At 43.5% G+C, this 143,534-nt stretch overlaps 3 protein-coding genes across 4 annotated transcripts in view; 2 read left to right on the forward strand and 1 right to left on the reverse strand.

The window, feature by feature from the left end:
• Positions 1–4,737, forward strand: part of ACCS (1-aminocyclopropane-1-carboxylate synthase homolog (inactive)) — a 15,029-nt gene extending 10,292 nt beyond the window's left edge. Inside the window, exons 9-15 of the mRNA XM_066551714.1 lie at positions 509–609; positions 1,272–1,361; positions 2,324–2,369; positions 2,519–2,660; positions 3,261–3,403; positions 3,786–3,939; positions 4,146–4,737. Of these exons, the coding sequence (XP_066407811.1) occupies positions 509–609; positions 1,272–1,361; positions 2,324–2,369; positions 2,519–2,660; positions 3,261–3,403; positions 3,786–3,939; positions 4,146–4,444 (975 nt within the window). The 3' untranslated portion in view covers positions 4,445–4,737. The remainder of the gene's footprint in view (positions 1–508; positions 610–1,271; positions 1,362–2,323; positions 2,370–2,518; positions 2,661–3,260; positions 3,404–3,785; positions 3,940–4,145) is intronic.
• Positions 4,738–12,347: 7,610 nt separating this feature from the next.
• EXT2 (exostosin glycosyltransferase 2) lies at positions 12,348–85,183 on the forward strand. 2 transcript variants are annotated; one of them, XM_066552138.1, is made up of 14 exons: positions 12,348–12,392; positions 14,277–14,836; positions 15,008–15,097; positions 19,860–19,976; positions 23,389–23,584; positions 26,888–27,027; positions 27,932–28,025; positions 46,206–46,337; positions 55,144–55,333; positions 67,437–67,603; positions 74,553–74,696; positions 75,215–75,343; positions 76,527–76,609; positions 82,415–85,183. In XM_066552138.1, the coding sequence occupies exons 2-14, from the start codon at positions 14,301–14,303 to the stop codon at positions 82,551–82,553; spliced, it is 2,157 nt and encodes a 718-aa protein (XP_066408235.1). In that variant the 5' UTR covers positions 12,348–12,392; positions 14,277–14,300; the 3' UTR covers positions 82,554–85,183. The 2 variants fall into 2 exon arrangements, with proteins under 2 accessions (XP_066408235.1, XP_066408236.1); XM_066552139.1 differs by lacking the exon at positions 12,348–12,392 and adding an exon at positions 12,993–13,091.
• A 10,252-nt stretch (positions 85,184–95,435) lies between these two features.
• ALX4 (ALX homeobox 4) lies at positions 95,436–132,825 on the reverse strand. The gene is made up of 4 exons (XM_066552623.1): positions 132,426–132,825; positions 104,901–105,211; positions 97,834–97,962; positions 95,436–95,759 (listed from the first exon to the last, which is right to left on the reverse strand). The coding sequence occupies exons 1-4, from the start codon at positions 132,823–132,825 to the stop codon at positions 95,436–95,438; spliced, it is 1,164 nt and encodes a 387-aa protein (XP_066408720.1).
• Positions 132,826–143,534: the final 10,709 nt, after the last annotated feature.

Below are 143,534 nucleotides of genomic sequence, written 5' to 3' on the forward strand. Positions count from 1 at the left end.
AGGTGCATCTTTGAATTGTTACCAGCTCTGACATGTCCAGCCAAGTATGCTTTAAATGAGTACACTTTGCATCCACCTAACTCAAATTCTCATCTTTCTTGCCACTTTCATGGGCAGTCTTCAGTAATTTATTATTTCCCAATTACTAATGCAGCTCAGAAAAAGTACTTCCATACTGAAAGCATGTGAGACCATCTCTCTCATTAATTGGTTGACCAGATGGCAACCAATTACTTGGTAGTGGCAAATCCCTCTTTTCAAAATCATAGATTAATTCTATAATATTTTGATCATTTCACTTTGCAACTGAATTAATTGTAAACAAAAAAATTGTTAATTTGTGGCTGAAAATTTTCTCTTACAAATTTAACTTTGAGGTGAAAAGTCATAGTGGAAGCTTCAGGGGAATCCTGTGTCACACTCAAGTGAGGGACTACTCAAGTAGAGGAACTGAAAATTTATCCCATGCTAGGCACTCTCTTAATACTGTGATATTTGTATTCTGCAGGGTGTCACTGTAAGGGCCTTAATTCTTTTGAATCCCCAAAATCCCCTTGGGGACATCTACTCCTTGTCGGAGCTACGGGATTACCTGGAATTTGCTAAAAGGTATGTCACTTTGGAAAGCCTAGATATCCTGAGTCAGATACAGCTTTCACACTCTGGTGGACTACTTGCTGTCCCTGAATTTGTCTGTGAATATCTTTTAAGTCAGGTGAATAGTCTGTTCTTCATACACATTGGTGGACTTAAGAAAGGGGAGGGGAGTGCTGGGATCATGGACCCTGCAGTCATCTGGGCTGGCAAAGCAGCTTGTATCAAGGAATGCAAGTTTTATTTTTCAGTGATCCGAGGAAACACTATGGCACTGGGCTTCCCTGGTAGAAAGCTGAGTTCTTTTCCTCCCAGTTTCTCAGAACCCATAAAGACAAAGAAGTGTATGAATATGGTTTCATCATGGATCATAATACTGCTTGAGATTCAGATTCTATGAGATGCTGAGTAGATGGGTAGTACTTCTAGGAATTAATTTTCACATTAGCAATGATAGGATCTTTGTCTTGTTACATGGTTACAGTGTGTGACGAGAGGATATACCTCAAATCATTTCAATGTACACAAAATAGATCCAAGTTGAGAAAAGTTGCTTTATTTCTGCAAAATTTGGCATCCCCTCTTCTTTGTATAAAGCAAGTATTTGGAGGCCTGAATTTATCTCTGTTAAACCAGAAGCAGCCTTCTTTTGTAATCTCCATTTTGTCCTTTTGCAGACATGAATTGCATGTGATAGTAGATGAGATCTACATGCTGTCAGTTTTTGATGAATCAGCCACGTTTCACAGTGTCCTAGGCATGGACAGGTAAAAGCAGCTCCTACTTCCCTGGCCATCTTCCAGTGACAGTTCAACATGATGCCTTGCTGAGAACTTGTGACTGGAAGTTAAGTCATGAGCTAGTAAATTCTCAATCCAACTTACATTCATTGATTTATGCCCTTTTTTAGTAATTTCTGAATGGCAAATGAATTTTGTCAAGTACAATCTAGCAAGTAAAAAATGGTAGCTAGCTTTTTATTGTGGTACACTTCTCAATGTGTGCATCAATATTTGGTTATGACAGTTCCCAAAACAGAAAGCAGATTTTTCTTTTGTTTAAGGTGATGCTCTTCTTCCTACCTAAATGTCTTTTTCCCATGTTTCTGTTGATGCTTGTAAAGACTTTCTATTGTTGTTTACTTTCTAATTTTCCATAGAGTAGTCCCAGATCACAGTAGTATTACAGACTGGATAATGGATTTTATTAGGTATTGTTTTAATGAGAAGAACTTTTAAAATATTTTTTAAAATATAGTGTGTTGTTGAGTTGTTTGGGGTTTTTTTAATTTTTAGTCTTCACCAGTGCTGCTAGCTATCTTTTTGTGCTCAGTTGCAAGGAAATAAAATATATTTGGTTAAGTGTTAGCTCAGTCTTGCTGGCCTTAGATGTACAAGAACATCACTTTTGATTCTTGACAAAATACATTGGCAGAAGCCTGATTTCTAGCATTAAATGTATGAGCTTCAGGAAATCTGCATGTAAAATGTAGCACTTGTAAGCATCTGTGTCTTTGAAGTATTTAAAAACTTGTCTAAAGCTACTTCCAAGGTGTTCCTAGTTTCTAAAGTTAGGTTGCATTTGAATTTTCCCTGCTTGACTGCTGTTTGGTGGTGCACTGTGTGTCATTGTGTAATGCTGCCTCTCTGTTTCTGCAATGCTGCACTGGTGATCCAAAAGCTTCAGCACCTATGACACTAACTGCCCATCTGCATCCTTCTACATACAGATTGCCTGATCCACAGCGGACTCACGTGATGTGGGGCATAACCAAGGTGAGTGCTGCTTGTTATCATGCTGTGCCTTTGTGGCGCTAGGTTTTGGTCTGGGCTCCTCAGGTTCCTCATGCTGGAAAGATCAAGTTAGTAGTAATAGGATCCCAGTTGTTCAGTATAATAAAGTAGTCTCTCTGTGCCTTCTGCAGGATTTTGCTGTTTCTGGGATTCGTTTTGGTACTTTATATACAGAGAACCAAGATGTTGTTAATGCAGTGGCTTCTTTGTGTTATTTCCATGGGGTTTGTGGACCTGTCCAGCACAAGGTTGCACAGCTGCTTAGAGACAGAGGTGAGTCAGTAGCTCCATGTACAATCTTCTGCCATTCTGTGTGTCTTAGTACCTGGAAGATCTCCCCTTCCCTTACTTTCCCAAGTGGTCTCCTCTTTGTACACCTTAATTGACAGTCTTCCATTACCCTGAAACTTCCCATGCAACACAAGGCTGACAGCTCTGCAGAAAAGCACATTTATGCAGAGCTTCTGATCAGCAGAGTTAGAGGAGCAGCTTGGAGGAAGCATGGTAGCTATTTATACAGAAATTGCCAGAGTTACCCAGAACCAGATGAGCAGAAACAAAGAATACAGGCTTGTAGGACAAGGGAAATGGAAATGGGCTTCAAACTCTGCCCAGGGTGGAATGCTAACAGTCCATGATGACTAAGAACTATAAATGTAGGGAAACTTCCTCAGGAAGGTCAGGGAGATACTCTTCTGCACAGACATGAAACTGCAAAATACTTCTTGGCTGTCCTTTTGTTATTTGAGGAAACAGAAAACTAAAGAAGGAGGTAAAGTGTGAAGCAGAAAAAGACAGCTGGGCGTTTTCAAAGCTTCAACAGATCTGAATACTTCCTCAGTTTGTGATTCTTTATCTTCTTCTTCTGGTCAGACTGGATCAACCAGGTGTACCTGAGGGCCAACCATGCCCGCCTAAAAGCTGCCCATACGTATGTGACAGATGAGCTGAAGACACTTGGGGTTCCTTTTCTCAACCGCAATGCAGGCTTCTTTGTCTGGATTGATTTCCGAAAGGTTGGTAGTTTTGGGAAGTGAGGCTTCTCCTGGGGTGAGGGCAGGCATGTAGTGCAACTGCATCTAGAGGAAGAGTTAATATTGTGACAAGCATTTTATTTCAACAAATCTGTCATCTGATGAGGAGAGGGAAGGACTGCCAGATGTTTCAGTCTGTTCTTTTCCTTTTGTCAATCTGTGAACTTCCCTCCTTGCAGGAATCTTACTACTCTCAAGCCACTTCCCTCCCCATTTCTTCCTTTGTATCACAACTGCTGTACTTCAGAGGTAAAAGGTGTCTCCCTTGGCCTTTGCAGACTTTATGGGAATCACAAATTCATGAGGATCTCAGTGATGTAGTCTATATGGTACTAACCTCTGGCCCTTCTGATGACTCTCCTAGTACCTTAAGACAGGCACATTTGAGGAGGAGTTGCTGCTCTGGAAGCGTTTTCTGGATAATAAGGTCCTCCTGTCCTGCGGAAAAGCCTTTGAGTGCAGTGAACCTGGATGGTTCCGCATCATCTTTTCTGACAAGACCCACCGGCTGCAGTTAGGTGAGTAATGTTCTTTTTCCTCCCACCACAATTTCTGCACCACTATTCCCATCTCTTCTCAATCCTAAACTTAGGCTATTATTATCCTCTTGTCTTCTCTGTTTTTTTCTCACTTACTCCATTATCCTTTCCTGGATCTGATGGATTTGGAGACACTTGTGGCTTAAATTAATCCACCAGTGTTTCTCCTCCTTGTACCACTGCAGGCATGCAACGGATACGCAAGGTTTTGGAAGAGCGTGAGCAGGAGATACTGGCTGAGGAGAAGGAGCAGCCTTGTCAATCAGATCAGGATGGCAAAGCAGATAGCACAGATGAAGTCATTTTTGTATCCCGCCACCAGGACCCTCTCTGTGCCAGTAGCTCCAGCCTTGGTGACCTCATTGGCCTCCTGCAGCAACAGATGCGTTCATCTGACTGGCTACAGAAAAACACAGCCGAGCAGTTTGCCCAGGAAAAGCCAGAGATCTATGATGTGTTCAGCAAACTGGTGGGGAAGCAGTAGGGGTCAGTGTGCCTGCAGGGGCTTTCCTGAACAGTAACTGACCCTGGGCCCCTAACAACTCAGTAGTGACTTCCAGCAAATAATATATTTTCTGTATAGCAAGAAAATTACTTTGTAGGCCCCCTCCTCTCCCGTCTGTTTGAGATCTCTGATTTGTACTATATAGCTGTGTTTCCTTGGATTGGGGTGAGGGTAGGGAAGGGGGGGTGTCTTGTTTGTGTGCTGCTCTCTGTTCTGCAGCATGATTGTATTTTATATTTAATTAATTTCTAATGAATATGCTCTTAACTCTCTTATAAGGTCCTGTGGTGTAATTTTTTATTCTTCTTCACACTTTCCAAAAACAGATTCTAGATTAAGTTATGTGAGGTTTCCCTTTTCTTAAATGATGGTCAGATATAACTATTTGGGGGCCAGCTGTCTCAAAGAGGTGTTTTTGGGAGATAGAATCTAGTGTCAGCCCTAACTTAGCCCTAGCTAAGGGTATATAAACATGTGCATCGATTCATCTTCATAACTGAGGCTCTTAGGACCATAGTCATGTAGACTGAGTTCTTTAAATCATTTTGTTTGGAGTTGGTTTCCAGTCTGACCTCAGATCAGACAGTATCCACTGCCCTTGGCTGGTGAAATGCCTGGTTTTGTTTCTATTCTTCTTTTTTATATTCCTATAAATAAAATGCACTCATTGGCCTCTTGGCAGAATGTCCAGAAAAGAGCTACAAATGGAGAGGCAATAGAAAGTAGATGTTGTTTTTGCATTTTTCTATTCCTGGAAGTCCATCCCTTGTGGTTAACAACAACATGTATTGGCAAAAGATTGCAGAGAATGCTTCTGCCATCGTGTTAGGTGTACCTGTAGGTACAGCTGCTTCTGTCACCTACCACAGGCATCCAAGGACGCACCTTCCACCATTATCACAATATTGAATGCAATTTTTTTTCTGTGTTTCTCAGTTTGCAGGGGAATTCTTTTTTTACCAAATGGTATTCTTCTGTCTCCTCCTCTTTCCCATTTTAAGAAACTGTTTTCTGTATGCTGGTGATAGAGTATTTCAACTAGAAGGCCTCTTTCACAGATAAAAAACTATTTAACTTCTGGTACTATAAAATTTAGGTATCCTAAAGAAATTGGAGCTTGTTTTTCTGCATACATATTAATCAAGAATTGAAGGAAATTGCTCATGAAAAATGAATAGAAGTGCATCTTTTCCCTCATAGATTTTGGCAGATGGGCATGAGTGACAAAAACACATCTGCATCATAAACCAAATTACCAAAGCACAGGCAATTAATGCAACCACAGTTTGCTGTGTGGTGATGGCAGAGAACTGCTTGGACAGGGGAAGGAAAGTCTGAGCAGTGGCTGAAGACAAGATGGTGCTGCTTTTGACTGCTGTGAGCAGTAACCAGCTCCTCCTTCAGTGCTGAGGCCAGGCTGGTGAGGTGACAGGTAAGATCAGTATAAGGGACAGTTATAAACAGAGTATTTGCTAACTAGTTTGGCATTTGTCCATGGACAATATTTCCAAGTCCACAAAGAAAGCTATAGCAGAAGACAGGTGTCGTTAATGGAATGGGAAGTGCGATGTACAGCCAAATTACAAATGGACTTCCTGATTTTCCCCCTCTTATTTATGTACCCCAAGGAGGACATGAGCAACAATATTTTAGGGATCAAGTTCTTTGAAATCAAGAATAAGGTGAGACATTAGTTAAAGTGATATTTTAGGGAATCCCTGTAGCAAATTCAACCCATTAATTACTCCTCATTTTCTTTTGTTCTAGTAGTTCTTTCTGTTGGAGTATATGAATATACAAAAGTAACAATTTATATAATATTTTTCACCCATATATATTTACTGCTCAGGAAGCAGGTTTATTGTACTGTTTCTGTGTGGTTTCAGCTAGTAAAGCATGCTTCTGCAGGAAAGAGGGTATGACATGCTTTCAGAATCCTCACAGCTAGTACAGTATGGCTGACAGTCACATCTGAGCTTGCTGTAACTCAACAGAACACACACATAGAGTATTTTCCATGTTATTTTCAATTTTAACACCTGCCTTAGGACCTCTCCACTGAGGAATGTCAGTTTGGTCACAGAAAATATAAATATAACTGGAAAGGAGGCAGGAGAGAAACATGGTCATGAGACTGCTGTTGGAAAAAAAATGGGGTTTTTTTGACTGTGCAAATCCCATAAATTTTGTAAATGGCCTTAACTGGTTTACAGGAACTGGTAAACATGTAGAAAGTCCTGTGTATATGTATATAGAAAGTAAATCAATTCCTATCTGCTCTAAGATTTGCTCTAAGATTACCCCGAGAGGAAAAACACAGGTTCTGCCTGTACAAATTGTTTGTTCTTTCTGCTACCTTCATGTTAGATGTTTTCTCTGCTTGATGTGTCTCATAGTTCTCATTAATGGCCTTTTCTTCTTCTTTGTGGCAAACCTCTACTGACAAAAAACATCGAGAAAAGATTAAGGATTCTCCCATGCTGTCCCTGCCCTCACTTTTTTTTTTGACCTGTTTGTCAAGTGATAGGCAAAGAGAGCAGCACTTCAAATGAAGCCAGTCAGATCTGTTTTTAAAACTTCTGCATTTCATCTGAAACAAGAAATGCCATCAAAATTAGTATAACACTGTGCCTTCATTGCTTGTACTCATTGTAATCATACAAGATGATCAAATCCACTTTGCATACAGTATTTATGTTCCTGTTACCTTTCATTTTAGCACAGAAAGGATCCTAGATGGTTTCAAGGTCCTTGCCACGTTCCAGTCACTCTCTCTGTCCCCCTCTTCCTCTGCCCCCTCCTTTGCCCCCTTGCCCATTCTGTCTCTCTTCTCCGGAGAAGTATTCAATACTTTTAGGGTAGAGGTGGGAATTTCCTGTCCAGGACTGCTCTCTGTCATAGAAGCTTCCATGACATACATTTCAGGTATACACTTGACATTTCATGTTTCTGGGAAGGAAAAATCTGTAAATCTCGAAATTACTAACCTGTGTTACATTGCAGTTAAGCAGACAACATAAATGGGGCCCATCAAGATAAGTATTTATGAAAAATCATGCATACTTACAGAAAGAATCTGTGAAAGTAAGTTTTTCCTTACAGAAATTTAATAGGTCCTAAGCAAAATACCTGTAAGGGAAAATATTCACTGATAACTTAAGAGTTTTCCACCTTAACTGAAGAAAGGAAGTTGCTCAAATATACTGTGTGATAAACTATATATATTTTTTTTTAATAAATGTTAATCCTTTAATTGTTGCCTTTCTATCTTGGAACATCCAACAGGTCACACAGTTGGGCTGACTGCTGTGTGTTTCCCCCATCCCCATAATGACTCAGTTTCTTGAAACCTGCCTTGGGGTCAAACTATCATTTATACTGACAATTTCTTTGCAGTCCTCCTCCAGTTACTTGGTTACAGAATCCCTCTGTTGCTCTCATCCTGCTGGCAGAGTGGTGATTTCATTTCATCAGAGAGATAGTGGCACACAGGGGCTCTATGCTAAAAAACCTCTCATGGAGGAAGCCCTGTGAATCCCACCCCTGAGAATTTCTGCATCGGAAGTATCAGGCACACAAAACTGCTTTTGCACTTTAATTACTTATGCACTATTTTTGTAAGATTGGCTGACCTAACAAGAACTTGTTTTGTTTATTTCTGAAGCAATTCAGACCACATAATGAAGAATAGGGCAAGGTAACCTACAAGGATTATATACAGAATGATATGTGTTCCATCTGAGAAAATCAGAGTGCCAAGATAGACTCATTTTCCATTCCAATTAATGCTTTGTTTATTACTGACTTACATAAAACACTGGCAACTGACTGATGACAAGATCCTAGATTATTTGCAGCCAGCAAATGTACTAAAGAGTCTGAGGAGGTTATAAATACTCTACTTTTTGTCCTCAGTTTGCCAGGATTGGTTATTTTTAGCAAATAGCCAGTCGACCTTATCAAAATGAAGAATCAAAAATAGTCTGGAAAAACACTGCAAGGAAAGGTTATTTTTAGCTCTCTGTCTATTCCCTGCTGCTATCCAGCAAGGTCTGATGGCACAGCTCATGCACGACTGCTTAGTTATTCTAGGCGAGTGCTTGTTATGACCTGTCCTTTCCCTGGATGCCTCTCTGCAGAAGGCATTCAATTGATTAAAGATTAATGCCTCTGCAGACCATGACAGCTGAAAGCTTTAGGGAGGTGGAAACACACACTGGCAGATTGTTTCTATCTGCATCTTTCTGCCACATTAATAGTTTCTTTAAGGGAACTCTCACCTAACTGAATTTCCTTCTGTCTCTTATCCCTCAGTGGGAGCTATTGCAGCACCCCTTTAAGTATATTTGCACCTCTTTTTCCTTTCAGTTCAGGAAGGGAGTAGAGAAAGTAAGAGTTACAAACATAAGTCAAATCACTGTTTTGGCCAGTGCCATCCATCAAAAACCAGTAGCACTGGAAGTGTATGATGGACTGGATCAAGACAGAAAACCATGTAATTGGCTGCTAGATAGTTTATTGATCAGACTAGTTAAAAACTGATATAAATGAGGGTACCATTTGATTGTAAGACTTTAACCAGAACAGTGAACCAAAGCAAGGACCTGGCTGCTACAATATCTTTCTTTCTCTTATAATAGAAACTCTTTAATTTAGTTCAGTACCTTATGTTTTGGCAGTAGCCAATAACAAAATTTTCAGATGAATGAATTGAATTATGAGTTTTTAGTTGTTATGCCATAGGTAGAAAATAAGGTTGAAAAGATGTCTTCAAACCATTAGATTTCCTATTCATATTTGCTTTTCAAAATTACCTCCTTGTACTCATTGTAATCATACAAGATGGAGGCAGAATGTGCTGCTTCCATCACTGCACAAGGTGCACCATAATCTCACATGCAGCTTCTTTACACGTGAAGACACAGTAGCTAGCAAAAGGTTCTCTTCTGTACACTGATCATCCCAGCAGAAAATGAAGGGTGCTGTATGCGACAGCAGGCAAATGTATGGTGACACGGTAAAGCCCTTAAATTCCAAATGATCCCAAAGAACCACATAAGGCAGGACATGAAAGGGCAAAGCAAAGAGAAGTGAAATATCTGATTTCTCCTGTGCATTTATAAAAATTGATAGCTGGTTATCCAGATGCTGATGAATATTTTCACAAGCTATAAATGGCAACCTGTAGTCTAAAAATAGATGCTGTGCCGCAGACTTGTCTGGCTTAGCTACATCACTAGAATATAAACAGGCTCCCTGGTGTGGTTTCAGGGAAATCTCTATCAAGACAGACTACATCCTCCATTTTTCTTGCTACATAGCTGATGCCTCTTGAATTTGTTTAATATAGCTTTTAATAAAATTGCATCGATTTTCAAATTTTCCTACAGGGATAAAAGGATCATCAAGTCTCCGTGAATATTTCAGCCGCAATTGATTCGATGCGCTTTCCTCTCCCTGGCGGAGCAGGGGGGCGGAGGAGGCGCCTGCGGGCACTGCGTGGGCTGGCGCAGGCTGGCTCGGTGACCCCCTCCCTCCTCCCCGCCGCTGCACGTGGCCCAGCCAGTGTCCCTGTCACGCGACAGGGCTGGGAACCCCTCTCCTTGGCTCAGGCACATCCAGGCACTGCTCATGCTGCTGAATCCCATGAGCGCAGGGATCCAGCGCTCATCCGAGCAGCCCCAACACGTGAATGGGGCACCTTCCAATTCACAAAAACCAGGCGCGGAACCATCCTCCCGAAGGAGGGTTCCTGCCTCTGATTTATGAATGGGGCAGCTTGCGGCAATTGGAAACTGATGGGTTACGCCCAGAAACATTAAGTGCTGTAACAAGCCCCGGTAACTTGTACTTGAGGGGAAGGAATAAGCCAGTACCAGAGGAAAAAGCCAGTACCAGAGCTCAGAAAGGTGCTTTGAGATCTGTGAGTGCTGTCTGTTGTTGGTTTGAATGTCACATTCATAAGATGAAGAAGGTAGCGGTGAGTCTGAGGAGAATGCTACATCACCTGCAATGCCACGTGTGTGAGGGGAAGTTGAAAGGAGGAGGAGAAAGCACTGCAGTGACAGTGTTCTGCCTTTTTTGAGGGAGCACCGAGCTGTCTGTGCATGCATGTGGATGGCTTTGCAGAAAGCAGTTTTCCCAAGGGCAGGTGAAGTGAAAGAGAACTAATCTGTTGCTGCCAGTCAAGGCTGTTTAAGGACACTGTACTGTGTATGTGACAGAGAGATTCAGTTTAGAGGCTTAGAGCAGGGATAGGTGCAAACCCCCATCCTTTCACAAACACACATTATAGGATAGCACACCATCACATCACCATTGTACATAGGATACAAATCTATAAAAATGGCTACAAGAACAATTGAAAAGGGGAAAAATACAAAAGCTGACACTGACATGAGAGACACATGGTAAGAGTCTTTTAAAGCACCAAGGATTACAAGATAGAAGCAGAGCTGCTCTGCAACTTATCCCAGGGGGCAGAGAGACTGGAAATGCTTCTGGCTCAGAGATCAGGGGGCTGAAGGGGCTGCAGCAGGAGAACTTTTTGAGGCAGGACATAATAGTTAAAAACTTAATGGTTAAACTGTAACAGTTGAAACAGTTACAGTCCTAACAGCTGAAAGTTGTTTACAGGTGAGAGATACAAAGCCAACCGTGGGTCTGCTGTTTGAGTGCAGAGAGCAGAGAAGGATGAAGGACATGGTGTCACCGGCAGGGACATGTCTCCATTGCACCATTGCCCTGTGCACGGTTCAGCTGCAGCCCTTGGGGATTGTTCAGCTGGAGAAGAGAATGCTCTGGGGGGACCTCAGAGCAGCCTGAAGGGAGCCTACAAGAAAGCTGGAGAGGGACTTGTTACAGAGGCAAGTAGGGTAAGGGGGAATGGCGTCAAACTGAGAGAAGCTTCAGATCAGATATGAGGAAGAAATTCTACACTGTGAGGGTGGTGAGGCACAGGTGGCCCAGAGAAGCTGGGAATGCACCATCCCTGGAAGTTGGAGGGGCTTTGAGCAAGCTGGTAGCCGGTCTGCTGGAATGAGTCCCTGCCTACAAAAGAGAGGTTGGAAATAGATGATCTTTTTGATGGCCTCTTCCAACTCAAACAATTCCGTGATCTTACCTACTTGAGTGGTTTTTGCTTGGTTAGTTTTTGTTGTTGTTTTCTTTTTCATCCTTTTTTTGTGTGTGTGTGTGTGGGGGTGTTGTGTTTTGTTTGCCAGTTGGTTGGTTGGCTTTTTTTTCTTTTCTTTTAAATTTTTTGGGTTTTTTTGTTTTGTTTTGTTTTTTGGGTTTTCTTTTTTTGTTTTGTTGGGTTTTTTTGTTTTGTTTTGTTTTGGGTTTTATTTGGCCTACAGACCAAGTCAGCTCCCATTTTTGGGAATGAAACCAGTGTCTCTGATTCCCACACAGCTGGAGTTTTGTGCAACAAATTTTCCTCCTCTATCTTCTATTAGAAGATACTTCCAGTTACTTTTATGAAGGGTTTGGGGAAGGTGTAGATTTAGGATATCTCCTTGCTGAAGTAGTGTGATCCAGCAGAAAGTGACACATGACCCAAAGGTCCTCAGTCAATGAGAAAGCTCAGTACAGTTTTGGAAAGGCACACTGGACTGGAGAATGCAGATGTGTTGGAAAGCAGGCTGCCGGCGGTTCATGGGTACAAGTGTTGCACACGCAGATGATGGCTGAAGTGCTCCCCGTGCCGCTCCGCCGGGAGAAGCTCCCATCCCATCTCTGTGGGGAGACCCCCGCGGGCCGGGTCCCGCTGCACTCCCGCCCTCCGGCCGCGGGGGGGCGCTGGGCCGGCGGGGCCGCGCGTGCGCACCGGCGGGGCGGGGCGGGGGCGGTGGGGCGGGCGGGCCCCGCGCGGAGCGGCCGGGGCGGGCGGGGCGCGGCCGGGCGGCCCCGGCGACTGCGGGCGGCGGTGAGTGCGGGCAGCGGGGGCGGTCTGTGCGGTTCCGGCGGGTGGGCGGGAGGGAGAGCAGGGGCTGCGGGAGCCACAGCGGCGTGGCGGCCCGGCTGCTGCCGGCCGGGTTCCGGGCTGGCTTGGGCCCGCCCCCCGCGCCTCTCGGAAGGCGGCCCGTCCCGTCCCGTCCCGTCCCGTCCCGTCCCTCGGCCCTTGCAGCCCATCCCGCTGTTGCCACCTCTGTGTGTGCTGCGTCTTGCTCCCGTTACTTTCCGCACTCCAAGCGCGTACGGCTTGTGCCGTGCTTGCAGTTGCCCAGGTGGATTGTGTGGTGTGTAAGAGGGAAGGTTTCCGTGGATGGAGAGGTACCTTCCATGGAGAGCTCTTCCAGCCGGCCTCCGGGCTGGACAGGTTTGCCGAATGACTGAAATGCTCGCTGGAGAGTGTCATCACGTAGCTGGTTCTGATGCTGTGTCAGAAAGGAGGAATAAAGGGCGTGGTTAACAGTCGGAAGCATATGGGAAGTTTTTAGTTGTAAAGCTGACTGTATTGTAGCATTCTGGCTTCTGTCCTAATAACAGCATGACACGTGTATTGCCTTGTACAGGAGATTTTAGAGGCTTCCTCCAGAATCAGATTGTGGACATAAAGTGATGAGAAGAGCCGTTAAAAGTGGAATGTTTATTAGCATCTGAGATTATTTTAGTGCTACTGTGTGTAAGTACAGTCAAGTCATGCATTTGCCAGCCCATCCTAACAGTCTTGTGTTAAGAACACAAAATAAACATAATTCAATTTGTTGCATCATTTGATTAATAATGAAATTAATGCTTCTTTTGTTCATTTATACTTATTTTATTCATATTTGATGTCTACTGGATAGTTGACATGTCAGATTTTCTTTCTAGCTCACAGAGCAAGAAAACATCCCATTTTTCCAAAAGAAAAACACATAATTATACCGTTGACATTCTTTTTCTGGAAAACATGCTTACTACTCTTACAAAGTTCTCATTATGGAGAATTCAGGTTGAATTTACTTATTATTGAAAGTTTTAGCTGAAAACCTAAGCAAGTTGTTGCTTGCTGATTTTTCAGTCTGTAGTAAATGTAAATTGTCTTTTGCAGGAACCACGATTCTTTGTGCAGGAGCTTGTAAGAAATATCAAAGATGACAGTAGTTTGTGATGCTTTATATTACATCATGTTTTTCATTTCAGCTGTAGTTCAGGCTGTAATGAACTGTTTAAATGCTTTTCTCAATGTGGCTGCAATGGCAGCTCATAGAACACTTTTGTGCCCCACAAGGCACATTTACAAAGATGACAAATAAATTCATTTTTCTTGCCAGAAGTAGTTTGCCATCATTTTAATCAGATATGGTGGGGCTCCTATGAAATTCTGTTTAGAAGCACCTTTACCTTAGAAACAGTATCATGGTCCTAAGTTGTGTGTGATGCCCCATTATAAGCCCTTTGTAGGTATCCAGGTTGTTTCTCCTGTAGGTTAGCATTTTGGTTTTTTTATTAGCATTCCCTCTGACTGTGCTTTGTTGTAGGTGTAGTGGGACTTATGAGACCTCATCACTTCTGCAGTATCTGAGATTTCCTCTCCCTCTCTCTGCCCAAGCTGTGCCTTTTTCTGGCTAGTGGCTCTTGATTGGCCCACATCGTTTCTTTCCAGCCAGGCCCAGCAGATCAGCCTCAGTTGGTGCCTGCCAAGTGGCAGGCCTGGTTGGCATCCTGTGTTCCAGTGGGACTCATGAGCATCTGAAGAAAGCCTACTTCAATCTGCTGAGGCAAAGACCCTTTCCTGAAAGGAGTAACTGCATGTTTCTCTGCATTGTGATAACTGTGTCTCTTTTGTAGAGTTCCTCCTAAAACCTCTCTCTCTGTTTTGTAGTGACAAGAGATAATTGATGCCATTATGTGCGCCTCGGCCAAATATAACACCCGGGGTCCAGCCCTCATCCCAAGGATGAAAACCAAGCATCGCATCTATTACATCACTCTCTTTTCCATAGTTCTGCTTGGCCTAATTGCCACAGGAATGTTCCAGTTCTGGCCTCACTCCATTGAATCATCCAGTGACTGGACCGTTGAAAAGCGCAGTGTCCATGATGTGCCTGTGGTCAAGCTTCCTGCTGATAGCCCCATTCCTGAGCGAGGAGACCTCAGCTGCAGGATGCACACCTGCTTCGATGTCTATAGGTGTGGCTTCAATCCCAAGAACAAAATCAAAGTGTACATCTATTCACTGAAAAAGTATGTGGATGAATATGGGACGTTGGTGAGCAACACCATTTCCAGGGAGTACAATGAGCTGCTGACGGCCATCTCTGACAGTGAATTCTACACGGACGATGTCAACCGGGCCTGCCTTTTTGTGCCATCCATAGATGTCCTCAATCAGAACGCCCTCCGGATCAAAGAGACAGCTCAGGCTTTGGCACAGTTATCCAGGTATGTGTTGAAACTTCAGTATGTGAATGTGAAGAACACACAGTGAAAAAAGTGAGTCTAATGCAGGAGAGGAGAACACAGTGAGTTAATGCCAGCACTAGGCTTAGAGAGAACTTGTCTCTGCGTAGAGAACACCTTTCTAACTGCAGTTTGTTTCTTCTTTTGCTCTAGGTGGGATCGAGGCACAAATCATTTGCTCTTCAATATGCTGCCTGGAGGGCCACCAGATTATAACACTGCCCTAGATGTTCCTAGAGATAGGTATGTGTTGTGCTGTGTGATGGACAGATCTGGGTTCAAGTCCCACTGAAGAAGCAACAAGCTCAGAAGGGCAATTGGTAGCAAAGGATGTGCTCCTTAAACTTTGCAAAGACAGACTATGACTTGCTTGCTTCTCAAAAAAGGAAAGTAAAGCCTTGTATAGGAGAGGTATTTACTTTTGAAATTTGATAGTTTAGCCCCATCCTTAAATTTATAAGGGATGTGGCTGATAGTTTGCTTTTAACTCTTGGAGTTGCTATAAAGTTGGAGAACCTTGATCTGGTGTGTAACTGATTATGAATGCTTTACAGAATGTCCCAATTGATGCAAATTAGAAATTCAAAGATGACTGTAGCAGCAGCTTTCTAATAGAAGTCAGGTGCTTCAAGGACATTTTAAAGCAGCTGCTCTGCATGACAAAACTATGCTGAATTTCAATAGTTTTTGTTGTCTTAATAATTAGACTATATTAGTAATTGGACAAATGCTCTTAGTTATTCTCTGGCAAGTGTGCTTTAAAAATATTTGCCAGGAACTTAAAAGGCATGCATTCTGAGCTCAATTTTCACTCGCAGGATAGTTTAGTTTTGGAAGAAGAAAGGTTGTTGCAAGGCAAGGAAAATTGGAATTAGAGCAAGGCGATACTGTTGCTGAAGATGTTTCTAATATGTCAGCTGGTGTGTGCTTAGTTCTGCTGAGTTCAGTCCATTGTAACCAGTGCTTTTCCTGAAGGTCAAAGTTAACTTTCTTTTGCCAAATGTTAATAAAATCTTGCCTGAGATATGGGATCTTTGCTAAGATGGTGGTCTGTGAAGTGTATCTTGATTTCTTTTCAGCAAAGACAATTTAAAACATCCTCCAGTACCAGAACAGATTTCTTTCCTGCACATGTTTAAACAGTAAATTTCCTCATTGTAATTACATCACTGTGAAATATGTGTGAGTAAGTTTTCTCCTCTGTATGAAACATGTTGTATGTATGGGTTAGCCTGGAGAGGGCAGTCAAGCGTCAGTCTCGTGCAAACAAGTCTGTTAATCTGTTAGTAAATACTTGAATTTGTTATCTTAGATTTATACTTAAGGAGAATTTTCATTTGACAATGGCATGGACTGCATGCTTATGGATACACATGTCTATCAAAGAATTGAATTTATTAACTCAAAGTAGTAGATATGCTACAGAACTTTTTATTTTTACTTTTTGATCTCAAATCTCTGTTTACATTTGGCCTTGCATGCCTTGGCTTAGCAGGCAGGAAACCTCTTATTTTGGTAGGTGTTTCTCCTAAGTATTTGTCATGCTAACATGGAAAACTGAGTAATTTAAGTAAAAAACTGAGGTGTTTTTTGGCATTCAGCTGTTGTAGTTTGCTAATCTGACTCAGTCCACAGCTGTATGATCATGAGCTGTAATACATTAGAGAGGCAATAACAGTGCTTGCGATGGAAAAAAAAAAGGATATTTCTTTTTGTAGGCAGTCAGCAGTTGGGCTGTTTGATGTACAGAACCTATTCTACAGGTCACAGGTGTGAAGACACAGGGCCTGTGAAAGAAGTTGGGAGTGTGGACCTAGTCCCAGAGAGGCCTGAGTGATGCAGTGTGAGCTTTCAGTATGATTTTGGAGACCTTTGGAGTTCTTAGTTCATGTCTAACAGAACAAGCAATGTGGGTGTGTTTTCTTAATTTGAGAATATTTAAAGGTGTTAGGAATGGGTACAACTATGAAAGACAGTTGTTTGTAGCATCACAGGGTGAGAAGCTGCTGGCCAAAATAAAGGCATGCTGGCACAGTTCAGTAGGTTTTGAATGACTTCTCTGAACTGTACCATGACAACTCTAGAAGGACTGCATTTGTGCGAGTTTGTGGATCACTTGTGAAATCCACAGGTAATATTTGTGAAGTTTGCACAGGAGTGTGGCCTGCCTTCTAATCAACATGTCTGAGACATCATACACAGTTGAACTGTAGTGGATCATGAACTTTAATGGACTTGTGTTCCAATAATTTGCTGCAGAATATTGATCCAGATAAAGTAAGACCTTATACACAGGGGGCAGTTCAGTTATATAATAATTTTACATCTGGAAAAGTTCTTGGCTAAGGTACTTCACTAAGGGGTTGTTTGTTTATTAAATCTTTAAATCCAATTTCCAAAGGCAGTGTAAAAGTGCTTTATTCCATAATTTCAAAGGTGAAAGTTTGCCTTGTGGGCATGGAGTTTATGTTGCTAGTATTAGCTGCCATAACATTTGTAATCTCCTGCCATAAAGCTTAAAAGATAAGCTCTATATTGTCTGCTAATTAGTGCTGTTGGATTCAGTACAATGATGAGGTTGAAAGGATTTCTTTTGCAGAGGAATTCTGGTGCTGTAGAATTGAATTTATGAACTAAGATACTTTTTATTTATTTCTGTTTCAGTCTGTGAATTGGGTTCAGTGCCCTGTGAAGTTTGGCAGAAAGCTACTGCAGATGGCAGTTGGACAGAAACATTTAGTGTACAGGCCAGTTGGAGCACTTCATGGAGAGAAGAAAGGATCAATATTTGAAAAGTGGTGAAAAGTTGCTCAGGGACAGTCATTCCTTGCTGATCAGTGCAATTTAAAGATTATTTGTCTTGAGTACATTAGGAGTTAATATCCCTACTCTCTTAATGCACTGTACAATGAAAATCCAAGTGGAGTTACTTAACTGGTGTTGGTTCCCTGTGGATTTATTTAGGTAAAAGTCTGCATGACACACACCTGCTTTCTCAAGGCTGATGAGGTGCTGTTGTGTTTTCACTGGATCCTATTATAACAATCTGGTTCTGGTTTCCCAGTTTGGGGGGAGGGGGTGTAAAAAAGAGAAGGGAGATATAAACTGCAAGAACAGTAACACTCAAGCCAATTTTTTTTCTCTCTTCTTGTAACTGAATGAATATGGATAAGATATAGAACATGCAGCTTCGACTGTGAGACCTAGTCATAGCAGTGTTGTACATGTCACCAAAAGCAGGGGGATGGGGAATGTTGGAAAGGAATTAGAAATTATTTGGAGCCTAAGCTCATGTACTTAATTTATCATCTGGTTCTCAAGTTGATTTTTGTTCCTATCATAGTTTGTGTTCTGAATGAAGAGTCATATTTATGGCAAAGTGTGATCATGGTGTTTGAACACTGAACAATTGTGCTGCAGGTCAGAGCAGGAAGTGAAGTATCTGTGGGCCGTCTGATGGGGATTAGAACAGGCACAACATACTGGTGTTCATCCTGAGTGTCTTGTTCTGATGGGAAAAATCTTGGGTGATAATTCAGTATAATGGTAATTCTTGTCTAACATTTGTGGAAAACTGCTTTTCCAAACACCTTACCAATGATTTAATTCAATGATATCTGAAAACAAGAATATTAGCTAATGAACTGTTGGTGCCTCTTCCAGTCTCATGTTGATATTTTGTTCCTGTATGTGTCCTGATTACTGAGACCTGTGCCTGCTCTGACCTGAGTAAGGCTTCTCACTGTAATCATAGCTGCAACAATGGGTACAGCTTCTCGAGATCCTTTCTTTAGTGCCTTGTCTAGTAATGTATTTGTGTCCTGCTTCTTTCCACAGAGAAGGAGACAAACTGGAATTTAGAAATATGGTACCTTAAGCAAAGCCAGTATGCCATAAGCAGCTAAAAGTATAGCAGACCCTCCTGTTGAGTGACAAAGGACTGAAAGTTTGATCAGCTCTTTGAGAAGTTTCACAAAAGAAGCTAAATCTGAGCTTCTTTTGGAACTAGGATGATATATTCCCGATGCCACCTGGTCACTGGACATGAAATGGCAATGAGAAAACTGTTGTCCTCTACTAGCATATTTCAAAGGGGCTTGGTTTGTGATAGGAGATAGTAGCAAACCTTTTTTTTTTTTCTGGAATTCTGCATGGTATATTGCTTTCTTCTATACATATTGTTCTCTTCTGTTTCTTAAAGCATTTCTGTGTGGCAAAAGGTTGTCCCATCTAAGAAAAGGCACGATGCAGGTCATCCTGTTGGAAGGTTGAAGTGCATTTTAATTTATTAGTCCTTGATTTTTCCCTTGTTCTCTAGCATATAGTGTCACAAGCAACCTCTACTGTTGGAACTTAGTGTCATAACATACAGATTTCTTGTTTGCATGTTTTCTGTTTATAGAATTTTTGCGTAATATAAAAATGAAATAAATTTCACTAGTATGATAACTTTGAAAATACAGTTGCAAGTAATTTCATTTTGTTTTCCATCCTGAGACATCCAAAGTCACTGTAAGATGCTAAAATACTGTTACTGTACTGCGATTTGTATCTGAAATGCAGCTTGTCTCAAACACTTTGAAAGTTGTGCTATACCCAATTTTAGTACAGGCATCTATGAATATCTTAACTAGTATAAATAATTCAGAATGTGTTTGTTCAGATTAAAATTGTCTTACGATATGTAAGCTTGGAAATTGCAACAATGACAGCAATATGTTAGATTTCCCTATATTAATGCAAAAATGATCCATTCCTCAGTGATCCTACACAATTGTAAGCACTCTGTTAGAGTGCTTATGATTACTCGATCCAATTCAGCAGTAAACCAAGATGACAAAAACTAAAGTCAGCCTAAAACCAGCATGAAAACATGTCACTGATACATGCTGAGGGAAAAACTTACCTTAGGGCACGTGCCTTCTTGTTCTGGTAATGACAAGCAGTGAATCACTGGAGTTTGAATGTTATACATTCCCAGTTTAAACTTTCTTGTATTTTCCAGAGCTCTGTTGGCTGGTGGAGGCTTCTCCACTTGGACTTACCGGCAAGGCTACGACGTCAGTATTCCTGTTTACAGCCCATTGTCAGCAGAAGTAGATCTGCCAGAAAGAGGACCAGGGTAAAATAATTCCCATGAATTGTGCAAAGTGTATTCAATATTATATTCAATTCAATATCATGTTTCATATTGATGATTATGAAATATAAATATAGCTAATAACTTTATGGTGAGCTTGGGCAATTTTGTAAGTATTGTTTTTAACAGCTCTTGCTATTAAAATAGATGATGCTTTCAATGCTGATGGTTCCAGTGGTGATGGTTCAATTGGCAACTGCTCCCTCTAATAGCTTTATACTTTTCTTATATTGTGGTGCCCAAAACTGTGCAGAGGACTCAGAGTGGGACAATCCCCTCCTTTGACCAGCTGCCTGATGCACCGCAGGACACGGCTGGCCCTCCTGACTGCCAGGGCACTGCTGACTCATATTCACTTGTCATTGACCAGGACCCCTAGGTCTCTTTCCACAGGGCTGCTCTCCAGCCTCTCGTTTCCCAGTCTGTCCATATATCCAGATTTGCCCTTGCCAGGTACAGCCTGGCATTTGTCTTTGTTAAACTTCATACTGTTGTTGATTGCCCAGCCCTTTGATTTGTTACAATCTCTCTGCAGGGCTTCTCTGCCTTCAAGAGAGCCAAGAGCTCCTCCCAATTTTTTGTTGTTGACCAACTTACTTAGTATCCCTTCCAGTCCTGTGTCCAAGTTGTTTATGAAGATGTGGAAGAGCTCAGGCCCTAAGCTGGAGCCCTGAGGAACCCCACTGTGACTGGTTGCCTGCCTGATCTAACACCCACCATTTGCACCTGACCTGTCATTAAGCTCATAAAAAAGAAGGATGAAAATTTGTATGTGTGATTATGGGAATACATACATCTGGAGCTTAGAATACTGATTTTATTTGTTTCTTTTTTTAAAGTAATGGAGTAAGAGATAAACACAAACAACACAACCCTCCCCTACCTGAACCTTGTAGCTGGAAGTAAAGCAAGACAGTTGAAAAATAAAGCACTGATTTTCTAAGAACATGTAATTAGCCATTGAAATTAACTGTCCTGGCAATGGTGGCTTCTCTAATCTGTTCATGTCTTCAGAACAAGAGGAGGTAGAAGTTTGGAAGACATGTTTTAACTGGTTATGGAAGGTTGTTCTTTTTATATTTCATAAATCTTCTAATTACACAGCTGGAAAAGTTCCACTGTAACAAGGTCTTCTGTTATGGTTTAAAAGATGAGCAGACAGAGGCAATGGGGATCAGTGATCTGTCTGCTCATTGTCGACATCAAGTTTACAAATGTAGAAGCTTTAGGTCCTTTTCTTCTTACAGTGTTCTGAAGAGAATATGAATTTTCAAAGTTAAAAACTGATTGAAATGGTGCAGCCTCTGTTGGACACAAAAGTTATCATCAGTCTTTGGGTTCAGTTGTCTTTTCTGGTTAGGGTAGTGCTCTTGCTGTTGCTCTTGGCTGCAGCAAGTACAGTAATGCGGTCAATTAGGACAAACTTGTGCAGCAGTGGTTTACTTTGCTCACACCCTTTGTGTCCCTAAGGCTTGTGATGCCTTAGACCAGGCCAGCGAGTGGCATCTACTTGCATCCCAGCTGATTGAAGGTCTCAGGTGTTACTACATTGTGACACAGAGTGAAGGCATGCTTTGTGTTTCTGTCTGGAGAGCAGGAATGTGAAGATAGGCTCCAGCATCTATAGAGCCAGCTGTAAAGAGAGAAGCAGTCACACTGTTCATGTCCATGTAGTCAAATAAACTCTCTGTCTCGTTTTGGGTCGAATAAGAGAAGTAGGTCTTGTGTTCAGTGAAGGTGTTGGAAATTCCGTTTCTCAAAACTGTTTTTTGTTTTTTTTTTTTAATTGTGTTGGGCAGCCTGGTGTCCGGAGTGCCATCCAGTGGCCGGTCAGCGTTACTAGTGAGACGGGTTCCCAGCCTCGACTGCTTTTTGCAGGAGGGATGGGATGGGGATACACCGCCCAGAATCCAGGCTTGCTTGGGATAAACCTTTTCATCACATTATGTTAGTGTGTTATTTCTTGGGAGATGGCCTGTTCTTTCCTTTGTAGCAATGTTTGATAAGCTAGATTTTGAGTGTCATAGAGTGGTGACAGTTTCAAGGCAAAATTTGCTTTTAAATGTGTACACAAACCTACTTTTTTCTTTAGCTGGTTATATGCATTTATTATCACTCATCTGTATCATTATTTCCTTTTTTTAAGGCCTCTTACAGAGTTGAACTAAGGGGGTTTGATTTACTTGTCTTTTTAATTGGATTGCTTGAAATCCACTTCTGCTGGTAGCAAGTTGGTAGCAGCTGGAGACTTGTGAGAAAGAATGTTTAAAAAAAATACTATGCATCTGTTAATTGGAGCAACTAAAGTAACCAGCATGAAAATGAGTAGAAGAGGTGAGAAGAGCAGCAGGAGAGGTCTGACTTTATAAAGTGTGTGTGTTTGTGTGTTTTCAGAGCTGTAAATTAAAGATAGCATCACGTGGAGTAAAACTGGAACCCTAAGTACAGGCCTCGTGCTTCCTGTGTTCTTTTGGCAGCATGAGGGCACTCACTCACTATGTGTGTTCCTTTCACTGGGGAGTGGTTGGAGCAGTCTGACTTCAGCTGACCTGTTTTAAAAGAAAACCCAAGTATAGATGAGTATAACAATTATATGACATGCTATTTTCCAGTATTAGTATAACTTCTTTAAGCAGCAAGCTCCTAATTTAAGCTTGTATTCCTGTATGGTTTACCTCGAGTGTTTTTAAACATGTCAGTATTTAAAATGTTCAGCACATTTTAAATATTCATGGTTTTGGAGCATGGTAGGAGTTGAGAGTGTATGAGATAACATACACCATATGGATCTTCAACTTTTCATTGGAAATATTGCCTCTATATTGCCCCAAGGGACAGAACTGAATCACAGTTAAAAAGATGAGCTTGTGGTATTGCTGCTGTCACCATATCAAGACTAAATAAGCTAAATACGAAATACTGAGTTGTTAGTTCAGCATCTTTTCTCAATTAAAATTCATGAGAACATATATGGGAGGAGAAACTAGAAGCACTCAGCACTCAGTGTCCTATCTACTTTGTTTTAGTACACCAACACCAAACAAAAGGACAAACAATCCTGGCATCAGTAGCAGGCTGATTTAAAATGCACCTAAATAATGTTTCTCTAACTTTATAATAGAAGTTATAATGCAGGTGCCTATTCTAATGTAATAAGCACTTTTACCAAGTACAGATTTATTCAGAATTGTAAATAATTTTGAGCCACTTGCTATCCCAGACTTAATTATATTTCATCATTACCCTTTCCAGTGTTGTCTGAAAATCTGGTCTTGGCAGCATGTCCACGTTTAGTTAATCTTGCTCTGCTTCTCCAGAATGGAAGGAAATGTGTTCTTGAGATCTTGGAAGTAAACTTGCAGTGCAGTCAGATGACCTGGCTGTGTTTTTTCAGCCCTCGCAGGTATTTCATTCTCTCATCTCAGATGGGTCTGCACCCAGAGTACCGCCTGGAGCTGGAGGCTCTTCAGGCTGAGAATGGGGAGTCAGTGCTGGTCCTGGACAAATGCACAAACCTGTCAGATGGGGTCCCTGCCGTTCGCAAACGCTGCTACAAGAATCAAGTCTTTGATTATCCTCAGGTGCTTCAGGTAAGGCTGTCTGTCCTGCAGACTCCTCTTCCCAGTGGTGTCTGTCTTAGCTGTGATTCTGTTCCTCTTCAGCAGTGGTAGGGTACTTCCTTGTATTTAATTAGTATGCTGGATATCTTTTAAAACTGCATAATTTGTTATGTTAGCTTGAGTACTATATCCTAACTTTATCCTTATTTTTAAGAGGGCCAAAACCGATGTGCTCAAACTTATATGCAGACTATGCATATATGAGACTGGTCATGGTGGTTTAGTAACACAAGACAGTGTCATGTAAACTTGAAAAAATTACACAGAGGATACTGTCAAATCCAGCAGCAATGGGATGCTAAAATGGAGGAAAGGAAGGAAAAACTTTTGGAGGCAGATAAAGTTGCTCACTTCAAAACTGGAGAGGAACATTGGAATCTACATCTTCCAAAATAGCTGGCAAAAGGGCTTTCAGCAGGCATGAATTTGGAATTAATTTCTCAGCTATGACAATCCAGGCCTTGCTAGATGAAGCTTGGAGCTGAAGATGGCTTTGTCAATTGGATAGAAGGTTAAAATGAACTTTAAACAGCAAGAGTGTTACATTTAAGTAGAGTTAGTCCGATTACATCTTTTGTATGCAGCTTAGTTAAATTGTACAAAACTATCTGTGTAGATATGACAGACTGAGCTAGAAGGCTTGTCAGCATGCAGCTATGAAAACATCTAGGTGAAATGTGTTTCATGGCCTTGGCCCAGCTTCCAGAGGCCTTTTGATGTGTCAGTGAAGATAAAACTAGATAATGTTCTCAGACCCCTGTGTCTCTTGGCAGTTCACTAACAGAGGTGCTTTGGCATGCAGTGTGGTGAAGTGAGTTATGCCATAGGCCATTGTGCTCTGTCTGTGGCCACCAGCATATAATCTGTCTTTGAACTTAAGCAAATGATGGTAAAATAACAAACAAGCCGAGGAAAGCCAACGTTTCCACCCCTCCTGTTATGTTTTGTAGGAAATATGTTTAAAATTCCATGTGGAGGAGGAGGAGAGGGAGGAAAGGATCACCGTCAGTCCTAAACTTTGAGTAAAAAAAAAAAGTTGTTTGCTTTATTTCTTTAAATACAGACTGAATTGCTAAAAGATGGCAAGTCAGGGAATCTCTATCTATATCTTGCTATATATGATTTTATAACTCAGAAGAAAGTTGGCACATGCTGAGATTGTTAAAATACTTTCCCCTGCATTTCCCTTTGGAATGTCTGGCTGATAACAGTGGTGATGTGAGATGTATTTATAGTAACCTTTGTCTAGACAGGAAAAATGGTTATCTGGGCAGATGAGCATGTGTGTCCACATCTGGGTTTTTTTTTTTCCTTTTTTGTCTCTCCCAGACCTTACTAGTCTCTTCCACCTGCTGCTGTGTGATCTAGTGAGTCAATGGTTAAAATGTGTGTTCATTTTCTCAGCTCCTTCCATTCCCCACACCCTTCTTTTCCTTCTCTTCCTGTCTAAGAGTGGGGGAAGGGGGACTTGGATCACAGTTCATCCTTTCCAGCACTGCCTTTACAGATGTCTTACTAGACAGACTCTTGGACTTCTGGGTTGTTAATGCTTCCTGTTTGCAGTCTTCCCTTGGATGAGATTTTCAAGGCTCTTCGTGCTCTATGGGTATGAACACAGGTCTTATGATTGCATCAGGAGACAAGTGAAGAGCCAGCAAAACCCCTTGTATTTCCTAGTTCCATCCTGATGTTTTGCTGCCCTGCTGAGCATTCTGGTTCCTTTTCTTCAGGCCATGGAACACAAGCTGGAAAAATGTTTTCTTATCTGTGGGAATCCCTGTAACAACTTTATAATTTTTCTTTCTTAAACTTAGGGATAATACTGACTTGGGATTTTCCCTGTTGTTTAGCTGAACTCTACTAGCATTTATATTGAGATCTGTAGCAAGATTCCTCAATGGCAGTGAGAACCAAAGTCCCTAAATACAGGGTGAGGGCAACATAGTCAAGAAGTCTTCTCTGCTGGAGGTTAAACTCAGGGCACTTTGTCTTGTGTGTTGTGGACATGAGTAAATGGATTATACTCTTCTCTGCGACAACTTTTTTTATCGTTGAAGCTCCCTTCCTTCTGCTCTCATTCCTTCAGAATAAGTAGCATTGATAGAGTAAATCTTTCCTTGCAGATTTCCTTTCAAGGTAAGTAATCATCCTTTATTTACCACTGGAAGTGCTCTGCCCAAGACTGAACCCTGCTCTGTCTGAGGTCTTTTGTTACTGTGAAGAGTAAGTGAATTCTTCAGATTTCTTCAATTGTACATCTTTTTGGACTGTAATATTACCTGTGGATGGAGTGGTTTGTTTTTTCAACAGTACCACATTTCTATCCCATGAATACCTTTTATTTGCCTGTTCTTTTTTAGGAAATGTCCTCTTCTGCAAAGTGCAAATCTTAGCCAGTTACTTCATGCTTTATATTTGTGCAGTTTGCTATTTTTCTCTAGGTGTTTAATTCTATATGTATCAGTATTTCTTAGTTGATTTATGCATGTGATGCCAAAGTCTAATCCTGGTATCCATTATACCTGCTAATCCCACAAAGTCATAGGTATTGTGAGCTCTAATAAGTATGGCCTTAATTCTGCTACTCACTTAACTAAGGGACACATTGAATGCTGTTGCACTTAGGAAAGATTATTTGGTCCATCACTGTTTTATTTGTGAGCCACTGCTATCTACCTTATACTTGGAGTTCTGTAACTGGAGTTTTTGTAACTGTGGAGCCTATAAGGGCTTTATCTAGCCCTGATTTCTTAATTTGCATGTGAAAATGCTGCCAAACATGTCAAGTGACTTGAGATACAAAATCTGATACTTCCTTACTATCCATAGAGCTGCACTGCCTTATAACAGAATCCATACTGTTTATACTCAAATAAGTTTATCTTAATTGTTGCTCATCTGGTTGTGACAGACATTTGAAATGTTTGAAACTTAATTTTCTCCTTGAATTTTCTTAACTGAATTTTAAAGTTTGGTCATTAAAATAAAGCACAGAATTGTCCTACCAATTCGTTTCTCATCCCTCCACTTTTGATATTTTTCCTAGCTCCTGGAAGATAAAATTGTAAAATTATTTTGAATTAGCTAATAATTCAGAATATATTGATTGCACAGAGCAACTTGGTTTTTGTTTTGACTTGTTTGTTTTTTTTTTTGGTTTTTTTTTTTTAATGAAGGGAAGGGCAGGAAAACATAATGCATATATACATACACACACATAATGCAAATATAACATTTCCTTTTTTTCCTCATCTGTGTGTCATTTGTTGACAGGAGTCTACGTTCTGTGTTGTTCTACGTGGAGCCCGCCTGGGACAGGCAGTGCTGAGTGATGTTCTTCAAGCTGGCTGTGTCCCAGTCATCATTGCTGATTCCTACATTTTACCTTTCTCTGAGGTTCTGGACTGGAAGAGGTCTGTGCCCTCACTGTTGTACATTGAACCACTGCCTGAGATACTTCACTGCCTCAGTGATTTGAATCAAATCTGTGTGATAAGTTGAGTGTACTGTGGGCTACAGGAAATGAAATACAGAGGAAGATGCACACTGTCTTTGCTCTTGATCTATTATGTATCAAAATAGGAGAGGAAAATAAATGAGACTGATATGACAGAGCATTTGATTAGCCCGTAGCCCATCATTTTTTCTTCTAAAACAGATTTGTTGTATAATCTTGTACTTGAATTCAATGAGGACTGGTTTCCATTCAGGCTCTTTCAAGGAAAATATATACTAAATATTGCATCACAGAAATACAAATTCTCTGTATTGCACTATGATTCCCAAGTTTATATGAGATGGAAAGATACCATTACTTTGTGACTGAGTACACTGCTAGGAGTTTAGATTATTTTTCTATGCACTGTGCCCAGTTACATGGTCTTGGGATAGGGATAATATGTACAAAAATTATTTGGTTTATTTTTAACACTGTATATGCTATTACTGTTTGATTATTCCAAAAATCTCTGCTGTCAGCAAGTCAGTGGCAATCCAGAGATGAGAATTCAGGATTTCTGAATCTCTGTCCCTTCCATAGTTATTTGATTGTCTGGACAGACCAGTCTACAGACTTTGATGCCATTATCTATGGGCAGACTGGCTGGTGTTGGGAAGGAACTGCTGTGGAGTATTTTGTTACACTGAAAGAAGACTGCTTCTTTTTGCTTATGTTTTTTGAATATGTCTTGTTAAAATAGGACAAAATTCTGGATTGGAAAAGCAGTCTTTTAATGAAAACTTCTTCTAGAAAACTTCTTTCAGTGTAGAATTTCTTTTTTCTCACCTTGCCACATGTTTTCTTTTCTTTGCTTGTAGGGCCTCTGTTGTCATCCCTGAAGAGAAGATGCCTGAAATGTACAGTATTCTGCAAAGCATCCCCCAGCGACAGATTGAAGAGATGCAAAGACAGGTAAAGCAATGTACCATGGTCAAGTTATTGTCCTTGCTTTGCTGTTGGGGTGTAGGTTCATACACCTGCCTTGCTCTGAAAGCTTTTGGAATGCAGAAATATCCACTGTACTCTCATGTTAATATTTTTATTATTTGACCCTATTCTTTCTTTCTGCTAAACATCTGCATTTGCCATCACTTTTCAGTGGAATGGAAGCTCTCCCTGAGTGTACTGCCTACTGACCTCTATTAACATATTTCTGATGAAATCATGGTGTATATTTGTTTTTCTACATGATATTTAAATTGTAGTAAAGAAGTTCAAGAGTCTGTGTTTATTTCAAAGGAAGCTTTGGTTTGTAGAAAAATTTTAGTCACTTAAAATGTGAGGGGAGCATTAAGTCCAAAATATTTTAAATATTTTATCTACACTGACAATTCCTCTGAGAGAGAGATTTTTCTTATTTGATGACTGCAAGAGCTGAGACCCTGAACTGTCAGGCCAGCAAAAAAGATATTAACATGTAATGTACACTTACTTGTATCTAGGATATTTCATCCTTGACATCTTATTGTACTTGAGCATATATTGTCACCAGGCAAGATAGTACTCTTATCATTGCCTCAGTTCCTCATCAGGAAAATCATAGAGGAAGTAAGAGCTAGGTATTTAAGGAAAAAGTTAACCATCTGATTTCAAGTGACTTTTCAAGATGCATGGAATTTCTGTAGTCAAATTTCTGCAAGAATTGTGAAGTCATGTGTCTGAAATTCTCTTACACAACCTTAGTGACAAAGTGGTCCTTTGCATGGTCCTTGTAAAAAGTGACCCAATTTTTTCAGACATTTTTTCAGAATGTAGCCTACAACACTCTAGTTATTTCTACTTAGGCAGTGCTGAAAACTGCACAGTGTGTATTAATAGTGATATATGAGGTGAAAATAGACTCTCAATTTAAGTGTAAATATCTTTCACACCTGAATTCTGTTGCCAGCTTTACTTCATTCTGTTCTGAGTCTGCAAATACCACAGCAGCCATCAGGGGTCTCCTTTCTCTTTAGTGACTTCACACAAATGAACCATTTTGATGGGGCCTGCTGGCAGCACCAATGTGCCACCAAAACCAGGAGGTGAGAAAGTAACCTTGGTGTTACAACTCCTAGAGATGTGATTTTTGGTTTAGAGATGTCAACACTAGGGAGTTTTGCCTAATAAAGCTTTAAAACTGATATTAATAGTCTGTCAAAGTATGCAATAACTTTCTTGTTGACTATTTCACTGATAATGCAAAATAATAATTTCAGGATAGTGTTCTCCAGCTATGGGCAATGCACATGACATTATTGACACCTTAAACACTAAAGTATGAAATCAGGCAACTCATTTGTAAAAAAAAAAAAAAGCCAACAAAATAAAGACAAAGGAGCAAACCCCCTAAACATTCACAACGAAACAAACCAACAATAACCCCCTTAATTTGGGTTATATATACATTATCTATATTACCTGTAACTCTATACAATTAACCTAAAATAGATGATATTTTAGCGCTCACAGTACAGATATAGTCTCTGTTCAGAGGGAATTTTGTTGGATTATACATGGTTTGCAATAGTCATTGTCACTGGATTAAAACATCACTGAACATCATTGGAGAATGTGATTCTATTGCCTGAAGGTGTGATGTGTTTTTCTAAAGCATCTTTTCACATCTTGTTGCTTTTATTGTGTGTTTTGATAGTGAAAGTAACAGGATGAAATCACAAGGTCTGTCTTTCATCTTTGTAAATTTATTTCTGTTTGTGTATTGAGGATACTTAATCATGACAGGACATTCCATGTCCTGTCAGCTTTATTTACAAGGCAAAATCCCTGTGTGTGTCTGAAATTCCCTTGCTGATAGGTGTTCTGTGTTCTAGCCACCTAGAATGGTGAGAAGTACTAAATGCCTGAAACTGTGTGGACTACCAGTAACCTGACATGTATGGTTGAGATCATCTTTTTCTAGGCAAATAGAACAAATCCTTGCTCTGAGTTTCTCCTTGCTGAAACATGCATTTCTCATATTTGTCAGACTTTTTGGGTCTAATAACCTTTGTGGGATTGGAGCCTGCTGTCCAACTGCATTGGTTTCAGGTTTTTGTCTTATGATATAATTCTTATCCTTATTTGGAAAACATCGAAATTAAAACAAATATTACTGTATGTGTTAGCTTACCAGTTTTCTTTGTTGATTACTACATTGTACTTTTTTGTAGTGTTTTATCACAGGAGATTCTCTGGACATCATACATCAAGCTTAAAATGTAGACATAAACATATAAGCACACACCTACATATACTTGTATGTAATTTTTTTCAGGTTGTCAGCTTTTAATGAGTAAAATTTTCTCTATGCATTTTTTTCTTTGTTTCTGGAGATACTTCTGGCTATACCTGAACTGGGTAAGAAAGGAAGTCTTGTAGAGAGAAGTCATTACTTTTAAGTTATATAAGAACTCATATTTGAAAGTGTGTTCTTCCAGTTTGTACATCTGTCATGGACATCACATAACACTGTCATGAAGAGGATAAAATACAGGGGTTTCAATTTTGGAGACATCTGCTAGGATCTGTGGCTGGTATGACTTCAGCTGTGATTTCCTACAACACAATTTTATTTTGCTCAGCTTTTTATCAGACAGTACATGGTATAAACTGGGAAAGAGATTCATTGGTTTGAGCAGAACTTGAGTGTGGGAAATCAAAATTAATTCTACTGTCCTACATGATCCTTGATTGCACTGAGATCTCTGGAGATCAGCTATATTAACTTATGCTTTTATTGTTCAAACTTGCAGAACAGTTTGCTCTCAACTATTGCCAGTCCAGTTTCCTGTCTGTCCTCACAAAAGGGAATAGTTTCTATGCTTGTAGCCTGATCTACACAGTTGTAAAAAATTGATACATATTGTCAATACTGCAGGTACAGCCTATGTCCCTGAAAACCAGATTCTCCCATATAATAATACATAATAAATAAAATAATAATAGCTCTTATAAACTGCAACATTTTGACCATCAAAATCAGCCTCTGCTGATTGAACTGCTAAAATTAATAGCAGTCTGGATAAAACTTATGTGTCTCTGAGATTGCTGTCTTATCTGTTTTCTACAGTAATGTTGTCATTCTCATTTTCTTGAAAGCTTCCTTGATCCATCCCTCTCTTACAAATAGTTCCATATGGAGTCTGAAACACTGGCAGAAGTGCCCAGGGGCAAGTTGATAAGCAGCTTAGCTGCACAGACTTGATGCTGCATCCTATGCTTTCATTTTATCTGCACCTCTAACCAGCATCCAGGTAATAGCAAAGTTCTAGAAGTGGAGGGGAAGAAGTAGATGCAATGGGCCTGTATGACTGAGAGTAAAATTTGAATTTTTGTCTTGCTCCTGCAGAGTGAAATAGATTAAAAAAGCAGAAAAAAAACTTTGCTGGTATCACCTTGTCTCATGCCTTGTACAGTTTCCCTTGCAACAGGTTTTGTTTTTTTGGTGTTTTTTTTTTTTTTTAAGGTTTTGCTCTGGAAGCCTTTTAGTCTCTGGAAACATGTTTCAGCTGCAGTTGATGCATAAATGTCTTTAACTAGTGTGAAAGTTTTCCTCAGCTTATATCTCAGCCACTGTTCTTTTGTCACCCTCTTTTTGTGAGGTGAATCTGTCTATATGAATATACAGGCATCTTGTAAGTATTTGTCTTCACTTTATACCAACATACTTAGAATTCTTTTAGCATGGATAGATTCATTAAGGCATAGAATCAGAATGCAGAAGTACTATGCAGTGGGAATAGAAGACTCATTCTTCTGTTTATTTAGGAATTCTTGGTCCCTGAAGAGATTTTAGGTAAGGAGTTTATTTTCAAAAGGTGGCTTTGTGTGCCTGTTCCTTTTTGACTTGGTAACACCCCATATCTCCCAGAAATAAAACTTCTGAATTCATATCTGTTCTGGAAGTCTGGATGACTTTGTGTGCTCTGATGGCACAAGGATGATGAGCTGATGTTCTCAAGTGTGGGAATTCTTTTCATCCTGGTTTTTTAGGGAAATGTGTGTGATCACATACAATGTGCGTGCTGATTTCTCTTCTGATTTCTGTTAGTGCCCAGTTTCAACCAAACTTACAGAGAAGTGGAGAGGTTGGAGATAAGAAATTCCCTGAATTTCTTATCTGGGCACCTGTGTAGGAGTTAAGTACTTCAGAATAACATGGCCTTTAAGAGAAACTTTGCAGCTTGAGCTAACAGTTATAGAAAACCATTTGCATGTATCCATTATGAATTATCTGCTTTGGGAAAGGTTTATTTGGAACTGGCACACCTTAGGCCACAGAAATTCAGGTACAAAATGGCCAAATGATAGAGTGATAAATTAAATTCAGTATACAAAGGGATATATATATGCAATTTAAAACAACCTTTTCATAGGCAGTTTTGGCCTCTCAACTAGTTGCAATCACTTGGAAAAGAATTCTTAAGAGCTGTAATAAATAGTTATGTGAAAGTATAAATTCCATAGTCAGTTATGTTAAAAAAACACAAGGAATTTTTTGAAAAGAGAGAACAAGATGGAAAATACTGTGCCACCATGCATATCTGTTGTATGTCTGCACCATGAATACAGTCTGTAGTTATGGTTCTCCCATCTTGAAAGTTATGTAATAGAACAAATGTGATCAAAGTTTCAAGAGGAGACTGATGAAATAGTGTAACACTCTTGATCTTGAAAATGAATGATTGGTGATGATGAAGCAGGAATATAATACAGAACTAAAAAATAAGTAGGTAATGAAAAAGTGACTGGATGTGACTGTACATTGTTGGATACAATTTCATTTGATGTCTCACAGTACTTTTATTATTTGGAATCTGGTCTAAAAAAAAGGAGATGATCTCACAGACATAAGAGGTAGTCTGTGAGAATCACTGCTTCATAATTTTGTGTGAGTGAAGAGGTTTTATTGACATAAAAGGCAGAATGAAGAAATCCAGAGAAGGAAAATCTGTCAGAGATGGATGCAAAGATATACCCTCTGGCTTAAAAGTTCCTGCATTGCAGACTTCTGGAAGCTGGAGAGTACTTTGAGGAAGTGGTGGCTTCTGCCTGCTGTGTCTGTGGGAGGGGGGTTCCTAAGGTACCTGCTGTGGAGCTCTGTCAGAGGGAGAATATGGGAACAGAAGGCCATTTGGTCAGACCTGGCAGCTTCAGGACTCATGTTTACAAAAGACTTGAGTATTATAATGCCTTGTGTAATAACATTGTCAGATGCATCTTTAAAATGCATCTTTACTTCACTGGCTGCCAAACACTTCAGTGGGACACTACTGAAAGTGATGTATAGTTTCCTTCTTTGGGTGAATGTGTAATTCACTTTCCTGAAGCCCCACAAGGTACCCTCTCAAATAGTTGGCCATGTACCATTCTTGCTTTTCACTAATTAAAGTTTCAGATAATCACAACCTCTTGTGTTTTTTAGCCTGAGCGGACAATTGAAGGCTAAAACAGGATGTAAATTCAGGGTAAAATTTGTGGATAGAAAACATGTAGTTTGCAGTGTTTGTTCCCACAGTTAGAATACCTGGACAAGCTGTTGTGGTTTTTCTTGGGCACATCCTATGTGCCTCAGCCCTGAGCTGAAGAGAAGTTCAGACTCCAGGTCAAACAGAGCTGAAGACACAAGCATAAATCAATGACTTGTTTTAGTGCCACGTTAAAACAACATGAGTGGCTGGCTTTTCTGACCCTCCTCCCTTTCATTTAATGTGCTTCTTTGGCTCCTCTTTAAAGAGGGCTCTGTAGAGTAATTTCAACTCTTATCAGCTTGCTGACAGCTATATGAGCCTTTCTGCTGGCTCCAGGCAATCACTGCCAGCGTGTGAAACATCCCATTCTTGCAGTGAAATGGTCTTGGATAGAGTTAAAGCAAATGGGTGGTGGAGTTTTCCTGTGGGTGGTGCAGCTTACATGAAAGAGATGGGATTTAGTTCTTGTTAACCAATTAAACAGAAATTCATTTCAATATCTGGACACTAGATGCTCTTTGAGCATACTTAGGCTTTTACAAGTCCTTTTAATGAGAATATTAAATGTACAGCTGCAGTTCTTTCCCTGACAGGGGACAGCTTCTGTCTCTGGGTTCTGTAGAATCATCATTATCAAATTTAGGAAAACTTTCATCTGTCTGCCATTTGTAGCATTTTAAGGAGTGTGACTGCAGAGCCTAACCCTGCTTTAATCCTCCCAGAGTGCTTCAGTGAAGCTCTGGGTCCCCCATAAATGTCAGGCCTGGACAATTTGCCATCTTATCAGATGCAGTGAAGTTAGTTCCAGCCCTCTCACCCCTCCCCCAGAGGAAAGATTTGTTGCTGCAAACAGCAAAGGAAAGAAAAAAACTTTTTCCTGGCTTACTGCCAGGATCACCATGGGAGTTGTAGAATCCTTGGCATTTATATATGAGACCTTCATTGCTCCCCTCTCCCTTCAGTTGTTGCAGAGAGTATCCTTATCCTAGATTTTTTTTCTTCTTGTCTATCCTGCCTTGTTGTTTTCAGAATGAAGAAAACTGTCTTCGTGGCATCTCTGAGAAAGAGCTCTGAAATTTGAGACCAATCAGCACCTTTATGTATAATTTTTATAGGATACATTTGGGTTGCTTTTGCATCTACATTGGCAGCTTCTAAACAGTAAAAGGTTAAACTTAACTGTAAGAGGAAAATTATGCTATTCTATGACAATTTTATTTTGGTTTTCAGATTAGATTTTAAGAATCTGTGCTTTAAGAGTCTGTATCATGTTGCACAGTGGATTTTTGGATACTCTTTGCAGATTGCTATACACAACTTGAATAGACTACAGATAAAGCAGATGATCCAGAAATTGGAAAGGCATGTACTTCTAGAAAGAATATTTGAAAATATTCTGTCATGCACATGAAGCAGTTAGCTGCAGACAAATGGATGATTAAGCATGATCTCCTGGTGTTGCACTCTTTCTTTGCTACTGTGTGCTTTCCCTTTGCTGCTGTTTACTCTGTACCACATCACATTCCTTATCAAAGCTGCTTGCTTTGTTTGCCCCCTTTAATTGTTGAAAGTATTACAAGTTTAACATTTATCTATATAGCATAAATACACTGCATTGCTGTAGTAGTTTGCATGTGAGTATATTAAATAGAATAGTAAATACACCTTGGTCTTGTATCCATTTTACTGATGAGTAGGTAGATATGTAAATAACTTATACAAGGTCAAATCATAATATTAATAATGGAATTTAGAAATCTACATCCTGTTTTAATGACTATATCAAATGTCTCTTACAATACACTAGGAACATCTGGCTTTTAAACTAGAAAGGTCTTACTATTTTCTATAGAAACAATTTGCTGACAGATAATCTTCAGCCAGCTTTTCCTTTAATCTTTGTCTGTAAATTATGCAGATATATTGAATAGTTTCTTAGATGCCTGAAGGTAGGAAAATTGTGTCTTTTTTTTTTTTTGCAAACTAAATAGTGGGCTGTGTTAGGAATATACTGTAGTGTCCCTTGACTTTAAAATGCTGTAATTTGTATCTAGGGTTTGGCTTCTTTTTTTTTTTTTTCATTAGGAACAATTTTGAATGCTCTTTAGAAATTAAAGTGGCAGCTGGCATTAGTCGTCATTGAATTCTGGTGGCTTAGCTCTGTAGAGATGCTATGAGCAGAAGGATTGTAGAAGATGTGCATATTCCAGGATGCTAATGCTGGTAGGGAATCATGGATAGAAGTTTGGCTTCATACTGTAGAGAATAGAATGCTATTCCAGATGTTTACCAAGAAGAGATAAATAACTCTTTTTGATGCCTTTCAGTGATTTTTTTCGTGTTAATTTATTTTCAATCCTGTTTCATTGTGGTGTGACTACCATATACTGTTATCACAACTTGCAGTGAATATTCACCTTTCCCATTTCATCAGATGGCCATACAGCCATGTGCAGTTTGAGCCATGAAGGATGAGGTATTTTTATATAGCTCAAGCTAAGATCAGTTATATTTAAGATGTGGAGGAAGAAAGCAGTGTCATGTCCTAAATGGAATTTTTCCAGTAGATATGGAAAAACCCTCATGACTGCCAGTCCTTCAGATTTATCCTCAGAGAAGTGAGTAAGATGTGTTTGTATTCAAGCAACGCTGGCAGTAATGTCTGTGGTTAAAGTTGTCCAGTGTTGAGAACTGTGTGTATGGGGGTATGAGTGTTGTGTTTGTGCTTATATAAAACAGAGCTGTATAGCTTACAGTAAAATGAGCAAAACATGCCTTCATCAAAAGGGCAAGTTCTTCCTGGTATAGAGCTTAAGCTCTGAAATTGAGGTATGTGCTGATTTTTGACAGCTATAATATAGTGGTAACCTTACCTAGATTTTTTTTTCATCCTTCAAAAAGCTGTCCTTTCATGTGTGTGATTGGCACTGGGCTTGCTTTGTGTTTAGCTTCTCTAATCAAGGGAATTTAAGCTTCTATTCTCCCAGCATTAGTACAGCAGTCATGGGAAATCTCAAACAAGCCAGATCTTATTGCAGCAGTTGACACAAATAAAAGCAGTTGTGCTTTTATTTATTTATTTTTGATGCTGGATGCTGATTAAAAGTTTCCAAGCATCCTTTAGCTATGCTATAAAGCCAACCAGCAGAGAGCAGGGCAGCTGCCGAGGCAGGGAGATGCTGGTGGACACAGGACAAGATCACAGTGGGAAGCATCAGTGTGTGTAACTCAGAAAGCTGGGAAAGGTGTAAACAGATCCCCAATTTATCTATAGGGTGGGCTCTCCAAACACTGTTTTATTGGCCAGTGGCTCCTGCTTTACTAACCTCTAACCTCAGCAGTACTCAGAGGTGCTGCCCACCAGCCAGCCTTGTCTTTGAACCTCCCTTGGCTCCTGCCACCTCAAAGACTTGCAGTCAGATTCCTGTGTTTTGCTTGGGACCTCACCTCTCAGCAGGATGCCTGCAGCAGGGAAAACTGATCTACCCTGAGAACATAGACATATTTGAAGGCAATACCCCTAGGACTAGAAACCTATTGCTTTCAGTTTCAGGAGCTGTCCGTCACTTGTCAAGAAATGTGGATTAAACATCTTCCCACCCCCCAACTTCTGGGCATGCAGTAGTTGAATGTTCCCTGCAATTACATACATATATATTTGTTTTCTGTTGACTTCCTGACTGCTGTTGAATCAGTGATTGCACAATTCTAGCTCACTGTAGGTCTGGTTTTCTTTTGAGTGTGTTGAGAACAAACATCATAATAACCTGTATCATCATGACACAGGTTCAAGTATTTTTGACTACTCCCCAGGTTAGGTGTGCCTGCCACTTCCTTTACAGTAATGGCCTGGTGAAATTGGAGTAATTAAAGAGCCATGCAAACTCCTGGAAACTGGAGGGAAGAGAGTGGGTTATTTTTTGTGTTTTTACATCATTATTGATGACTATGTAGATATAATGGCTTATCTGGAAGCTAGAGCAGTACCTGTTTCTCTTTTTCAGCTGTGTTATTTCTATGGTGTCAACACATGACATTTGCTTGTAAATAGGAAGACAAACTGAAAGCTCTTTGGGAGCAAAGGGAATTCAGAAAATGGTAGTAATATTTTAATATCACATGTTTAAAAGTTGTAAATGCTGCATGAAATTTTGGGGTTTTGTTTGGTTGTGGGGTTTTTTTGGGTTTTGTTGTTTTTTCCCCTCATCCTGCTACTTTCTTTGCTGGCTCTGTCTCCACACTTTGTAATAGTATTCCCCACCACAGCTGAGAATGGGGTGGGTTCCTTGCTGCTCATAGTGCTGGTATCGGTTTGTTGGCTGCATAACTGAAAAGTATTTTGACCATGGATTTGTGGGGTGCCAGGACAGTAAGTCAGGTTTCCTGGCTGGTGCAATGTTGCCTTCTGCACAAGAATTGCTAAGCTGACATACTCATTAATCAAAGAAGCAAGTTTGAGGTGCAGAAATATATGGAGAGAGGAGAGATCACCAGTGCCGGGTGATTATTTTTATCTATTCAAGTCTTGTGTTCTTGCTATTTTTGGAATTAAGTTGCTATTACTAGGACAAGGAATAGCAGAAATCTGTATTTTAAGGGTAAAGATAATGTAGGATTTCAAAACTATATAAAAGTTGCCATTTAGTGAGAGAAAATGAGAACTCTTTTATTGAAAGTACCTTCTTTTGTGTCGTGTATTTAAGCAGAAGAAGGCTCTTCATGAGAAGATTAAAACCTTAGAAACACCAAAGCAAGAAAGCTTCCAAAACCCACCACCCCTAAAACAAATCAAAAAACTCCTCAAACTCCCAAAGTTAAGTGAAAGTGTGGAAGCAAGAGTGAAAATGTTAAATTTAATAGATAAGCTTCTAAGAACTGTTCTCATATATGCACGGTATGTGTTGTATGTATGGATTACTACAATTGATGTGATTCTTTTCAAAGCACCAAGGAGGAGAATCTGAGGAGGGCTGCAGTGCAAGAAGCCTAGTTTTAATGTCTGAGCTTGCACTAACATTTTCTTTTAACTCTTCTAAGAGTCAGCAAGTAGTCTCCAGCAATAAAACTGAGAGTGAGTAGAAGTGAGTTATTCCCAAGTGGCTGCTATCTGAAGGGTAAGATTAGCATTTCGAACTCTGACCTCTGTCCCCTTATGAATTGGCAGCTTCAAAAAGAAAAAGGAAAAAAAGAAATTTGGATAATGGAAAGATTCAGTTTTCACTCTGTTGTATCTGAAGGAGGCAAATGTACTTGTTTCATAGCTGAAATTACTGCAGCAGAGAATATTGAGCCAAAGAATTAAATCAACTTACTGCTTCAATTTTGAAGACATTGTTTTTGAAGCTGAATTACAATAAAAACCAGCACCATGAAATGTCTGTCTAGAATCTCTTTCTTAAAATATTTAACTGTAATGGTACAAATTTTTGATTTGTTTGTTCATACTGCTGAAGTGTCTTGTAATTAAGGAATATTCCTCTATAGGCCACTCATATAAGTTAAATAGATGAATTGAGTGCTCTCAGGGCTTTACTTGAGAATTGTGTGTAAGTCAGTAACATGGAATGAAAGTTCAGAAATAATATTGAAATAATGATGTCAGATTACATTAGGAGCAAAACTTTGTTAATTGGACACAACAGTGTGTGCCCTGCATTGTTCTACTGTTCACTCCTCTTTTTTTCCCTTGCAGAGGAGCCTCTGGTTTGAGGTTCAGATAACCCCCATGCTGAATTATGAATTAGTCTTTATCTGAAGTGATCATGGGCCTCCAAAACGTCAATTCCTTGCTTATCTCCATTTTTAGCTTTAGAGGTGACATGTTGTTACTCTGAACACTCTCTATATACTGTCTGCACTACTGCTTTTCTTGGATAGGTCTGCAGTGAGAAACAGATGCAACACAGCCAGTTTAGGTTGAATTTGAAAGATGCTTTTAATCTGATATTCTATAAAAACGTGAAAATCAGAAAATTTTTCAGTTTCAGGCAAGTTAGCATGATTTTACCAGTATTTAATTGATTTAATGGATTAGCTTTTAAAATTCTTACATAATCCATGTATGGGGACAAGAAACTCATTTTTACTTGCAATTTCGAAAGAGTTTACCTCCTGTTTCACGTAATTGTGCTGGCACCCTAAAAGTAAGAGTACTTTTTAGAGCACAGCTCTCTTACTGTTTTTCATGGGCTGAGAGTTGTTTTTGAAAAATGTAACCTAGATTTGTGTAGCCTAGATTTGCATTTCAAGTCCTCATCCCTCTCTAGGAAAAATGAGACTACTTCAGGTCACTATTGAAAACAGAGCTTTAAGGGGAAGAAGGACCATGACCTACAGCTAGTCACTTATTTTATCCTCTCATGATCCATTATTAAGAGAGGAATGGATTTATTGGAAGATATTTTTAGGTACCAGAGGTCTAAATTTCTGTCTGAATAACCCTATTTTTTCCTGCACTGATTACTGAGAATAAGCCAACCTGCCTTAGGTTGAATGTGATTGAGTGATATCACCAAGGGTCCTAAACCAATCAAGCATTTTTTTTTTTTAATCACAAAATCTTACAATTTTTTAGAAACAACAAAATACTGTTTAATTCTTAGTAGTATAAAGTCTTCTGAGGCTTTCTTGTAAGCCTGTATAAAAAAACTAAACATATCACTGGTTTTAGCTGATACAAGCTGGTATCATCTTTGTTGGAGAACTGCATACTAAAAGTAGTATGTGTGATCCGCAAGGAAACTGTTGGAATAGGGAACCAGATGTAGGAACAATAAAACAGTACAGAAAGAGGGTGCAGATTACAATTCATAAGCAGAAAAATGTGGGAACTTGGGGCTATAAGTTCCTCAGTCTAAACCCAAAATTTATCTTGGGAAACTTTTTCTAAAATGTATATTGCTCCAAAAGAGTAACTTACCTTTTCTTCAGTCCCATTTTGCACCGGAGGTCAGTAGGGCTCTTGAGAGCTCAGCTTTACTATTGGACAATTATATAACATCAGCTATATTCATATGCATCTTGAGTATAGGGCAAGCATACAAAAATTCAATTTATCTTGAACCTCAGTAGCCCATTTAATTCTACTCCCCAATGGCAATAGTTTGGGGGGAGGGGAGGTTGCCTGGGACCAATCTGATATAATAATGTGCTGTGTCTCAGTAACTTAAAATATGTTTGTTTATATTACAATATGACATAAAACTTTAGCAGGCCTTCTGGATGCACTTCCATGTCCAGAGCTGTCAGATGCACAGTTGAGCTGTAGATATTTACTGCAATATGTTTTGTATCCCTGTTGAAGGTACATGTTTTAGCAAAGGGTTACTGCAGTCAGTTACTTCAGTTACTTAGCTAAATATTTTATTAATTTAAAGTTTCTATTTACAAATAATAAGAGAAGATAAAGTTATTGGGGTTTTTTTCTATTCTTCTATCCATCCCAAAATTTGAAAGGTTTAGGATGGTTAAGTCTCATAACATCTCTTTGAGGTCAATATTACACATACTGCTGAGATGCTGAAGTAGAAGCAAGAAATCTAATAAATGCCAAACTTTTATCTGTAAATAAGTAACAGAACCGGGATTAAAAGTAAGATCACCAGGTTTCCAGGCCAGTGCTGTTGCAGCAGGTAGGCCACACTCTTTTGCTTGCATAGACTTCTCCAATCCAGCTGGGAGTAAAAACCAGGAACACCAAGAGCCATTAAGAAGGGAAAGCATTTAAGTAGAGTCACCATAGGTGGTGTGAAAATGGTTGTATTTCAAGGCCTTGTAAACCCTTTCAAGGCATTTTGGAAGCACTGAACTGTTGCAGTGGGGCAGAATCTCACAGCATCATGGCGCCTGACCTAAAAGTTGAGAAAAGTGGTGGTTTATGGGCAGTTAAATTTTACTACTCTTTTGCGAATTTTTTTTTCCCCTCTTGCCTCTTTTACAAACTCCCACCAAATCATGGGCTGTGAAAAGCCAGAAGGCTAGAAAGTTCCTTTCATGGATGTTTTCCCCTTGATCTAAATGTTAAAGAAGGTAGTCCTTTCCTTACCTTATGCCCAGTGGTTTTTTTGTCAAAAACCAATCGAAAGATTTACATTGGTCTGTCTTGCACTCCACACCAGAGCACCATTAATGGGATTAACATTAGAACTTATAAACTTTATATGAATGGACTCTGTAACCTGATGCTATGTTGGCTTGTAAAGACCTTATAAAGAGATGCTAGCCCCCCAAGTGTGTTTATTTCTAAGGAAAATAACACCTTACCTAAATAAATGTTACTTTCTATGAGTAGGCTGCCCTGTTGCTGCATGCTGCTGCCTGTTGTTTGGTATGAAAATAAGTTCAAATGCTTCCTTCCCAAGCTCTTGCCTGTGCTGGTACGTACTGAATATTGGCAGTTTAGTTTCTTCATAGTCTGAACTAAATCCTGGAACTGAAAACAAGTGGAATTGAACTTTTGGGTTGGATGCTTGCTTGCTTGGTTTAAGGAACATCTGTCTTGCAGATATTGCTAATCTTTCTCAAGGTGTGCATGTGTATTTGTGGAGATAAATTGATAACACTGCATTATGTTAAGAAATTTTGGCCTTCACAGAAAGTGGTGGGTTTTCATGGCTGATCTGATGAGGATGTAGCAGTTGGAAGTGGGGCAGGAGGAAAGAAGAAAGGAAGGGCAACAACTTAGAACTAGTTACTGGCATGTCCATGTTTGTGAACTTAGTCTGCAGTGCTCACTGCTTGGCGAGAGAAGAGAATTTGGTCTCAGATTCCTTCAGTCTTTGGCTTCCATAATGAAGTTGTCATGGCTTTGTTAAATTTACTGCAGAAATTGAATTCAAATGAACTAATTTCATGGGCAATCTATTGTGTAATGAGAACTTCCAGTCACTTCCAACCCACTGGGCAACCCGATAACATAATCTATTTCTCATTGTCAGTCAAGTCATACGGTATGCTCGATTTGACTCTTCAAAGCATTGGTAAAACTGTTTTCAAAAGTAATGCTTTTCTGTCTTTCATTTTGGATCTATCCTAGATTTTCTATTTATTCAGAAATTTAGAAGGAGAAGAGAAATTGGATTTCTTCTTTCAGTTTTCAATTCCTTGTAAGCCATAATTGTTAATGTACATTGATCTGTGTTGTCTTGGCAAACAGAGTACAAAGTAGATGTTTGATCTCTGTTAACCATGTAGGTTGCCCATGGTCTAAGCAATATTTAGGTGTATACAAAGTTAGCTTTCTCTACAAGTCTGTGGTCTACATAGTGTTTCCTTAGAAAAACCTGGAAACCTCATCAAACAGGCTTCTAGTGTACTAGAAGGTAATTTCAGTTCAAGTTGAAAGGAGGAGTCTGACTTCATCATAGTTGTAGTCTGTGTATAATCAATTCTGTGTGAAAGCCAAGGTCTGGACTTACAGATTGTTTATTTCAAGATCCTGAAAGGAGTTCAGGTAGCTCTAATTAGTGCATTACATTTACCATACCTTAAAAACATTGCTTAGTGTATTAAAGTTACTCTTGAGTTTCCTGGATTCATAGATATAAAAAAGAGGAACAGAGATCTCATTAAAGCTATGTAAGAACAATAAGAAAGTTGGCATAAGAGTCTGGAACAGAAACCTTTTTCTTATGTTGTTGTTACTCTCTCCCATATCACAAATGTGTTCGTGGGATTTCTATCCCCTCTATTTCTTACATTCCAACATAAGCTTTTCAACCTCACCAAGCAGAGTAGAAAATAGATTTCAAATGGAGTCAACATACATCTTTCCAACAGAAAACTTTCCCAAAATATTTAGTAACTCAGCATGTGGACCAGCAGACACTAGCAAGCCATGTTAATCAGTTCTGCTTTATAAAAGCAAACAAGGTGGGGAGGAAGTAATGAGACCCTGAAACATCTGTTTGGGGACTTCAAATCCCCTTAGAAGGTTTTGAGTTCTGCCTTAAAGAAACACAACTCCAAAAATATTACAACCAACTGTGGGAACATTTTATGGCTCTTTACAAAAAATTAATTACATAAATATTAGTCTATAAAACATAAATTCCCTCTGCCCCCTTCTCCAGATTTGCTTCTGGTAAAAAGGTGTAATCTTCCCTGACGGTACAAGCATTCTTTAAGTAAAGAGAACAGAGCCATCCTAGTTTTACTGAAGGAAGAAAACCATCTTTGATTTTTATGAAGCTAGATAATAATAGATATTATGGCATTAATAAATAGTCTTAGAACATTATAGGAATGCTGTCATTTAATGACAATGGAATACATAATCCTGTATTTCACACTATTAATAGTTACTTAGTTGCTTATAAAGTTGTATGCTTAAAGGCTACATAGTTTCTCCTTCCTACTTAATGCTGCTTGCAGCAATTGTTCTAAACTGTTGTCTATCATGAAAATAAAATTTAGAATCCTTTTTGTTTAGCATACTTCAACAGGGAAATTAGCTGTTGTGGTCCATTTTAATTCTTAATCTGCTTCTGGTTTTCTTTTTAGATAGTTTGCTGTTTTGATAATATATTTTTCTTTCGGGATAGGATATGGGGAAAGAAATACTAATGCTTTTGCTTAGCATGTGGTGTTTGCTTTATTGTGTTTTTACTTATTCTTTCCCCTTTTATGTAATTCTTCTGCTTTTACACTTGAATGTGGAAGTAATTTTGTTCCGTGTTTTCTGGTAATCAGCCTGTTATCCAGCTGTTAAGTCCTATCAGGAAGAGAAATAATGAGAGGGAAGTGATTCCATTCTAAACTGAGGTTACTTTGCACTCTCTCTGGATGACAAGCTCCAGAGAAGTGTCATTTTGGACATACCCATCACTCTATGCAGTTAAATTTTGAAATAGCCTGAAATAGTCACAGTCATGGCTGTTTGCACAGTAAATGTAGTACTTCAGAGAGCAATAACCTCTTTTCTAGTTTGTTTTTTAAAATTGTAACATGGATTTTTTTCATCTTAAATACTTGCAGAAATATTCTACTGAATCTGTTTTACCGATTTTATTTTTTTTTACTCACAGAGTAGAGTTTTAGGGCTGGTGGTTCTGCAATAAGTCTGTAGTTCTAAACCCCATAGCTTACACTTGGAGTAAAGTACAGGGTAGCATAAACATAAATATGTGCAAGTTTGTGCTTATAATCTTTCCTCTATACTGTTATTTAGTCTAGGAATATCCAAAAGGAAGTGTAAATGCAGGAATCACTGTGTGTCTTCTGTTAAAAAGTACTGACCTTCAGAGTGAGATCTGTTGGCATTTGTTAAAAACAGATAAACAGGAGTTATTTTTGGTTCATCCTAAGACCTGTACCTCCAGAAACTTGGTATTCCTTCAGTAATTGAATAAGGTAAATAATACAGTAACTAAATAAGGTAAATAATATTATTTAATATTTTCATGCATGCTATTTAAACTGCTAAACTCTAGACCCTTTTTTGCTATTTAAGAAATCTGTAGCAAGAGTAAAATAGCACTTGCCCAAATTTGTGTATTGTCTTCAGCTGTGTCCTGACTCTGAAAACTTCTAAAGGTTCCAATTAAAGAAAAAATGCATTTGTTTTAATTGCTCTACCTTCTAGACGCAAACACATACTCTTATAGCTGGTAATTAACCATAGGGAGATTGCAAAAGAAATTAATTTCTGAAGACTTCAACGTGCTGCAGTTTCCTGAAGAAAAGCAAGGTTGAAAAAAATCATATCTTTTGGGCCAGAACTCTTGAACTACATGGTTTGGTTAAGCATGTTTCCTTCTGGGTTGGATAGGGACCTACAGGATCATTTGATAGTTCTAGGGATTGAAAAATATGTTTATATCTCTTAACAGAGAGTCAGATAAGTCAGCATTTTCATTTCCAAACCTCTGCTTTTCTTCTGTAATTTCTGTCCTACACAGAAACTGGGACAAGATGAAAACTTGTATGGGACCTTAGTTTTGGAGCAACTCATCTGTGAAATTTGGAGCACCTGTGTATAACAATCTCAGGCTTCATTTCAGCAGCTTTACACTGTGCTAGAAATTCGCCTGGATTAACAATTGTAATAAATTGGCATGTACATGTATATTTCTATGTAAAAATAATAATCCTTTACTTGTATAAATAATATTAGGTCTCTTGGAAGCTATCAGTCTGGTAGGTTTTGTGAATACTGAAATTCTCTATCTGATCAAGTGTCTCTAATATTGATGTTAAAAAGAGACTTTTAAGTTCTGCCTTTCAGGCAGAGTGCTTTTATTTGACTATTTAACTGTACAGTGGATTCCTTTGCCTTAGAAAAAATGGAATATAACAGTAATTTATTTTCTTCTATGGTCAAAATGCTTTTGACATTTTTCAGGATGAAAATGTATGATCTAAGTGTGAAAGTACTTGATTCCTTCAAATATTTTCATTCTGTTTAATCTCTTGCAAAATAATGCTGCTGCTTCTTTTTATTGGCTGTGAGTCCTTTTAAGGGGTGGAGTTGAGTTTGAAGCCTTCAGGCATTATGGAAATACTCTATCTACAATAAACATGCCTCCTAATTTAATTTCCACCTGACACGTAGACTGCATGGAACAGATTGTGCATGGCAAGCCAAAATTGATTATTAAGCACTGGATCTGTGCAATGTGAGTGAATTTTATTCTCTTTACAGGCAAGGTGGTTCTGGGAAGCATATTTTCGATCGATGAAAGCAATTGCTCTCGCTACTCTTCAGATTATCAATGATAGAATTTACCCATATGCTGCCATTTCTTATGAAGAATGGAATGATCCCCCAGCTGTGGTAAGCAAATTCGTTTGATTTACTCATAAAAAAAATGTGGTTTTGGGGTTTTTTTTCTTGTATAAAAGGTATATGCTATGAAACTTGGTAATAATTCTGTGTCTGATTTTTTGTGTGTATGTGTTGTGCTGGTAACTTGCACAGATGAAGCTCATATATTTTATGACAACTGGCAAAATAACTAGCAGTTTTATGTCCTGGCACAAAGATGAGAACTTTCAACTTTTGCTATTGCGCACATTAAATTGCTTCCTTGTTTATATATATATTTTTTTCCTTGATGCACACACACACACACACTTTTCTTTCTTTCTATTTAATGCAGAGAGAGTTTGGAGCACTGTATATATTTGGACATAGTCTGTATGATGCAGAGAAAATAGTGGAAATGCTGAAGATCTCAAAAAATCTGTGGGAATCTTTCATATAATTCTGTTGAAATAGCTAATTATCCTTCTGGCTAAAATTTTCTCTATGTTACTTCTTAACAATTTCTCTAATACAGAAACTGATGATCAAAGTTTTACTGGATTTTTTTTTGCCTGTTCTTGGTGTAATTTAAAGTTTCACTAGTTGAACTCACTTCTGTTAAGAAAAAACAGTGCAGTATTAATTAACCTCCTGCACCAAGCAGCTGGTTCTGATTTTTTACTATATAAAAGCCTGTAGATAATTTTCACTCATAATCAGTTAATTTTCTCTGTGTCAAAATATAAAAAATAGTTTTGTTTTACTAATAAAACCAAACTTGTTAACTATGTTGCTTTATGATAGTTTAGAGAAAGAAAGCTGGGTAGGAGTAAGGTGGGTTTTACTTGAAACTCTTCAGACCCATGGAGTGTGAACAGTTGCTGATGAAGAGTTAGAAGCTCATTGCTGTGTTTCAGAAGTTCTGTTTCCATTGCTGAGCCAAAGGCATTAATAATCTCCTCTTGTCCTTTCTTGGAGAGGAAATGTGGCCCTCATCACTATTTAAGGAAAATTAATCTGCACAAGTGTGTACTCCACAAGAAGGGAATCAGAATATCCTAACACCTTTACATTTATGGTAGCAGAGCCAAACACCTTTAAACACGCTTAGTGAAATGAAGAAAATGCTTTAAGGATTACTGAGTCTTTAAAGGGAACCTAGAAACATATCCTGGATTCTCTCCTATACTTTTTTTTTAAATGCACTAGTCAGAGTCTCAAAGTTGTCTTCTTGTTGGGCAGTAATAATCTGCTTGAGCCTGTGTCTCATCTAGCTCCTGCCTCATATCCACTCTTAGCACTGTTACAATTTCTAGTCAGCCTGGATGAAACATTATAGTTGGAAGGACTTAAATGTGTACATTTGAGGTAGCAGAAAATGGCAGCTGTATCCTCTGACTTTGATAAGAAGGCAAAGTAACTAATGTCCTTTTTGTTTACAAGAAATTGTGGTATTCTTTTCTAAATAAACTCATGACTGAAGTTTTTAAAGAAAATTATTTCAGTCTCGGGGCTAGGATATAGCTAATTGTTAAAATAAACAATTGTTAAAATTACTCACAGTATTTTGCATAAACAAAATAACGTGAGTTAACATTAATACCAGAGTGAAAATTGTGAGTGACTTCCATAAAATCTTGTGTTACTGGCTGGAACTAACCTCCAGAACTTGCCATTGTATTCTGCCTTCAAGCTCACCTGAGTGCAGCCAGTTCCTTTAGCTCTGCCTGTTGTTCCATGTGGTGCTGTGGTCCGTAGGGATTAAGTACAATACTCTTCTGTATGCTTTTGTTCCTGTTACCTGGTTTCCATAGGAACACAAAGGTGCAGGGTGTGTAGAAGAGGTGCAGAGGTGCAATCACTGTTTTAAGGGCTTACTTAAATTAGCCAGAAATTACTTTAATCAGTACAAGGCTGTTCATAGAGCTCAGATCCCTGTGCTCTGAATAGTGAGGTTTTGAAAGTGAGAGCACAGATTTACCTATGGAATATCTATACAGGAGAATGCCAGCTTTAAGGAATTTGTGCATTTAATTGCTAGGACAAATTCAGCTGTATAACAGAAAGAAGAGCTTGCTGTGCAAGATCATTATGCAGAGAAGGATACTTAGAAAGAATTCTTGGCCATGGTTTCTTACCTGCCCTCTTCCTTGGTTTGAGGTGGGGTTTTTTTGTGTGTAATTTTGCTTAGTAGTTCACAGAATCCTGAGAAGTAACAGAAGAAGTTTGGTAAAATGTCCTGGTTCCTAATTGTTGTGCTGTTCAATTGTTACAACTGCTTCATGTGTTAGACAAAGCAGTATAACCATTATTTCTACTTAGGCAATTAGAATGGCTCGCAACTCTCCAAGGTGCACATTATACTTTGCATTTTGTTGAAGTATTGTAGCTTCGTGTGTTTGCTTCCAGAATACCCAAAGAAGTAGTCCTGCACTCTTCTACAGTTAGGTCAGTTTCCTCTTTCATGTGCAACCTTTTTTTTTTGGTATTTCTATTTCACTTTGGTGACCTAGCCAAAATAATATTCCTTATATAAAACTTAGCAGGCAAGAAAAAAAAGAAAGAGTGGTGGTGTGTGCAAGGGAGGGACTCGGTGGCTTGAAGGCTGCTTAACTTGGCATTACTTTGACTTATATTGGCTCAAAATATTAGCAAAACTGTTGCCTGAGTATCTTCACCAGAGTGTCCATGCAGCAGTGGTACAGGAGGGTGTTTTTCCAGGAGGGAGTATGCAGTATGCAGAAGATAAATGCATATACAGTTAATTCCATACTTAGTACATTGCACAGGGGAAGTGATCCAAGCAGTTTTCTGTGTTTTTATGGGCTGACTGAAGATTGTTGGCCTTTCTCAAGCAAAAAAAAAAAAGTAATAAAGTGGATTATTTTTCTACTTATTCACTGTCCTGTTGAGGAAATGGAAGACTAGTAGCATATAACATGCTGATATGTTATGGAATAATACTTTGAATAAAAATGCATTATGACATATTTCCTCCGTTTAATGAAGAGGAGCAAATGATAATTTTGAGGCCTGAAATTCATTGCTGTACTACTTGAGCCCTTTATATCTCAGACAGTCTTTTGATGCAGGCATGGAAGTTTAATGTCTTTTATATTTTTTGGCCCAACCATTATCCATTAGGCAGAGGCAATCAGTTACGTCCAAGTAAGCCAGAAAATGAGTGATTCTGTGGCGTGCATTTTGGGCTAGAAATAATGGATTAGAAATAATGACTTGGGCTTGAGATGTGATCTGTTACCTTCAATTAAGTACTTTGTTATGCTCTAATAGAGGTAAATTACTTCCTTACTTATGCTTCGTTATAGATTGCTGAAATTCTCCTCTTTGCCTTATACCTCACTAATATGTATGGGTTTCTGAAAAATGAGTAAGACGGGTTTTTTCAGAATTCTTCAGCTGCTTTTGTTGAAATTCTTTCAAGCCTGTTTATAATGTAGACCTATGAAACGTTAGATGGTTTTTTTGTCAGGGGCTGCTTTTGAGCTCTGACCTTGGATGATACAGACCAGAGCTTAATAATCACTTGAGAATATCAGTATGTGAACAATAAACATACCAGATTTCATTTCTTCCAGTGAGGCAGAAAACAGCACCATCATTTGGTGTAAGCTAAAATAGCAGAGTTGTCTTAGTGCCCAGAATGCCATTCATTTAGCAAAGCCTAAGAAGAATGTTAATTTACAGAATACTTTGTGGGTCCTGCCAATTACTAGGAACTTGACACTTGTTAAAAATTTAAACTATTCCTAGCTTCTTTGGCTAATATTTTGTAGTCCTCAGTCTACAGATGATGCTACTGTTATAACTGTGCTTCCTTCCTAGTACCATTTGTCGTCTCCAAAGCATTAAGCAAATATTAGCATACACTTTACCTGTAAATGAGAACAAGGTAGCACATTTCTGGGTAGTGCATATTTGGTATTTTTTCCATTGAACAATATTAGATTTCTGTTTCTGCTGTATTTTCCAGCTACTTGTGTGATGGTTTCAATCAGCTGGATCAAATCTTGCTTTATTTATTATATTAGAAGATATGTATTTTTTTAAATATTAAATAAAATTCAGTTTATTGATTTTTTTTTTTGGTGTTGGTATTATGGACTGGTTGAATATCCCACACATATTCAGATGTAAACATTGGTATTTTTATGTGAGTGTGAAACATGATTTAACAGTTGGTTCTTTAGTTTACCTGCCCAGGGTTAGGGTACTTTTCTTACACAGTGGATTATTCTACACTAGGTAGAAGTTCCTGTCTGTCTTGTAGCTAATTTTTTATGTGAGGAGGGTTTAAGATCTTCGTTAAAACATGAAATGATGGCCACTGCAACTTTGTTTGTAATTCTGTTTGGTGTAAGAACTTTGGTTGGCTCTGGACAAATAGGGAGGGTTAATTCCTTTGGGTTTGCCCTGTTGCAACAGTCTTCAGTCAGCCCAATCACTTGAGGATGGGAAGCATGATGAAATACTTTCTCAAAGTATTGAATAGAAACTTACCATAAATAATTGTAGAAAAATAGAATAAATCAAGGCTTTTTTTGGTCTGGTACTTCATAATTGAAACCATGTTGAGGTTAGATTGATTTTAAGAACAACCCAGCTGAAAAAAGCCTTAACCACAGTGGCAGGGATATATCTCTGTTTTGCTTAGATGTATAGGACTGTTCAGCTACTAAGTTCAGCACACTGCTGTCCTTACCTCTGTGTTTTTAAAAGACAGTGAATTGTTGTTCAGACTTATGGTTTCAGTAATAGGTAGTTTACAACAAGCAGGCTAGGTGTTGAAAATAAAATATACAGGTGGGAAAGCTCACTGTCTTGTTCATGGGAGCAGTGAAATTTTATTTTTCTTAAGTGCTGTTGCTGAGTTTTCCCACTAAATGATAAGTTATTGATGGAATGTTCTTGATTCCTCTTTGATATGGAACATCTTATACAGCCTTGTTTTCTCAGAGACCATTCTGTGATATAGTTCCTCATGTGTCTGCTGTACCTTTCCTCAAGTCTCTTTCAATGGTGAACAACCAGTTAGTAAGTTTTGGGACAGGACTGAGTCTTCGTTACCTCTGGTGTTTTACCAGTATCTCTGAGGCTCCATAGAATTTAAATATTAAGATTGTCCATTTCTCAGTCCAGCTGTGTGTGTTCATTGATGCTGTGAAGCTCCCACCTCTCTCCCTTCTGTACCTGCTGAGAAAGGTCTGTTATAAACTTCCCTGCTAAGTTGAATCTGAAAACTGTACATCAAATCCAGCCTGAAGCCTCCCACATCATGAGAATTCAGGTCCCTTAGTGCATCATCCTTAATGTATTTATTTTTCCTAAAGTAGCATCAGGTTGTTTCTGATGACCAAAAGGGAGGACAATATTTGATTGAGCTATAATAAAGCCTTGTTTCTAAGGCATTATCATACATGCCCACTTGTCGAAAGCATGCACAGGACAGCTGCAGCAGTCCGAATCCTTATGTATATACAGAACCCTTCCTGACTTCTCCCCTCTTCCATCTTCAGGCTATTCCCAAGCTCTCACTGTCACTCACATTCCAGTACTCTGGATTTTCATATGAACTGCAAAGAGCTATCAGACAACTGAGACTGCGAGACTTAAGTGACATGAAATTACTCTGAGGAAACTAACATTTCAATTTGATCCTTTTTGCCCATAAAAATGATTCACAGCAAGTAACCTATTAATCTTGGATTAATTATCCTGGCTCTTCTAATGATATTAGCTGGGAGGGTGATAGTGAAGGGTTGTCTTATCTATAGCTGAGTGTCAGCACTTTGTCAAAGAAAGGTGATGGATGATCAATCTACTGTTGCTGTTTGCTCTCCTCTCTGAGAGTGAAAGTTCCTGTGAATTTCCATCAAGAATGTTAATAAAGATGGGAATAGAGCAAATGTGCCTTCATCACTTGGTTGCTTGAGCAGTGACTGGGAGAACCCATCCCTATGTCATTAGCCATTTCATGCTTTGCTGCCATAATGGAGATTTAATTAGGTTGCTGTTGTATTAATTGCCTGTATGGTTTTCTTTTCCCAAGCAGAAATCTGGAAGACTTTAGCAAATTATGGAGGCTTGAATTTGCCTGATTTCCTGCAGAAAGTGGGGTCAAGAGGTCTCAGACTGTAGACACACTCTTCAGGCAGGCAGCAGGGGGTTGGCTCTTAATGGCACTTGAGAGATGCTTAATTGCCTTTTTGAAATGTTTTTCTCAAATGAGAGGCATGGTTCTCCCATCCATTAGTGTGTGTCTACAGGCTTTTCCCTCCCTCCATCATCCTTTAGTAGGTGCAGAAGTAAAACCTCCTCTAAAGTTGCCTTATTTTCCTAAGTTATGACCAGCAGGGGAGAATTTTCATGCCTTTCTGAAAGTAGTAGAAGTTGGGATTTAAGGAATGTACCTAAAATTTAACTTTAAAAGAGAAATTCATGACCATTTTAGGTACATATGCATGTGCTTGCACACATATGCACGATATATTTCTTTCTGTAAGTACATAAAATAGTCTTAGATTATGGAAAAGGAATAATGCCTTTCAAAATATATGATAGCAAGCAATTTGTTAGGAAGTGCTGTGGACAAAGAGAAAATGTTTCTAGAAAAACTTCAAATGGGAGCCATCAATCTAGGTAGCAATTCTCACCCGTAAGTAATAAATAGAACATTGTCTGCAGATGGCTCTACCAGTTATTTCTTCTTGTAGGACAGAAACATAATATTTTCTTGGCACTCTGATTATGATGTTAAAACTCTGTTTCAAGTATTAATGAAAAGAGGTTTCTGAGAGTTGTGTTAAGAAGCTGCTTGACATTACCAAGGTCATTCAGATAATAACAGTCTTGGGGTGGGGGTTGTGTGGAAACAAGTCTGTAGTAAAGCTTTAATGAGGTGGATTATGCTCTGGTAACATTTAGATTGTGATTTGCTGTAGGAATTATTGGAGCTACAGCAAAATCAGAGGGCTGTCCCCATCTGCCACTAGTCATCTTGTACAACTAGCAAAGTATGTACAAAAGCTTTAATTTTAGAAAATGTAATAATCTGAAAGCAGATTTTTCTCTGCACACATCAGTTGCTGAAGTAATGGATGTATATTTTCTGAATTACTGAGTGTGCTTTCACAGGTAGCCATGTCCCTTTCAAGAACCAAAGTTCCATATTGTACTGTTACTGTTTCTACATTATCCTATTACTCCTCTCAGGTAAAAACTAGAACTTTGTGTTTTCCATTAGGATCCTCACAAAGAGTTTAAGATGAATGCTGCTTTTACCAGACCTGATAAAGTGTGTGTAGCTGAAGACCAGTCTGTGTTTTCAACTGCTTCAGGAAGTCTACTAAAACATATTACTCCTACTGACAGGTCCTTGCTGGAACATACTTTTAGACCGTCCTGGAGAAAAGAGTCTGCCAGTGCTGTGCTTAACTTTTTTGCCTCACATATTTATCCCCTCTTCAGTTTTGATTTGTTCATAGAAGGAAATCATATTCACATCATTTTTTTTTCTACTTTACCAAAATGTTGTGATGTCTTTCAGTAAATAGGCTCTTTATTCTCCTCATCCTTGAAGTCATTGTAGTTAGAGGTGCCTAACCATTAAACATGAGGAATGTGATTGTTGGATGTATAAAGTTAACCAAAGACTAAATAGGGAAACAGAAAATTTCAAAGTTTACTTCCTACAAATGTGACCTTGTAACTCTGAGTCTGTAAAACTTGCTTTACTCCTGATACAAGCAGGCCTATGGTATGAGTTTAGCTGGAGAATTTCACAGTATTTCTGTAAACTGCTGGCAGTTGCTAACCTCTTACAAGTCTTCATAGTTTTTACAGGCTAGGATTTAAAACTTTCTTGCAAAACATCGTCATTCAGTTTCTGCTTTCCCAACTCCCCTTTTCACCTTGTCCCAAGGGGTTTGGTTTTTCCCTTTGCTTCTCTGTCCGACCTCTGCTTGGAACGTCAGCTGGAATGGAAAATTTGAGACTAAAATGCTGGTGTTTTCATTCTTGTCAAATGGTCCCTTCACTGCTTCCTCCCCCATGTTGTCAGCTCCAAAGGGGGTTGGCACATTCAGTGGGAATGTAGTTGTCTGTCTTGTCTCTTGCCATCTGGGCTGGCTTCCCTATGCTGTGTATTGAAGTAAGATCTTTAAAGTCTCAAAAGGGATGCCCTAGTTAAAATTCTCAAGGAGCAGATAACTCTGAAATTCATCTTTGAATCTTATGTCTTTTAAATTTTTTTTTAATGTAATAGGTGAGATTTTTTCCACCATTGACCAAACTTTGTGGAAGCTCGTACGTTGCTCCTCTTTGTACCTACTTTTTCCCTTTTTGCTTGGGTGCACATTTTATGCCAAGTTTATGGGTTTGTTCCTTTGCTTTTGTTGTTGTTAACGCTTTTTCACTCTGAAATTGTAGTGCTGATTAAGTTTCTCTTTGTTTATTGAGTCCTGACTATAAATATAAAAGTCTTGAAATAATTATTAGTAAATGAGAATTGAACCATGCTAGCTGGGCTCAATTCACCTTGGTTTTCCTTCTCCACAAATCTGTCTACCTCTTCCACTTTAGTTTTTGCCTTAATCTCTATCTGGTTGCAACATTACAGCCAGACATAAATGAAAATTGAAATAAGAAAGAGATTGGAATAAAGGTTTTGAGAAATTGCCAAAGTCAGAATTGAAGAATTGCCTGATCTGAGCAAATTACAAATCTGATGGTTAGGGCCTGGCTATATGATTTAGTTCCTACTGTGATAATTTACCTTAAACAAATTGCTTTGCTGTTTTCTTGTATTCCTTCACAGAAATGGAGCAGTGTGAGCAACCCACTCTTCCTTCCACTGATCCCACCTCAGTCCCAAGGTTTCACAGCCGTGGTTCTGACCTATGACCGAGTGGAGAGCCTTTTCCGAGTTATCACCGAGGTGTCTAAAGTGCCCAGTCTATCCAAATTGTTGGTAGTCTGGAACAACCAGAATAAGAATCCACCAGAAGGTAAAAACCTGTGGTAGGGGTGGTGGAGGAAGGTGAAACTGGGCATAGCATGTCTATTGACACCTGTTACAGAATGACCTCTCTTCTACATCATTTATATTCTAGAAGTATTTAATGGTTCTTTCAAAATAATGGGTTTGAATTTTTTGTGACGAAGTGTCTGAAAGTGAAATAAGAGAAGCCAAAGTAGATAACAAGAACAAAAGCATGCCAGTGGTTGTGCTGCTAACTTCTGAATCAAAAGTTATAAATACAGTATTGCAGAAACATTTTTGTCCTTAGCATTTTTAGAGTGTGTAGTAAGGAGAAGTTTATTTTTGATCTGTCAATACTTGCTTTTATGTCTTTGTAGACAGACTTCTGTCACAGTGTATATACTGCTGCTACTGGACTGTTTCTAGAGCAAACGCGGTTCAAAGCAGCAGAGTAGTTTGAATGCTTGGAGTTATAAAATAAGTGAATATTTCGATTGATTGTTGAAATTAAAATTTGGGACATTTCAGGTGTCCAAAATGGAGTCTCCATACCACTAGAATATCTTGTGAAAATGCTAATGCTTGCTCAGTAAGACAATACATAACTGCCTGTTTTAAAATATTTCTGTATCTACCACATATGGTATACTGTGCTGCTCTCTGTCGTATGTGAGTGAGTCTGGTGTCATCTACATGGTTTTTAAATTGTTTTTTAATATATGGTTATTTTAAAATGTGGACTCATTCAAAGGCATTTTCCCAAGTTATTTATATGTGTAGATTTTTGGAACGAGGTTTGGTTTCAAAGGTATATTAATTACTCCAGTGTGAATTCAGTGCTGTAAATCTCTCAATTGTTTTGTTTTCAGTAGCTGAGATGTACTTTGCCAGCCTGGCATAATGCTGTACTGTATCCCCTTGTACCAGCACTCAGTCTCAGTCTGCCCAGTCCTCACAGCTTGCTGCCTACATTTTCAAACCAAAGATCCCTGTTCCATGTTTGTCTCCTTCTATGCAATGTCATTGTACACTCCATGGGCTGCTTTGTGTCCAACCAACTCTCTTCTTTCCCATCCCCAGGCTGCCTGCCTCATGACACCATGCTGCTCCTAATCTTTTCCCAGGTCCTCAGCTGGAAACACATGTCCTGACATTATTGAATTCCATTATGAAATCACCATGGAATAAATGGGAGGTCTTGCCCCATGTAAAGGAAACTAACTAGGCTGGGCCTTTGGTAATCCTCTCCAGTGCTAGACAGACTCTACAACACTGCTCATTTTATTTCTGTGCTTACTCTTCCCTAGGATGACTTTCTTCAAGGTCTGAATACCAGTACTAAAATCCTGAGCATTGTGCTGGGCAATTAAAGCCTCCTCTTCTCATTCTGGATTAAATACTGTAGCTATAGTAGCTGTAATGAGCCTGGTTCCCATGTGCTGTACATATGGATCTGTCATTCTCATCTGAAAATGTGGTGATTTTGTGGGACAAGAAATGTTGCCTTCTAGGAATACGTGTTCAAAAGAAATGTTGCATTGTGGATTCTTCTGAAGCAAATGAAGTGTGTTGTTAGGACTCTTCACTTTATAATTCTCTTTCCAGAGGCTTCAACTGCTGCTGTGTTCTACTCTTCAAGGTTAGTTATTCTGCGTAGCAGCAGGATGCAACATAGAAATTATTCCCTGACCACTCAATTTACCATCTCCGAAGAGCTGCTTAGAGCCAAGCTGTTGCTACTATTCACTTGGCTCATTTGCCATTTTGGCAACTTGCTACAGTTGGAAGCAGAGTAACTTTATTGCTTACTTTAAAAAGTGTTCTTTATTACTTCTGGGCTAAATACCTCAAGTTTAGTCATATTTTAAATGTTTTGCAACCCTTTAGAGTAAAAATTGTTGTGTATAAATTGATAACAACAGGAATTTTTGCAGTAAACAGTTATTTTCTAAAAGCAAAAAAGCTTAGTGATATATACATTTATATGATCACTGAGTGTGGGTGGATTCAACCCAAATGAATTGTTTTCACATTTCCTTCAAGTGAGTCTGAGGTACAGGAGAGCTGAAGCAAATAGATCATTAAAATGACCTCTTCTTTTCAGTCATTGTATTTGTCTTGAAAAACAAAGTGTGTTTAATTTTTTTCTGCCTCTATTACCCCTAAGTCATAAACTAGTTAAAAAAACCCCAACCTATAGAGCTTAAAGTTGTGGACTTGAGAGTACAGTTGAAAGCATAAGCAGTTTCGTCCTTGCATTAGCCTAAGCATTGCATTGAAGCGAATAACTATTTGTTTTTGGTGTCCCTTTTACCTTTATTGCTGTTACAATCATTGTAATCTCTTGGCCCACGGCTAGAGAGAGGTCAGTTTGATTAAATGAACTTGTTTTATTCCAGATCCATGCAGGGCATTCCACTTGGCTCTTCAGCCAGTCTCTCGTTCAGTCTGTCTATTAGTGATCCTAATCCTCAGACTTCAAAGCTTCTGCTGTTTATAGCCTGTTAAAGCCAGGAAGTTTCTGATGGATTAGAACAAGGAATGAGTTTGAAGTTTGTAATGTGCACCACTGTCACTGATAAAGTCTAGTTTATTACCCTACAGTAGTATCTGCACTTTTATGGCTATTCATTTTTAATTGGTTGTAGTAAAGCAGAGGTGCTTAACCTTCTAGAGCATCAAGTGCTTTATTTCTTGGTCCTTTCCATGTAAGGGACATGTTTCAGTACAGAAGCAGATCTTGGCTTTTGTCATTGCAGCTCTTCATGTCTTCATTTTGTTTTGCATGTGTAAGTGGGAGGGCTGGGTGAAGAACATCCAAATTGCCTTCCTTAGTGAGTATGTGTGTATGTGTGCATGTGTGCTAAATTGAGAATTGGGCTTAGGTTTCCTGGGATGCAACTGGCAAAGTGCCACACAAGTGACATGTGGCCTTTCCTTTCTTTCCTCTGTCAACACCATAAAATTATTATAACTGAAAATATCATTATTATCAAAACAATATGCTATGCATTTGCAATAGTGCCTTTATGTAATGATACGACTTAGAAGGAAAACCAGGTGAAAATTCAATACTCTAAAAATTGTACAAAATTTAAGATCATGGAGTCCCAGGTGGTCACTGCCATCAGTAGTGCTGAGCATCCCAGCTAAGAGGCTGTAGCTGATTTCAGCTGCTGTGCAGTGGTAACAAGTGTGGGGAGTGTGCAAGATGTCTGGAAACAAACTCTTTTCAATCCTAAACCTCTCGGGGCAGATGCAGCTCTGATGCAACAGGATTTTTTTGTTATGTTGGCTGATAAAAAAGGTAAGCAGGTCAAGAGGGCAATGGATTAATTAAGCACTTGTCTGGAAAGTTTTCAACCAAGTAGTGTGTAAAAATATAAAATTGGAGAACTACATGTATGTGGGTGGGTTAGATATCAGTACTAATTGTAAGACTGTTTTTTCCTTAGCCTTAAGAGTTTGTAAGGATCATTTTTTTTTAACCTAATGTCTGAGAGCTGTCTGTGGAAGTCTGAACTGGTGGTTTGTTTTCTTTAGAATCAGTGAAAAGAAACAAGATGAATCTATGAGAAACACAGATGTCTTGTGCAAAGACAACAAAGTTTGAAGTTTACGCAATGTTTTTGATGGTAAAAATATTGAATCTTATATGTGAAATAGCAGAAAGAAAATATCACATACAGTGATGATTCTACTCTGGAACCTTAAAACATTATAGAATCAGCTTGTTATCTTAAGTACTCAATGAATTTAGGGACGTGATCTCTGCTCAGTGTCTTTGGCTGAGTTTTGCTTATTTTCTGTGCCATGCATTGTATGCAAGAAGCCCATCAATGCAGCAGTAATGTCAGTAGGCTCATAACTGTGTGTATAATACTAATAAAAATAGTAAAAGCCTTGAAATACTACAGGAAAATAATCTATTTTTTTCCCTCACAATGGATCAATTAAAATAAACATTGTGGTTTAAGTGCCTGCTGCTGGGAATATTTTGTAGAAATCATTATTTTCTCCATCAGCCAAATATTTTTTCCTTTCATTTGTGTTTTTCTAAATTGCTAGTACTGAAATTCAAGGAAATAGTCTGTGATAGAAATTCCCACCAACATTTGTTTCAGACAAATGAAGAAACCACTTGGTCTACCACATAAATCATATTATAATGTAAAAATTCGTTACTGTTAGGAAATATGCAACAAGCTAGAAATAATGTGTGATAGACTGATTCCTTAGGTTGTTTTATAAAAATGAAAAATGTATTTTAAGGAATGTGTATTTTCTGTTTAGTTGTGGATCCTGGAGCTAAGTTGCTATAAACTTCGTATAGTATTACTGAAATAATAATCTTTGTATTTCTATTTGATGCTGTTTTAAACTGTATTTAAATAGTTTATATCAATAACATTGATATAAACTATTGGGGCTAAAGAGAGTATCCTTTGGGTGCTGTACCTTAAGGAAGCGCTATCTAAAAACAAATTAATAAAAACTGCAGTGACAGGTTTGGGATTTTTTTGCATACTGTGCCTTTGGTACTCAGCACTGGTAGGACTGGGTTTTTTAACTTCTAAGTTTTTGATTAATTGGCTTCTTGATGATGGACTTAATGCCATTTTCCTTGATTAGGTAGACAATTAATTCATGGTGATTTTAGTCTTCCATAAGGCATATTATAAACATTTTGCAATATTACTTCCTAGGGAAATCTGGAAAGTTAGCCTATCAAACCCATCTTAACAAACTGGGCCCTTGTGTCCTAGAACCAAATGTTCTGTTTTGTTATACACAAGAGTAATTCTGTGGATTTCTGTCGAACAATATAAACATTTTGATGTGGGAAAAAAAGCACCTGTTTTGAGCTCTAAACAGACTTTTTCACTCAGCTATAATGGAAGGAATTCTGATAATAAGTAGATCTAACATGCCTGATATTGCTTCTGACAGTTTTTTTAAACTTCAGACTCCAGCAAAATTCTGCCATTCAGTATCAGAGACTGAAAAAGTGTTAATTAGGTTTCATCAGCAATGTTCAATTAGCTGCATTCATGCAAACTACTATAGACCAGCTAGAATAAGCATCAGATGAGAGCTTGTACAAAAGTTCAGGTATGAGGATTGGTTATGCTGTATGGGATTCTGTGCAACTGCAGGTACAAACAGAGCATGTTTAGAGATGTTTTCTGCCAGTTTTTTATCAGTCTTTGTCTACTTTGCAAAACTTCTGGAAGGGTTTTTCCTTTTTATATTTCCAAATGGGCTCCATAGAAGTTTTGGGAAGTGGGAGCATTATATGAATTAATATTCTGGACCCAGATTATCACTAGTGATGAGATATTCTTAGCTGTTACTGAGGCAGTAAAGCAGAAAAAAAATGTTTGTACAAATGTCTTTGTTTGAGTCATCAAAATGCCATGATTTTAGCCAGTAAGTGGATTTTAAAAAAATTTGTTATATTGGTTTTAATACTGACAGGCATTCAGTTCTTGCCATCAGGAGTGTATACTGTGTTTCCAGTTCCTCATTTTCCTTACCTGCTGCTTCCAATTGCAAATGCAACAAACTATCTGCATTCAAGTATTACTTGCTATTTTTTGAACTTGATACTACTTAGAAGTAGTGTCCCAAGAATAGTTGTTAGCTCTGTACAGCTGCTGTACTGATTCTCATTTTTCCTACGTTGAGTGTTGAAACTGGGAATGGATGATAAGTATGCAGAGCAAGTAATTCCCTTTGTAAATACACTTCTGTCTGCTGACAAGATCAACAATAATGTTTGTGCTGCAAAAGGACTTCCTGACATGTTATTAGCTTCCCAGTTTCTCAGAAACAAGGATACAGAGAATGGTGCTATTTAACAACACGATGGTGTGTCCTGGCTCTGGCTGGGAGAGGGTTAATTTTTGCATCCTGTACCACCTCACTATTCTGTACTGCCTCACTCAGTTCAAGGGAAAGGGAATCTCTTCCAAGGAGAAGGGCTTCCTTCTGGTGGAAAAAACTTGCTGGGAGGAGCTGTCTGGTATTGTCTATTGTTGGGTTTTCTTCCATGTGAATAGTTTCTTTTCCTGTACCCTGTTGTTAGTAGGTTGCCACTACTGTTCATTTTATCTCATTGCTGTTTGCAGTAGGTTGTTTTTAACTCCACTTCTGATCTTTGCCTTTTGTGCCTCCAATTCTCCTCCTATGTATCCTCCTGCAGCAAGCAGGGGGAAGGGAAAGAGTGAGAGAGGTGTGTGGTTTGGAGAGTCTTGGTGGGGCACTGAACTGAGGAGTACCATTCCCAAACCATGGCACAGTGCCATTTCTCTTGGAAAAGAAATAATACATTCCGTGGAAATATTGCGCTCTGTTATTTTTAATGATCCCCCTTTTATGTATGATGTAACAGTTCATTCAGCACTGAAAACAGGGCTGGATTTCAGACTTAAGAAATCATTTTTTATATATGAACAGTGTGCAAGCTTAGTTACATTTTCATTACAAACATCTGATCACAAGCCTAGGGAGGTGTGGAAAGTGAGAGAGATTTTCTGTGTGAGAGGGTATTCCTTTAGGTTATAATGAAATTGCCTCTTTCTCATGAGTGTCCTCCCTTCTCTTATCTGCATGTCTCATGTGATTCACTGGCAGCTGTAGCTGAGAAACACATAATTAGAGGATGGGATTTTTTGCTGCTCTTTTATATGGGAGTGTTTTAACTGCGAATGTAACTATGGCACCTTTTTATCCTACAGTTTAAATCATCTTGAAATCATACTTGAAAATTTTGCTGTGAGATTTGGACTTGCAGGACTTAATGGTGGAATTGTGGGCTGGCCAGAATCACCACCATGTATGGGTTGTTAGGGTCTGTAAGCCCATTAGAAGAGGGAGCTGCATTGGGCAAAGTTGGGAAACTGGTGATTTTGTGTTGAGAGGACCACACACTGTTTTCTATGGGCTTTTCCAGCAATCAGTGCATCAGTAGTCCTAAACAGCAGATAATTCCAATCATGACCTGAGTCATTACCAGAGAGCAAGTGTGTTATTCACTCTTTACTCCTGATTGTTTCAGTATGACACACAATAGGAGATGCCTGTCATTCTCTTCAGAATCCTTACATACATAGACTTGTATTCACTCCAGAGAGCTCTAATTCCATAATTTGCTTCTATTTTCAGCTGCATCACAGAGTCCTCACTGATTTTTTAAAGAGTAGTCCCCAGTCCAAACATGCATTTTTATTTTTGTACACCTAAAGGATCTTGTTCCATGATGTAAGATTCTTAGGCATCTTTTGTTTGCCATACTCTATTAAAGGTCTGTCTTACTGTAAGAATAAAGCCTGTGCTTTTACCTTGGTTATAACAAAATCTTGTAAACTGAGAATTTCCTCCGTATCTGTTTTGTTAGTGCTGAAGTTTCTCAGAAATTTCCAAGGAGTTTCTGAAAACTCAAAGTCTGATATTACAGAAGTGGCAAACCTTTTTCTGATTGCTCTTTAAATACAAATAGTTTTCTTTTGTAGTCCTTTAAAATAAATATAGGCAATTTTAACCTTCCTGATGGATTCTAAAACTTTGACTTCTGAAGTGACTGTTGTCTTTTTTATATATGTATTTCTTTTGAAGTTCCTGGGGCAGAGCTAATTTGTAATACTTGGATCTCTCACTGGAGCCTGCTGTCCTTTATGATAGCCAGTTTTGCCAGGGTTGCCAGTTGTTACCCAGGTGCCATTGTGTCCTAACATCTGCCATGTGCTTCAATCTCTGTAGAGGCGACAACCTCCAGTATCAAGTCAGCTCTAGGCAGCAAGTAGCCGTGTGCGTTTCACATGCTGCAGAGTAACTGGTACCCTAATGTCTTATTCAAAGTTTCTCCAAAATGCTTGTATTTTCTTTTCATTAATCTAAGGCTAAATTCAGAAACTTTATATTATGTTTCTCAAAGCACAAATATTTGACAGTAACATACCCGTTGTTGAGAACTGGTCATTTTGAGAGACTTTCCAAGACCTTAGTAAATCATGTGGATTTAAGAGGATTTGCTGACATCTGAGATGCGTGCTGATTATAATTAGATTACATCTTCATTTTTCATACACTTTTTATTTCTTTTTCTTCTCTAACCATTTTTTATGCAAGTGACATGTCTGTTAGTAAGCTATCAAGTAGTTGATTTTTCAGGAGAGCTGGAAGTTTAATACTTACATACATGCTTGTTTTTCTGAATTATTATTTTTTGATCCTAGTGATTTTTCAGTTTCAATTTCTGTTTCAATATATTCCTGCACTTTGTTGGAATTTGGTTGTCTTTTTTTTTTTCAAAATGTAGCAGACAAAAAACGAAGAAAAGGCTAAATAAAACAATGCTTTACATGTATCAAATGTAAACTTTGACGCTATATATAAATGCAAATTTACAAATGCATGCCTACATATGGCAATTCTGATGGCAACTGAAACACTTGTAACAGTATTTTTGGGGTCATTGAGGCTGCATAAAGTTATTTTCTACCAATTCTGGGATTACATTTGGATAATTATAGGCAATTATCCAAAGGTCTTTAAGAAGCTTGCAAACATCGCACAGTCTGTAGTTCTTATGAGGCAATGACATCTGTCTTTGTGAGGTACCTGTAAGTATCTGTTACCATTTATAAAATTGCACTTGCACATTGTATGGCAAACCAGTAAGAAAGCAGTGAGTGAAATCAAGAGTACTAATTTGCAATAAACACTTCCAGTCATTCAATGTTACTTCCTCCTAAGGTTACAATGACTAGGAAGCTGAAAATTTCGGAATGTCAGTGGTCTCCTACTGGAATCATGTGTGGAATTCAGACTGTGATTCTGCTGAAAATAAAATGAGCTCATAATGCTATAACTGGAATCAATGCTCCATTTCTGTAGTGGCCCCAAGGAGCTTGCTGTGTGTCCCCAGCTGGTGGCTGACTGTGACTCCCCTGGAGTCCATCAGTAATGGGATTGAATCCATATTGACCAGCTGACTACTGGTCAATATCACAAACCACTCAAATGTGCTAGGGCTAATGACTTGTGCCTTCTAGTAGAAGGACAAGAGTTGAATGAAACAGGTTAAGAACGTGCATACGTGTCAAATAAAGGCCATGGTCTACAAGACCACACAGATAAAAGTAGATTTTACAGACACATTTTCAAACTTACAGGAAAAACTTTGGGGTGGGAAACTGAATGCTGAATACAAATTTGGCCAGTAAATATCACTCCGTGTTTCTTCTTATTTTTTTTATTTTATTTTATTTTTTTTGGCCACCCATGCCTGCCAATCCCTTTTCTAAAATACAGCTCCAAGAAAAACTGACTTTTGAAGACTTTCTGTGGTTTGGAAATATTGCTTTGTTTTCCTGAGTGAAGTAGTGTTCAGACTCTGGTGTCTTTTAGCAGTGTGCAGATTTGTGAGTTTTAAGTCTGAGAGGCCCAGTGGCAATGGGGATGGACACTTCTTCCTGAGAGCGAATTTTACTTGTACATGTGGGAATGAAGCAGCTTCTCTTCTTTTTTCATTGACACCTGTTTTAACTTCCACTTTTTATTCTCAGAACACAGAAACAAGGATCTTATTTCCTTACGCTCTTTTCTGAATTTCTGTATTTGCTCCCCATGTCCTAGTAGTTTTATTCAAACTTCAATTCTTATCCTGGTGACAGTCAACAATCTTAACTGTTCATGGAGTTTGAGGCAGGAGGTGCAGGAAGACCATCTGGTTGACCTGTGTGTCGTAAGTCACCACATTGCCTTTCTTTTCAGTCCAGTGACTTCCAACTTGACTGCATCTTCTATAATAATACCCAGTCTTGTTGAAAGACAAGATGTACCGAACCAATTGCTGTCCTTTTAAACTTTTGCCAGAGGTTAACCACTGTTGCTATTAAAAATGTCTGCCTTATACTTTGAATTTGCCTGGCTTTAGATTCCAGTCATTGTTTTTTGTTATGTCTTTCTCCAGTTTGTTGAAGATACATGTCATTTTTCTTCTTGTGTAGGTGCTTGTACATGTTAAGCAAATCTACTTTTTGTTCATTCTTTTAGTAAACTTATCAGATTGATCTCCACGTTCTACTAAAAGGCATTTTCTCCTGACCTCACATAACTCATGTGATTCTTTCTGCACCATTTTCAGTGTTTTAACATGGTTTGAAATATAAAAGCACCAGAATGAAACAGGATTTTAGCATCTGTCTGTCTGTGTCTGCATACAGGTAAAATTGTCCTGCCCTTTGCCCTGACTTCTTACTACATACCTGTCTATACATACAAAAATTATATAAATCCATTCTGCTGCAGCAGCATGCTGAGAACTAATGTCTGCTCTATCCCTTTAATCCTTTTCAGAAGCTATTTTTCGGGAAAAAGTTGCCTTGGTCCTAGTGTTTAATTGTGTCTCAAAGGTGTCAGTGTGTTTTTTGTTCAAATGAACCTAGTTTACTAAGCAGTCCTGTCATATAGAGTTCAGTAAGCTCTGTATGACTTTATTGTGCTCACTGTTTTTCATGTCCCCAGGCTTTGTGTCACTTGCAAATTGCACTGAAATTTTATATATATTTCAGACATGAAAATTCCAGTGCCTTCAGGCCCAGTATCAGTTCCTCTAGACTCCACTTACCACAGAATCAGAGAATGGCTAAGCTTGGAAAGGACTTCTGGAGATCAGCTGTCCAACCCATCTCTCAAGCAGGAACATGTCCAGATGGCTTTCAATATGTTCAAGAGCAGAGATTTCATTACATCATTGGGCAACTTGTGTTAGTGCTCAGTCACACTCACTCTGGAAGGGTCTCCCCTGATGTTTGGAGGGAGCCTCCAGTGTTTCAGTTTGTGCCATTGCCTCTGGTCCTTTTACTGGCCACCAGTGAAGGGAATCTGGTTCTCTCTTCTTTGCATCTTCCCTTCAGGTCTTTGTTCATAGTGGTGAGACCTTCCTTGAGCCTTCTCTAGGCTAAATAGCCACAACAGTCTCAGGTTTTTTTTTTGTAGGGGAGATGCTCCAGTGCCATCATTACCTTTGTGGTTCTTCACTGAACTCTCTCCAGTTTGCCCATGTCTCTCTTGCTTTTAATTAAAATACATTTTCATGAACAGTTGCTTTTGGGATGCATCATACTGTAATAATGACTACTGTTAACCTTTGTGCTAGAAATTGTGCATGGTTATATACATTTAGAATGAATGTTTAATATTCAGACCTTGCTTCCATTTCCTTTAGCTTGGTGCTCTATATTTACACCTATAGTTATTCTTTTGTAGGAATAGAATAGGGTTTTGAAAATTTTTGAATATATGCAGAAGCTGTTAACATGACACTTAAGGTGCTACATGTTAAACACATGGGAAAAAATAGAAATTATACCATGCTATTAATTGGTAGGGTGAATTTGATCCAGTTTTGTATCTATGGGGGGTTCTGTTGCTACTTAAATCCTCACTTGACTTGTGAATTTAATGGTTGTGTACTCCAGTGCTCTATTCTACTTGGAGGAATGCTGTAGGGCACAATCCATTTGTATTTATCCAGTTAGAATCCATTTGTATTTATCTAGTTTTAAATTATCACTGTAACTTAGGACTTTGAAGATGAAAGAAATTGCTGAGACACAGAATCAACTTCTTAGCAATAGTCAATAGTGCTAAACATTTAATTGATATAATAATTTTTTTTGCTCAGCTGTTGATAGAACTAACATTCTTAATCAAATTCTTTATGATCCTAGACTTGCAGTCAGTGATTGTATACTGCTGCTTCAAATTATTTTAGTTGCAGTTGAGTGAAGTATCTTTTCACACTGTGTGCCCTGAACCAATATGTATTATCCCTGCACTTGCTCTGTGAGTGTTGCAAGTTGCTGTTTTGGGCAAGCTATCCTCTGTGTGGCTGCCCATGAAGCTCTTTGTTGAGAGATACAGAGGGAAATGCAGCTGAGCTTCTGTCTCTTGCCTTCATTGCTCTTGTGTTTGCCAAACCGAAACTGCTGTAAATTCACCATTAAGAAGCATTTGTTTAGAAGCAAAGAAGAAAAGGGTAAAAAGCAGCTAAGATGGATATGCAGATTCAGAAGTAAAGTATAACGTTGAACTCTATTTCTTTCAATTTTTCTCTCTAGATTCCCTCTGGCCAAAGATTCGTGTTCCCCTGAAAGTTGTTAGGACTGCCGAAAACAAACTTAGCAACCGCTTCTTCCCTTATGATGAGATTGAAACAGAAGCAGTGCTGGCTATTGATGATGATATCATTATGCTAACCTCAGATGAACTTCAGTTTGGCTATGAGGTAAGAGAATTGGTTTTTCCCTGTCTCCAGGCCATCGGCTTCAACATTGCATAGAAAGTGTATATAAAGTGGAGAAAGCACTGTGCAGTATGTTGATTCAGATTGTTGCATCTCTCTTTACTATAATAGTTCAGTGCTGACTGAAACAGTTTTACAGATAGTAATTTCTTTATTGAAAAACCTGCCATCTGAGAGGTTTTCAGTAACTGGCACAGGAGTGCCAAGAGACTCCAGAAAATGTTGTAGTGGAATAAGTGTAGGGGAAGCAGTCTGAAGACTGAGCTGCATTCTTCTTAACTTCAGATAAAGCAGAAATGCTAGCCAAGGGAACATGTCTTGATGGGCAAGACAAGTTTCAAAGATTAAGTGTTGGGAACAGAGGAGGCATCTTGAGGACATGCCGAAGTAAGGTGGAGTGCAGTGAAAGGAAGAACTGAAGAATTTCAAGGAGGGGACACGTGGATCATGTGCTTGAAATGGCAAAGCTTCAGCAGCTGCTCTTCTGATGAGGGTATGGACAAAAAGAGAGCTTGTCCAAATCAGTTACCCATGGCAGTACAAAGAAGTGACACTCTTCATAGCTACTTGAATTGCTTGTTAAAAGTACACTTGAAGCAACACTGTTGTCTTCCTTCCAAAACTATGTTTTGAATTAGGTAATTTTTTGTCTTCCATTTGTATTTGAGTGTATAACAGTCCATAATCTAAGTCCACAGTCCATAATCATTACTGTTATATGTGCATATTTAAGACAAAGATGCTCTATTTGTAAACAAATCAGAAACATTAGAAAATGTAATACCATATTTTAAGAAAGCTTTGAATTATTTAGTCACACCTGTACATGCATTGTCAACAGCAAAACAACACTGGGCTTCCTAAGTGAGAGCTAGAACATGATACTGTTAGCCAAGTTGAATGAAATGATGAAAACTGCTTCTCTAAGGTGGAGAAAGCTAGTGAAATGTGATAGTTGTCCAATTTTTAGCAATCTTAAGTGCAGTTAATACAAGATGATATTTTTAAAAAATACATTGGATGTGTTTCTTTAACGTATGTACACGTGGGGTGAAATATTGCTCCTTCTCCCTCTTGAGTAAAAGAGACTGTTAGCAAGTAAAAAGCTTTTGGACTCCAGAAATGTCTTGTGATGATGTAGGTATGCTGAAGTAATAACAAAGATGTTAAGTAGTGGAGACAGAGGTTTCATCTATCATGTGTGTCTCCAGAAAGGAAATACTTTCCTTGCCAGGTTAAGAGTAGTGAGTTAATACATGAAGTGTGAAAGATGGAAGGAAGAGAAGACAACTGAAGGAAGGGGATTTTGGCTACACAGACCTTCTATATACTTTGTTGTATACACTGAATGTTTTAAGCCCTGTACTGCAACAGCAGAGCTTACTTCTGCCTGTGTTGGTGCTTATAACTACTAGTTTTGAGAGTGATCTGATGGGATGAATGATAGCAGATCCATAATGTACATACTGCATAAACCCTTGCTCCATTTGCAATTTGACTTCCATTTTCATAAAGCTGTCTGAAAGTGCCTGAGAGTAAGGAGTGACTTACCAAAGTCACTTAAGTGACCATGTAAGTAGTTCTGCTATTGGCAGAGCAGGTTTGGAGGGCTTTGAAGCAAAGATTCAAACTGCAGCTGAGTTCCAGCTGTGTCAGCCAGAAGTCATGTGAAGCAGAACCTTGGTTTTTTGTGTGTCTGAACTGTTAATTTCAATACCCTCAGTGGATAATATTTGTAACATCACATGTATTGAGTCTGGTCACACCAGAAAGGAATTATCCTCATGAAAAACAAAAATAAGGCAAAGAAAACTTGATGTGAATTCCCCTGTGGTCAGTGCAACTAGGGGATAATCAGGACCTGCAACTGTGTGTCTCCTAGGATTAAGTCCAACAGGTCTAGCAGATTGATTGTGCTGGCTCATTTATTGGCCTTGTTGCAGGGACTATTTGAGTAACAGTCCTTATATTCTGTGTGTGAATGTAACTGTTTGGACATGAGATTGTTTAGTTTGGCAGACTGGAAACTATTTCTTTTGCAGTTTTTTGCATTTTATTATAAATCCTATTCCTTTTTAATTCTGGGAAGTCAGCTTACTGCGCAGTAATATTGATGGAAAATTAAAGTGCTGTATTGAGAAGATAGCTGAGACAAACATATGAGTAATTTGAATCCTTGTATTTTGAGTTTGGCTTCACCAGCCTCACTCCCTCAGTAAATTAAATGAATAGAAATGTCTTTGAATACAGAAACAGAGCAAATTATCCTAGAAATAAACAGTTTTCCTCATATAGGGAGTGGGTGATGTAGCTCCTACTCTCTGGCACAGAAATCAGGGGCTGAAGATTGATCTTTCCTGTCCTTGAGTGTCTGTGACTTGCTTGACGGGCCTGAGCTGGCTAGCAGATGTTTAAATTGTCCTCAGCCTGTGATAATTTATTTATCTGTTTATATGTGTTACCAGAAAAGTATCTCTCAAACTCTTGACTCATTTTCAGGGGAATCCAGAGGGAACAGTAGCAGCATATAAGGTTACTAGAAAGTTTTCTTTTAAAAGTAGGTCTGCTTCTGCTTTGGTCATATGAAAGGCTGGAAACGTGACATTCAGTAATTTTCTTTTCTCTCCGGACATCCTTGAGACTTTGCATTTAAACATGTGGCAAAACCCTCTCTGTCACACACTTCTCTGAATGCATAGAGCAAGTCTAAAAAAAAAAAAGCCCAGAAAACTTTGATCTCTGTACACTTTCAGCCATAAAAAAATATAGTAACACTCAAAGTGTCAGACATTTTTTACTTGTTAAAAGTGAACTATTACGGTACAGTGATTTATGACCTTGCATAAATCTGTTGGAGCAAGCAGAAAAATAGTCCCTGTGTGCTGCTGTATTAAGGTAGCAGAAGAATACTCATGACATTCTGACTTTGAAAAAAGTACTTCTGTTAAGTTACATGACTTGGGATACTGCAAAAAAACCTTATGTCTAGATAATTTTTTTCCCACTTACTGAACTTTGTTGTTCACAGAGAGAGTATCAAAGAGACCCAAGAAGTGGAACAAGTATTTGGATTATCATAATCTTAAAAAGTTAAAGCAGAACCATTGGCCACCTCTGAAGAGTCTGGTGTTTAAATACATGACTGAAATCAAGCATTGTAGCATTCCCACCTCTGTGTCTCAGCTCGCCTCGAGGCAGATGTCATAGTATTAAGAAAATTCTTATCCCATGCTTATGTAGCACTTTGTCCTTATGGAGACAAAATATTTTTATTAGACCAATAATAGAAATAGTCTAAATGGGTATTATTGTTCTGGGCCTATGTTTTTCACTCATAAAATGTACAGTTTGGTGCATTGCTAAATTTGCATTTATTCTGTTGAAAACTTTTGGCCTTCTGTTGTTAGATGATCTTATTCTGTCTCAGAATTGTTTTTCAGTGCTTCATGTCTCTGGCCCTCTTTAAAAAAATCTATTCTCTATTGAATTGCATATTTTGCTAGGCTGAAATTTTCATGAAGTTGGAATGACTTCTTCAGAGGAATTCTTCCTTGCTCATTTTGACTTTGAAAGTTTAGTTTTCAGCATTCCTTTGTAGAACAAGTACTGTAACTCTGCTTAACAAAAGAATTCTTCACTGCTGGCCACATTCAAAGCTCTTCTTCAAACTGATGATATTTTAAAAATGTGTGTGTGCAAAGCATCTTGCATCTTTTAATGGACTCTGTGTTTACATTTTACTTAATTTTTTTTAGTAATAGCACAAGCCATTCCTTTGAGGACTGGGAAAGAATTAAGAGTGGATGGGGCTCTGGAAGACAGAAGGTGTATGATGGGTTGAGTTTGTTTTCATTTGGAAAGAATAATCAGTGTTTCATTCTTAAAATCTCATGGTAGCTTTGGAAATGCTGACTATTTTTCTGTTCATTAAGTTGTTGAAATTGCATGTGACTTAATATAGTCTACTGAATTTAATGCATAAATGTTTGAGAATGTTTTGTAGAAGGATATGCTTCCCTGTCCTTCTGGCTACATGGAGAGTTTGCTGTTCTGATGGCACAGCAAATTGCACAGAATAGCTGAGGCTGTGAGGCAGAAAGAGCTCTGGAGAGATGAGGCTGGAGGGTGTTCAGGCTGGAGGGTGTTTTAGCTATACTGTTTATGTCACTTGGGAACTTGACTTGGAAACAAAATTACTATCATTTCCTTTTGGTTTTCCTTTACAAGACTTTTAGTAAAACTACTAAGTCAGAACCTCTTTTTGACATTTCATCTGGGAGATGCTTCATCCAAAAATATTTATCTTTAGGGTTGACTACCAGAGTTTTTGGAATGACTTCTCTGCAAATAAGCCTACCTCCTCTTCACTTGGCAATATGATTTTCCTTGGATGTGTCCCTTACCAGTATTAAAGCAGGCCATCCTTCTTAGTCTGAGGAAGCTAATAAGATCACTGGCTAAAATGAAATGTACTCCTAACAGACTAATAAATTATAGGCAACTATCAAACAAGAAAATGGACAGTAATACAAAATAGAGAGTAGTATTAGAATCATTACCACTATTTCTATTCTGAAAGCTTCCTTATATGCAGTAGCTGTATATATTAATTTTGGCACAAAGCATATGTATGGATTTGGGTAATGAGTTGGATGGAGCCACTGGGAGCCTTTCCAGAATTACCATTGAATGAGCTAGTGGTGAACATTGTGAAAAAGCCAAGCTTTTCCACTGACTTCAAAAGCATTACTTTTAAAGGGAATCTTTGTTCAAAACACCAAAGTTATTTTTTAGATGCATTGAACTGACAATTTTCAGAGGCCGGGACATTTTTTTACAGGGTAGAGTTGATATTTAGAGTGACACAAGAACATCTGTATGAGTAATGTGCATTATAGTTGGCTTTTATTTTATGTCATTTAGACTCTTGAAGATGACACCAAGGGCAAAAACTATAAGGGCTATGAATCCAGGGTTCTGTGTTGAGAAGGCACTGCACTCCCATGGGAAGCAGTAGCTGACTTTAATCTTTCTTTCAGCTGCTGTTAATATGCATGCCATTTCCTCTACAAGAATTCTTAGCCCAGTACGGTGCAGATCTGTGGTGTTCTATTAAATCCTTTGTTGAGCCTCAGTAGCTTATGTGGTGGTACCTTCCAACAGCTGGGAGATAGACATTTTAATATCCAGGTTTAAAACTAAATCATTAAATTTTTGAGTCCTGGAGAGTGAGGAATAAATTTTTGTGTCGTACATTTAGTTTTGTGTTCTTTATTAAGGTTTTCTACATCATGTCAAAATAGACATCTCAAGCCCTCACTGGCTTGCCTGCCAGAAGTCTGTATTGTTTTAATTAGCTTATGGCACCAACTTGTAAGTGTCCTATGAATTCTTTTCCTTCAGTTCCAAGCTATCTCTGCTTTCAAGAACCCTCTGTGTTGGAACATTGTCATATCTAAATACTATCCCAGTACTTGTGCCCTAGAGCTGTCTAGAAAGATTGATTTCTGGATAAAATAGAAGTCGAGGAGTCAGAAGATCTGGTTCCCATTCTTGTTTCCTGTATGATTTTGGCAGGTTCCCTCATCTGGACGTTTGAAATAATAACTGCTCTCATCATGGGATTCTGAAGCTTTATTAACTGACAGCAATAAAATGTGTTGAGATGTATAGATGAAAAGGTATATAGTAATGAAAAATCACAGAAATGTAGATGCAGAAGCAGTAACTTAAAACTGATTGTTTTATCATATTTACTATGACAAAATACTTGCATAGAGTCCTTATAGTCCAGGCCTCCCAACTGAAATGCACTGACACATAGGAAGTGGCCAAAGTGAACTGCTGATGGGGTGACATTTGCAGGATGGTGGAATTCCAGATAACACTTCCTTTACTGTACATCCAGCTGTAGGGTTCTCTTGTCTTTTGTACAGATGAAAGAATTTGTGAAGGGATCCTTGGGGATTTTTGAGGTACTTTGTTCTTGTTGTTGATCTTGCATACAAAAATTTCATTACATATGCATCTGTTTGTTTATACGTTACCAACCTAAACCAGAAACTCTTGTAACCTAACTGTATGTTAGAAAGTCAAGACTCATTCTTCCAACAAGCCTAGCGGTTATTTGGATTAAGCGACAGATTTTGAATAATTTGTCTGCAAATAATGCAGACAAATTGTATCTAGCAAACAAATAGCATTCAGACCCCTCTAAACAATTATAATCCTTCCTCCCTTTTTCTCTAATGCAAAAATTGTCCATTATTTAATGTGGCCAGCAGTGTAGAGAACCGGGGTTGTGTTAATGATGCCCTTCTCCTTGTTCTTGTCTACTGTATTTGATCCTGTAGTCAGCTATAAAATAATGTATGGAGTGACAAGGATGGTATCTTGATTGTATCCAGCTGTCTGGAACAAGTCAAGGGCAAAGCAGCCTTCCATGTAGCCAAGCACCCACTAAAGAATACCAGAAATATTAAAATTTAAGCCAGTTCCTGACAAAGGAAGCAGGTTGGTTAGATCCAAAGCCAGCTGTGAAAGTAGTTAGGTTGTAGTCATATCTACTGAAGTTAACATCAAGAGTTTCATTTTAATCATGCTTGGGTTTAGTTAGAGTTAAAATCTTTTTGAATAGTCATTTGTGTGTCTCTGTAACAATTTTAGTAGTCCATTAGTGGCCTTTTGCTCTGGGACATGGTTTCTCTGAGTTATAGGGTTCTTCCACAGCAAGCTTATTCTTTTTTGTACTCCTTCTTGGCAACTTTTTGTTCCAAGAATTTGGACTTAGAAGAATTTAAGTGATCTTTGCCCCACTGAAACTCTACCCTTCCAGATGTGTTGCATTTGCTACCCTTCCAGAAAGCAGATGTGTTGCATTTGCTTTCTGTGCAGGCCTGGTTAACAGCATGTCATGTTTTCTTCTCTTCAGGTCTGGCGTGAGTTCCCTGACAGGTTGGTTGGATACCCAGGTCGCCTGCATCTTTGGGACCACGAGATGAACAAATGGAAATATGAATCAGAATGGACCAATGAAGTCTCAATGGTGCTCACTGGGGCAGCCTTTTATCACAAGGTGATATACAACTTGCACTGCTCTAATGTACAATGTGTACATTAAAAAAGATCTATATGTGCTTCTGTCATTGTTCCATCAGTTTTTGTGGTGCTATGATTATGTTCTTTAAAACAGTTGTAGAACTGATTGCAAACTTTCCCTAGACCTCTTTCAGTTGCTGTGAAAACCACTGATTTGTCTCTGACAGTGAAATAAAACCATTTCTTACCTTTATGAACTTAGAAAACTCCTGCCAGTTTGCATGACCTGAAAGTACATAGCAAATTTTGCAGGAAATGTATCTTTGTAGCTGGTAGGTTCAGAAAAGAGAACCAATTTTAATGAAATTTCTGTGGTGGTCAGGAAAGGAATAATAAGCAGTTTAGCACCCAAAAATTATTTTCTGTCTGCTGAAGTAGTTCTTGTCTGAAGGCACTATCACTTAGCTGCCAGCTGTTCCATGACTGAAATATTTAGTCTTATAGTTACTGTATCTATATAAAATTACCTTCTTTCTCTCGCTCTCTTCTCTGCAGTATTTCAACTATCTTTACACCTATAAGATGCCTGGAGACATCAAGAATTGGGTGGATGCTCATATGAATTGTGAAGATATTGCCATGAATTTTCTAGTAGCAAATGTCACTGGAAAATCAGTCATTAAGGTGGGGCTTTTCTGCTGTTTATCTTTATGAAATTAAAAACTATGAGATACATACTTAAATTTATTCAGTAGGCTTCAATATGTTACTTAATCCTCCCTTTTTCTCTCATTGTCTCCCAGTATGGTATCTTGGTCTCTTTCTCATGATAGAAAAGCCCTTCTGGTAAAGTTTTTGTGTTAACTGAGAACAGAGAATTATTTTTTACCAGTTGTTTCTGGTGGTTATTTTAACCATCTAGATGAGCTATAAAAAAGATAATTTAAATGACAGCTGTACTTATGTGTGTGTATATGTACAGGCCCACAGACATATATTTTAACTATTTGAGATCACTAGAGGAAAGAAATTGCCAACTGTCCACAGCTTGCTCTATCGTGGCCTGACAACAGCTGATTTATAGGAATGTTAATTGCAAGAACATTAATTGCAAGATCAGCTTTAAATGAACTTTTTATCCCTGAATTAATTTCCTGACATGTTTCGACACGTTTTCAGGTCTAGACATTCACTCCGTACATTCATTTCAAAGTGTGTCAGCTTGGAATGAGATTTAGAGGCCACCAGGCATTACTTCAATTAACAGGGTCCGTTCTCCCTTCTGTCCATCATCATTTACTGGGACTGGTGGCTGCATTTCCTAGAAAAGTCTTTAGAAGATAAAGTGTGTGCTTTTGCTGAAAAAGTTTCTGAGCTGTATGAGGGCAGAGCAGAGTAATTTGGCACCTCTGTGCAATTCGGAGAGTCCTGCAGGGTTTGCCAGTCAGCTCTTAACTGGAGAGAGCAAAAGAGCGCCTGTTGGATTAACGTTACGGTGAAGTATGGGAAGCTATATTTCATCGCTGTTATGGCTGCAAGAACAAATGGTGTTTATACAGGGACCTTGGCAGTGAGAAAACAGTCATTAAACAGGAATTAAGGAGCTTGTCATCGCCACTTCTTTGCAGTTACAGAAGGAAAAAACCCTCCAAGCCGTTTTTATTAGGCCCCTGTGAATTTTGCAGTCAGCCGGGCCAGATGGAGCTGAATGGAGGAATAGAGTGGCTTTTTTTTTGTACACCCCCTCTTTTTGAGACAGCTCAGCTTACACTGCAGGCATGCTCAGAGGTATTGCACTGCTCTCTGTGCAAGGAGATTAATGTCCCTTCTGTTGATATTTGATAATATCTGGTGTGCCTTTCTGCAGGTGACCCCACGAAAGAAGTTCAAATGTCCAGAATGTACAGCAATTGATGGGTTATCACTGGACCAGACACACATGGTGGAAAGGTGAGTGACCACTCTCTATTTCTCTGATTGCTTTGTTCTGATCCCTAGAATCTTATCCTGTGTCTCATTAAATTAGGATCAAAAATTATAGTGTTTTTATAAATTACTGATTTTGAAAGAATGTTACATGGATTCAATCAACATAAGTTATTCCTATGATGGGTGATGTGTCACTGAAAGGTAGACTACTACAAAAAGGGACTTTGGAAGGGTACAATTTTTAGCAGCTTTGCTGTAGAGTTTTAGGACAATTATATGAAGTTCAGGTTCTTGGTTGGCAGTACTGTCAGTAATACCACATTTCTGTTTGCTGTGGAATATCAACTGTAATAAGTATGAATTCTTTTTTTAAACTAGACAGTTGGTAGCTTACCAAAGAGCAGAAAGGATATAAATTATTAATAAAATAATTTGAAGTGATATTTGTACATTGTCTTCTTTCTAAGGATTGTGAAGCACATTGCTTCCACTCGTGAAGGGCATTTGCTGCACAATTCCATGTTGCATTTTTTAACAATGTCAGCATTAATTCCAGCAGTTATTAGGTGGAATTAACCTGAGATTTAGGACCAATAAAGGCATCTCACTTTAGGCTTCTTGGTCTGTTGCATCTCTCCTGCAAACTTTGGGAAAAATTATTTCCAACAATAGAACTGATGAGGTAGGTAAGCAGGGGGAAGTAGTCATCAGAAGAAACAGACAGTTGGACTTGATGATCTTAAAGGTCTCTTCCAACATTTTTGATTCGAAGAGGTGACAAAAAAAAATCTGACCTGCATTTAAAATGTAAAACAGGCCATTTCAGATTTGCATGGAGAGGTATAACATGGTTATCTTACTAGTCATTAGTAAGACACTTATCATTTTAACAGTGAACTTTTTTCTGTCCTTCTCTGCAGAAATCAGAAAATTTTAAGTGTTGTATGGGTTTTAAAAAGACTGAATTAAAAAAAGGAGTATGCAACTCAGAAGTAAAACATACCCCATTAAGATGGTAAAAATTACTCTGCAGGAAAATACTTGAGAAAGGGGTGGGAAATTTTGTAGATATTAAATGTTAGCTAAAAGGGAAGCACAAAAGGTTCCCCCATATCTAACAATTCTGACCTGGCTTACAGGATGGGCTACCAAGCCAGTTAAGCTTTCCTGTGGTCATAGCAGTAGTGCTAAAACAACACATGGGAATTTTAGTTATGAACTAGTTTCTCACTAAGGTAAATGCTATAAAAACAGAAGATGAAAAAATTGCTCTTTGCCTTGAAGTGCATTATGATGCTGGGTAAAGGTCATGTTTTCATGTCTATGGCAGTTCTTGTATCCTCAGAGTAAAGTGTCATTGACAGTTTATTGAGAACATGTTTAAACTGTTGTTTTGCTTGTCTCTGATTTTGCAAAGTGGGGAATACTGGGTTGTGGGAAGTGTTAGATGGACTGCAAATCCACATACTTTCATTTGCCCAGCCAAAGAAGTACATGCTGAGATAGAGTCTGAGTGCAGGAGAATCTGGAGAGATATACAGTTTAGGTATATTCAGGCTTGATTTTGAAAATCCTTAATGTCGAACTGAAACTGCTTGCTACACCTAATGCCTTCTTGCCCTGTGTTACCTAAATATAAGGGAGCTATTTGAGAATCTGAAAGGGTTTATTTTTTTGAATGTTTTATGCTAGATATTCATTTAAAGTGCATAATAAATGGTAACAACTCCTAGAGCAAATTTTCCTAACTTAACAGTGAGTAAGGCTCTCATATCTATCTATCTATCTATCTATCTGTCTATCTGTCCGTCCATCCAATCTGTCCGTCCATCCAATCTATCCATCCAATCTATCCACTAACTATCTTCAGGGTCGGGAGAGAAGCTGAATGAAAAAAAGTGCATGCATCAGGGAATCCTTGTCATTATAAAAGAATAACTTTGTACTGATAACTTTACAGTGTTGGATATCAAGAACAATACCTGAGGTGTCAGGCAAAGAGCCATTTTCAGCTTTACTTGCAGCTTCCCCAAGTGCCTGACTCCTTGCTTTCTAGCATTCAGAGATAACAAACAGGTAGTCTGAGCTAATTATTTGCCCGGATATCCAGGGATCAACCTACTGTTTGTGAAACAAACAATTTATCAGGGTTGCCAAGTACATGCACAACATTTAGTGTTAGGTTTCTGGTTCAGAAATAGCAGAGGGATGCCCAGCAACTGCCTGTTGGCTTTTGTAAATGGAAAAGGTTTGAGAATTCAGTTGTGGAGATCTGTCCAGGAAAGATATGCAACTAACTGGTTTTGTTGGGCCTTTTGACTCATTCAGAGGAGACAAAGGAAGATGGTATAGTTGAACTCTGTCTCTTATTAAGAAATTGTATTATTTTAGCAATACACTGAATCATGGGAAAGTCAACTTTGCTATTCTTCCTGCTGTCTAATTTATTTTAGATAAATAGAAGACTTTAGTCCCCAGGGTTATCAAACTCCATCATTAAAATACATTAACTGAAGAAAACTTTGAACCAAGAATTTCCTTCTTGCCCTAGGTTAGCCTTTACATCAGGTCACAGAAGAAACTGCAGGAAGATCTCATAATCCCTGTATTTACAGGTGTTTAAGTAGCAACAAGTTTACTGCCTTTAACATCTTTACATCTGGCTCTCAAAAATGGACATATCTAAAATGCAATCTAGAGGCCAACTGCCAGTACAGTAAATATAGCAAAGGGCTGAGCTGCTTCTGCAGCCACAGTAACAGCAGCGTTTTATTTAGGACATGCAAGTATTTGTCACAGTCAAAATAGGAAGCCATTTCCTTAAGAGGCAAACTGCCCAGGTCACAGTTGGCCAAAGGCTGCAGGTAAAGGGTTACCCTGCCAAAAATGTAGTTGGATTTTAGCAGTGAGGAACCTGATTAAGAGACCTTAACAAATACCAAGTTCATCCAGGGGTAATGGGGCTCTCAATTTCCAAATTCACACAATCTTAATGTCTTCTTGAGCTGAGTACAACTGCATGTTGTCAGCAATGCAAGGAAAAAAAATAATACTTGGAAGCAAACATGCCTCTGTTACTTTGAGTTTGAAAAACTATTGACACAACTAAGGGAAACACCTTCCTTCCATATTGAGATGACATTACATTCTCTTGGCTACCTAGCTTTCAGTGTTTCATGTTCTAGATATCCCTTCTGGTTTATATTGTCCAAAAGTGGCAAGGACTTCAGAATTCAAGTGATTTAGTTCAGTGCTAGAGATAAAATTTTTGGAAAGTGTCTTTCTATCAAAGACATTTTCTGGCTTGTGCATGACATTTATTTCCTTTTAAAAAGCATGTTTCTGATCTTTGAATTTGATATTTATTTGTGGAGGGCTAACTTCTGCTTCAGCCAGAGTGTTTAGAACATACTAGTTTTTCCATTTTTAATTTTTGCCATTTCTTTAATAATGAAATGGTTTCCTGGTGGTTAGAGATATTATACTGGCAGGCTTAAATGGACTTGCCACCAAAATAAGTTCAGCTGTAGAAGGATCCCATCTTGATATTTTGTCATAATACCTCACTTTTGATTTGGGAGTATAACCTCTGGAGGGAAGAGGTCAATTTTGTCTGCCCTATCCATTTAGTTTTGTCTTTTGCTCTGAGGGTGCCACTTAGTTCTGGTTGTGACAATGGCTCCTCTGATGTGGACACCTGCCTGCCAGGCAGTAGGCTGAGATAACTAATTCATTTCACACCAGCCACTCAGCAGCTGTTACATTACAATGTCTTTCAGTCATTACTGGCAAAGGCAGGATTTGAACCAGTAGACTAAAAGTATTCTTGTATTCCAGAAACCAGTGAAGGCCAGCAGCTGTGCAAACCTCTCACATGCACATCTCCCAGTGTATCTACCTCCTTGCCTGTGAAGTTTGTGGGTTTCCTGCCATAAGGCTTCCCCAATACACATCCACATCATGGATTAGTTAACCACATTTCTTACAAGTAACAGATTATTTGAAAATCTGAATTTATCTAAAAATGAGATGTGTTTTAAGATATCTTACAGTGGGCATCCTGTGGAAGCAACAGAAATTGCTTAATGTTCTTGGAGAAAACACGCAGTTCCTGCTGTCTGCAGGAACTACTGCAGTGAGCCTTTCAGTGCCTGTGGTCCAAATCTCATTCTCTTGATAGTTCACCTTGTTATTTTAGATTATTGAACATCTACCTGGATCTTCACTTAAGTCTTCATTGGTGAATCCTTTGCTATTTCAGATCTGTGCTACACTGGAGCAAATAATACTTGTCACAGGAGTAGAGGTTGTGTCCCACTGTACATGGTTTTCTCTTACACTCTGAATTCCTTTTCTTTTGTTTGTGGTCCCAATGATTTGGATCTGAAGATAGAAAGGTATGAGGTAGGATAAAGTATGAGAGGATGGGAAGGTAGCAGAAAGTGAAGCATCTGTATTTACCTGCAGTAATATTTTATTCAAGTATCACTTCATATGAAGTAGTTTTCTGACACTTTTTCCAGGACAGAATATGGTCTGAATGATGACCATTATAGCTTGAAACAGCTATGTGGTTGAGGAAATAATTTTGAAAACTGCTCTTGCTGTCCCGTCTACTTCAAAAGAGTGTTTGGGGCAGTGTTGAGCAGTCCCCATCACAGAACTGTCACACTCAGTTGGTGTGATTGACCAGGTCCTGATGAGGAAAATTATCCTGGAGCCATAGTGACCCCCTAACCCTCCAAAGGGGTCGGGAGAGGGTGCAGTGGTTGGAGAGCGAGAGACCTGCTCTGCCACTGCCTGCAACACTTCAGTCTCTGTAGCTGAGTCAAAGTGCTCACTTCTTTGTTTGTTTTCCCTTTTGAATGGCAAAAGAAATGTCACCTGTTTTCTTGTAGCTCTCTGTTAATGTGCAGGGAACTGTTGTCATGATTCTTGGTATCTGAATTCCTTAAAAGCTGTTTTATGTAGCAGGCAGCTAAAGTTAGCTGAGCATTGGCTGAGGTGAGATGAGCCTGGTTTTCTCTGCCTTGCTTCCACAGGTATAGCGCCCTTCAGTGAAAAAGTTAAAGGAGCAATGTAATGGTTAAACATCTGCTTGTTTGTTTTTTGAAGAACATGGCTGCTCCTTTCCACATTACTGACACCTGAGATTATTAAAATTGAAAGAGTCATCAGTGGTCCAGTTTTTTTGTGCTAATGTGATGTCTTATTGCTCAATATATCTTTATTTGGACAGGGAAAATAAACTAGTTAATTTGTTTCATTTTATAGTTTTAATTCAGCTTCACCTTTAAATTACAGTACAATCAGCTCTGCCTATTCTCTGAGGCATGTTTATTTTTTTGTGGGAAAAGACAGAGCTTCTGAAGAAGCCTGAAAAAAGACAGACTTTTTGTTTTTAGAACTCTGTTTTCACAAAGCCTTGGTTTTTGCAAAACCTTCGTTATAAATGAAATTGACCCAACAGTGGCCCTTTAAGAGACATGTTGGCAGTTAATCTGTTCTGGTTTACAGCATGTACATTGCTTTAAGAATGACTGGAATTCAAGGGGGAGGGAGAAGGGAAGCTTTGACCTCCATGTGCACATGTGCTGCTGCCAGCATCCCCTTGCTCGTCTCTGTGATTAAATGGATAAATCAAAGAACACCAGCTTCTTTTCTGTTCTCTCTGCAGTGAGGCTCTCTTTTTATTTATTAGTAGCCAGCATGGCTGAAATACTTCCAAGTGCAAGAGGGAAGGTTTCTACCAGTTATTTTGGTGTGGGAGTTGGTAGCCAGCCCAGTTGTTGGAGTTCTTAATTATACTGCTTTCCTTTTCCCCAGATCTGAATGCATCAATAAGTTTGCCTCTGTCTTTGGGACCATGCCTCTCAAAGTGGTGGAGCATCGTGCTGACCCCGTCCTGTACAAAGATGACTTTCCTGAGAAACTGAAGAGCTTTCCCAATATCGGCAGCTTGTAAAGAGTGAGACAAACCTCCATGAGGAAAACAACAGCTGAAAAGGTGCTATGAGGAATATAAAGCCCTGAAGACAAAACTTGCTAGCGAGTGGGTTTGCATCTGAGAGAGATGAGAATTAATGTTTTTGTCTTCCTTTTACACAAAGTTGTATTTGAAATCTGGACAACTGCTTCTCTGTTGCTCACAGAGAGTTGAATCTATTTGTGGGTTCTCCAAAAAATGTCAAACACACACTTTTGTCCAGAGGAGGCTATGCATCTGGAAGAATAAAACAGAATCTTGCTCTTTGTGGTCTGACTGGCATGACTGACCTCTTCTATCAAATGTGCTGCAGGCTCTCTGGTTAGTGAGCATCCATCCATTCAAAGCAACTGTCTGCCATGTAGAGCTGTTCTCTTTTGGGAGGAGTTTATTTCCTGTGTGGCTGGTGGGCCTCTGTCTTTTGAGCTTTAACTGTTGTCTTAAGTAACTGTAACAAATATTTTCTTCTGTAATATGAGACAAATGTTTATTTTTTTACAATATCACAAACAAAAATCTGTTTGTTTTCACCTAGTTTAAAGAACAAAGCAATTTGTATTACTTAAATTATTTTGATGGAGATGAAGACACAGCAGCCGGGATGATAATCTCCTTCAAAGCAGAGACCTGCAGGACTGAACTGCAATTGCTGCACTTCCTGTGTAAATCTCAGGTTTTCTGCTGCCCTCGTGCAAAAGACTCTGACTCTATCAGAAATAGTTGTATTACAAAGAAAATTATTTGTCTTTAGTCTTCTTATATTTTTATCTGCATTATAAAACCAGCAATCAGGTTACACTTTTACTTTGTAGCCATCCATAGGGAAATAAGTTTTTCATGTCTGAAACCTCTTTAGCAAGCAGTGTACTAATTTGTAAAACACCTTCTATATTTGCAGAAATTCCCAGTTCCAGCTTCAATGTACAGGCACATGTGTATGTGTAAGACACTCTTAACGCACACTTACAAACTCCTGTAGGTTACCATTGTTGGAAAAACTACTGTGTCTTTGGTTGTAATTTAAGGAACCCATTGCCACCAGGCTGAAAAATACAGCTTAGGAAGTCTTTTGGAGAAGATTTACATTTCTTAGGAACATTTGAATTGTTTCTCCATACTGAAATGAACCTGAATGAGAAAACAAAATGCAACAAAATTAGAAATAAAGTTGCTTGGACTATTACTCTTGCCCTTCAGTCTTAAGGAGGGTCCTAAGTTGGGCTGAGAAAGCAATCTCTTTTCTAGCTCCACTGATAAAATGCTTGCTACTAGATAAGTGTGATTTCACTGTCTTTTGAAACCTCTGTTGCTGCTGGTTACAGACACATCCTACTTGATGGGCTGTTTTTCTGTTACAGTGCAAGCAACCTTATTCCTCAGATTTGCCAAACCCCAAACAATAGGACAAGTGTTAGACATCATGGTTCACCCCCTCTCCTAAACTGGATACGCAGCAATGACAGAAACCAAATGAAAGTCAGGCTAGAAACAGGAAACATCTGCTCCTATTTGTCTCACCCCCGCTAAGTCTTATCTTATTGCCCAGTGCAGTGGATGTGCTGTGAATAAAAATCATATTGGATCAATAGCTTTGTGGGTATGCTTCACTTCATAACCTCCCTGGGATGTGCCTGTAAACTGTATCATCTGACTCTCTGGGAGTGTTTAATTACTAGTAAATGTTTTTTGCTGCACTCTTTGTTTCATTTGTGAGTTGCTATGGGAGCTAAAAGGATAGCTGTTGCAGTGACAACTGCTGTCTGCACAGTGGCTATCACAAGAGAGAGGAAGGTTTGTTACTCATTATATCTCCTTTGCAGCCTTTCAGGTTTATTAACATGAACCTTCTTTTTGAATCTTCCTGTTGATTTATGTGCTGGTGCTTGAGCGTCAGGAGATACCAGCATATTTCCCTTGAGAAGTTTGCTTTAAAAGGGTACCTGTAACAGTGCAGTAGTGAGTTTTAGCTGTCCTTTTGGAGCTGATCTCAGCTTGGCAGGCCTTAGCAGCTTAAATGAGTTATAACACCTTCTTTACAAAGTTGTGAAGCTTCTGTGATTTTTTGATTCTTTCTCAGTAAGCCAGTAAAAGGTTCGTTTTGCACAGAGTCTTAAAAGACACTGAGGATTTGAAACATTTGGTTGAATATTTTTAGATGTAGACAGTCAAACCAGTCCTGCTAAGCTGAGGTATAATCTCCAGTCAGTAAAAAGGTAACATGTCCCTGTGTCTGCATCCAGGAGCATCTGAGTAGTTTCCCCTTGCACAAAATGTCCAGTGACCCCTAACAATAATGTTTTATCCTTTGGCCTTTTACAGTTGCTTTTATAGGGCTAGCTCATTTACAACCCCATTTGTCTCTGTTTAATGCCATGGAGAAAATTGGGCAATTGACCATAAAGAAAAATTGTAAAATTGCCTTCTTACTTGCTCTCTGCATTTATTATTGTGATGTTCTTGGTGCAGATTCTGTAAAGGTAAGATTTAATTGTATGTCTGATTTACAGCAGAGGTTTTGTCAATCTTTAAATTAAGATAATTTTTAACTTTTCATTGTATATATGATGACCAAAAAAGCTTGATAATTGTATATTAAAAATTAAATCACATGAGTGTTTATTGTATTTCACTTCTGGAATGGCACAAGGAAACATGAATTAATTCAGAAGGGAGAATTTCAGTGACAAGCTCTTTTACAACATAAATCTATGTTAAACTTGAATATCCACAATGCATTTTAGAAAGGTCTGTCAATATTTTGTCTTTTCCGTAACTGCAGTTTGATGGTTGTCTTGAAAATAGAAGTTTGGTCTGCATCCCAGTCACCTTTTGGGGAGAATAGTTGTTACTCTAATTTTCTGCCAAGATTTGACAATAGCATTTATCTTGGAGAAATATAGAACAGGTTTGTTTTTTGTTTTTTTTTTATTCTTGCAAAGAAATACAGCAGATGTTAAATAACTGTGCCTTTGAGAAGAGATCTTTGGCTGAGTCACTGAGATTGTGGAATCCAATGTGGTGGCAGCTTTTTGTTTCCAGAAGCCTTGTGGATCATGCTGCAAAAGGGTAGTGTGTGCATGGCATACCTTGCTCCTTGTGCATAGCAAGGGGGAATGTGCTGCAGGGGCTGCTCTGCCAGTCATGGGGAGTCCTAAGGATGCATTTTTAGCATCACTAACTCTTCCTATAATGCAAGAGTTTTTTCTTCCTCACAGCTCCACTGTCTTATTAAAGGATGTGAAGATTCAGGCCCTAATGTTCTGAATGACTCTGTCCTTCCATCTCTAACTCCTGCTCTGGAGCCTCCTACCATCCATCATGCTTCTGCTGGTGTGGTTCAAATATGCTGTAGCAACAAGTTTTTCCCTCTTAATTATCCATTCAAGGGTCTTTTAAACTCAAGGACTTTGGACACAGATTTCAAAATAATTGTGAGGTGGGATTTAAGTGATGCTCACTCAGTACTTCTGACTCATTTTGGTTTTAGGCTGGATTGGTGAGTGTTGAGAGTTCTAAAAAGATCCTATACTGAGACACATGAAAATGGATTTAGAAGGGCAATTTTAATATAAATATGCCTCCAAGATTTTATATGAATGCCCTCCATAACAAATGTCTGATACATTGGGTACTTCTCACAGGTAGAGCATCTTTTGATCAGGAAAGTTCTCAGAATGGTTAATGGGTACTGCATAAATCTGTCCAGCCCTCTTACATGGAAGCTGCTCTCCAACCAAAGCATGATATATGGAAGAAAATCTAAATCGATGGTGCTGATGAAGAAATGGGATCAGACAGAGTGAGTATGATTTTTTTCATTTTTCTCTTTGAAGATTTGCATACTTAAATTTTACTATGACTGCTGCAAAACATGTTCTTTTGTAAACTGAAATGTAAACTGTGTAGTTCTTGTTGTCAGGGGTAGTCTCATCCATGTACTTGAATCACAAAAAAAAAATCAGTAAACTTATGTTTGATTAAATCTATGCTAGAAAATGAGCAATTTCCCAATTCCAGTTGGTCCAGTTGCTAACTTCAGTCTGATCCTAAAGAGCTGAGAAGAGCAGAGCAAATTCTGGCAAGAATTTCGCCTATACTGCCTTTTCATTTCAATTTTTAGGCTGAAAATAATAATTTCTGTCAAAACCTGCCAGAAAATACCAAACACAATGCTCCATGGGATCTGCAGGTTATCCCATGAGCAGGTGGTCACTTCAAACCTCTTGCTAACTTTGGCACGTGACAGAGGTAGCACTTGCTTAGCAGAAAATTCAGGTACAACACGTTTGCTTTGCTATTGAGTCACGGGTCCTTAAGTTGTATCTCATGCTGTTGGGAGTGCCTGTAGGACAGTGTAAGTTCTTTTTATGATGCCTGCCACTGCTGTATCTAAGTGCAAGAAATTGATCTTTATGGTCCTCCTGCATGGGTAAGATCAGCCTCTTACTTGTACCTGCAGAGAGAGGCAGTCGGATTCTCTTTGGAGATGTGTGGGTAAAAACAGGATTGAACACCAGTATCCCAAGCCTGGGATTTAGCAGAACAGCTACACTTTTGTCTGAATTGTTGTTTATTTGGAGTTTTGGGTTCCTCACTACCAAGGCAGAGGACTGTTAACCTTGACTTTAAGAATCAGCAGGCTTCAGCGGGCCCTGGCTTGAAGCCATTTAGAGACATTCCTGGTGCACTCTGTGTAATTTCAGCCTGATGGAAATGGCTGTAATGCAGTCCCACCTCTGCTGATCTTCAGGATTCCCCTGTCTGCAGCTTCTTGTGGTTGCTTTGAAAGTGAGTTATGTTTCCTATTAAAGGATAACAGGGACAATTGAGGCAATTACGTGGACTGGCTTGGAGCTAGCAGCACGAAGGGAGTTTTCCAACTGAAAGCAGTGCTGCTCAAAGGTTCTTCCTGCAAGGTTGCCTGTTTGCTGTCTTCATTTGTCTGGAAAAGGATCCCATAATTGTCCTTCAAATTTCCTTTAGTCATGCTAAATGCCTGTTTACTTGCATAAACAGGAAGTGCTCCTGCTCCAGACAAGCATACCAACTCTGACCATGGACAGAGATCAGTGCAACTTGGTTATAATTTTATTAGGTCTATAAACTTGTGTCAGTGCTCAGTACCAGACTCTGTGCAGGGGGGATGTTGTGACTAAGAAAATACCAGCATAATTATTAAGTCACATCTATTAGATTTTTAACCTAAATTTCAGTTGAGGGGGGCTGGACAGAGGTCAAAGCTGGAGCATTTGACCAATGAAGGCATGAAGAACTTGGGATATGCAGACCCACATGAGGCTTTCCATGTGTCATTCTGAGGTGTGGTTTCTGTTGCATCCTGTGCTTTTAAGGATGAAGCTTATCTCTTTTAGCCCCTCCCCTCCATTCTGTGCAGTGATGGGAATCTGTAAAACTAAAAAGCTTGGGACTGACTGAACAAAGTGCCACTTACAGATATCCAGCTGCCCAGTGTGAATACCTCGTGCTCATCCAGGAAATAAGCCCATAATGCCTTGGAAAGATACCTGAGCTTTTCAAGCCACCAGCTGTGTTCCCTCCCATGTGTATTTGTGCCACACGCTCAAGAAAACCGTTGTTTCTCACCTGCTTGGCTGGCTGTTTGTAAACTTACAGGTCCTTCTTTTGTGAAACTTCTCTTTGAATGTGAGGGGCAGGTCTCAGCTGGGTGCTGGCCACAGTTAGTGCCGGGTGCCTTCAGTTGCAGACTGATGGGAACAATAACTGCTTTGCCACACTTCATACAAACAGGGAGGGAAAAAGGTTTTAAGGAGAAAGGACCGTAAAATGAGATCCAGGAATTCAGTAAGGCTACAGCAAATGGAGCAGATTGCTAACTCAGAGCATCTGTCTTTGCCCTGTGAGGAAGTTACGAACTGCAAAGCAAGAGAAAGTGGAAGATCCTTTCACAAATAATAAACACTTGTTTGTCTCAGATTAAATGCAACACCTTTACATGTGGACTCCAGCTGGCCATAAGTAGATGCACCTTGCATGGCTGTTACCTTCCTTGCCAATGAGAAGATTATTGAACATCCATCTGCTTAAAGGTTAATAACCTGCTTTTAAAAAGAGGAAGAAAAAAAGGCAAATCTGTTTAGTTTACAGGAATAAAAAATTGTTTTTCATTTAAACTGCCCGAACTTTGCCCTGCCTCAAAGTCATATTCACCAGCAGAGAAGGAACGCGTTAACCTAGGAGCTGTAGCCACATCTCCCAGAGAGAAATTTTTCCATGTGTTTTAAATAACTCCTGTAACTCCACTAAGAAGGTGCAGCTTCAAGAGGAAACTGCACATTTCTAATCTGGGTTCTGCCACTATCTAGTTTAGAGAGAAACTTTTTAGTTCTTTGGCATCATTTAGGCCAGGAGCAATTTCTGATGTAAACCCATACAAGCAGTATGTTACTGAAACTGGCTTTAGGCTCTCAACACTCTGAACTCTGCCAACATCTGGAGAATCTGGCTTTGAGTGCTTGGGGAGGGAAGGAATTTTTCTCCTACAAGTGAGAGGAATGGATAAGCTTGCAACAGCACCTGCATTATCCATTTCTTTGTGAGATAGAAAACAGCCATGCACCATCTGAAGCAAGCTGATGCTCCCAGACAACTGATGGAAAGGCCAGAGGGGCTCTGTGGGTCTTGGTGGGTTGCTGGCAGCTGCCTGGCACCTTCTCAGCTTTGCCTGGGCAAGACAGGCCCTTTCCAGTCCACCCAGCATGTGGGTACAGGGACTTGACTCTTATTGGGCCCAGTGCTGGTGGGTCTGTGCAGTCTGAAGGAAACAGTTTTGCAGCTGAGTTTATTGATGGAGTGCAAGCCACAGAAAGGGCTCTTACAGAACGCAGATTTTTCTGCAGTGGGACAAGATCTGTGCCCTGTGAACTTGTGGGGCCCAGACAAACCCTTCCCTTTGTGCAGGGACAAGTGAAACCCAGAGGGCTCAGTCTGCCCCACAGCCCACTGAGCAGCTTCTGGCTGCAGGCAGGCACCTCTGGGAAACCCTGCAGACCCACAGAGGAGAAGAGGGTGGGTGAGGCTTGGATGCCTCTGCTAAGGTGGAGCTGGGAGGGGAGGGAGTGTGATGGCCTGTGGGAATATGGGAAACGCTGCCAGCGCCAGGTGTCTTCTCCTAGGGCTTCAAGAGACCTTGTGCTTGGTGCCCCGAGCATGACTGTGCTGTGTAAAAGGGGTGGTGACACAACATGGGGAGCTGAGGGTCCCCAGTTCTGTGGCCTCTTGCTGCCAAGTCAGCTTCTCCCTGTGTCAGCGGTGGTTACCGGCTGCCTCATTAAGGACTGCTTGAGAAGGGCTGGGAGAGCTGCAGGAGCTCTTTCGCTCTGCTGAAGCAGCAAGGGCAGAGCAGTAAGCCACGGAGACCATGCTGCTCTGTAGCCCGTGGCCAGGGTGCCGAGGCGCTCCCGGCGGGGCCCGGAGAGGCGGGAGCGGCCGCAGGGCGCTCCGGGCCCGCCCGCTGGCTCCTGCCCAGCGCTTTGTACGGCAGAGGCGGCAGCCCGTGAGCTGCCACCTGTTGTTAATCTACCCCCGGCTAATCCATTCTGGACTGCGTCAGCAGTTCAAAAGGGCACTGTTAGTATTTTTTGCCAGCTTCAATTAACGTGAGATTTTGGAGGCCCCTCTGATCACATTTCATCTGTCATGAGTCAGGAACAAACCAGCCAGATTGCAGTTGAGAGGAGAGAAGAGAAGGAGTTTATTGCAAACCAAAACAACAACAGTGTTTGTGCCCCCTTGGCCAGGGTGGCTGGGAAGCAGGGACCTTCTCACTCCTTTCAAAACCTGGAAAAATAAAAATTGGTGACTGGAAATTCCAGTCCTTCACCTCAAAAAAAAAAAAAAAAAAAAAAAAAAAAAGAAAGAAAAAAGAAAAAGAAAAAGCTGCAAGTGCAATAACTTACTTCAAAAAAAGTTAAAAAGAATCAAGCTGCAAGACTGTTTGTTCTTTTTTAATATTCCACTGTAATGAACTGGTAATACATGGTTGCATAGGCAATAACATTGCATGGCACAAACCTCATGTGGCAACATTTAAAATGATTTTTTTTTATTCTTTTTTTTCCTGAACATTTTTAAAACTTTTTTATTGTTTTTATATGTTCCACCCCAGGCCGTTAAGCTAAAGAGAGAAAAAAAAAAGGTAGCATTTATACAAGGTTACAATATTTTACAACAAAAAACCAATAATATTGATTGAGGTTTGTTTTCTTTCTTTCTCCCAGTCTCTCTTTCAAGCACTGCACACCTAAACCGATATATTATTATACATTGAAAACTGTCCTTCAAAATCAGTAGTATAAAAGTCCTAGCTCTACCTACCTACCTAGCTATGTGGGGGGAGTGGAGAACCATGTTACCAGCAAAGAGTTAAGGGGGTGTAAGGCTGCTCCCTCGCCTCCTCCCAGCTCCCTTCGGGAAGCTGCAAAGGGCTGAATGACTTTCCATCCGATTCCACCCCCTTCCCATTTGGGTTTAATTTCTCCCTCGGTCTGTTTGCTTTTTGCTGTGTCAGTCAGAGCAGCAAAATAAACACGGGGCTCTGCCTCTGCTTGATTATTTTTCAATCCTTTCCCAAGAAACTACCTTTTTGCCTTAGTTTGTTTGGAGAGTGTTTTACAATGTGCTGCCCGGTCTGAGTGTACTCTGGGAATCAGGGGAACACGCCTCCCACCCCAAAACACCGCCCGTGCAGGAGGAAACCAGCAGGGAGCCCTGCTGGGCAGCACATGGGGTACTCCTGGGCCAGGCTGATGAGGCTGATGGGGCAGGTGAAGCTATGTGTGCTGCAGCTCTGAGACCTCACGTGTGACACATTGTCACTGCGTGTGGCCTTTCCCTAACACCTGCCCATGCCATGGCTCAGGCCAGGCGTGGTCCAGCAAGGACGTGTCACCCAGCAGGGATGTGCATTCCGGCAGGGATGGACGCTCGCTCACACCCTGCCACGGGCTTTAGAGGAGAGGGAGGGTGGTTCTCTTTTTATTTTGCTTGGTCTTCCTCCCTGTAGGCTCTACCCAGGTAGGGGCTGGGGCAGTGGGACCTGAACTGGGTAGCATATTCTGGAGGGGGCAGCTGGAGCCTGGCTGGAGAGCCTGCTGGGAGTGCAGGTGGGTGGCATTGCTGGCAGCAGGTGACGTGCCAGGGGGCTGACCTGGCCCTTCTCCAGGAGCTTGTTGAGGCATAGCAGCCCTAAGAGTCTGGACCCTGCAGGGTCCAGCAAGCCCAAGCCTAGTTCCCCACTGGTTTCAATTGCTACCAAAGCACTAACTACTGCTTGTAGGCAAGAAGTGCCTCCGAGTGCTTGGCAGCGAGTGGTACCCAACCACTTTTAAGCCAGTGCCAGGAACCCGTGCTGCTCTTGCTATTTGCATCTTCCTGGTCTCAAAGCTCTGGGATATCTCTGGGATACCCAGCCATGGGCAGCATAAGGCAGCCACCTTGTAGGATACCTGCTGCATAGCCAGGGCCAGGACTGCTTGGGAGAAATGTTTTTCTCCTCCCTCCATGAGGCTGGAGGGAGCATCTGGGTGGGCTCTGTGGGCTGCACCCACAGAGGATGCCACCATGGGCATGGCAGGTGTTGGGACGGCTGATGCTTGTGAGACATTTTGGTGGTGGATGGGGAAAAAGCTTGCAGCTTTGAAGGCAAGTGCAAGCCAGGGAATTGTGATTCAATGTATAGACAGGAGTAAAATACTAAATAAGAAATAAATAGAGAAGAAAGTCATAAATAGAATTGAAAAGTATTAAAATAACAACAATAATAATAATTAAAAAAGGTATCATCATGGTAACGTGGGATTGCAAGAACAGCACTGACCCTGTGACCTTTAAGAAATGCAGTAGCTGTAGGCTGGCTAGGTTAAGATACACACACATATATATATATATACATATATATAAGTATATATATATATTTATACAGTTTTTCATGTTAATTTAACAGCTAGTTTTAAAACCCTTTTAAATTAATTTTTAAAATGTGTTTTAAGTACAGATGCATGTAGCTTAAAAACTACCAGAACAACTGCTTTTGAAGGTTTGGGAGGGACACCCCTTCCAGCATTATCCAGAAGTGTGGGTGCAAGGGACTGTGCCTGAATGGCAGCAGCACCCAGGGAGGTGAGGCAGAGCCTGATAAGCAGTGGGGCTGCCTGCAGCTGGAGGTGGGAAGGGAGCCCTGCACAAGGGGGTCCAGGGAACAACATTCCCCTTGCCTCGTGGTGTTTTCAGGAAGGCTGAGGGCTGGGCACGCACGGTGGTGTTTAAATTAGACTGAGTCCAACATGTGCTTTCCACGTGAATTTTAAGGTGAGAGAAAGTGGGGGCCAAGCTTCTCTAAATGCCAAGTCTGCTGCCAGAAGACTGTCCTCTCTCTCTCTCTAACAAGACAGCACTTAATCCTCTGGGCTGTTAAACAGCTCAGATGAAATACTGGCCCCGTGGAAGTCTGTGAGGAAAAGCTACCTTTTAACTTCAGTAGGGAATGTAGCTAAGCTCTTGAATAGATACAGCCCTCCACTGGAGCTGCCTTCAGAGCTTGCAGGCTAAGTGAGACCTGTCCCCATATGCCTGCCTGCCCCACTGCCCTCTCCTTAGCTCTGCTTGTTGCTAATTTGCTTTGTCAGCAGTGGTACTGGACTGTTCAGGCAGCAGCCCTCCACTGATTGCCTGCTGACACTGGGAAGCATCAAGATCCCCAGTGTACCTGGGAAAAAGCTCAACACTGTGCTCAGCTGCCTGCACAAATCTGGACAAGTTGCCTCCTGTCACCAGTCCTGGATAGCTGGGAAGCTCAGTGGCTTCTGGGGTACCCAGTGGGGATGTACACACCTCCAACTGGTCAGCATGATCCTGCCTGGTTCAGTGATCAGCATCACTTTCAGCATCTAAGCCACCATGCCTGAGGTCTCAGCTGAATGTTTAGGCTGACATGTAAATCCTGGCTGCTTATGATGGGAGAGGCCCTGGTTATGCAGATGATGTAGTGAAATGCATGCTGGCTCCCTGTGCATAGCAGGGAATGCCTCTCTTAGCATTTCTGAGGAGAGAAAAGAAACAGTACTACTGGTGTTTTCTTATTCCAATAAATATATTACTTTTGACCTAGCAATAGTGTATCATTAAGGTAGTGTATTGACAGTCTAGGCACTATGGAAATACTTGTATGACTCATTAACCTGAAGCTGGACATTTGGTTGTAGCTTATTTGGAACTTTTTCCAAGACCACTAGATATTCCTGGACCTTAAACCACAAGATCCCCTAACACTGAGCAGAGGAAAGACGGAAGGGTGACAAACCAGTTTTTCTGGTAGTAGTATCCTATAATTCCCTTGTAAATCTTGGAGATGGCTACCTTAGCTCAAGCCCAGCTTGCAAAGCCACACTGTATGGCTGGTAGTGCTCAGCTGACTTTCAGCTTCTCCTTGGCAGTATTTCAGTGGGGTAAAAGGATGTTCCAAAATTATTCCATGCACTATGATCACTGAAAAACTTGTAAAACATTTAGCCTTGCAAAGGAGATCTAACTTAACAGCTCTGTGCAGGTAAGAGCACTGGGACGGAAAAGCAGAGAGGCATGTTGGTTCACACAAACCAGAGAAGCTCTGGTCTCTTCTACTTCCTCTGCAAATGAAGAGGATCTGAGGTGGCTGGAGACGGGGCAGTATCACCTTGTTCTCCCTTGAGCCCCTTCCCAGCCTGTTCCTTTGCTGTCCCTGGTGCAGAGATGCCCACAGCCATTGTGTGCCACAGGGCACTGGGGTGGAGGGCTGAGGGAGGGCCTGTCATTGCACATGTCTGACCCCAGGATGAGGTGTATGAGGAATTTGGTGGCCTTGTGCCACTGTGGTGGTGGGCTTGTGCTTGAGCTCTTTCTTAGAGCAACTTGCAGATTTACATAGCAGTTGTGCTTCCCTGCCAGAGCTGCTGTCTCTAAACTGAAGTTAATACTTCCCGACCCAGTGAAAGACAGAGGGAATCTTTTTCCTGTATCACCATACTTGTGAGGCTCAACATAGAGCACAACTAGGGAAAGCAAAGCCCAGGGGCATCGAGCCATGCTGGAAAGCTTTTGTTTGCTGGGGAGTATCTCCATCTGGGTCACCAGAGGGCTGGCAAAGACTCTCAGCATGATAACACCATGCTATGGTGGGTAGAGAGGCATCCCCTTCAAAGGCCTCTACAATTCTGCTTCATCTCAGAGTACAAGATGGAGTGGGAGCAGGGTAGAAGGAGGTGGGCTAATGTTGCCTTTTTTCTGGCTTTGGTTATCTTCCCAGCCCTGTTCTCCACTCGGCTGTAGGAAGTCATAGCTCCCACTAAAATGATGTTGGCAGTGTGAGAGAGTCTCTTTGCTGGTGCCAGAGTCCCCATCCAGTCCCTTGCCCGGGGTAGAATATATGAGTGTGTGTGTGTGAGTGTGTGGGTGGGTGGGTGGTGGGATGGGAGAAGCTGCTGAAAGGCCAGTGGGCTCTTGCTCTTTGGAAAGGCATGTCTGGTGTCAGAAAAAACAGCGGGAAGAAAAAATGCCCAGGTTGTTGGGGAGCGAGAAGGGATGCATCCTATCCCAGATCTTGATGGAAGAGGTGCTGCTCCACAGCCTCTCTCTCCCTGCCTGATCCCAGGAAGCCGGGAGCTGCCACGTTCATGCTGGAAACACTCCACTTACATTAACATATGTACTTTATATGCCTAGGGTAGCTAAAAGTGCTGCATTCAGATCCCCGAGGAGGCAACTGCTGTCTGGAGTCCAAGCGGATGGATTTACTGGGCTGTCCCCACGTGCTCTCTCTGTGTCTGGCGGGCATGGGCTGCAGCCCTGTCATGTCGCCCAGGAGATCGCGGCGCTGTGCTCCTTTGCTTTCATCCTCAGGGCAGCGATGCTGGAGGTCTTGCGGTCCGGCTCGCTGTTCAGCTCGTAGCCATTGAGGCTGGGGCTCATCCCGGCTGTGCCGAAGAGGCCGCCCATGTGAGTCTGTCCCACGTGGCTGCCGGGCCCGGAGACCCCAAGGAACTCGGAGACGCCGCCGGCCGCGTGGGGGTGAGCATGGGGGGACATGCAGGAGGGCACCGTCTCGCAGGGGACCACGCAGGCAGGCACAGGGGAGGCTGCTCCATTGTTGCCAATCCAAGAGGGGTTCTGGATCTGGGGGTGGGAAAAGAAGCGTCAGGGCTGCCCCATGCAGGATATTTTGGGCAGCTGGCCTGAGGGAATGGACTGTGTCCAGCCCCAGCCTGGCAGGGCAGCCTAGTGGAGGGGCAGCCAGTGAGACGGGCATGTAGTCCCATCTGCTGGGCCCTGCCAGCTGCAGCACCCTTAGCGCTCCTGCGGCCAGCAAATCCACTCCAAAACCTGTATGCCAGCCTGGACAGGGGCAGGGAGTGCAGCAGGGTTACTCACAGGGAGCAGGATTGTGCTCCTTCTCTGCCACAGCATCTGTTTATTTATTCCTCTCCCAGACACTGCTCTTACTTTTTTTGTCCCATGAGCACTTTTCTCAGGACAGGAAAATTTGTGTCATCCACGGTATTTCTGTGGTCCAACTCATTACGGAGGGATCAGGCAGAAAGCAATGCTGTGAGGCTGCTCATCCACCATCCTTCTCCAGCTCGGGGCAGCTTTGCCTAGGCAAGGGCTATTTTGTACCACACAGACATGCCTGTCGGAGCTGAGCTCCCAGCACAGGCAGCTTCATTGCCCCTCTCCCCCAAGCGGGCCCATCCAGGGAGCATCACCCACCCTGCTGCAGAGCAGAGCCCTGTAGGGCCACCTCAAGAGACCATCTAGGGTCCTGCAGGGTGACTTATAAAATGATATTGCAGAAGAGAGCAGGGCTCAGTATTTGGCAGTGGAAATAGGTGTGCTGCAGCAGGGGACACATGGGCATGCAGGATGAAAGCAGGGAGGAGGTGAGCAGCTGGCTGGAGCAAGAGAGCAAAGGGCCCTTCATCCCACTGCCCCTTTCCACTGCTTGCCCTTGGGCCCTCTCTGATCTCTTACCTCCTGCAAATTGCTTTTCAAATTTTTGATCTCTTGTGCTGGGAGAGGAGGGCAGTATGAAGGGAGAGAGCAGTGTAAGTTACAAAGGCAAGAGAAGGACATGCTAAAAAGGCTGCTGAGAGTGTTCTCTGCTTGAAAAGCTGCTTTGGCATATCAGCTGTTTCAAAAAGGTTTCTTGTTCAGTTTATGGGAGACGCCAAGCGGGAGGGAGATCAAACACTCCTGGCTTGGCTGCGGGGTAGCATTGGTACAGCACCGGCTGGGGAGGCAGCTGACAGACAGGGTGTCAGGGAGAGAGAGCTTCCAGCAGATCTGTGAGGACAGTCAGGTTCAGAGCATCATGCCTGCAGAATTGCGCCCTTGAGCAAATTCTGGGTGGTGGGAAGAGGAGTGGAGGAAGGCAGGAGTGCTTTCTGAGGCACACCCTAGCCCTGGAGCTAGCAAACCCCAGTCTGCCTGGCATCATCTGGAGCGTTGTGAAACTGGGCTGGCCCAGTGTTTAGGAGGCTATTGTGCTGACAGGTTTTCCAAGACAGGAAGCTATGGAGGGGAGGCAACCCCATGACTTGCTTCCAGGGTCAGGGCAGGAACAGTTTCAATAGGACTCAGAAGCAGGCTCAGGTACCCCAGCATGGCTGCTCCCTCCCTTCTTCCTTTGGAGCATAAATCTACAACTCCCTTGGGAAGCATCCCCAGATGTCACCAAGTGTGCTGTGTGTACCACAGCCCATCACTGGGACACTGCTGTGGGAATTTGCCAGGGGAAAAATCCTTTTATCCAACCACCATGTCCAAGGGGCATTGAAATCAGACATGGTAAAAGGAAGCCTCCCTGGCATCTGCTATTCTTTAGGCATGAATTAGCCTTTTGGATCTGTTTCAAACCAGTGGAAAGTTAGTGGGCAGCAGCACATGCGATAGGATGTGCTGAGCAGGGTGACCTGTGCTCAAGGGTGCTGCTCTATATCACACAGTGCTGGGCCTGGTACCTGCTTTAAAGATCGCTGCTCTGGGCCAGGGCATGAGGGAGCCAAGCAGAGCACCTGACTAAAAAACTGCCAGCCCTTCAGTACAGCCTGGCAGTATAGCCCCGGAGTCCCTGCAGCCTTGCCTAAGGGCAGGCAGATGTGCCTGAGAAGTGAAGCCTGGCTTGGGGAGGACTGGGAGCAGAGGCAGCGTGTCCAGCAAGCACAGTGCCCAGGCAAAGGAATGCACTCACCTGGGCGTAGTTCTCAGCACGGGTGAGCAGAGGCAGCTCGTAGGCGGTGGAGAAGTGGGTCCGGACCTGCTGCATCTGACCGAACCGCTCCCGCTTGCGCCATTTGGCTCGCCGGTTCTGAAACCACACCTGGGGAGAGGCGACAGCAGGGCTGTGAACAAGGGCAGCCCGGCAGGGGCGGGTAGCCCGGCAGCCCTGAAGAGCCCACCAGAGGGCAGGGCCTCACCAGGCGGGTGGTTTTGTATGGTATGGAGAAGGGCACTGCTCCACACACATGCTCAGCAGGGGAGAGATAGTCCTTCCCTGCTCTCCTGAGGGTCTGGGGCCAGCCTGTGCTCCTAGAAAGGGAACCCTCCATTCAAAAGGGGATGTCCATCTTCTAGATTTGTGTTACCCAGGCTCTACCTGCAGCTCTCCTGCTGTCAGCCAGTCTCAGAGAAGTGTGAATACATCTGTGTGTGCTGCTGCTGCCAGGCTGAAAACAGCAGTGACGGGGCTTTCCCCAGGACTAATTCCGGCTATGATGATGCCATTGACTGAAGCTTGCATTTCTCACCAATGCAAGCTCATTTTTCTTAACCGCAACAAAAAATACAAAGCTGAACACCCCTTCCCTCCTTAGCTGCAGGAAAGGACAGGTGTCCTTCTGTAACATCCTTTGGTTTACTTTGCAGGGTTTGCTACTCTTTACTTCACAGTGCTGCTCAGATCCCTTCAAGGCAAAGACTAAAACTCTGTTTCTGCTCTTATTTTTACTGGCTTGACATCAGTGTGGATTATTGCACTGTTGTCAGCACCATTGCTCCTGATTTGCATCAGCCTCAGAGAGATCAGAGCCTGGCCCAGTGTCTTCAAAGCCTCTTGAAGCTCGTGAGTCAGGGAAACACATCAATCAAGAGCTGCTTTGAAGGCACTGAGAGATGAGGGCGATCACCAGGGGCTGGGTTGTGCAGGTCACACCAGTGCATGAAAGGAGCACTCCTAGAGCCTCTCAGCTCTGCTTCGAGTTTTACACGGTGACTCGCTGCAGGGGGCCAGAGGGGGTATTGCTGACAAGCAGCTTGGCCCTTCCCATGCCTGGCTGTGGGGTAGTTTTGCTGATTGCCAGGCACCTGGGCAAAGCAGACACCAGGTAGGAAACTCATGTCTTCACAGGACAGCAGGACAAGCCAGGTGCTTGGCACAAGGTAGGATAGCAGGACAATTTTTGCAGGGGCAAGAGTGCTGTGGCACCTTCAGCCTGAGTCAGTGCAGCCAGAAGCTGCTACGGGGAGGGATAAGGGGTTTGGGTTTCTGGTCTGAGCTGACCTTCCTGGTTGTGCTGGAAGACTTGTTTCAGGCTCTCCTGCTTCAGTTTCTGCCTTCCACCACATAGACAGCCTCGTGCTGGTCTCTTTCAGCCAGGCCTGTGGTATGAGTAGGCAGCTGAGGGTCTGGCCCTGCACTGTGGTCTGCTTTGGGCAGGGAGCAGTGCAGCTGCCAGGCACATGCTCCTCATGTGGGCTGTGGATAGCACACGGTTTAGTGCCTGGCCCCATGGCCATGGCAATGCCACTGGCATGGGCCATCCACAGGCTGGCCAAAGCAGCAACCTGCTATCAACCCCCTACCCCAAATCAAAAACCCTGTGAGTGTTTTCAGTAGGTGCAAAAAACATAAGGAGAAGCATCCTAACGTTATCCCCGCTGCGCACACGCTGCACATGCAGAGCGTCCTACTGGAGCAGGTTTGATGCCTCAGGCATCTGCCTGTTTTTCTTCTACCTCTTCTTGGCACAGCCACTCCAGCCCAGCTGCAGGCCAGTCCCAGGGCTGGCCTGGATCACGGCGCTTTGATCTGCAGATTCAAAGTTAGCGGGGGTGACCTGGTTCCTCCTCAGGCGGAGGAGGCCCTGCTGTGCACAGAGGGGTGCAGAACAGGTAGGGAGCAGAGTGCTGCCTGTGCACGGGGCTGGGATGAACATATGCCAGGCATACGCGGCCCCTTCCTGTGTGGGGAAGGCCCCGGCTGCCTTGCCCGCCTGAGCATCCCACCTGGGAGCAGGGCGGCCCAGCTCCCGCCCCCACGGCAGTGCGTGGCTCTGCAGTGTGACCTTCAAAGCAAGCAGTGCAGGGTCTGTGCCCTCTTCTTCCCAGGACAGCACAACAGCTGCCTTGACAGAGCAGAGTGAGGTCTCAGCCTCTGGTCTAAAGCATTTATGCATTTATGCATGAACTGAGCAAAGTGATTTAAACTGGCAGCTCCCAAATTGCCACGCGGCTGGTGGGCTGGGAAGATGTGACAAGTCATTGCATTAGGCTGAAAAGAGTATCTTTGGTCCCAGTGTTGGTGTCACAGGCACCAGAGACACTCTGAGAGCTGACAGTGAGCTCTGAAGCACTTGTGGCAAGGTTTGGACCGCTTTTTAAAGCTTTCCTTTCTCCTCTGGTCCAAATCCTTATAGGGCTCTTGTTTTCTTGCAGTTGGGTTTCTCCAGGCCTCCACAGTGCTCTGGGGAAAACAAGACAGGCATGGCAACGTATAATGTGAAAATGTCAGCAAAAAACCTCAACTAATCCTCAGTATTTCCACAGTCTTAGAAGACACCTGCTTTTAAAAAGCAAATCTAAACCCAAACAGAAGTTCATTTTCCTTTCATTGCCTGTCACTCCTTGTCAAGAGCGGCTGTTGTGGGATGGGAATGTGGCAGGGGAGGTTGCAGTGGCTAGTGCAGCATGTTCTCTGGGGTCAGGACGGGCTACTTCTGTTGTGCAGGGGCCAGCAGTCACTGTGGACTGAATCTCAGTGTTAGCAATTACAGCAGGAGTGTATGGTAATGTCACGTACCTGACTCCTGCAGACAATGCTTTGATAAGCCCTGATGGACCAAATCAGCCCCGTAAAAATCTACAGAACAGAGAATGTTTCATATCTCCATAAACATTCAGCTATATGTGGTACTTAAATCCATATGCATACACAGCTGACATGCTGCTGGGGGTGGAGCGGCCAGAAGTGGCCCGAGACAAAGCAAGGAGGCTCCTGCTCACTCTCTTGCTGCCTCTACCCTCACACCCAGTGGGCACTGCCAGTCTGCCCCTGCCATCAAGCCCCGTGTGCCCTGCACGGGGCACAGGGGGATGGGCTCAGCTGGGACTTAACCCAGGCCACTGACCATGTCTGGATATCTGGGGGCTACATCACTGATTTGTCCTTCCTCCAAGTTAAAGGTGTTTTCCCCTCTCTCCTACCCCCCCATGGCAGTGGTGAGTGAGGCTGACCTCTGCACATGTGGTGGTGGGCTGGTGGCGGCTGTGGGGTTGTGCTCATGCCCTGTGCTCAGCTCTGATGCAGGTAACAGCTGCCCACCACGTTCAAGTCTCTTGTGCTTTTACTCTCTTTTGTCAGCCCCACAGCATCCATTCTCCCCATTCCTGTCCTCTCACCCTGCTACCCTCCTCTCTCTGCTCAGCCTCCATCTGCCTGTGTTCAGGACCCCATCCCTCTGTGAAAGGCCAGGCTGTCTATCCTCTTGCTGGAGATGGACACCAGCCCTTTGCTTTTCAGACTGCAAGAACAGAGCCAGAATTCATCCTTGAGTGCTGAAACTGGACACCATTTTATCAGTGGCCTGGAATGGGAAATTGGAGCCTGGGATGAGAGAATTGAATAACTCGAGCTTGTTTTCATTTCATGTTTAATTTCCTGCAGGCTTAGCTCAGTCTTTCCGCTCCTTCCACCAGCCTCCCAGGGTTTTATGGGGGAAAAGGGATCAAGATATATTACTTCTTGCTTTGCTTTGCTTTCTTTCTTTTCTTTTTTTCCAAGGCGGTGATTTTGCTACAGCGGAGTTTGACATTTCCCTCTCACTTTCAAGGTCCCGCCGCATCACAGGGTCACCGCCAAAAACATTTCATGAAGGGTCCCAGCAATCATAAAGCTGCCTCTGAGGGGGGCTGGCTGAGGGGTTATATTCCCTGGCTGCGAAGCCTCCTTCCAGTCCCATCCCCTTCTCCTCTCCCAGAGAGCAGTCCAGGAGGGAGATACTGATAACCCAAGAGAGATAAGCAGCCAGGGCCAGGCTGGCATGGGCTTGGGACATGCCTGTGTGTGTTTCTGTGCAAAGGAAAGGAATAATGTGTGAATACATGTGTCTACCTTGTTTTTCTAGTGCCACTGCCTCAGACATCTGCTGCAGACCTGGATGAGCTTAAAGAGCCTCAAGCAGTTGCTGGTACCAAGCAGAAGCTCTCTCTGGGGCTCTGCAGCCCCAGATGTGGAAGAGAAGAAAAGAATGGGATATACATGGTGTGTAGTACCTACATGAACACAGCATCCCCTGTGCACCCTTGCAGGTTTGTGGCTGAGCCATAGCAACCTCTTCCTGTCTGTGCCTCTGCACAGAGCTTATGCATGGCTACCACTCTGGAAAACAGAGATGTGCAGTATCTTAATAGCACATGGAAACAAGGGGCAAGGTTGTGGGGAGTAGGCAGGAAAATATGCATTGCATCACAGGGGGAATTAGCTTTGACATTGTCAGACACCAGTACAGATGGCTGGAAACTGAGGCAGGCAAGGAGATGGAACAGGAGAGGGGCCTGGCCACAGAATGCCACTGCTTCACAGACAGTATGGTCCACTCATGTATGCTGCTGGCATGGGCTCTCCTCCAGACACCAAAATTGTCCGGCAGCTACTTCACTAATGAAGCATGAGCCTGGCAAAGGGATGGAAAAATCAGAGCCTGTCTGGGCTCTGCATCTGGTCCTGCCTGCAGTGCAGCTGGTTATGCTCCCCAGCAAGCCAAGCCTGGGAGAGCGGGTGATGTCCAGCCAAAAGCTGTGGGAGGGAGCATCACACCTTAAACCTGTGCCTCACCTATCTGCCATCTTGCTTTGCTTAGTTCAGCTTTGCAGGCAGATGAAGCTGACCTCCAAAAAATCATTTCAGGGCAGGATTATCCCTTAGATGGCCATATCTTCCTTGGGAGAGGGGCTACTGAGCTTCCCTCAAAGCCCATGAGGCTTCAGCAGGTGTGTGCCCAAACAACACCCCCAGCACCCACAGCAGCCAGAGCCTTTCCCTGTGCAATGGAGGGTGTCTGAGTACCTAGCACCTGCTGCTCTGGGCACAAGCCTGCTGCTCCTTGCTCTCCAGTGATAGGAGTGTGCTCTGCTGCTGACAGCACAGCAGGCCTGCCTCATGAGGTGGTGGCCTGGTGCCAGCCCATGGCCCAAGTCACCAGGTCCTTCCCAGCAGAGCCAGGGAATGACTGAAATGCAAGTGCTTACCCCTTTCACCATGGGGTAAGTGCACGAGCAGCCAGGCCACTCAGACAAGCCCTTCAGCAGCTCTGTCACACGAGCCCTGTCATCGCCATCCCAAGTTAGAGGTGGCACTGGCAGGGAGGCTGTTCTTGGCTGCCTGTGGCAACAGGCTACTGGCACACTTACCTCAGAGCAAGCTGGAATTCCTCTTTGCCAAATATACTCCTGGCTACCTAGGGAGTTCTTCTGCCCTCAGCTGAAGTGTCATCCAGTAGTAAAGTGGGGAAAAACCCCCAAATGAAGGGTCATATGTAAGAATGTGTAGATTGCATCTGCCTCGCCTGCCCTGGCTCTGATGGACCGCCCTTCACACTGCCTGGAACACACAGTAGCTGCAAGCCCTGGCTCAGAAGTGAGCAGGAGGAGCTTGCCACCCTCCAGCACCTCATTCTCATTCCTGAGCTGAAGGAATGTCATGCACTGTGCAGCCAGTAACTCGATGCTATGCTGGCCTCCCAGGAGACCCCATTAGCACTTGTGGTGTGTTCTTGGGAAATGAAGAGCTGCATGCAGTGGCACAAGTAAAGAGCTGGTGTTTGTAGCACTGCCTTGCTCTGCCCATCCTGTGGTGCTCAGCATGCTGCACTCGGGACCAATGGGAATCACACTGCTGCCTACTGAAACACAGCCATGCCCAGCCTGAAGAGAAACAGCTGTGGGGAAGAAGAGCACACCAGCCCTGCAAACCAGTTTAGGCAAGCACACAAGAAAAATTCTGCTTCTGGTTGAATTCAGAAGTGAATGTACAAACTGAAAAAGACTTAAGCATCGATGTGGGCCTTATTTGCAACAACTACTTGTAAAGATTAAAGCAGAGGCTGGTTGGGAGCTGGAAATATTCCTGGTATACAGGATAGAATCAGGTGTCTCCATGGGCCAATTATTCTTGATGCTAGAGCAGGTTCTGGGGGTGGTGAGCTGACAAATACCTGCAGATGGAAGTGAGAGGATTCGCTGTGCTGGAGAAGGAGCTGACCACCAAGGCGTGAGCTGCGTATGTCTGCCCCATGCAGTGGTGCTCCTTTTTGCACATGCTTCGAGCCCTGACTTGCCTCCTCCTGTTTAACCTTGACTCACAGGAAAGAGCAGTAATCAGAGAATCATTCCCTCCTGTGATGTGCATTTTGGGTCTGCTGGCCCCTCAGGTTATTTCAAGGGAGCTAATTCATGAGAGCTGGCACCTGTATGGGTGGGGGTGATTGAGACTGTCAACAGAATGTGGCTGTTTGTCTCTCCTGCTTCTCCTAAGGTGTTGGGTGTATCTTTTGCCTCCAGATCTCCAGCTTTCATGCAGTCTCAGCACGTGCCAAGCAGCAACAAGAGCTGCCTCTCTTGCATCACCACATTCTCTGGCACTGAACTCCCAGTCACCTCTGCAGTCCCCTCTGCCATAAAGAGCCGATGCTGTGGAAAAGCTTGCTCCCACTCAGACTAATGGACCTGTGTCCCCTGCAAGCCTCCTGAAGAAAGCAGGTTTTGTGCAAACTTTGTTCAGGGTGGTGGTGAGGCTTACCCACCTGCTGTCCCATTAGCTCAAGGGCAAAAGGTGTTTCTGTGAACACTGGTTTGCAGGACACCAGACCAAATAAAGGAAGTGACACTAGTGTCAGATGTGGATGTACCTCCTCGTGCATTCCCTATGCCACAGGTTCTGATTAGGGCTCAGCTGCCTGCAGCTTATGGAGGGGCTGCAAGGGAACCTCAGAGGTTTTTTGGAGCTCATCCACTCCTTACCCAGCCCCAGGATTTCCCCCATACCTGTACACGAGCCTCGGTGAGGTCTGTCCTCATGGCTAGCTGCTCCCTGGCATAGACATCGGGATAGTGGGTCTTCTGGAAGACCTTCTCCAGCTCCTCCAGCTGGTAGCTTGTGAAGGTGGTGCGGTTCCTCCGCTTCTTGCCCTTGTTGCTCTCCGAGTCAGCCTTGTCCATGGGGCTGGGGAGGTCTGTGCTGGCCCTGTCCTGGGGCACTTTCACGCCGGCCTCCTTCACGCTGAGGTAGCTGCTGTCCATTGCTGAAGGGTCGGAACTCGGCTGCAAGTCAGGCTCTCCCAAAGCACTTTCCTTACCTGTTTCAGTGGGAGGTAGGGGAGGGAAGAGGAGGGCAGGTTTGACCAGGGGTAGGGAGCAGGGAGAGAGAGAAAAGGAAACACATGTAAATCTTTTGACCTATTTTGCCCAGCACAGATGGGCAAGAGGAGGTAGGGGCAAGCTCTCTCAGCTCCTGCTCCCTCTCAGAGACCCAGGTGGAGGATGAGCCCTGCACACTCAGGTGCACACACTCCAGCAAGATCCTCCTTCAACCTCTCAACACCCACATCAGGGTTGAATGTCATGGAGCACTACGTTCCCTGGTTGTGGCCACAGGAAAGGTCTCTGAGAGGTCCCCTGCCACCAGCCCATCTCTGTTCCCCTGCTGAATAACACAGCATAGAAATCCAGGAGTACAGAGCAGCCACATGAGGTGCTCAGTGGGGTCTGTTTTCTGCTCCTGCAGCCTCAGGCAGTGCTGGTGTGCCAGGAGAGGTGCTCCTGACTGACGCCCCCAGTGACCCCCACAGCCTTCTGCCAGGACTTGCACTGCTTTTGGCAAAGAGGTTGTGAAAGGGGAAAAGGACAGTTTGAGACACCTGCAGAAACAGCACCCCATGTGTGCAGGGCAGAGGGAAATGAGAGGAGTGTGACAGCAGTCTGGGGTACTGTTCCCACCTGGTTGCCCTCAACAATTAATTAATGAGACACGACATATGAGAGTAGTATGGCAGACAGGAGGAAGAGGTTTCAAGCCCTGAACCAGTGAACTGGTTTCTTTCTAAAAACCACCTTTGAGCTTTGTAAATGGGGTATGTGCATCCTCAGGCACAGGCACTTTGTGTCCTCTCCTGCCCTCCTCCTGCCTCCAGTGACAGTGGTGTCCCCTTCTTTAGCAAGAGTGATGCTACACCAGCAGGACCCTGGTGGGGATCCATGGCTCTCCCTTATCTGATGCCACTGCTCTGCATGGTGGGCTGAACCCAGGACAGAAATAGAGGGATCTGTGTGAGCAACTGGCAACCTGCCATATAGTGCACAGCCAAGTGTAACACCTGGCCACATTTCTGGCTGGGATCTTTGGGCAAAAACATGGTAGCCCTGCTGCAGGTTTTAACCTTGAGTCACTATGCTCAGTTCCTAAATGTGTGGGAAGTGATACTGTGGTATTTTCTCTCCTCTATGCTCTCCTTACCAAGCCAAAAGCACATCAAGTGTCTCATATTTTTTTTAAATTTCCCTTTAGTCTATTTTTAAATCTTACCAGGCCAGGATCAGTCTTTCTGGGAAACAGTTCCACTATTTAGTGATGTCCCCACTGGGAGCTTTTCCCAGGCAATGTGATAGTGTTATTAATGCCAGCTTAGGCATCTTCGCCTGTGTCTTTGGCAATACTCATCTCTTGTTACAAAATCCTTTTGCTAATTCATTGTATATTTACAGTTTAGCCCTTCTGTGAACAGCTCTGTCACAGCCAAAAGCCCATGCAATTGTTGTGAGGAGGTGCACAGTGTACAAGTCCTCGTCCATCTCTCACTCTTGCAGCTGAAAGGCTGCACTGAGATGATTGAGATGAATCCAGGAGGGTGAAATGTGGCTGTCACTCTCAGACATGAGAGCAAGGGTGGCCCAGGTTTAAGCCTGGGGGAATGAGCTGTGAAAGGGATTTGGGAAGAAAATTGCCCAGGTGGTACAGAGGGCTTGCAGGCAGACCTTGGATGAAGGCAATGGAGCTACCTGCCACTTTCACCCTGCTGTGATTTCAGATGTATTGCTTTCTCTAATATTGTTCCTGCAGACTTTTGAGGAGCTCCCTATAAAGCTTATCAAAGCTTGATGTCTGTCTCAGCTCTCTTTGCTTTGATCGTTGCGAACATTTAGCAAAAATTTATTCTCCCTGGGTTCCAGGACCAGTGTCTAGGCCAGCGACTGACACACTGCCTCCTCTTTGAACCTGCCTTCTCCAACTGGCTGACCTTTTCCACTGCTCCTGGGGGATGCAGGTGGACAGACCTGTCCAAAATGGACTGGGACAGTGCCCTGCCACACAGCCTTGGTAAATCATAAGCTACAGACATGATAGTTATAATTTTTACAACTGAAAATAAAATGGTTCCAGAAAGTCTGCAGCAATGGACTATAACCTATGAGACTCAGTAGAGACAGAGTAATAATTAAAGTATTCCAAGAGGTTGGGGTTTTTTTTCCCCTTTCTCTTTTTCTTTTATTATTTATGATGTCAGGAAGCTCAGTACATTTTCCCCCACAGTTTTGCTCTGGCTGCCTCCCTAACTCCTAAGCCCCCTGCAGCTCCAGCAGCAGCAAACACAAGATCTGAAGCCTTTCCTTGGGAAATCCTCTGCTGGTTTTTATCTGCCTCAGGAGCTCTGTTAGCTGGGGAGGGGTCTGCACAAACACAAACACAAACACAAACACAAACACAAACACACACAGAGAAAAGCTCTGTGTCTGTTCTAATTTTGTTGGCAGCATAGCTCAAACTGCAGCTGAGAGCTGGGCCCAGGATTTTCAGAGGGATAAGTTATCTCCATCAAAAACCATCAGCCCCAAGGAGCAAGGACTGTCCCTGCTGCACACACAGGGGGTGTTCCCATGCCTGCTCTGCCAGTCCAGAGCCCTCCTTGCAGCTCAGCCATGCTGCTCTAGTGCTCCTGCACTGCAGCAGACACGGGCTTCTTCACCTCCAGCCCCTGAGGGCCCTGGTAGGGACGAACTATTTCCATGGGAGGGGCAGAAACTCTGGGATGGAGGCCCTGATGGCAGTGCTGGGAGGGCATGGTGTGCATCCCAAGAAGCAACTCTCATTCCCTGGAAGCGGGCTCACTGACCTTAAACAGTCACGCTAACTGCTGAAGTGAAACAAATTGCATACATCTGCATATGGATATGCCCACACTTCCTGTAACTGGAGATGGACTCAAAGTTTCAGTGCAAAGTTTGGGGTGTCTGTTTCTAATCAAACCTAGAGAGACCTTGAGTTACATATTGTGAAGATCTCTATGGCAAGGAGTTGATGTGAGCACCACTGCACCCTTACATGCCCGACAGCAGAGCTTGGTGCTTCCTTCACTGCTTGCCAATCCATCCCTGCCCTTGTAGCAGTAGAAGGAGGATCTTTTCTGACTTCCCACAATTATACCTTGCTCTCACAGTGCCTTGGCTGCCTGCTAGACCATAAGCACTCCCAAGACCTTCCCTGAGTCACCCAAGGATCTGCCATGGGACAGTCCAGGATAACTGGGCATGTGGGCTCCAAGCATCTTGCAGCTCCTTTTGGGCAGGAGGGATGCCTGCATTCCCACTTCTGCAGGGGACATGCAAATCTCTTTCAAATCTCATCACATTTGTCCTGGGAGCCCTACGGAGGAGAAAGGAGGTGCAGGAGACTCAAGACCATGTTCACCTGTGGCCATGAGGGAAGGCCCTGAGACAGCAAGGCATTGCACTGCTCTGCTGACACACTCCTGGAGGGAACAGTCATCTTTATCATGCTGTCAGAATGTTTGGATTCACAGCTTCTATCTGTTTTGTTCCTCAGGTGTGCTATTTTGAGAGGATGCTGAAGTAAAATCTTCGCTATGTAAAATCTTATCCATGGAATTTAATTTAGAGCAAAGTCAGTTTGGTGCATCCACGGGGATGGAGATTAGGACATTTCCAACACACAGCTTTTGGTCCAGCTTGAAATGGTAGGTCTGCTTTGCACAGCACATGCATGACAAGCCACAGCTCCTGCCCAATAGGCTCCTTCACACAGATCCTGTGATGGCAGCCCCACAGCCCACAAGGCTGCAGGAGAGCAACATGGCCAGCACAGGGCAGGGACACAGCCAGCACAGCCCAGGGACACAGCCAGCACAGGGCAGTTTCCCCTGGGCTGCAGGTAAAAGAGCCTGCTGGGTCTTGGCACTGCTAATGTACTGCTCTGGCAGCATCTTGTCCAAGTTATTACAGTCTCAGTGAAGAGCTGATGCTATCCCAGTCCTGGGAGGCTTCAAGAATAGCCTGGACCTCCTACTGGCACGTGGCAGCTCACAGACATTGTCTGCCTGTGGACAACCCATGTCCAAGGAGCACAGCTCAGGTGGCATGGGGCTGCACCAGCCTGCCCCTCTGCTCCCACACTAAATGACATTGGGGCCTTCTGCCTTCCTGTCCAAGTGTGGGCACAGGGGTGTCCCCCCCTGCTCACCCCCAAATTCCATGGCCCCCAATGCTGGCCACTGCAGAGTGCCTCTCCTTGCCTGCAGAGGCATGGTCTGACTCTTCATAGCAATGGCCCTTTAAAATAAAAAAGCTCTTAATGTAGTTCTTTCAACTCTTGCTTAAATACCAGTGCTAAAATTTTGCCCTGGGAGGGTTCAGGCAGTGCATTTACACTTCTTACCAAGGCAAATTTGCACTGCAGCCCAGCCAGCACACCTCATGGACTTGGCCAACTATAGGAATCTTATCCAACTCCTGTGATCTTGCCTTAACACATGCTGAAATGATTATACTTGTTTCTAAGCTATCTGTTGCAGTCTTCTGCCTCCTATCTGTCATTAAAGTCTAGAAATCAGCACAAGACTATTATTTAAAAAACATCCACATTTTGGGTTATATAGGAAAAAACCAAAATTACTGAATTGTAGACATATAAAGACCCAAATACTTAGGTTTATTTCTGTTCAGGGAGTCAGTGCTCTTGCAGTCTGCACATGTAGAAAAGATTTTAACACTTTTTTAGTTGTATGTGGCATCACTGATTTTATTTGCAATGATCAGATGCTTAATCATACTTTCACTCCTGTGCCCAACTGAAATGTAAAACTGGGCAGCATTCATCTCTTAAATGCAGGTGGTATAATTCTAGATAGGACACAAACCATTGGCTTCATTCTGGGAGCTGCAGTTACCATTTGCTGCTAAGCAGAAGCTGGTTGGAGCATCTCCATTCAGCTTTGGATAAGGATGAGTATATGGCCTGTCCATCCCTCCCAGACTGGGCCCCCTTTGGCTGATTCTGCAGAACCTGAAGGAAGGCTGAATATGGTCTATGCTGTTCCTCTGCTCATGGTACAACATTCACTGACTTCCCATTGTGCTCAAGAGACCACTGCATGAATGTTCTCATCTGCATGGACACTGTCCATCTCTGCTGAGCTTGTCAAAGCTGCTGGCACTGCTGCTCTGCTGCTGCAGCCTCCTGAGGCTCTGCAGCAAAGTGGGGACACATTCAGTGGTTACTCATGGTGGAACTCACAGACTAAAAATAGCTGTGAAATACCTGGTCACCTTGGGGAGCTAATTACAGGCAGAGTGAAGTCCCACAGAAAAGTCTACTTGTAGAAGAATTAAAAGGGAAATGAGTGTTTCACTCTACTGTGCTCCTCCTCACCACACCTAGGAGTCCCCTCTTTGAGAAGAGACTTATTTTTCTGATCAGAGCATACAGCAGGAACAATACTAAGGCCTGGAGCAGAAAGGTCTAAAAACCTCCTCCTTTTCCTGAAAAGCAGTCTGGAGACAGTGTCAAAGGTCCCACACAGTAAGTCCATGGGTGGATTTTTGGTGGCCCTGAAGCCAGTGTATAACTTTGGCTCTACCTCCACTGTATGTCTGGGAGATGTTTCTGTGGGACTCAAATTCACCTCATCCCTGGCTGCACTTAAGCCCTCTTGTTCCTGGCTGGCTAGTTCTCCTGGACTAAATCACTGTATGAGTCTGGGGACAGACAGCTTGATAAACATTAGCTCTAGTGCTGCTGAGAAGTTTACAGCACAGCAAGCCTCGGGAATATGCAATATTTACTTGGGAAAATTGCTGTTCCTCTCACTTTTATTCTGAACTAATTTTTTTTTTCCCCAATACAAACATCTGTTTTTGAGGGCATGTGTTGCTTTATTGCCTGATTAGCTGGATTCACACACCCTGTGGCTACTTGGGGAGAGCTCAGCATTGTCTGTACAAATGCAACATGTGCTGCTTGCTCCTCTTTCATGTTTTTTAAAGGACGCTAACAAAACTGGCTTTTACATAAACAAATCAATTCTGAAAACTGCATAGAAGCTGTGGCTAGAGAAAAAGGCACAGCTCATTCCCCAAGTCCTTTTTCATGTGGCACATCCATCTGAAAAGCAGAAAAGTGCTGACTAGCAAATTTTGAAGGCACAAAAATGCTTCTAGCAACCTGCTGCAATTGCAGTTGACTTTCTGGCTCCCAGAACATGATATAAGGAAAGAGCAAGAAAATGTACTGCCATTGCCTCCATGGAGAGGAAATGAAACTGCTCCATTGAATGGGGGTGATCAGCTACAGGTTTACAGCATGCCAGGCCATGTGCAAAGTTTGAAAGTATGACAGACAAGTATGGGTCAGCTAATGCATTTTAAAATGTCTCATTTCCCACATGTCCCACTGGCATGTCACAAACAGCTAGGAAAAAATGGTGGATTTCTGCTCCATCCTACTTGGGTCTCTGCCTAAAGCAGTGCATGTTAACCAAAAGCCATCTAGAACCTCTGAACTGATATATCCCCAGTGAGTACCAGCCAGAGAAGTTGGACAAGGCAGACAGCTATGAGAAGGGGGCTTGAAAGGTCTTTCAGTTTCCTCTTGGCTCTGGTTTTGATACCTTTTGGATAAGTAGTTTCCTCCTTCCCAAGCAGTCCTGCATGCCTTGCCATGACAGTGATCATCTGAGGGTCTTGGTTTTTCCTAAGCTACTCAGAACCAGATGTAAGCACCTAACTACTCTGAAGACTTAGCTCAGAGCTGAATGGATGAAATATGTGATTTCATTAAGAAAAAAAATCAGCCTCCCTAATATTGGACACAGTATTGAATGGTGTCATCTCAGTCATAGACACATACCTACACACAGAACAGACAGGTCCTCAGTGCTGTTTGCTGAAGACTTATGTTCTCCACAGACAGGCACTGTAGGGTTTTGCACACCTCGATGCTCTGTCCCAGTGTGGGAACTCTGTTCTGCTCCTGTGTGAGCTGAGTTCTCCTCCTGGGACATCCTTATTGGCTGTCAGCATCTGGAGCAATGTCTGCCCAATCCACCAGGTCTTTGGGATCATTCAGTTATCCCTCTGTTGTGTTGTTTTTAGAAAAATCTAGATCCAGCAAGGTTGCTGCTCCTCTGCTTGGCTGCTATCTCCAGCTGAGTTAGTGACAGTAGCATCTAAGGCATCTGGGATTCAGCTCCCTCCCTGTGCTGGGGCCCTGTGAAGTCAGGCCCTGCACCTGCAGCAGGGAGAGGGAAAGCTGTGGAGCTCTGGGGCTGACAGCAGTCAGTGCCACTCTGTGCCTGCAGTAGCACCAAGTGCTGTCCACATGTGAGTGACAGCTGAGGTCGATGCAGGGTTTAGGGCTAAGCTCTCGCTCTGAAAGGAAGAGTGTAAGAGTTCCCATCAGATGCAGATTTATGTATTCATCTTAACCTTACCCATGTCGTTTGGCCACTGCAAGGATCTGAAAAGATCTCTCCCCTGAGCACTGCAAGAGAAAAGGGGGCTCTTTTCCACAAGCTGTCATCTTCTCCAGAGGTTTCTGCTGCAACCACTCGGTGCCTCTCTCTTCCCCACAATATGCCTTGCACATTTTCCCTACAATTTCCACCCCAGGCTGTGTGCTGGATGAGCAGGACCTCTGCTCTGACAGGGTGAGAGGGAGGTATAAGGCAGTCATGCAACCTTCCACACTTCAATGTGTGTGTTGCCTTCCATGCTACCCACACACCAAGTGAGACCCCACCGGCCATCACCTGTCACAGAGGGCAAAAATCAGCCATCTAGTCATGGAGGGAGTGGAGGATTCTGTTTCCTGCTGGTGAGGAAGGCTGGGGAGACAAAGCTGCCTGAAGGGAGACGATCCTTGCTCTGATGTCTGGCTATGGCACAGTTTAATTCCCTGCTGCCAGCTTGCAGAGTGATTCACCCCATCCTGTGGGTCGGTGCCTGCCTGGACGCTGTTCACGTCATTGGGTTGGTTGGTCTGTCTGCCTCTCTCTGCATTCTTCTGTCTGTCTGCTTTGCAAAAGCAATCTCTCTGCAGCAGAGACAGCCAAGCATTGCTGAAGTTTAGCTGCCTCCCAGAGGTGACTTCTAGTGGTCTGTTTTGTGCTGCTGGTAGCAGGGCCAGACCCGCAACCTGAAAATTGCTGACTGGGAAGAGGGGCAGTGGGAGGGAGGTCAGGGCCATTTTGTAATGGGATGGGCAAGAGCTCAGCTGCATCTGCATTATGAAGTCCTGATTCAGATTAATGACAGATGAACTTCAGTGGCTTGTGGGCCCTGGCCAGGGCAGGGTCCAGCAGGCTCTGCCAGGCTGAAGCCGCCAGCCTGTGGCCCTAGTCCAGCAAGGCACTGCAGCATATGTGTGTCCCTGGACTACCCTTGTGCTAAAGTGCAGTGTTATGTACTTCAGATGGGCAGTCAGGAAAGCCCAAACAAATCTTCCCAACACTGCTCCCATGATGCTCTTTGTGCTTCTGAGTTTGGGCCCTCAGGTGCCCCCACGGAGAAGACCTGGGGACTGCTGAGTCTGGATGAGGTGCTGTGGCAACCCATTGGAATCCAAGTACAACACAACTCAGGGGGATTTGAGTGCTACCAATTACACTTGGAAACTGGAAAGCAGGAGTGATAGAAAGCTAGAGTAAAAGCAGAAAACAACCAAAGTTGGCTGAACCTCACAGAACCACAGAAAGGGTTGAGTTTAAACACTGAGACAAAGCTTGGGCAAGATTTCTTAGCAAAGCAGTTCTGTTGTTCTTTAGTTTTATGCAGCTGATTAGTAAAGAAAGGCCCAGACAAGGAAAAAAAAAACTTTCAGCCCTCCCCAAACCTGCCTGTTCTTGGAAGAACATCTATAATTTAATTCCATTTCAACTGCACATTGCAAAACTCAAGGCTAGCCAGGTCTAGGAAAATTCCTATGAGCACTAGGCTTTTAGAAGCATTCCAGAAAGAAATGAGGTTTCTGGCTACCAAACCCACTAATTCACCATCACTGGGCCTGGGCAACAGACTGGCATCAGCTTTTACTGGCAGAGAGTAGTAGGGCAGCAAAATCCCAAAGTGAAGCAAGAAGCAGCACAATCAAATTGGGAACTTGCCAGCCAAGAAGCAAGACACAATAACCAACAGCAAGACACAATAACCGATCCAAAAAAAGTACCTGAGAGCAGCAAGTTGTTTCCCCTGACCTTTACACCCTCATCATGAGGTGGGGACAGTACTGCAGCCTCACAGGTGTTTCCTGCAGAGGAGATGCTGATGCCAATTGGGGTGGGAAAGCCCAGACTCCTGACATGGTCTGAAGGTGGCAGCAGCAATGACTGGTACCAGGGACTCTCGTCCCTGGTCTCCATGAGCCCACATGCAGTGCAGAGGGTACACAATGACATCAAGGTCTCTCTGAGCTTGAGAGTTGTTTTGAGGTGTTGAGGAGACATGGCTGCACTGCGTGGCCTGGCCATGAACCACAGTGTGTCTACACCATGGCTGAGGAGAAAGGGCAAAGACAGAAAAATCCATCTAAGACTGGCTTGCTTGGAAACTCCAGTTGACCCTGACACAGTCTAAACAAATATTTTTTTAAATTACTCAGAATGCCCTGGTCTTCTTATATGTATCCCCAAAGACTGTCATAAAATGTCTGCAGAAAGGACTCTGTGAACCTCTGCTGCCCTGCTCTAGAGGCACATATTTCAGCTCCAGTCAAACTGAAGTTTAATAAACCCTTGGCCTCTGTAGGTTCCCTCCAGCCTCTGCAGCAAACAATTCTCCCCTGCCTCAGTCTGGCTCTGGGTCTGTGTCCACCACTGGTGTTTGCCATGAGCTGCCAACACCGCTGCAGCATCTGATGGGAGACCACCATTAGTTGTGAGTGCTATGCCCTTGCATCTCACAGTTTTTTTCTGCTGGGGCTGTGAGGAGTAGGGAAAAAGTATTTGAAACTCTCCTTCATTTGCCATAAGCTCTGAAACATATATACCAACTTAGGACTTCTCTGGGGCTCTAGCTCCACATCCTTCATAACCTGGAAGAGAGAAGGTATATGTTTACTATAGAGTCAGGATAATCTAAGTGAATTATTTTGAATTATTCCAATAGCTGACACAAGCCACTGTGCTTGGTAAAATTCTGGGAAAACCTGCTTGCGTCATGGTTTAAGTGCAATTCTTTCCTCATCCAAAAAAATACTTAGGTGTTGTTCAATAATCCCCTTTTAATGAAGTTTTGAAAATTCATCAAGGAGTAAAATTGATACTCCATGACTTGACCAATTACTCTCATGAGACACTTGTGCAAGAGCCCAAACACATGGTTCCCAAAGGAAAAGGATGAAAATGATTTACAGAAGCAGTGCGGCAAAGGTTTATTGATAATGAGGCACCAAGAGGAAACGGAATGGATGTGCCTAAGATTCCTCTAGTAAATGAACAACAAATAGTATTCACAATCAGCAACTTACATTTTTAATTTTGAGCTGAGAATAGCAACATTCACAGACTCACAGATTATTCTGATAAGAAGGGACCCACAAGGATCATTGAGTCCAAGTCTGACATGAATGGCCCATATGGGATTGAACCCAAGATGCAGGTCAAATGACAGTTATTAGGGAAAAAAAATCCATTAAGTAGTACTGAGCAAGGAAAACATCCACAAAATTGTGCTCTCACTTGTGAAAGGGGAGTCATGAATTGCTCAAAGGGTAAACTGTGCTTGTCAAGTAATTCAGAGAGCTATGCACTCTGAGGTCAGAGAAAGGGATTTCATTTCACTTGAGAACTACTTCACCTTGCAACACATATAATTGTCACCAGGGGGGAAAAATGAAATTAAAAAAAAAAAAACAAAACAACCAAAAAAACCCAGAAGTAGGTTTGCATGAGCCAAGAGCACTTGACCTTTACTTTCTACTCCATCTCTGAGAGTCGGTTATTTTCCCAGTCTGTGCCTGGTGAGCTGCATCCTCACAGTGACTGCCCATCCTGCACATACTCTCCAGCTAAATACTTCTTGCTTTCTGGGTCTTTGGATCACAAACACTGCACCCCTCTCTATGGTAAACACTTCTCTGTTTTCTCATCATCATCCAGTGTTGGCAGGTGATCATTATTTACTGCCTGGCACCCACACCCTGTTCAGCAGTGTCATCTGGGCTCCCCACAGCATCCACAGAACTGTGCCAGGGAGTCCCACAGCGATGCCTGAGTCACAGCAAGCGCCGTGAGGTGAGGCACTGCTATTTCTTGTGTTGTGTGGATGGCAAAGTGAGACAGAGCACACAACACACACACTATCTAAGCCTGAGTTTTAAAAAGTACTCAGCACTGTCTAATATTTTTGCAGTCTGGAGGTGAAGGTCCTGTGCCTCTCAAATGCCCTGAATCATGCAATACCTTTGCATCCTGGCCAAGTAGATCTAAACCCCCATTCAATCCAGCACACTCCTTCAGAACAAGTTTCTGCCACATCAAAATTCCTTATTCTTATCCCAGCATTTGCTCCCCTTCATTGCCTGGGTCCAAGCAAGGCTGGACCACCCACTGGGGTAAATGGCCACTGCAATAAGAGTAAGTTCAGACCTGGCTGAAAACACTTCCTAAAACATGAGAAATCTGCAGTGTCTTTAGGTGTGAAAATCAAAGGTGTCACTACTGAGACAGTTCAAACCACAACTCCTTGTGGCTAGTTGCTGGATAATCTTTCAGAGGAAAGGCACAAAGCACATTTCCTATCCAAAGTCCAGCTCCACTGTAAATATGATGATCTTGCTCCACAGCACAGTGCAGCAGAACTTATGAAAAAAGTCATCATTGGATTTTTCCTGACATGGAGAAAACAAAAATGTGCTTAGTTTTATTTACATTCTTGGAAATGTCTTAACTGATTCGAAGAACTTAAAAAAAAAAAGTATTATAAAAACAGCCAGAGGCAAACAACTGCTGTGGGAGCTTTCAGGCAAGATTGTTAAATTTTGATTAAGTTGGAAGAAACTGGATGCAGGATTGTGGTATGAAGTGTCAGGCAGTAGACACAAACAACAGTGACTCTGGTAACACATTTTCCTAACAGAAAACAAAAAAATCATGACTCTTGGAAGGAGAGGAACTCCTGGAGCACCACTAGTTCTCAACCAAACTGGATGATTACATGAAGGATAATGACCATGAAAATCAGCCTAAATTAGACAGCTGAGTTCATGCCCACTTTTGTGTTTGCTTCCAGTTAGCATTCCAGAACAGGATCATATTGACATGAGTGACTACAAATGTGAAGTAAACATTAGCAAACATTTACAGAAATTGTCTTTAGGAACTTGTGAAAAGGAGTATTTGTCCCAGAAACCTGCTTCTGCCGGAGGTGCTCATCCAATCAGGGAACAAGGTCTCATTCTTTGTGTCCATCTTCCACTCACCACCACAGAAGCTCTTCTAGCTGCCTGCTCCTTGCACCAGTTCACCCACACACACACAATCTGCTGACCAAAGATTACTCACAATCATCATCCCAACAACAATCCTGTGTCCCAGACAGACCTCAAAAACTCATATCTTGCTCACAATTTGCAAATAAAACACACGGGGTGTTCATCCCTCCTGCTCCCTATCTCCCAAAATACTTCCTTAGGGGAGCCTTATTTTGGGAGATACCTCATCTCCATAAAGGTGGCTGTGTGCTGACATGGACCACAACTCAGAAAGTCTCTGCCTAGAGACATCATGATGCCAGTTCCACAAGCAGAGCTTCAGTGCTTAGAAGCTGCCTTTTCTAGCAGGGTGGGAAGCAGCAGGAGGCCTTAAAAGCAGATGGAAAGAGTGACTGCAGACAGGATGGCCTAGAGAGGAAAATAAAATACACAATCAGAAAACATGGGCTGGAATCAATACACCTGGAAAGCACTGGTTGGAAAGGTATGTGCTCTTTCAGTTTCCTAGATGAGAGCAAGATCCCTTTTCACCAGCTCTTTTCCTTTTCTCTTCAGAAGCAAGCCTGTCTGCAAGGGTCTGGAAAGGTTGAAATTTAGGAAGAACAGATAAAAACTTCAGTTTCCAGTGTCTGAGGGCTCCTGGAATTAGTGGAGCCACTGGGCACCAGCTGGCCTCTGTTTCCCCAGAGCATCTCCAGCTAATGGGCTCAGGGTGCTTGCATGGAAAGATGCTGGGGGCTGCAGTGGGGTGCTTTCTCCTTCCTTCTCATCTCAGGCTAGGCTTCCCACACACTGCCTTCTCAGATTTACTATCTCACAGTACATTTGGGTCATGAATTTTTGGATTCATGAGGAGCAAACACGCCTGTGTGGGAATGTGTGATTTCTTCTGCAATTCATTTGGTTTATAGGGCTCTCAGGAGAAAATATACAGTTGGATGTAAATAATAGGACTCCAAACTCCAAAATCCCCTCAGTGAACACAGTTATGGGTACGTAGCTTCCAAGAAGCCAGGGTTTTAGAGCTAAGGTTTTAGTGCTAGAGGAAACTCTCCATCCCAAAGAAGGGAGCACAGCCCTGGGCTGTGCCTGCTGGTAATGAGAGATTTGCCTGGCATCAGGGACCCTCTGAGTATTTGCTGCTTCTGTCCTCTGTTTTCCAAAGAAAAGACGCAGCTTCCTGACTTGTCTTAAACCACATTGTTCTTCCCACTGACACCTCCTAGAGTTTATGAAGCTGAGGCTTATAAACTGCTATACAGTCAAATTTGCTTCAAACTGTGGTGCACTGTGGACTACATGACATGAGTTTTTAACTTTGTCAAGAACATGATCTGACAAACAGAAAATGAAAGGTTACTTTGTCTCCTGTCAACTGATGGACTATGGTGTTTGGATGTTACAGTAGGAACCTTCATAGATTATTACCAGGCAGGGAGAGTCTGGAAGGCTGTGTACCCTCTTTTTGTTTAATGGTTTTTGCCCCAGGAGAGCTGAAGGCTGTGAAGCAGGACTGCCTGCCTGGAAAAGGGGTGGTCTGACATCCCTTTGGGCAGGACACCATAGGGTGAGGAGCAGGTCACCTCTGCCATGGTGCTACACTGCTATGACTGTCATGCTGCCAGCTCCCCTGCTTTCCCCTGCCACCTGGGCCAGGCATGCTCTGGGATGTGCTTTGGGCAGTCCTCAGGGCCCATGCTCACACCACCAGTTAATACTCCTGGCACAGGACTGAACAAAAGGGAACTGCTTTGCTCACCACTGTCAGGCATACCTGCAAAAACATGCCCTGCTCAGCCTCCTTCCAGAAGAACACAGACCCATGGACCTACTTCATGCCAGGCATACAGGGAGGAAATGCCAGAGCAACCACTGTAGCTATTTACACACTCAAATCACATTTTCCTACTGGGACATTTTCAGAGAGCTTGGATTGACTTTGCTCCCACTGAGATGCCACCACAGGCTTTCAGCTGCTGCTCCCTTTTCTTTTGAAATTCTGAGGAGGAGTTCTCAGCAAAGTTCTTGGTTTTAATGAAATCTGTGGGCTAAATGAGGCCATTCCCTGTTTTTCCCCAGTGGGGAACTAATTTCAACCAGACTCAACACCCTTGGCTGTATTCTTGGTTTTCAGGACCCACTCAGTTACCCTCATAACTTCTCCTTGGCCAGGACCCAGTGGCCTCTTACGTGTTAATGCATGTATGTGGTCAGTGCTACAGACCATGGTTTATCTGCTGCAGGCTCCTAATATCTCCATCTCTGTGGGAGGTGCAATCAGCCAGATTTACACACAAAAGCATACATCAGAGAACATTCACATTGCCTGAGGCAATATTTGCATCAGATTTTCTCCAGAAAAACCTAGGCTGTTCCACTTGATTTTTGCAGAGTCCAGATAGGCCAGACTTACAAAGTCTAGATTTAGGAATTTCTCATGAAGACTGTGCTATGTTTGCTGGCTAATGTCTGAAAAGGACAACTGGGGTCAGACAGCGCTTTCCCTTTACTCTGAAAGTCATTAAAACCCGACAGAATAGACAAAGGCCTGGATCAGTCCTGGTCCTTTTGTCACTCTCTTGTGGAGTGTCTGGGGTGTGATTCAGTTGCACACTCATGGGGTTTTGGTGCTGTGCAAAACACATTTAAGTCTCTCAGATGCTGACACAGGGCAGGTACCCAAGCCTTGAGGAGCAGCACAGGGAGAGCAGGGAGTGTAATTGGAGGCATCTCAGGCCGGGTGGCACACAATTGGCTCAATGCCTTCTCTCAGCACCAGCCAAGCTTCTCCTCTCTACTATCTTTAGGATGCTGGATACCTCCTATTGCCTTTACTAGCATCTGACAAACCTGTCGAAATACTTTGGCATCAAAGCCTCTGCCTTGTTCCATGCTCTTTGTGTCTTGGTCCCCAAATATGGTGAAAAATTCAGCCCTTAGAAGCTTGGGTGCTATCATAGACTCTTGGTTCCTTTTTGGGTAAACTTCAGGTCATTTTCTAAAGAAATCCATAGCTACCAACAAATATTGTCTGGCAGATTCTGTCTCAGGCAAAGGCCCAACAACATCAACAACAATGAATCGCAGTAAGGTCCCCAGGAGACACTGCTCTGCATGGCTTCTCCCCATCTTGGGGGACCACTTCAGAAATACAACACATGCAAGAATAGCATCACACCTCCTTGTAGTAATTTGCCATTATCTGTCTGCATTTGCCTCAAAACTGGCTCTCTCATGGCTTAACTAATGACTTTACAACTTCAAGACATCACAGCAAAACATCAGAACCTCTTTTTTGACTGTTTTGGTGATAATGAGCTCCCACGAGTGCTTGTCGTACATTGGTTTATTTTCCCATCTCCTATAAACCATTTCATCTTTAAATTCCAAGCTTTCCCACCATGACCAGAGAGCTTTTGCCTCATTCATCTGAAAAGAGTCAAAAAGCAGACAAGGCTGCCAAGTGAGGGTTTGATTTTTTTCATCGCACCTTGTTTGACACCAGGAGCCTTTTTGAGGAACACTCCCTCTTAGTGCCATGAACTCTGCTCTTGCAAACTTACATCTATGGATGAAACAGGAGAGTTTTCATTCCTGCACACTGTGGAAGAAAGAGGTAAAAAAGGATGTAGTCTCAGTTTTTTCTTGCTGCCCTGCTGAGGGAGGTATCTGCACCAAAAAAAAGAAGCCTTTGAACAAGGCACTGGCAGAACTAGTCTTTGGTGACTGTGCTCTTGTGTCAGTGCTGTTCCGACCCCACAGGCACCCCCAGCTGTGTTCAATGGAAACTGCTTCAGCCTGAAAATGCCTGGCTGCTCTCCTTTCACTGTCAGGGTAGCTTTCTCTTCTCACAAGGGGCATGTGGAGCTTTTGTAATCCTGGCAAGACTTCAGCTGAGCCTCCAGGACCAGGATCAGTGCCCTGCAAGGCCAGACAGGCTGACAGTTCTGTGCTCCCTTCCTTGACATTGGGGAAGCACTGCTTCTTTGCTCCTGGCTGAGTTTGCCCAGGGTGCATGTTATGCCTCTCCTCACCTTGCTCTGGGTTCAATTTAGCTTGGCAGCCTGGAGCTCATGACAGCCTCTTTATAAAACACCATTGGTTTCTGTTGAAGGGCTCACCCCTGACCAGGACATGCCAGCTGTACCACAGGCTCTGCGTGGCTGCCTGTGCAGTACCTGCTGGCTCGATCTCTTGAGGGAGGGCTGCTCTACACAGGGGATGGCAGACCCATGCTACAGTATTTGATGGACTTGTGCTAACATGAAAACCATTTTCACCTCCAGATATTCACTGTGGAAACCAAAATGAGCCTTTTAAGGCACATCCCAGATATTATCTAGTAATGGTAAGACACAAGCACCCTCTGGTTAATGTATCACACAGCAAAGCTCCTGCTGGCTTTCTTCTCTAACCAGGACAGCTGATGAGGTCCAAAAAGCTGTGTAGAAGCTCAAAGAGACAGCTCAGGGCCTGCCCACAGAGGCAGGCACCACCAACAGATTGCCCAAACCTCTTTCTTTCACGAGCCATGTTTTTGAAGGAACACACCACAGGCTGAAAGCCCCGATGCTTTCAGGACTGACCAGGTCCCAGCCCCATTGGTGTGTATGCTCAGTTTTAGTTCATCTCCCCCCTTGGCTATGCTGATTAATTTCCTGGATCCCAGCAGTCTGGTCAGCTGCATGCATTTTTTGCCAGCAAGGACACTTTCCTCAGCCCTTGCCTTCCCTCAGACCCATGTTGGACTGTCCCATCATCTCCCTCTCTAGTTTCCATGACCAACTGCAGTAGGGTTTCTCCCCATCTTTGAGGACCCACTTCAGAAATACAATACATGCAAGAAAAGCATCATACCTCCTTGTAGTAATTTGCCATTATCTGTCTGCATTTGCCTCATAAACAGTTCTCTCACAGCATGACTAAAGACTTTACAACTTCAAGACATCACAGCAAAACATCAGAACCTCTTTTTTGAGTTGTTTTGGTGATAATGAGCTCTCAAGAGTGCTTGTTGTACATTGTTTTATTTTCCCATCTCCTATACAACATTTCATCTTTAAATTCCACACCTGAATGAGCACCTGTGGTGCCTGTAAATTACACAGGTGATAAACCCCTCTCCTGCTACTTGACTATTCCCATTGCCCACCCTCTGAGGTTGACTGTTAACAATGGAGAAAAGGGTTATTTAACCAAGAACTCCAATTTTTACCACCCAGGCCAAGGAAAAGGGGATTTCCAGGACAACTAGCCACAAACCCAAACTAATTAAAGGCCACAAGGGAATAGCAGGGTTCTCTGAGTACCAACTAAATATCCAAACCCAGGCACAAATAAGTTTTATTATAGCTTCAACTCTAACTTAAAACCAGCATCACTCAACTCTGCATGTACAGCTACAGGTTCCTACTTTTCCTGAGCTGACTTTGGGCCTTTCATGATTTTTATGATTTTTATGAGGCTCTGTCCTAACCAGCCATGCATTTATAACAACCCTCTCTGTGGATATTTCCCCTTGCCAACAGAGCCACAGTTAACTGAGTTGCTGTGCTCATGTTTGATGTTGCAGCCAATACCCTATTGCTTTCTATTCTTCATAAGTCCCTTATGAAGGGACTTAGCTTTCTAATAGCTTGAAGTGGTATGATCTGGATGGAAATACTCATTTCTCTAGCACAAGAACTCATACCTATATAAAGCAACCAGCTTCCCTCTCTTCCAGTAGCAGCTTTCCAACTTCTGTTCAAGAGCTGAAATGCAATATGTAAGCTCTGCCACAAGCTCCATGGAGTGTTTCTGGCCTTCTGCACATTCTGTCTAACTGTCTGGTCCATCGGCTATTTATCTTGGAAGTCCTCACTGGAGATGTGAGAAACACAAAATGTCTGCAGGTCCTCTGCCAATTTGAGTAGGTTCTTCTTCCTCTTGCCTTCTAGCATTTGGCTATGTCCTGTCTAGCTCAGAGTGATATCTGGCTCCAATCTGCTTATGAAGGTTCAGACCAAATCTTGATAAGCCAGGTTATGTCTATAGTGCAGGGCTTCTCAGCTCTCAGCTATGGGTCCTTGCCACAGCTGTGCTCCTGACTCTACTCCAGGAAGAGGTCTGGGCATGCATCATCCCAGTGAAGGCTGGAAAAGAACCTCAAGGTGCTCCAGAAGGTCTCCCTGCCTCATGAACTGAGCACTGTGGCCCAGGCTCCAGGGCATACCCTGCCCCACTGTTTGGCCTCAGACTCCCCTCTGGGAACAAGCTCTGCAGAGCAAGGCTCTGCCCATTCCCCTTTCCAGCTGGCCTCACAGTGGGAATGGACATGCATCAGCCTCCCATGCAGTAATTCTTGAGTGGCATCTCTGGGGCAGGAAAAACCTGATGCTGTGGGCTTGTGCACACACACTGGAAAGGACCAGTCTCTCAGGTGACCCATCCCCATCTGGCAGACCCAACAGCCTGAGAACAGTTCCATGCCCAGCAGACTGGTACCCCTGTGAGCCTGTGATATAATTTTTGAAGTGCTTTTCTTTTCTTTCAGAAACCTTGCCGTGGCATGGGTCTCGTATTAAGTTTTGGGCTGACCAATATTTTTCTGTTTCCCCTGCTTTGTAAAACTACTTCTGGCCTGTGTCACACACATTTCTCAACACCTTGCAGAGTTGTGGTCTTGCAGATGGGGCTTCAGATCTCTCTGAGCACTGTTCCAGAACAGAGTCATTCTCTGATTTTTTTTGACCCTTTCTGGGAAAATTCTCAATATTGCACTCTTTCCCTTTGCATACTGTACAACTTTAGTTTGCTTTGATTTAATTTTGGTGTAAATTTCTTTCACTTCCCACCGCTCCTGAGTAGATTAGATATCTGCAAGCACTTTTGTTATCTGATCTCTCTTGCATCAAAAGAATAAATACAGTTCCCCATTTCCCTTTTTGGAAACAGCATCCTACCCTAAAACTGATGTACAGCTCCCAAGTGAACCAATCAGTCACTATCCAAAGTCCCAAGAGGATTGCTTCCACTGAAGGGAGGAACTGATGTGACACAAGATATGTTTTTTAAGCAGCAGTGCTTGCGCCTAGAGCCCAGATGGGGAACAGCAATCAGATAGGAGTTATATTGAGATCTTACAAATTTATTTTATTTCCCCTCAACACCAGTCTGCCCAAAGCATTTGTACTCTCATTCCCCATTGATAACACTTCTCTGATGGGCCTTGATGCTGTTGACTCCCTCCCTGCCCTCTGGTTTTGCAGGGTTGTTTTTCAGAGTTCCACTGAATAGAGGTGGCTGTTATGTTAAGTCCCACAGAGTTTGCAGCCAGGCTCAGCACGCAGCATACAGTCTGTGGGTGAGTAAACCAGCTTAGCTTTCAGGCTGCACCACTAGCTCACCCACTGCCTTACAGATAATGAACCTATTAGTTCTTGCTAATAAATAATATATTTAGAAACAATATTGATTCAACCATCTGTTTCCAATAAGAAGACTAAGTGTAAAAAGGATAACACTTAAACTGCATCTTCATTAAAAAAAAAAAATTAGATACAAACAGACTTAAATAGACATTTAGTACTGAGTTGGATAATGCCACAGTCTTCAGTCAGTGCAGATGAGAGACCATAGCTCATGATATTCCAACTTGTCATGACTAAGTCCTGCTGGGACCAGAAGACAGCAGCTACAAAATGTTGAATCACAGATATTCTCAAGGGAGATATAAAGAATTTTATACTGGTGGGTTCATACTTAGATAGTTCATAAAATCTGTTGCAGACCACCTTCCATAATAATGCTGAGTCTGTCACTGCTTATTTTCCATTCAGGATATCTTCTCTTCTTCTTCTTACCCTGCCTCTCCTCATTCATCTCTTCTCCTTCCTCTCTCCATCTATTTACCCTATTTCTCATTGATCCCTCTCTTTGACCAAAAAATGACCTTAGAATTATCATGATGATCACAATTGCTCTTTCACATTGTATCTACTTATGTGACAGTCAAAATATGAAGATGATTTACAAGCATGAATGAAAAATATGGCCAAGCAGATTCACCAGTATGTATAATAGCATTGAATAATCTGAACTTACACAGAAAATAAAGTGGAGATCATTTATTTATTATATGTAAGTAGCTTTCCTCCTTTACTTATGAACTTTCCTTTACAAGTTGAGGCTGCTGAGACACATGTAACTGTGATAAATTGCTGTGACATTTTATTAATATGAAATATTCCCATCCATCTCCTAGTAAATGTTTCTTAAGTCACAGGGGTCCTATATCAGCTGCATTACCACTCAGGCTTCTCCTAATCCACAACTATCTTTTTTCCATTTGAAAATGTATCTACATAAAGATATTAGACCTGTGCTTTCCAACATGATTAACAATTGAGATGGGATTTTTTTTTCAGATGTGTAGGAGTAGTACCTCAGAAACATATGACTTTTGGGGCAGGGATTGCTCAGCATTTTCTGAAAAGCATAATTCATATCTTGTGTTGGCCAGTTTAGGTTGCCTACACTGATGAGTTACTTTTTAAAGATTAGACCATTAACGTGGATTGGCAGGTTGAGCCTGTTTTGCATACCGAAAAATACGAGGATATGAGAACGCACTGATTGCTTACAGCTTTTTGCACAGAATAAGGACATGGCTGTCAAGAAACCTAAGTTAAAGCCCCTACAAAATCACGTATGGGACCTCCACTCCATGAGTTTCTGACTCCAGCAGTGGCTCCTTCTCAAGCCGGCTGAGTGCTTCTTTCTGCCTGAGTCACGGCCCTGAAAAGGTCACACTGATGCCACTGAGTGGCCACAGCTTCACCTTGCACAAGCCACTCGGGTATTCCAAGAGTCAGTTTTTCCAACTGTAAAATGAGAATAAAAACTTCTTACTGCCCCAAGACATATTCACACTTTTAACTTGAGAATTGCTAAACTACAAAAATGCCCTGAACAAGTAATAAAGCATCTTAAGGACTCCAGGGAGAAAAACTGGCTAAAAGGCCAGGAACTAGGGTGACCAAATGTACAGGTCTGGAGATGTCCTTTAGCAGCAGACCTTGGCTCCGAGCCTCTCAGACATCACCTCCCTCTTACAAGGGAAACTCATCATGGCTGTGAACGCAGGGCTTGGAAAATGAATATATCCTCACGATCTGAGGGATTGAAGTCTGTACATTAGCTCGCCTTAAACCGTGGGTGCATTTAACTTGGGAGGTTAGAAACCACAGCCAAAGAAATCTCTTTTGATTCACAACTTGTTTTGAGCAGTCACCCATAAAGCAGCCAGTGAATCACTCCAGCCAGTTAGTCATGCAACCACACTGAATGTACACTCAAAAGGCTGCACAAAATAAACAGCCTGCAGCTCCAGATAACACACACAGAGCTCATTTGCGCTATCTGGCATCAGCATATATTGTTAATAGGACTCCTACACCAAACCCTTAGGAAAAAAACGCACTCAAATAAGCATCTCCAAATCTCTCTCTACATCAGTACTTTTCTCGTCTGCTTCGCTCTGTGTTTCTTTCAAAATAATTAAGACTAGTAAAAGTTTTAAGACTCTTTCTCTCTCTTTCCGCACCTTCTTGTTGCTGGTAAAGTCCTGCTGGGTTTACAGGCGTGCGCTGCTGAAGTGTATGGCTAAAGCGGAGTTAATTCCAATCAGCAGCGGACAAGTCGAAAATAAACAGCTCTAGTGCGAAAAGAAATCTTCCTGAAAGGAGGGAGCGGCGGGGATACAGGGGGAGGGAGTCTCCCGGTCCTTTGACACATGAGCGTTATAAACAGCTCGGGTCAGGAATCCTGTAAAAGCCTCCAGCCAGATCTACCAATTCTACCGTCCAATTCAAGAGAAGCGCAAAACACCTTTTGGAAAGAGCCGCGAATAAACCTTCCTGCGCGGCCCTAGGGGTAAGGAACGTGAGCCCTACCTTCGCGTCTGGCTCCCTGAGGAAATCCCGCAGGTTTCCGCGGAGGAGATCCCGCACCTCCGAGTGTCTGTTCAAACAGAGGCTTAGCCAAACTCCTGGCGAGAGCTCCCTCCCCTCCCTGGGAGGGTGCCGGAACCCTTGAATGGCAGATCTGGTGGCCCTATTGTGGAAAAGAGAGGGCTATTGCCAGGGCGGCGTCAGCAGCACGCCGGGAGCCGGCGGCCGAGCCTCGCCGTGCAGCCGGTCCCACATCAGCAGCAGGGAAGGGCCGGCTCTGCCGCCCTGCTCCCTGAAGCTCGCCTCGCCTCCCGCCCTCCTGGCTCCGCTGGCCGGCTCCTGCTCCCTGATGCCAGCTTGGATCACGTCTCCCCTTGTCCCCTTGCCCCGCTTCCCCACTCGCGCCTGCCTCCCGCGCACCTCTCCCCTTTATAGTCCCGTGTTGCTCCCCGCGGGAATCCGGGCAGCGGCATCTGCCCACCCCGGCGGAGAGAGCTGCGGGGGAGGCCGCGCACCCCGCCCGCCTCCCGCCCGAGCCGGGAGCCGAGATCAAAGCCGCGGGGAGAGGGAAGGGGAGGCAGGACCGAAGGGCCGCGGCATTTCGGGACACCCCTCCCCAAGCCCCTGCACCCCGGGCTCTCGGCGGGCGAGGGGCAGGGACCGCCATCCCCCTCCTGGCAGAGCCGCTCCTGCGGAGATCCTTGGCAGGGCGGCCCGATGCCGCTGCGCGGACACGGCATCGCCCGAGGTGGGGGAGCCCCAAGGGGAGCACACGGCCCCCGTTCCTCCCTGGGCGTGCGGCTGTGGCGGAAGCCGGGGGAAGGGGGCCCTCCGCGGCGGGCGGCGAGCTCCGCAGAGCCCTTGAACGCCGGCGGGGGCTCCGTGCGGCGCCGCGGGGACCCCCGAGCGCCCGGCAGCGAGCGGTCGGTCTCTCGCGGGAGGCGGAGAGGGACCGCCAGCGAGCTCGTTCCTGCCGTGCCTGCAGCTTACGTTACATCGGGGAACGAGGAGGGGGAGAAAACCATTAAAAGTGTCAATTTAAAAAGCATGCGGCGAGCCTCCGATTCCTACAGCAGTGGCTTTCTGTACTTCTAATAATAACGCACTTACGGCCGCACTTTTTATTTGCTAGCTAAATAAAAAAAGTGGTCGTTATTTGCATAACGGGGTACTTAAAGAATTTCCCCTGTTAGAGAAAGCCGTTTCCTTTCTCCTGTTTCCTTTGAGCAAACATCCCCATCACGTTGGCCTTCACTCCCGAAAGGATTTTGTTCCAGCCGGAATTTCTAGACAGCAATATACGTATACATTTCTGTGTGTATAGGGGTATGTGAATACATATGTTTCAAGAAATATAACTTACTTCAGCTCCACGCAGTAGAAATAGCAAGTCAGATTACTACAGCACATAAATCATCCAAAAGCTTTTTTCCCTCCTAAGCCAAGATATATAACCTGTTCTCAAGACTAGATGATATTGAAGGTCTCTTCCAACCTTGAAGATTCTCCCATTCTGTGACTTTTTTTTAAGAATTCTGCTTTCACTGCCCATGCCGGTTTGTGGAACAACCCGTACCCCTGCTGGAGGCAGGGAACGCGGGGTAAGCAGGGCGAGGCTGCTGGCCCGTCGCAGGGCAGGGGCAGCGGGCCCCGGGTAGGCACAGAAGGAGCCGTGCCGGGAACCCCATAGGGACAGGCTGGCAGCCGCCACTGCGAGGGGGCCGCGGGGAGCCCGGCCGAGAGCCAGGGCCGCCGGTGCCGCTGTCCCTGCCAGAAGCCGGGCTGGAAGCGCTCCGACGATTGCCGTCCGTGTCCTCCGTGTATTTACGGCCGCAGCTCTCCCTGGCCTATATTTATCCGTACAACGCAGTGGAAGGTCTTAGATCTAGAAATAGAAGCCGAGGGCAATAGATGGTAGGCTCGGGCTTTTTATAACTCAAAAAGACTTGTTTATTAAAGAAATAAAATGAAATTATACAACTAAAAAAAGGAGGGGACACCCTGTCCCTCCAGCAAGCCGGGTGTGTGCCATGCCCGCCGTGCCCCGCCGGCCCGGCCCCCGCCTGCTCGGCTCCGGGCTCTCCCGGGCCTCCACAGCCACCAGGGGAAAGGCGAGGGCTACAGGGCCGCCGTGCGGGGAGCAGCACCCCCAGGAGGGGACCGGCCCGGGCGAAGGGCCCACGGCACCGATGGGCGCGGGGGGAGCCGGCCGCCTGGGTATCGCCTGGCAGGAGAGCCTGCCTGCTGGCTGGCCTCGGTTTCTGTTTTGCTTGGTTGGGGTTTGTATCCTCTTATTTTGGGATTTTGTTGTGTTTAAAATCGAGGGGTTTACAGTCACGGCGTCCCACCACTCCAGCATCCCACTCAGGCCCGGACAGCAGGGAACGCGGGGAGCCAGCGGCTCCTTCACCTCGGCACAAGGCGCACGGCAGTACCAGCACCGAAGCACCGAAGCTGCGGCGGGTGTCGGCGGGAAGCAGTGGGACAGTCGCCTGTCCCCGGCTTCCCGAGCGATCCTCTCCGGGTAACTCTCCTGACCGCCGTGAGCGCCGCGTGTGCGCTGCTGACCGCGCCCGTGCCCGCTGCGGAGAACGAGCACGGCTTTCTCTTCCCCCGGGCTCACCGCGCCGGGGGGGATCTGCCCCGACTCCGAGGTTTCCCCGTCCCTGCAGCCCTCGCGGGGGTTCCTCGGGCACAACTCCTGCGCCGGGCGCGGTGGTCTCGCGGTTTGGGAAAAGGCGGAGAGGCGCCTATGGATGTTGCAGTCGCTCTGCGAAACCCCGATCTGTCTGTTATTAGCGAGTCTCTCCCTTCAACCATTAAGCACTATTATTATCGCTATTGCTATTAATTATCCTTGCCGAACCATGTGTCTCTCATTACAGCCCACCGTCCCCAGCCACATCACAAGGGGCTCACAACGAGCGCGGTCTGGGCCGGGCCGGGCCATCCGCCGCCGCCGGGCTCCCACTGAAGGAGAACCCCGAGCCTCGCTTGAAAATAAATCAGGGGAACCCCGGCGGTGTTAGGAAGGCAATAAACTCGTGTGATTCTACCGGGGGGTTGTAATGTGTCATCACAGGCTATGCCGGCGCCCTGGGCCTTGCAACCTACAAAAACAAGAGACCGGTTAGCAGAGAGAGGATGTCGGGGCGCCGGGGAAGGCATGGGGGACTGACCTGCGACCCCATTCCCAGAAGGAGCGGGGAGCGGTTATCTCCTGCACAGGCCTCAGCCCCACAGGTCTCCCTGGTCCCACCGTGTGTCCTTAACCGCGGAGCCCGGGCTGGTCCCAGAGGGCCTCCGCGGATGCGGAACGGGCCTAACGCTGGTGGGGATTGTCCGCTCACGGGGAAAGGGCAGGGGAAGAGAGGGAGCGTAAGAGAGGGTCAGCTCTGGTCAGCAAATGTGTGCAAGCAGCCCTCAAAGAGATCCCTCATGCCCCTGCGCGGCCCGGTGAGGAGATCCCACCCGCGGGAGGATGGCTGTGCCACCGGGAGCAGGAAGGACCCGCGCGGGTCCGGGCGCAGCGGAGCTGGGCTATGCCTGCGGCTCCCGGGCACGGCTGTATGGAGAGGACCTAATGTCCTTTTCCTGCGAAGGGGGGGAGTCACCTGTGCGTGGGGGAGCTGGGGCTGTGGAGCTGGATCCGGGGACACCTCAGCTGCAAGTCCGGGGCGAGGGACGGCACCTGAAGGCGACCTGGCAAGCCGGGGTTTGGGAGACAGGTAGAAGTAAGTGAGGGGCCTCTACCCTCTTTTAAGTCTAGAGATGGAGGGAAAGGGTAAATAGAACAAAGAGTGCTCAAATGACGGCAAGTAACCTAGAAGTGGGATTGCTGGCCTGACCCGGACCTCTTCCACCTCCTCTGTGCTCCCAGTCCGTAGTCATTGTCCGTCTTAGGGTCTCCTTCGAGACACAGTCCTATAGGTGTCCTTGCCTTTGGGACTAATGCATCGAGAATGGGATCCCATCAGCGGAGACGCGCTCTGAATCTAGGCCGGGACAGCCCCTCTGCCCACTGAGAGATCACCGGGAGGGAAAGGAAGAGCTTTCCTTTCCACCTCCTCTACTAAGGAAAACTTAGGGGGTTTATTTGTTTCATTGTTGAATTTTTCTGTTTGTTTTAAGGGGGAGCTATTTGTTTGTTTTGCTTTTCCCTAACTGCCCCGATACAGCGGAAACCTCCCGAAAAAAACCTTTTAAAACCACGGTCGGAAACGACATAAGAAGCGCCCCCGTTCCCGGCTGTACTGTCGAGCGCCAGCGCGAGGGAGTGTCTTAATTGCCGCTAATGACCCACGGAGGGGATGCGAGGGGGTTATCTGCAGCCGGGCAGAAATCAATTAGTGGAGCGGCAATTAGAGGGGAAAGTGAGAGACAGAAGAGGCCGTTACCGCAAAAATGATGATTTCGGCGAAATTTTCCAGAAATTCTTTCTGCGGAAAACGGTCCCCGCGGAGAATACATTGCACAGCCCGGCGCTCCGCTCTTTCTCTTTCTGTCCCGGTTTCCACGGAGTTCCCCGCATTGCACAAGAGCTAACTCTTTGCGGGAGCGCATCGCCCGCAACCCGAAACTACGACTAAGATCGCGGCGAAGCGGGACCCGGGGGAAGGGCGGCTTCCCGCGGGCATCGCGGGCTCCAGAGCCGGCTGGGGACGAGGATACTCGTGGGGCACGGCGGCCCCCGCTGCGGCGAGAGGGGGCTGCGCGCCGGAGCCGGGCAAGGTCTCCTTGACCCCGCTAGGGTTTGTCCTGCCAGGCAGCCGCCCCCCACATTCCCGGGAGGTGCTTCCCAGGCCCGGGAGTCTCTCTCCGTTTCCGCCTGCAGTGCTTCCCCGCCGCACGCCAAGGACTCACCGTAACAGGGGACCTGCAGGGCTCCGTTGTGGCCGCTGCTCTCTTGCAGCTTGATGTTGCTGTCCGGGGGGGTTTTGCAGGGGCCTCGCTGCATATAGAGGTGCGGCGGCTGCTGCTGCTGCGGAGGGTATTTGTTAAAGGAGGCCGGAGAGCCGGCGGAGCCGGGAGCCTGCACGCTGCCATCCAGGGACTGACATTCCTGCTGGCTGTAGCGGCTCCGGCACTTAGTGCTGCTGTCACCAAAGCCTTGTCCTTTGCTGGCCAGGAAAGTAGGGCTGAACTTGTCACTTGCTTGAAATGCCCTAAAAGGCGAGGAGCCTTCTGTGTCCTGGGAGGCTGCGTTGTAGTAGGAATCCATGGCAGCCGGATCACAATAAGAAACACAAGTATCAGCATTCATTCCTAAAATTAAAAGGCCCGAGTGTCCTTAATGCGGTTGGAGGGGCACCAGGAGCCACTCTTTCTCTCTCCCTCTCGCATAGACACACACTCACAGCTGGGCCGGGGAGCTCTAAGAGGATTCAGATGTTTGTGAAAGCTGACCAGATCTCCAAACCCCCTTAAGTTCTCGCACAGTAAAAGGGGTCTTTTTCTTTCCCTCCCTCCCTCTCTCACATACGCTTGCCCTCCGTGTCTCCCTCCAAACTACATTCTAAAGAGGCTCTTCCCTGCGCTTTCCCCCCCCACCACATAGGAAAAAAAAAAAAAAAAGAGAGAGAGAGGGAGACCTCTCCCCCAATTAATATGTAGATGATGACAGTGGAGGGGAGGGGGCCTAGGAAGGGGTGTGTGTGAGTGTGTGTGTGTGTATGGGGGTGTGTGGAAGCAGAGGGAAGATGGAGGTCATATCTTTTGCGTTAAAAAAAAATAAAATAAACCAAACCAGAAAAACAAACCAGCCCCTAAATTTTTATGATTATAAACCAGAAAATCAAGCAGATGACATAAACTCCACGAAGGGATGAGTGCGGCATCCGCGTCGGCGGAAGAGCCGGGGACGATTTAATGGTCGTGACACGCTCTGTTCGCTCCGTCTCTCTCCTCTGCTCACTGCCCCAGCTGTGGGGACCCTCGCCTCTGCGACCCCCTTCTCTCTATTAAAGGCAATACGGATTTTCCCCGCAGCTATCTGCCTTTAAGCCTCCCCCTGCCCGTTAACCCCTTCAGGGCCGACAGCTCTGCCAGCGCTGCCGTGAGCCATTTCTTTACCGTGGCACGGCGGTGCCGCAATCGCCCTGCACAGAGCCGGGCGAGCTCTCCGTCGGGTCTCGCCACACGTTTATGATGGTCATTATTAATTTACCTCTAAAAACGTGCTCTCCTCAGATGTAAAACTATTGGATCTAAACGGGAGGGCAGCAGGGACGGATTTTAACAGGGTCACCAAGCACACAGAATTGGACCAAGCCTTTGGGATTGCCAGAGGTGACTTGCAAAGGGACAGAGGCTGGCAGGAGCCCTTTTTGGTTTGAGGGGTCAATTACAACCCAGAAAGAGCTTAAAAATAAATCAATACTCACCTTTCGTCGTCCTTTCCCCCCCCCCCCCCACCATCAACCTGATTCCTCTCCTCCCCCAGTTAACTCCTGCTACCCCTTACTTACTCTTACTCTGCCTTCCTCCCATCCCCACATCTGGTTTCCATTGCTCACTTACCTTGAAGTTTTCAGTAATAAAGATATTATGCAAACTAAATCCACAGTTCTCCGGAAGAAAAGAAAAGAAAGGAAAAGAAAAGAAAAAAGAAAAGAAAAGAAAAGAATTTAACGAAATAAAAGAAAAACGAGTAATAGAACGGGAAGACAAGAAGAACCTTAACCCCTTCGGGAGCGCGGGCCGCAGCGGAGCCGGCAGCGGGCGGGGAGCGGGGGCACCGGCTGCTGCTCTGGGCTCGCAGCGGGTCCCGCCGGGCCCGAACCATGTGTCCTCCCTTCCCCCGCGGAGCTTCCCCCATGCCGTGCAGAGCGGGGGCACTCGTGGCGTTCATCTGTGTATGTGTATATCTGGGGGGGAGCGGGATGCGGCAGAATGGGAATGTGACCCCCGAGACGGCGGCTCGGGAGGGGCCCGTGGCCACCGCCACCCTCCAGGCCTTTGCTCCTCGAGCAAGACCGGCACCGCCGTTTTCATTAGCTCGGATCTGACAAGAACAGGCGCCCACCCCTCGCCCCCCAGAAGCAGAAGGGATTTCTAGCGACGTCGTCATTAAAAACAGCCAGAGACGGATTCATTTACGAGATTTTAAACCATTTTGCGAGTTTCCCTCAGAGCAGGGCCGGGCTCGCTGAGTTTTCTAGTCCAAGAAAGCTTTCAGCGGATTTGCCTTCCTTATTCTCTTTATTACCTCTACTTAATTATTTTCTCGTCCTTTCTTTCTCCCCTCCCAAACTCACCCACCCCACTGCAGGCCCCATTCTTTCCCTCGTCCACGACATAATAAAAACCAAACCAACTCAATGCATGAAAGCCTTTCTAAAATCCGCATCGACGCGGCCAAGGGAGCCCGCGTACTGCCGGCACCGGCAGCCTGCGAGCGGCTGCGCCGAAGGGCAGCTGCCCTGGGCACCGGGAGCACCTCAGTCCCGCATCCCCAGCTCCTCCGCAGCCGACTCGCAGCGTCACTCACGGTGGAGGGGCGCTTTAAATACGTGTTCCCCAGTTCCTTCCCCTGCAATTTGTTTGGGGGAACGAAGAAGAAGCCTGAAAGAAATGATGTGAGGGCAGTTGTCGATGCTACAGCATTATACTCGGCCTCGGGATTTCTCTTCGGCAAAGTTAAACACCGGCAAGAGCAAAAAACTAAAGGGAGATATTTGGAGATTATAAACACACACGCGTGTGTGTGTGTGTGTGTGTGTGTGTATTTATATATGTGTAACATTTTTATCCAGAAACGCTGCAATGCAGTGGCTCGCAGAGGCAGCGCAGCGTGGCCGACCCGAAGGAGAGCTGCCCAGAGCTCCTTTGGTCAGAAGTGTCGGCTAGCCCCTCCTTGCATCAAATTATAACGAAAAATCCATTAACTTCAAGTCAGGGCTGATCCGCAGCCCTCGGAAAGGACAGCAATGGAACCCTCTGCCTAAGAACCAATTTGCATCCCCAGAAGCGGAAGGTTAATTCGGGAATCGTTACCGGGGGAAAGGACGTGCGCAAATACCTGGCGATCTAGCGGGCGTGGGGAAGAATAACCGGGAAATCACTTTTCCTGACTGTTTTCATTTAGCTGGACTAGGTTTGGCGTGCAGTTCTCTCAGCTAGTGTGACGGGGGATTCCCCTCGGCCCCCGTTAGCGGGGAGCGGAGCCTTGCGAATACAAAAGCACGCAGGGAGCTGTAGCCACCCTCCCGTTCAGCGAGGCGATGGAGCTGCGTGTGGCGGTGCAGCCGGGACGGTCGTGTCCCTCCGGCCGCGGCGTTCTGCCCGCCCGGGCTCTGCATTCTCCACTGCGGGACCCGCGATCCGCAGAGCAAGGGCGCGAAGGCACGCGCACCGTTTGAAACACGGTCTCATCATTTTTCCCCCGAGTGACCCCAAATCTGCCCTGTTCCTGCACCAAACGCATCCAAAAGGGAAGGGAAAATGAGCGGCCGAAAGGTCTGCGCTCTTTGCCAATTCCATATGGACATGGACTTTATACAGAGACAATTTTCAGGTATGGTCCCTGTCGGTTTTGGAAGAGGTCACTCCCGAGGGTCCCTTCTCCCCCAGAGCTGCGGGAGCCCATGTGAGAGCCAGCCGGTCCCGCCTTCATGGACGGCAGCTCACACCGACCGAGTGATAGATGCGGGAATCGCCAGGAATCTGCAGCTCCGGGCGTTCCAGGTGTCGCCTGCCGGCGACACCCGGGGAGAAGGGACAGCCCAGGGCAGCCCTGACTAGCTTGTTTCCGAGGAGCTGTTTCCTTTCCGCCGAGGCAAGGGCGGGCGTCACTCCCGGGTGAGGACCCGGAGCGAGGCACAGGCGATGCCGGGCATATCCTGCATTTCGATTTCTGGAAGAAAAATAAATCTTTATTCCCGTGTGATTTAAACACTCAGGCTTGTGTAAAGTCCAGGGGAAAGGCCGAGGTTTCCGCTGGTCCTTGCACACCGGGGGCGGCAGCGCTGGGCTGCGAAGAGCGGGCAGGCGGGACGGCTGCTGGGACGAGCCCGGCTCTCGCAGGAGGCCGGGGGGAGGAGGCGGGAATGCTCTTCTCCACTTTCCCAGCCACCTCCGAGGGAAACCCGCGGCTTGAGGGGTGTCCTCTCCAGCCTCCGCCGTCCTCCCGGTATTCCCGATGGCTGCAGCCAGAGCGGCGGCGGGATGGCTGAGGAGAGCCACAGCAGGAGTCCGGGGTGCCGGATCCAGCAAATACCTCGGTTTAGGGAGCGGGGTCATTTCACTGGAGGGAGGGATGGAGAGAGGGGAGATCTTTCACACCGTTCCGTCCTGGCACTTCGGCAGAGCCCTGCTCTTGAAAACTGTTTCGAACTTTTTCCCCCAACGGATTGGTTTGTGTGGTCACTTCAGACCTGCGGGCTCCTTTTGTACTGGACCGAGATCTGAAGGCAACCTATTTACAAATTTACAACGCCACTGCAAGGGGGGAGTGAGGGGAGAAAAGTACTCGTGCTAATCTCCCCCAACATATATATATATATATATATATATATATATATATATATATATATTTTTTTTTTTTTTTTTTTCCCAGCGGGATGAAGGCTGCATCTTTATTTCAGGATGGAGCTTGCTTAGTGACCGTCCGGCCGGTACCTGCCGCCTTGTGCTCTGGCTCCTGCTTCCTGCCGTGCACCGGCCGGGGCCTGAGCTGCACGGTGCGGGGACTTTGCTCTCCTGCCTTTTGAGCCTTTCCTCGGGAATAAATATCGAATGTTGCTAAAACGCGTTTCTCGTGTAACGAAAGAGCTTGCAGAGAACTGAAGCTGACCCGCTCCCCTTCTTTCCGGGAAGAAGGAAGGACCAGGCTCCGACGCTGGCCAGTCTAGCCCCTGCCTCTCCGGGCTTGTACGGGCAAAGCTTTTTCATCCGCCTCCTTAGATCCCGCCCCGCTGCTCTTACAGCCACCTCAGCAGGAGAGCCCCGCTTCCCGCAGGTTCTCATCCCTCAGCCCCGCGTTTCGGCCGTGTTCTCGGCCTCACTCCGCAGCGCGGCCCGTCCTGCTGCTCCGGGGACGGAGGGCTCCATGAGGATCCCCAAGGCCACCTGTGCCTGTGTATCTGTGTGCTGTCACCAAAGCGGGCACCTGCTGGGTGAGGGACCCGCCGGACCCGAGCTGCCGCCGCTGCCGGTCCTCGGGCTGAGCAGCTCATGGTGGGGCCCCGGTGCCCGCTCGGGAGGAGGGGGCGAGGCAGGGGTCCCCAGCCCTCTCCGTGCGGGGCACAGGGGGCGGCGGGAGGAGGGGGCCAGAGCCACCATGGCCTGCTCTGCTCGCATGACGCCCGGGTCCCTAAGGTGCATAGGGTGCTGCTGCGGGCCGCAAAGATGATAATTGTGTTCCCCTAGTTTTTATTTTAATTTTTAAGTTTTGTTTCATTTCCCAGACAGTGTGGATCTCGCGCCCAGCTGCGGGCAGCGAAGGGCATTCATGTACCCGGTCCTGCACGCAGACCCCGAGGCTGCCGCGGCCGGAGAAGGGCGGCTGGGCTCCGCTGCGGGCTGTGCCCTGCGCTGTCCGGGGCTCAGCGGAGCCCGGGGTCCCCGGCGCAGCAGAAACACCTCGATCCCGTCCTTTCCCCTGTGTTCCCAGAAAAACATGGAAAATCACCTCTTTTGGCATCGCGCTCGCGGGGCCCCGGGTGACGCCAGTACGTGAGGACCAATGGGAAGATGGAGCAGGGGCGGCCCCGCGCCCCCCGCACCCCGTTCCGCGCCCCAGTCCCGCCGGGCGCGGGGAGCGCACCCCGCTGGCACCGTGTCCCGGTCCGAGCTGAGCCGGATCTGAGGACCACAGACCGGCTTAGACGATAAAGCCGGGCTGAGCTAAAGCCGTGCCGCTCACTTCGTCCCTCTTCCAAGCACCTCGTACAGACCTGGGATGGTGGGGGGACGGTGTTTATATTGAATATGCCATCCCTGGTGGCTGTCGGTAAATTCCTTCACGCGGGGAAATACACACTTGCTATTCATTTGCTCGACACTTTCCTTTTGCGTTACCAGCCCTGGCTCTGAAATCAGGGCTATTTTTTGCGTAATTCAGAAGCTGGGGCGCAGTGAAGGCAGGGCGGCTCTGCCGTCGGGGGAAGCGCTGCTCCTCCGGGCGGTGATGCCGAGCCAGCGGCCGAGCTGGCCCCGCGGCTCCTGCCGAGGGCACGGCGGGAGGCAGCACGGCAGCGCTCCGGGAGCTGCGGGAGGCTCGGCGGGGCAGCGGAGCCCCGGAGATGCGGCACCTGGGTACCGCCCCCTGTCCTGGGAATGTGCTACGGGACCGGGCGGACCCACCGCCTCAAGCGTCCGGGCTCTGGTCCCAGGAACAGGACAAGGACTGCCCCCGACACTGGTGACCTCTGAGGCCGGGGCCGCGATGCGCCGCGGGATAGGCATTTCCCCTTGGGCTGCGTCGGCCTCAGAATGTCCTCCTTGCCCTGCGCTTGAAACAAAGAGGTCAAGGAGGAGGGAGCTCCGAGCCGAAGGCATCCAGTGGCAGCTGGTGCACCTGTCAGCGCGGCGAGAGCGGCTCTCCCTGACCTTTATGAGCAGGGCAGAGCTGGGACAGCCCGCGGCGGCGGGGGCGAGGGAGAAGAGACGGGGACAGTCTGGGGCAGGAGGGGAGGTTGAGAGAGAGGGAGCTCGTCCCCGGCCCGTCATGCCTGGTGCTGAGACCCGGCCTCGCCGCCCAGGCCGCTGGCCCAGCCCGCAGACCCACCTCCAGCATCCCTCGGCGAGCAGCAGCTGGTGCCTGCTGGCAAGGGAGGATGAAAAGCTCTCCCAGAGAAGTGTGGATACTTGTTATTGCAATTATGAGGCAAGGGCAAGGCGGATCCAGGTCTGGGAGAGGGGCGGCAGATCCGTGCCCGATCCCGCACTCTACGGGGCTCTGCTCGGCGCCCCCGAACCTTCGGGCTGCCGCGATGGAGCGGCCGGCTGAGCCCCGTCCCCGGTCCTGCCTGGCCCTTGAATTTCGTTTGCTCCTCTCCCAGCCTTTCTCTCCGGTAGATATTTCCGGGGTTGTTTGTAACAAATGCACCTTTCTCGTTGTAATGTCTAAGCAGCCCCCTTAAACCAGCTATAAACCAAAGGAAAACAGATCTTCCCAGATAAAGCAACTCCTGACCCAGTGCTAGGAATTATAATAATGACGATTTTTCTTTTCCTGATAACAATTGCGTACCAATTACAGATATCACAGCACAATTTTAGGCGGACAGTGCACCACGCACAAACTTATTTTCCTTGTGATTTGCGCCAAAATTTGCTGCCCAGCACGATTTAATTACTCAGGGAAATGGCTAAATGTGCCGCGGAACTTCTGAGCTCCTGGCCCGGGTGAGGAGCGCCCGCGCTGGGCTCCCATGCTTGCTCCGGGGCCACGGCAGCGGCTTTCTCCCATCCCGCTGCTCAGAGCGCTGCTTTCCGAGGCACTGGAGCCGGAGGAAACCCCCCTTTTATCAGCAGGTTCATTCGAGGAGGAGTACAGGAAGGGGAACGTGTACTTTTTGGGGGGCTTAGGCAAGCCCTGGAAAAGTCCCTTCCAGAACTGTCCCGAAGAGGGAGGGGAGCAGGACAAAGGGGATTTGCAAATAAAATCTCCGGTTTCTTTGCACGGTGCCTTCTGTCGGACAGTCCGCAGCCCTGGGCAGCCGCGGGCACACAGCGCCCGGCCCGAGGGCTGCCCGGGGGCGCAGCTCTCTGCCACGGCCGGGTCTCGCAGCCTCAGCCGCGGGATCTCTGATGGATGTGATTCCTAGCAGGGGCTTCATGCTGCTCTTCCAGTCTCCTGGACCGTAGATATGACCCCTTCTTTCCTCTTACTCATTTGCTTGTTTATTTTTTTTAAGCCTTTCAGGAACACTGCTATTTTTTTTTTTTAATTTGTAAAATATCCTATCAAGGCTTATTGTGTCAGAACCATGTCTAATTAATGGGGAGTCGGTTCAGAGGGCTCGCAAGTTCCCTCCACAGGATGGTCCAGGATTGGTCTTAGAGAAAGCACCCAAGATATTTTGCAAGCCTTGGAGCAGGCTGAGGACACGCCTGCCTGCATGGACATTCCTCAGCGATGTCACATCCTTACTTTAAAGTCTCACCCTGAGGGAAGAACCCTTGATTTAAGGTAGAGAAAATGAGCCTCAAACAGTGATTCCTTGAACTTTCACTCAGCCACAATGTCTGCTGTCCACAGCATGCTGGGAAAGAGCCCCGGAGTGAGTCCTGTGGGTCTCTGCTCCTTCCTTCAGTGAGCAGCTCAGCAGCAGCCCAGGTGACAGCACGGCCAGCCTCTGAATTTCAGGCAAAAGTACCTTATCCACTGAGACACAGGGACACAAGTGACTGGTATTTCTCTAGGTCCTGAGCTTCGTCAGCTTTCCTGGAGCCTGTATTAAGTACTAAGTTAGCAACCTTGGTGAAGTGCACCCAAGTCTCCAAATTGTGTGGTGAATATCTTGCCCAGTCACAGCAACAGACCTCTGCCCAGCTGCCATCCTCAGCTTTTAGGGGTCATGCACTCATGAAAATTTCTCATCAGGACACATTGCTGCCAGGGCACAAGAGAAGGTCACTGAGAAAGTCCGAAAAGGAACAGTGTTTGAATGATATCATTAGGAAATTTGCTATCAAAGCAGGAGCAATGACAGTGTGACTGGTCATTTTTGGTGGCTTAAAAATCAGAATGACAAAAAGAGGGAGTAAACCCAACAGCAATAACAATAACAACAAGGAATCATAGAATGGTTTGTGTTGGAAAAGACCTTAAAGATCACCCATTCCAATCCCCCTGCCACGGGCAGGGACATCTTCCACTGGAGCAGGTAGCTCAAAGCCCTGTCCACCCTGGCCTGGAACACTTCCAGCGATGGGGCATAAACACCTTCTCTGGGCAACCTGTTCCAGTGCCTCACCATCCTCACAGTGAAGAATTTCTCCCTAAAATCTAATCTAAACCTACTCTCAGTTTAAAGCCATTCCCCCTTGTCCTGTCACTACATGCTCTTGCAAAAAGTCCCTCTCCCTCTTTCCACTTTAGGTGCTGGAAGGCTGATGTAATGAAGGCAGAGCCTCCACAGCCAGTGCAGCCTGTTGCTGTGCTGATGCTGGGGTGGGGTGGGAGGACAGTCAGACAGACCTTCCCCAAGTTTAGAATGACAGTCCAGTCAGCTGAGCCCCGGGCCCACCTGTGTCCTCCCTGCTGCTCAGATTTATAGAGTGCAACATTTTAATAAAAAACACACACACCTCTCCACTTTGGTGCATTAAGAGATTTCTAGCAAAACACAGTAATGTTGCTATAAATTTCCCTCCCAGCACCCTCACAAGTAATAACTCAAGCCCCAGCATTTTGCATTTAATGTTTATTTTGATGGCTGCATTCCAGAAAGAAAAGGGAAAAAGAGGCAAAATCTACTCAACCACTCTCCCCATTGCTATTAGCCTGATGTTTTCAATAAAATTTAGTGCAAACTGGGAAACAAACACTTGGAAAAAGAAAGGAGGAAAACAAGCACACGGGCAAAATTCTCCTAGACATCTGCCAAGGCCTGGGTTCAAATCCTGGCTTAAATTAAAGATGCCCTGCCATGGGTTCTCATTATGTTCCACTCCCTTGGCATGTTTGAACAGCACCCCGGGGAGCCATACCTGTGTTAAACAAGGTTCAGTGGTGGGATGCTCTCAAGGACTGAGACATATGGAGGCTTAAGGTTGAAATGGCCAAGTCTGGAAGCTAAAGGCTGAGGCTTCTTGGCCAAATAATGCAGGGGAGAATACTAGGAGTGCTGCCAGTCATGTTTGAAGTATGTGGTAGAGCTATTTAAAGCTTTCAGAGCACCTGCTTTTCTGTGAAGCCACCAGTCCTTCACGTGCACCAGTACTAAGCCCACATTTGCCACTGAAAAAGGACAAAACCATGCAGACAGCTGGTGATACACCCAGACAAGCCATGGGCATTTGCTTGATGACTCCTGATTCTGCTGGGAGTGCAGAGTCATGTGATGGTGAATATTTACACAGATGCAGTTTAAACTTTTGATTGCTTACCCAGAAGTAGTAACCCTCATTCAGGTGTGATTAACAAACATGTGCTGAGAGCAGCAGCACTGTGTAACCAGGCTGCTCAGTACTGAGAGATGTGTCCCAGGCCCATGGTGAGATGTGTGCATGCATGGGCTGATCATGTAGAACTGCACATCCAGAGCATGTGAAACACATCCTTGTGCATCAGAGCAGGAGAATCAATGGGCTGCAGGAATCATGAGATTTAAATGTCATGAAAGCTTTTGGGTTGCCCCTTGTCCAAGGCATCCTTCACCTTGCATTCTCTGTCCAGGAACTCAGACACATGATGGTATGGCTGTGTCTCTGGTTTGAGGTGTGTACTAAGCCAGCTGTGGCTAGACCTGAATTTTTCAGATTTCCTTCTCTCCTCATATCACTCTAGACCCCAAGCAGATTCAGAGACTGACCATACTGTGATGTTTCACTGAACCACCAGTGCCTGTACACACTCCCTTGGAACAAATTCCATTGGTTCACTAAGGTGCCACCAGCTCAAACAGCTCTCCCTTTTCCACAGGGTATCTCTGATCTCTGAGTACTTTTATATGGCATTCACTTCTCATAATTTTTCAACAGTGAAATCAGAAAGATTCTCTGCTCTCGGTCAAGGGGACCAAATCCACCAAACAGTTCTGCTACAGTGGCACACATTGACTTCAACTCCTTTTTGCATTCAGACCATGTGTCTCTTGAGTTCACATCCAACACCTGAAGTTTCTATGGGCAAAATGACTGTCTTTTGTTTGGCTTATGATATTAGATTCATTGGGCAAATGGTATATAATAAATTAGATATTGTGGCCATGACTTCCATATGTGGAAGAATCTGTTATCTCACACTAATTCTTATATTTTGACATAAATGACCAATTTGTAAGTGTTCACAATACCCAGATT

The sequence above is a fragment of the Molothrus aeneus genome, chromosome 6 (genome assembly GCF_037042795.1).
Source record: "Molothrus aeneus isolate 106 chromosome 6, BPBGC_Maene_1.0, whole genome shotgun sequence".
NCBI lineage: Eukaryota > Metazoa > Chordata > Aves > Passeriformes > Icteridae > Molothrus > Molothrus aeneus.

Excerpts from the sequence above, each read along its gene's own strand:
- EXT2 (XM_066552138.1), top strand. The coding sequence starts at position 14,301 with ATGTGCGCCTCGGCCAAATATAACACCCGGGGTCCAGCCCTCATCCCA. Across the intron at positions 27,028-27,931 it reads GAGGTTCTGGACTGGAAGAG|GGCCTCTGTTGTCATCCCTG; the intron begins GTCTGTGCCCTC and ends CTTTGCTTGTAG. Across the intron at positions 75,344-76,526 it reads CTGGAAAATCAGTCATTAAG|GTGACCCCACGAAAGAAGTT; the intron begins GTGGGGCTTTTC and ends GCCTTTCTGCAG.
- ALX4 (XM_066552623.1), bottom strand. The coding sequence starts at position 132,825 with ATGAATGCTGATACTTGTGTTTCTTATTGTGATCCGGCTGCCATGGAT. Across the intron at positions 105,212-132,425 it reads CCTGCAGGTCCCCTGTTACG|GTAAGGAAAGTGCTTTGGGA; the intron begins GTGAGTCCTTGG and ends CCACTGAAACAG. Across the intron at positions 97,963-104,900 it reads TCACCGAGGCTCGTGTACAG|GTGTGGTTTCAGAACCGGCG; the intron begins GTATGGGGGAAA and ends GCCTCTCCCCAG.